This window comes from Gastrolobium bilobum, unplaced genomic scaffold (genome assembly GCF_033153095.1).
Source record: "Gastrolobium bilobum isolate Gb01-03AN ecotype WA unplaced genomic scaffold, APGP_CSIRO_Gbil_v1 utg10474, whole genome shotgun sequence".
Lineage (NCBI taxonomy): Eukaryota > Viridiplantae > Streptophyta > Magnoliopsida > Fabales > Fabaceae > Gastrolobium > Gastrolobium bilobum.
Window position 1 is genome coordinate 147309 of NW_026897746.1, and position 144179 is coordinate 291487.

The 144179-nt window shown below is 33.7% G+C and overlaps 14 protein-coding genes across 18 annotated transcripts; 4 read left to right on the forward strand and 10 right to left on the reverse strand.

Annotated features, from left to right (window-relative positions):
• Positions 1-12449: 12449 nt before the first annotated feature.
• LOC133309750 (glyceraldehyde-3-phosphate dehydrogenase, cytosolic-like) lies at positions 12450-17723 on the reverse strand. Its single transcript, XM_061510551.1, has 12 exons — positions 17584-17723; positions 17444-17467; positions 17248-17348; positions 16958-17073; positions 16649-16748; positions 15894-16040; positions 15746-15806; positions 15559-15659; positions 15302-15444; positions 15043-15126; positions 14752-14841; positions 12450-14528 (listed from the first exon to the last, which is right to left on the reverse strand). Exons 1-12 carry the CDS (start codon positions 17585-17587, stop codon positions 14486-14488), a joined length of 1014 nt encoding a protein of 337 aa, XP_061366535.1. The 5' UTR covers positions 17588-17723; the 3' UTR covers positions 12450-14485.
• Positions 17724-20003: 2280 nt separating this feature from the next.
• Positions 20004-23573, reverse strand: LOC133309751 (glyceraldehyde-3-phosphate dehydrogenase, cytosolic). The gene is made up of 12 exons (XM_061510552.1): positions 23457-23573; positions 23308-23331; positions 23087-23187; positions 22801-22916; positions 22462-22561; positions 21709-21855; positions 21560-21620; positions 21377-21474; positions 21119-21261; positions 20860-20943; positions 20562-20651; positions 20004-20367 (listed from the first exon to the last, which is right to left on the reverse strand). The coding sequence occupies exons 1-12, from the start codon at positions 23458-23460 to the stop codon at positions 20325-20327; spliced, it is 1011 nt and encodes a 336-aa protein (XP_061366536.1). The 5' UTR covers positions 23461-23573; the 3' UTR covers positions 20004-20324.
• A 19806-nt stretch (positions 23574-43379) lies between these two features.
• Positions 43380-44971, reverse strand: LOC133309774 (uncharacterized). The gene is made up of 3 exons (XM_061510581.1): positions 44889-44971; positions 44051-44809; positions 43380-43962 (listed from the first exon to the last, which is right to left on the reverse strand). The coding sequence occupies exons 1-3, from the start codon at positions 44969-44971 to the stop codon at positions 43380-43382; spliced, it is 1425 nt and encodes a 474-aa protein (XP_061366565.1).
• Positions 44972-54412: 9441 nt separating this feature from the next.
• Positions 54413-55984, forward strand: LOC133309775 (GRAS family protein RAD1-like). The gene has a single exon (XM_061510582.1). The coding sequence runs from the start codon at positions 54413-54415 to the stop codon at positions 55982-55984; it is 1572 nt and encodes a 523-aa protein (XP_061366566.1).
• An 11781-nt stretch (positions 55985-67765) lies between these two features.
• On the forward strand, positions 67766-72916 carry LOC133309753 (nucleoside diphosphate kinase 2, chloroplastic). The gene is made up of 7 exons (XM_061510556.1): positions 67766-68115; positions 68249-68305; positions 68525-68611; positions 70601-70681; positions 70779-70891; positions 71033-71082; positions 72617-72916. Exons 1-7 carry the CDS (start codon positions 67828-67830, stop codon positions 72682-72684), a joined length of 744 nt encoding a protein of 247 aa, XP_061366540.1. The 5' UTR covers positions 67766-67827; the 3' UTR covers positions 72685-72916.
• A 216-nt stretch (positions 72917-73132) lies between these two features.
• On the reverse strand, positions 73133-74123 carry LOC133309747 (uncharacterized). Its single transcript, XM_061510548.1, has 2 exons — positions 73888-74123; positions 73133-73655 (listed from the first exon to the last, which is right to left on the reverse strand). The coding sequence occupies exons 1-2, from the start codon at positions 73979-73981 to the stop codon at positions 73201-73203; spliced, it is 549 nt and encodes a 182-aa protein (XP_061366532.1). The 5' UTR covers positions 73982-74123; the 3' UTR covers positions 73133-73200.
• A 1007-nt stretch (positions 74124-75130) lies between these two features.
• On the reverse strand, positions 75131-89158 carry LOC133309755 (uncharacterized). Its single transcript, XM_061510559.1, has 12 exons — positions 88890-89158; positions 88689-88817; positions 88147-88341; positions 86935-86982; positions 86730-86858; positions 81423-81547; positions 80553-80663; positions 78980-79088; positions 78640-78758; positions 77760-77913; positions 75667-75811; positions 75131-75438 (listed from the first exon to the last, which is right to left on the reverse strand). The coding sequence occupies exons 1-12, from the start codon at positions 89004-89006 to the stop codon at positions 75374-75376; spliced, it is 1446 nt and encodes a 481-aa protein (XP_061366543.1). The 5' UTR covers positions 89007-89158; the 3' UTR covers positions 75131-75373.
• A 2214-nt stretch (positions 89159-91372) lies between these two features.
• LOC133309764 (26S proteasome non-ATPase regulatory subunit 6 homolog) lies at positions 91373-94150 on the reverse strand. The gene is made up of 7 exons (XM_061510570.1): positions 93844-94150; positions 93073-93163; positions 92843-92988; positions 92529-92748; positions 92298-92406; positions 91910-92078; positions 91373-91815 (listed from the first exon to the last, which is right to left on the reverse strand). Exons 1-7 carry the CDS (start codon positions 94092-94094, stop codon positions 91641-91643), a joined length of 1161 nt encoding a protein of 386 aa, XP_061366554.1. The 5' UTR covers positions 94095-94150; the 3' UTR covers positions 91373-91640.
• Positions 94151-97476: 3326 nt separating this feature from the next.
• On the reverse strand, positions 97477-99440 carry LOC133309757 (small ribosomal subunit protein bS21c-like). Its single transcript, XM_061510561.1, has 2 exons — positions 98691-99440; positions 97477-97824 (listed from the first exon to the last, which is right to left on the reverse strand). Exons 1-2 carry the CDS (start codon positions 99092-99094, stop codon positions 97710-97712), a joined length of 519 nt encoding a protein of 172 aa, XP_061366545.1. The 5' UTR covers positions 99095-99440; the 3' UTR covers positions 97477-97709.
• Positions 99441-99675: 235 nt separating this feature from the next.
• LOC133309756 (uncharacterized) lies at positions 99676-107325 on the reverse strand. Of its 2 annotated transcripts, XM_061510560.1 has the most exons (10): positions 107161-107325; positions 106778-106803; positions 106552-106636; positions 105658-105867; positions 104355-104477; positions 104203-104260; positions 103965-104038; positions 101004-101092; positions 100848-100920; positions 99676-100217 (listed from the first exon to the last, which is right to left on the reverse strand). In XM_061510560.1, exons 1-9 carry the CDS (start codon positions 107260-107262, stop codon positions 100851-100853), a joined length of 837 nt encoding a protein of 278 aa, XP_061366544.1. In that variant the 5' UTR covers positions 107263-107325; the 3' UTR covers positions 99676-100217; positions 100848-100850. The 2 variants fall into 2 exon arrangements, 1 of the variants encoding a protein (XP_061366544.1); XR_009751368.1 differs by lacking the exon at positions 103965-104038.
• A 2144-nt stretch (positions 107326-109469) lies between these two features.
• On the forward strand, positions 109470-111457 carry LOC133309772 (E3 ubiquitin-protein ligase AIRP2-like). Of its 2 annotated transcripts, none has more exons than XM_061510578.1 (5): positions 109470-109655; positions 110014-110176; positions 110423-110489; positions 110758-110992; positions 111118-111457. In XM_061510578.1, the coding sequence occupies exons 1-5, from the start codon at positions 109567-109569 to the stop codon at positions 111311-111313; spliced, it is 750 nt and encodes a 249-aa protein (XP_061366562.1). In that variant the 5' UTR covers positions 109470-109566; the 3' UTR covers positions 111314-111457. The 2 variants fall into 2 exon arrangements, with proteins under 2 accessions (XP_061366562.1, XP_061366563.1); XM_061510579.1 differs by having other exon boundaries at positions 109545-109655; positions 110019-110176.
• Positions 111458-114533: 3076 nt separating this feature from the next.
• Positions 114534-117727, reverse strand: LOC133309762 (GDSL esterase/lipase At3g48460). The gene is made up of 2 exons (XM_061510568.1): positions 117072-117727; positions 114534-115258 (listed from the first exon to the last, which is right to left on the reverse strand). The coding sequence occupies exons 1-2, from the start codon at positions 117696-117698 to the stop codon at positions 114752-114754; spliced, it is 1134 nt and encodes a 377-aa protein (XP_061366552.1). The 5' UTR covers positions 117699-117727; the 3' UTR covers positions 114534-114751.
• A 13235-nt stretch (positions 117728-130962) lies between these two features.
• LOC133309780 (protein NOI4-like) lies at positions 130963-132168 on the forward strand. 2 transcript variants are annotated; one of them, XM_061510589.1, is made up of 3 exons: positions 130963-131039; positions 131793-131987; positions 132104-132168. In XM_061510589.1, exons 1-3 carry the CDS (start codon positions 131031-131033, stop codon positions 132125-132127), a joined length of 228 nt encoding a protein of 75 aa, XP_061366573.1. In that variant the 5' UTR covers positions 130963-131030; the 3' UTR covers positions 132128-132168. The 2 variants fall into 2 exon arrangements, with proteins under 2 accessions (XP_061366573.1, XP_061366572.1); XM_061510588.1 differs by having other exon boundaries at positions 131022-131039; positions 131790-131987.
• A 2142-nt stretch (positions 132169-134310) lies between these two features.
• Positions 134311-139012, reverse strand: LOC133309754 (zinc finger CCCH domain-containing protein 43). 2 transcript variants are annotated; one of them, XM_061510558.1, is made up of 6 exons: positions 138296-139012; positions 137642-137695; positions 136553-136672; positions 136195-136449; positions 135174-135443; positions 134311-134872 (listed from the first exon to the last, which is right to left on the reverse strand). In XM_061510558.1, the coding sequence occupies exons 1-6, from the start codon at positions 138851-138853 to the stop codon at positions 134669-134671; spliced, it is 1461 nt and encodes a 486-aa protein (XP_061366542.1). In that variant the 5' UTR covers positions 138854-139012; the 3' UTR covers positions 134311-134668. The 2 variants fall into 2 exon arrangements, with proteins under 2 accessions (XP_061366542.1, XP_061366541.1); XM_061510557.1 differs by having other exon boundaries at positions 137642-137707; positions 138311-139011.
• Positions 139013-144179: the final 5167 nt, after the last annotated feature.

The following is a 144179-nucleotide window of genomic DNA, read 5'->3' on the forward strand; positions in this document are numbered from 1 at the left end:
GTACCTGAAAAATTGTTTGAATTATTTACCCGGGTAGAGAGGGGTGTACTCGGGTAAATCTTCGACCACCCATTTGGTATTTTTTCTCTCTTTTTTACAGCTAATGAGATAGATCAGTATTATCAAGTTTAGCATGCCTAACCAATTTGAAGAACTTTTAGCTTTGAGAATGGATTTGGAATTTTCATACATCAACACTTTACTGCTCATCAAAGCGGTCCCTGTTCGTATCGATTATGATGGGGTCTACTTTTATGTACGTCAAAATCGCGCTCCTATATATAAATGTGGTACCGGGTCTATTGGGGAGAGTGAGACGGAAAGAAAATAAAGACAGGGATCATGGTACAGAAATTTAGTGTGAGCATGCAGCTTTTCATTTTACTGGTAAATGACGAATTATCACGTTCAGGGAAGACATGCATGGGACAAGGTTTGTGGTTGTGGATTTATACTGTTAACTGAGAATTCTCTTTCTGAAATAATCATTGAAAAATATTTGTGTGCTTTACAGACCCAAAAAAGTTGCAGAGGCAGAGCATGTGATAGTGGGTGCCTCCATATTCAAAGCTTGGAGAAGAAGAGTGCATGGGAGATCCAAAGAGTAATCATACCGGGTGGTTGAAGATTTACCCGGGTACACCCCTCTCTACCCGGGTAAATAATTCAAGCAATTTCTCAGGTGTGAAGAACAATACCCGGGTACACGCCTCCCTACCCGGGTAGACAAAAATTTTCAAAAAATACCCGGGTACAGAGGGGTGTACCCGGGTAGGCTTGGTGGTCAACGGTCAAACAGGGGCAGATTTGTGTTATGTTTTTTGAGGGGGTTAAATTTTTGAAATAGTTTATAATCAAGGTTAAATCGGTAATTAATTAATAATAAAGGGTTATAAGGGTAAAAAAGCCGATTTTCAATTGGTGTGGATTTCGTGAGATTTTTTAGTGAGAAATATAAATATGATGTCTCTCTCACAGTCTCACCCTAACCCCTAGGATTTCTTGAGATTTCTCTATTGCAGTGTTTTCTTCTTCCTTTGATGGGTTGACCCGCTCAAAACCAGATTTCGCCATGGGAGCTTCGTCAAAGCTAAAAAACAACAGATTTTTGAGCAATTTTTATCACAAAACAACTCAGAAAAAACAAACCAACAAGATTATAATACAATCCATCTCAAAAATAACATATTTTTGAGAGCTTTTGAAAGTTTAAAAAATGATTTGGGTCGCGATTTTTCTTGGCACAAAAGGTATTATTTTTATATTAAAAATAACATAAAACCCTCAAACCAATTTTCGTTTTACATCAATGAAACAAGATCAATTTAAAGAAATACTGAAACTTTCATAATATAATCTCTATATTTCGTAACAATACATTCATGAACAAAATTCCTTCACTATAGGAAACAATTTCAAACAATTTTTGTATCAATAGGTAACTAAAAACTTATTTTTCAAAAGCCCAAAAACAATTTAATGAATACTCAAAAATTCAAGTTTTAATGTATCGATTGAAAAAAATTTGAGAGATTTTCTAAACTTTCAAGTAATAAAACTCAGAAATTCAAATTCGAAATTTTCTTAGAATACTCAATGAAAACATGCATATGATATATGGTTAGAAAAAACTCATCACGAAGAACAAAATCCTCAAGGTTTTCAAGATCAATTGCAAAAAATTCCAAACGAAAGTTTATCATGAACTTTAGGTTCTATATGTAAATTTAAAATTATTTTAATAAATAATAAAAATTGGGTCTTATAGTAATATGTGCATAGCTCTGATACCAAATGAAGAAGATAATTTTTAACACATTGGTCAATCCCAAGAGCATGGACGAGAAAATGCTAATGCATAGAGGACTAGTATAATTTTAGATATGTGGAGAGTTGTTGCTAAGTAATTTTAAATGTTTGTTAAAAATTATATTATGTTTTATTGATTGAGAAAATTATATTAGGTTTTACTTTTTTTTATTAATATCATTGCATTTTTTTTATTTAATTTTTTTGACTCTTGTAATTTTGAATATTTGTTAAAAATTCATATGGTTTTTTAAAATCTTATAAATCCATATTGTCCTTTTAAATCTTATAAATTCTATTGAAATCCTTTAAAATCCAATCTTATGAAATCTTGATTGTAAAAAATATCTTTTAAAAAAGTCTTTTAATTCCGTCCAAGTCTAAATAGTCTTTTAAAATCTATAGAATTTTTTATCTCAAAAAAGTCTTTCAAAATCCTAATCCAATACACCCCCTTAGAGTCAACCAGAGTTATGGCCCAATAAGTATAGCCCAATTGTCAAAAAAAGCAGTGATTTGAAATATAACAAATTATGATCAAATCCAAGTCTCAATAATACAACCGATATGATTGTGATTTGTTTGACAAGAAAAGGAAAGCAACACATTTAATATGATTTGAGATCTAAGATTTGGGACATGTTTTGAATGATTTAATTGTAATTAGTTATTTATTTTTGAAAGTTAGTTACCATTATATTTATGTTAGGAATTTTCCTTACTTTTAGGATTTTGAATTTTTGATTAATTTGTAGTTGGTCTATAAAAGGGTGCTTATGACCCTTATTCTAGGAATTGAATTTTTTTATTTTGATAATTATAATTGAGAACCAGAGGATTACTCATTTGTGAAATCTTAACTTTCTATTTAACCACATTTTCTATGCATTTTCGGCATCAACTTGCTTTGTAACTTCTTTTTTCTTTGGGTGGTTTTTAGCCGTCTAATAAAAATAAATAAAAATGATTCTCTAACCTTATTGTCCTGCACTTATATAAAAAAAATTACTCAAAAAGTGAAAATGTTCTTATAAAATAACTTCTTGATTACCCAAAAAAAAAAAAAACTTCTTAAATTTTTCCCTCAAATATGAACATATCCAATTCATAACATGTTTTTTATATGAAAATTTATAACATATGTGATTGCAAGCCTATTATAATTTATCATATATATGGCACGTTATCTTTTGTAAAAACTTTTACATACTTGAATAACATATATTGATATTTTGAGAAAAAAAAATATCTATAAGAGGATATTTCCCCTATAAGAGAGAATATAACAAACTTCCTAATTAATGAATATAACCAACATCTCTCTATATCCGAGTAAGGGTTTGGAGTATTCGTTAAATTGTAGATCTTCAATAGGGTGGCTTTTTAACCACTGTAGCCCTTATTTAATAATTACTTACCAAATTGACCTTGATTATAAACTATTTCAAAAATTTAACATTTTCAAAAAACATAACACCAATCTGCTCCTGTTTGACCGTTGACTATCAAGCCTATCCGGGTCGCCCCTTCACTACCCGGGTATTTTTTGAAAATTTTACCCTTCCCGGGTAGTCAAGGGGATACCCTGGTATATTTTAAAAATCTGGAAAAATGTTTGAATTATTTACCCAGGTAGGGAGGGGGCTATCGGGTAAATAATAATTGTTTAAAGCAAATGTCCAAATTTAATAACTTACCACTACTGACTGGGTCAACATGAAGTGGTGACACGGCTGGGGTACCCAGGCTTACAGCGCTCGTGTCAGCGTCAAAATTTCCGTCCACGTCAGTGTCTGACGAATCACCTTGTGGAATAGCACTTTCAGGTTCTCCCTCATCTTCGCTGTCCACATACTCCTCATCTTCATCCTCTTCATCCAATGTTACCTGAGCAGGTGCAGATGATCGCACAACTGTATCTTCTTGACCAGTACAGTGTGCAGTGGTTGTATGCACTGGTAAAGATGAAGACTGACCAGCATCAACTTTAACATATATCTCAATCAATTTTAATACTTTTCATCCAACAAACGCATCTGTTATGAACTCCACATCTTCATCATCATTGATATCGTTACCAATGTAGTATATTACCAATGTAGTATATTGTATACATATCCACTACAGTCTCTAACCTGGCTATCATGCGGTGGATGGATTGGATTCCTTCTAACCCCATTTTTTGGTGAATTCTCTCATTCAGTTCATTGCATGTAGTGCCCACTTTGATTTTCATCATTTTTGTTTTTCCTTCAAATCAGACACCGTTCGGACCTTCAAAATGCCTCCTATTGTAGTAAATAACTATAGGAACCATGTTTGGACTTGAACTCATGTTTCACAGGAAAATTGGGTCTAGGTTTTGGGTTTTGATCTTGGTTCGAATTTTTTGGTAATGCCAATGTCCTACCAAGATTAAGCTTTTTGAGATGATGACATGAAATATATGTGTGATGATTCGGAATAGGGATGTCATGGGAGAGAGATTTGGGGGGAAAAACCTATTACTCCTAACAATGGCCGAAACCCATTGATATTGGGGTTTCTGGCCGAAATTTGGGTAGCCCCTTCCCTACCCGGGTAAATAATTCAAGCATTTTCCCAAATTTTTGAAATATATCAGGGTATCCCCTTGACTACCCGGGTAGGGTAAAATTTTCAAAAAATACCCGGGTAGGCTTGATGGTCAACGGTCAAACAGAGGCAGATTGGTGTTATATTTTTTAGAAAGGTTAAATTTTTAAAATAGTTTATAATCAAGGTCAATTTGGTAATTAATTATTAAATAAGGGCTACAATGGTCAAAAATCCTCAATAGGGTGTTAAGATATTTAATCCATATTACAGTGTTTAAAAACTTGGATTAGCCATCGACTCGGCCGAGGTCAGGGGTTAGGAGTCAATCGGAGGGTCACAGGATCACTTTGTTAACCCAGTTTTATATATTAAAAAAATAAAAATTTATTTCCTATATGAAAAATTCAAAAAAATCAAACTACTAATCATAAGAGATTCAAAATATACTTAACATAATTCAACTAATTACATATTCCAATGGAGTTAATGAAAAGTTATATCAACTCAGGCCCTCATTGTCCTTCTCCACCATAGTCGTCCAAACTTTTAAGAACATTGCTTACATTTTGGGGTACAATGGCCATATGAGGTTCATCATCTACATCATCCTAATCTAGATTCAATTCATTTACAATAACACATTATATGTAACTTAGTAAATAATATAATGTGATCAAATCATAAAATTAAACAATAGAATTATAATCACAAAGAAATATAATTATGCAATAACATATGAAAGGAGACCCCTTACCCAAAAGAGAATGACGGACTAAAGGTAGCGACATGAAGAATCAACGGTGGGAAAGAATAACGGAATGCCAGAGGCGTGTGAGAGAGAAGATCGAAGAGGATAAGAGGAACCACCATCACAACCAAGAAGAGGCTGAGGAGATCACCAGGTCAGGGAAACTGTGTCTGGGTTTGGGAGAGAAGATCAGAAGAGAAGAAGAATAATGATTCAGATTTAAGATCTAGTTTTAGATATAGGCAGCGACAAATTTTGTTTTTTACACACCAAACAACGTTTTTTCGTGTGAAAATTGTTTTTTTTTAAATCTCCTCTGACCCGAGAGTCGACAAGATCCGGCGGGGCAGGTTTTAAAACACTACACATTACTGGAAAAAGCCTAAATTAAAATAATTATTGCTATAAATTTTAACACACGCACACGATATGCTAAATTTTTTAATAACATTTATATACATGAATTGCATATGTTCATATTTGAGAAAAAATTTCTACGAAGTTATTTTATAAAAACATTCCCATTCTAAAGAGAAAGAACATACCAAACTTCCTAGATTATAACTAATGCAAATAATCAAATAAGTCATTCATAGCTATATGTTAAGGGAATTGTTTTTCTTATGTTACAGGAAGGAAAAAAAATTCTTGCAACCACTACAGAAAAAAAAAACTACTAACAAAGTCTCTCTCTCCACTTTCTTTATTAATTTTTTTTTTGTATTGGTTGTGGGAAATTTTTTTCATTCCTGCAACATAAGAAAAACAAAGCTCATATATTAAATTTGAATGTATTTTTTTAGCAAAGACTTAATCTTTTATTACACTCTCTTAAAGATAGAAACCTTTAATCTTATTGTTAAGTTGATAACTTTTCAATTAGTTTTTTCATTTTTCAATATAATTCTATAGCTTTTGAGATCAATGTTATAAAAACAGGACCGGACTGGCTGTTTTAAATCGAAATTCGGTAAACCGGCCATGTGACTGACCCGGGTAGAGTAATGGATCAGAAATGTAAAAGAATTAGTATGACCCGATATGAATTAGAGTGAACTAGCCGATTTTACTAAAATCGGTGACTCGCCTTGTCAAAAATAGACAAAAAAAAACTCATTTGGGATGAAACTGAAACTGAAACTAACACTATCCTTTGAGATCTTAGAGTTCGTTGAAGTCTTTCTTTCAAGCTTCTTTTGCATCCTCCTTGAGTCGAATCAGTCATCCACCCATTACTCCTATGGACTAAGAAGAAGAAAGATAATAGACATAGAGAAGAAGAACAAGAAGAAAAAAGAGGAGGAGGAGGATGAGGCCACTAAATAAAGAGACAATAGTTAGTTAGAAAGGAAGTGTGGGAATGACGAGTTGGAGTGCCCGGGGAAGATCGGGATTTAAGATGGATTTCTCGTTTAAAAAAAAATTGATTAAGGATGCACTCTACTTAAGTGCATTTGTATAGTCTTGCAAAGTGAAATGAGTTGTTTGTCTTGGAAAATGGAATGAGTTGTTTTCTTTCCAAAAAATATAAATTAATTTTTGAATTACATTTATGTTGCATGTTATTTTTCTAATATGTCCTTTTCTTCTTTCTTTTTTTTAAGATCTCTTTATTTTTATTACTCTATTAATTCACAATAATTATGTTCCTTTCATTATTATTCATATTTTATTAGTAAAAAATTTATGTTATTTCATTTTAATATATATATATATTTGAATGGCAAAAAGCTCAAAAAACAAGACAAAGCTATAAATTTAGAACAACTTCTCTTTATAAATTTATTTGTTCTAAATATATAGCTTTGTCTGGTTTTTTTGAGCTTTTTGCCGTATATATATATATATATATATATATATATATATATATATATATATATATATATATATATATATATATATATAAATTACAATTCATTATTAAGAACAAAAATATGGAGAAACGTTTCTATTTCCAAAATTAAATGTAAAAGTCATAAATAGAAACGTTTCTCCATACTTTTGTTCTTAATAATGAATTGTAATTTTATATTTATATATATATATATATATATAGAAAAATATTTTTACAGCTACTTTAAATAAGGTTATCTACAGTTATCCTAAAAACTACGTCGTTTTGATTAATGAAGGGTGCTTTTGTAATTTTAGGTGAATTAATGAAGGGTGTTTCAGTAAAATGTATATGATAAAAAAAATTACAGAAACACCATTCATTAATTCATCTAAAATTACATAAACACTCTTCATTAATCAAAACGACGTAGTTTTTGGGTAATTGTAGATAACCTTATCTAAAGTGGCAGTAGAAATGTTTACCCTATATATATATATATATATATATGTATATATATATATTTTATATATGGGTTCGCTTTTTCTGCAATCACTGCAGATAAGTTATCTGCAGTAAGTCCAATACGACTTCGTTTTGAGGCAGAAATCATGGTATCTTTATAATTTTAATTTATTTTAGGCTTATAGTCTTTATAATTACAATTTTTTAATCTTTCAATCCCAAAACGATGTCATTTTGAGAATAAATACAAATAACTTATCTGCAGTAACTGCAGAAATATATATATATATATATATATATATATATATATATATATATATATATATATAGCTCAACCAGTTCAACATGTAAATCACCGATTCAACCAGTATCTCAATGACCGAGTTGAGTACCAAATGAGATTTTATAACATGGGATAAGTTATTCTACCTACCACCCTCCATCATCGTTAGATCAGAATCTCAAGAAGAGAAAGAAAAATAAATATTAGTTAAGATTCTGATTTAATAATATTTTAGATTGGTAGGCAAAGATAACATTGCTTGATATAAGTAACATTTTGACCAAGATGTCATCTTTCAGATTCTCTGTCTTGGGCCCATCATTCTTAAAAGATGTTATCAATTAGCCTTTTCAAGAGGACAATAAACAAATATATATATATATATATATATATATATATATATATATATATATTTTAAGTAACTTTATTTATTATATTTATATTTTTCTTTATTCAAAATAAGTGTTTTAAAACTCCGCTCAAATCGGCCGGGTCAACCCGGTAACAGGTGAACCGGTCCCTTGGCCGGTTCGAGTTACACATCAGATGTGATATGCAATCCAACCATTTTGACCCGGTTGTGACCGGCCGGATTTGTAAAAATTCGGGACCTGTTCGGTTGTTAAAAGACCCACCTTCTTACATAACAGAAGCAACACAAGTTGATATAATTCCATCTAAAATAGTTTATAAACATATTTCTTTTTCATCTCCTCATCGATGTGGAACCTTCTCAACCTTCAAACCAGCATGACAGTGCCAAATCAGATTCAGTGGCATGTTATAATGGCCAGAATGGCTTGAGTATGGCTTAAATTGTTCACCCCACGTGACTGTTGAGAAAGAAGCAATCTCAAGTAACAAGCAGGCCCCTCCTCATATTGGCTTTTATGCTCAACAGACACCACTTGATTTCTTCTCTGGTGTGTCCATACTCTCCAACATATCTCTAAATCCTTTGTTCCTAACTTTCTTACTGGCTTCTTGTTCCAAGCATCCTTCCTTAGCTTTTTAAACACACTATTTCTTATTGTTCAATCAAGTTAAATATCTTATTTTCTATCTTTTTGGCTACAACAGTGATTGATGCAACCCTTCCTTTAGTTTATAACACGGTGTCGCCGTCGGAGGAGCACAGTGACCGTGATGTAGGGTATAATTGCATGAAATCTCAAGCAAATTACTAATTACCATATCTTCTTGATGTAATATTTTGAATTTAAAACTAATTTGTTTAATTGATATGCTGATTTGTTTAATTTAAAACTAATTCTGTTATTCAAATTTCTTGTACATAATTTGTTTGAGAAAATGTCAAAATTAATATGAGTTGTTTATGTGAACAATGTATTTATTAATATTTATTATATATTATTTTGAAATCATGTTCAACCCGGGTGAACCACTGACCCAGTATCTCGACTGAGTCGATGACCGGTCCGAGTTTTAAAACACTGTTCAAAATGTCTCTGTTGGGACTCACGGCAAGTGCACCGGTCGTACAAGTAATATAATGTATTAATTAAGATATCCTTCCCACGAGGATTATAATTCAATCACTAGTTCACTACTTCGACTTAAGTTGGACAATCAATTTTGGATTTGTATCAAGAATTGGTTTGAAATTTAAAATATTCAAACTAATTAAAAGCAAGATTAAAAACAAGAATTTAAGGATTTGAATTACTTGACAAAAAAAAACGTAGTTAGGGCTTCGATTTCCCTTAACCTCTCTATTACGTCTGAGTTCACTCTTTATATTAATCGTCCTTAATATCAATTCAATCGATCCTTTTAATTTAATTAGGATTCAATCCCTTGACACCCTAAATCTTTACAATCTTGCAAGAATCCTAGTTCCCCGGTTATTCCCCAAGAAAGTAAGCATTACGTTCAAGAATCTCAAGATTGCGTAAAACCCTGTGTCTATTCCTAGAATCATAAAGATTACGATGAAATTATCAGATGTGGATCATGCATCAACATTCCTATTATCATGCATTTACCTAAGATCTATCTACAAGATTCAAGCTCGTAGAAAGCATTAAGAAAAAACAATTTCATTCATGATAAAAAGGAAAATTTACGTAAAGTCTTATTCAAGACATAAAAGATAAATTGAGTTCCATCTAACCCTAACTACTATAAAAACTTAGCCAGACATGGTGAAATCAAGAAAGAAAGAACATAGAAAAGCTTCCCCAAATTCCATATTAAAAGGGTGAATTCTTCAATAATTCCAGTGCAAGCTTGATTCCGATCCGTCTCCGACTCTCACGAACATGAACTGGGTGTTTCCTCTGCTTCCCCTCTGCCTCCAATCACCAAGAATAGTCAAGAATTGTAAAAAGATCCCTAATTCTGCCCCAAATTGTGTTTTTAAGGGCAAAAAATATGTGTCCTAGGTGGATACTTTAATGGGCCTAAGTTGGGTTGTGTTGGGCGCTTAAGCGCGCAGTTGGGCGCTTAAGCCTCCTCAAGATTCCCATGCAAATTTACGTAGCGTGCTTAAGCGTGGTGATGGGTGCGCTTAAGCACTGAGTTGGGGGCTTAAGCGCTCTTAGGCAATGGGTTTTTGTAATTTTGGGGTCTTAAGCTCCAGATTGGAGGTTTGCCTCCTCTTCAAGAACTTGATTTTCTTTATTTTCTTCAATTGATATCTTTATATCTTCAGGGATCTGATCGCTATCCCTCCAAGTGTCGTATTTGCTTCCAATTAACATTAATTTCCTTCAAAATAAGTAAATATCAATTATTTAATTCATAATTCACAAAGTCCATGTTTTTAATCCAATAAACTCGAGTTTTCACTTATTTAACTTGATAATGCATATAGTTTTAGTCTATAAAACAAGATAAACTAAAGGTTTATCATTCTCCAGCAAAATTTTTAAAGAACACTAAAATGTGTTAAAAAGGTTTATAATTGAGAAATTAAATCAACTCTAAACTCTAAATGCTTTATGGGAAAAATATTTTGTCTTTTAAAAAAAGGGGAAAAAGTTTCTGATGTTACTTTAGACAACTTTGTCTAATGTTCATTGAAACGACGTCGTTTTGGGGTTGAAAAATTAAAAAATTAGAATGATAACGACTATTATAACCCTTAAATAAATTAAAATTACAAAAACAACATGATTTCCGTCTCAAAACGACGCCGTTTCGATGAACATTAGATAAAGTTATCTAAAGTAACTTTAGAAAAAAACAAATTCTTTAAAAAATATATAATTGTGTCATTTTAAGAGAGCGAAAGACACAATCTAGTATTTTTTATTTAAAATTATTTTTTTAAAAAAAAAAACCTAATTTCTCTTTCATGATTTTTATTACCTGTGTCTTTCTCTCACTAAAAGTGATATAACTCAATATCCTTTAAAAGAACAAACACTAAACTCATACTTTATTGTAAGAAAATCTTTTACGTTATCATAACCCGATTATAATTTGCTTAAAACTTCACACGGGTAGTTAATCTTAATTGTCCTCTATCAATACAGGTAGACCTGTCAAAATGGGCTCCAGCCCATGGGATAGCCCATGCAACCCCATTTTCAGCCCCATATATTTTTTGCCCTATCAAAGTTTGGTTGTTATTGGCTCTAACCCCACATGACCCTCTCATCCCTTGGGTTGGATGGGGCCAGCCCGCGGATCAAGCTAAAAATAACATGAAAAGAAAAGAAAGTAAGAAACAAATCTAGTTTTCAAAAAAAAAAAAAAAAGTAACAAATCACCACCGCCCGATCCAATGACAACAATAGCTCCTAAAGATAAATCTCCAAATTGAAATCGCTCCGCAGATCCTTCTCTTCTTTCGTCTCACGCAAAACCAGAAGATCAAGATAAATCCCATTATGGTAAAATTGATGGGATCAGAGGATTCTCGAGTCACAGTCACCCATTCAAGTTCAATTGACTGTTGCAGCTCCCGTCTAAACCAAAATGGTTGGTCACTGGTCATCCTTGTTCTGAATTTGTTTATTCATCTCTCCAGATTGGTTACTCTTCGAAGTTACCCTTACTTTTTTTTTTTTTTTTTTTTTGCTGATTTGAGTGTGTTTCATTAGCTCTTAGGTTTTGATGTTTTGATCTGTGTTGTTATGTTGCTTGATCGATGATTGCCTTGACCGTTATTAAATAATGCAAATTTTGTGAAAGCCCACGGATTAGGCCTTTGGGCCGGCGGTCCTTTATCATAACGAGCTTTTTGGTTCTGTGAACTTTTTGGCCCTGGCCCGCACGGGCTAGGGCCTAACAGGCCAAGTTGGCGTGTTTTGATAGCTCTAAATACAAATAAAGGCCTATAGAAGAGAAAATAAAAGTTAAGAGATCATGACATAACATCGTGAAAACTCGTGTGTCAGCATAATCTCAAATTTTAATACGCATAGTTATAAAAATGTGATTCAACTCAAATTTGAAATACTTTATTATAAAAGTTTTGGATATGCTTTTAAAGTTATTTAATCATGCGTTTTGAAACACATCTTGCTCAACCACTACTAAACATGCTTAGATTGTGATTTTCCCACCGAAACAGTAGTTAAATACAAACTGAATTTTATAATCAACAAACAAAATTCTAATTGAACATTTCTAAGAATTTTAATCTCAAAGACTCAAACCATAATTTAAATGAAATTGAAAAAATATTAAATTAGAAACATATATAACCAAAAATATATATTCAATTTCACCTTTTAAATAAATATATCTATACAAAAAATCAGTTTTCAAAACTATAATCCAAACACATGTAAATGATGTACCGAGTATTTTATATTACTAATACATCAAACTCAAACTCTTTTAAAATATCAAATGTCCCAAAAATTAACTACGGAATTTATATGACAACAACCCATATTATTGACCTCGCTTACTGCAGACAAATATAAAGGCTGAAGCGTTCCATAAATAAAAAAGAAAAAAAATTAAATGTGCAATGTGAATAACTTTGAAGTATCTGCATAACACACAATATATATATGCATATAACATTAATTTAACCTTATCCGATGTCAAATGTAATTTCATTCTTAAAACGCTCAACAAGAAAGGACAATTTTTTTTTTGTAATGAGAAAAGACAATTCTAAAATAAAAGGAAACTACAATTTCTCGACAAACAAAACAATGCATGCAGACAATTTAATCTAATCCACTGTCAAATGTAATTTCATCCTTAAAACGCTCAAGAAGAAAGCACGATTTTAAAATAAGAGGAAAGTACAATTCGAGCGACTCCCATGAAAATCATCAAATAAACCATTTGTTTGAATACTGTTTTTAAAAATTATTTTTTGGTTTTTAAAATAAAAAATAAAAAATTATACGATAAAGCTTATTTTGTAAAAAAAAATTTAAAATTTAAAACTATTTTTTAATCAAATTTAAAAAATATATCTGAGTTTATTTTATTTTATATTTTAATTTTTAACCTTTTTAGAAAAATATATATATTTCATTAACTATTCTGCATAAAAATTTAAAAAAAAAATAAATAAATCAAAACACAATAAAAAAACCCTGGGTCTACGAACCTGTTCGAATACTATTTTTAAAAATATTTTTTTTATTTTCAAGCAAAAAATTAATAAAGTCTGTTTAATAAAAATAGTTTTAAAAATGGTAATTATTTTTACTTTTTAAAATCAAATTTAAAAAATATATGAGTGGTTATAGTTACTACCTCTTTTTCTTACTACCTGTTACTACTAAATCGTAACCGTTGATTTCCGTCAATCTAACGATTATAATTTATTGGGTCATTCTTATTAATTAATTATTAATTTCCAATAAATTATAACCGTTAGATTGGCGAAAATCAACAGTTACGATTTAGTAGTAACAAGTAGTAAAAAAAAGAGGTAGTAATTATAACCTTCTCCTTTTTATTTTGTATTTTAATTTTTAACTTTCAAAACACAAAAAACACATTTCATTAATTATTCTACAAAACAAATTAAAAAAAAACACAAAATTCAATAAACATACCCTATACTTTTTATTCATTCAATAAACAGTAACGCCACGCTGCCCCAAAACTATACCTTTGACAAAAATAAAAAAGTTATTCTGCACGAAAACCAAAGTTTTTATTTTTTGAGATGCAAACATTTTAAAATTTTATTTTTGTTTTTAGTAGAAAGGATTTTCCAATTTTAAAAATCAGAAAAACTACATTCATCCATACATCAGGGAACCAAAAAGATGGCTTTTTGACCTTGGTAATGTAATTTTCAAAATGTTTGACACTATTTATCTAAACAATGCATAACGACGCGGTAGGTTATGTAACGTATTAAGATATGACAAAGTAGAGATCGCGTCCTGTGCATAGCTGCTTGGTAAGTTGATGTGAAGTGACTTGCTGAAACATGATTGTTTGAGTGCCGCGTCCTTTGTAAATGGTTTGCATGGGACGCGGCTGTGATGGTATCGCGTTCCAGTCAGATGATTAACAGCTTTGCACAGGACGCGATCTCTACACTGTTACGTCTTAATATATTATCCAGCTTACCACGTCGTTATGCATTATTTAGATAAATAATTTGACCGAAAAATTATTCAGGGCAAACATTTTGAAAATTATATTATCAAGGTCAAAAGGCCCAAAAAGATCAATGCTCCTCACAGGGCAACTCCACAGGTTCGAGAAACCGGACTTATTACATCTCAATTGAGCATGGACAATAAGCCTGACTGAAGCTAGATATAAAACATGGTAAGAAAGAAACATATGTAGGCCACTTTGTAGCACAACCTTAAGACTTAGAAATGTGAACAATCAGGTCAACCACGCGTGTACTGCAGCATAACAAAAATTAAAGCACGGATTAGAGAGCTTAATTAATAAATAACACTGCATCTGCCCTGCCCATTTCGCGAGGATTAGACCTTGACTGAATTAATAATAAAGAAACTGCACATCTAGTTTGATTTCACACCTCAAATTTGCAATCTACAGGGATGTAGTGTAGCTACCATGCAATAAGAAATCATATGAAATAAAAAGTCAACGGCTGATTACCTGTAACCCCACTCGTTGTCATACCATGCGACAAGCTTAACAAAAGTTTCACTCAAAGCAATTCCTGCCTTGGCATCAAAAATACTTGACCTGGAACATTTATACAAAAATGAATTAAATGATGATGACTTAATTTAACGCACAAACGAGTGCTTTCCTTATGACGACATAAGGGTACATGACTACTGTTTAATATCTAAAACACAAGAAAGTCAAATATTGGATAGGCACAATCAGTAGCAGCCATTTATAATCAACAACTTCTAATACTCTGATATGTGTGATGAAAACCTGTTATCGCCAACAAAGTCAGTGGAGACCACGTCATCCTCAGTGTAACCAAGGATTCCCTTCAAGTTGCCCTCGGACTCCTCCCTGAGATAGACACGAATATTAAGTTAAGACAAGCCTAACGAGAAGGAGCAATGCTGAAATCCTCCTCGCAGATATCATGATAATTTTGAACATCGAAGTCCTGATAACTTCTAGATCAAATAAAATACAGCTGGAATATAATTTCAAGAAGAGAATCTATCCATTCTGCCCTTACTTGACAGCAGCTTTAATTTGCTCATAGGTGGCTGGCTTCTCCAGCCTCACTGTGAGGTCAACAACAGAGACATTCACAGTAGGAACACGGAATGCCATTCCAGTCAGTTTTCCATTCAAAGAAGGAAGCACTTTGCCAACAGTCTTGACACACAAAGGAACAATGAGAAAGAAATCCAGAGAATGGTGACTGTAAACAATTCAACATTTGACAGTAGTTAGCAGTCTGAAAAACCACATAAGGTGTCACATATTCACCGTAGCAGTTCCAGTATTGCTAGGAATGATGTTGAATGAAGCAGCTCTTCCACCTCTCCAGTCTTTCCTGCTGGATGGCCCATCAACAGTCTTTTGGGTGGCTGATTTGCAAAGCAGCAAGAAAAGAATGATTTAGCATGTAATATGGAGAAGAAATGCAACAGGAAACAACTAGCAATAGACCCACCAGTGATGGAATGAACGGTGGTCATCAGGCCCTCAACAATGCCAAACCTGTCAATAATAACCTACACAATTGAGAAGGTACAGTTAAGACCTCATGCAGTCGGAGCAGCATGAAAATTTGAGGATTAAATATGGGTAAGCTTGGGAACCTTTGCAAGTGGAGCAAGGCAGTTGGTTGTGCAGCCAGCATTAGAAATAATATCAAGCTCTGGCTTGTATTCCTTCTCATTTACACCTACTACAAACATGGGAGCATCTTTACTGGGAGCTGAAATAATGACCTTCTTTGCACCACCCTGTATCAAAGAAAATATAAGACATTATCATTCCAGACTACACCATATAAAACCAATCAACGAAAACATCCAATAGAAACAACATTGACAGACTATTTGGTATGACTTTCCCTACTGTAGCCGACTAGATCTCTACCTAAACTTGGTTAAAAGGGATAACACCCAATAAGCTTAGCCACTCAACACAAACAAACTTGCATCCTGAAAAAACTAAATTTTCTGTTAGATTAACAGAGAGTTCAAATGGCAAGGAGGGTAGTGGGGAGAAAGCAGCTTAAACAGTAGCTCAAATTATCCCGCAACCAAACACAAGGCACAAAAAAATAAGTAGTGGTACACGGTATTAGCCTAGCTACAGATCATGTAAACACAGAGTGACAAGTAACAACACAGTCCTGATATCACATCCACGTTTGAAAAATAGGGTCAGATGAGATGCCTGAGTACAAGAAAGCCAGAAAAGTACAGGCAAGTTAAAGCAATAAGTTGCAAACGAAACACAGTCCACACAATACTAATAAATCATATACAACAATCAGAATAGAATAACTTAATCTCAGTTAATAGAATAATCAACAAAGGAAAAAGATAGCTACGGAAATACAAACCTTCAAATGGGCAGCAGCCTTATCCTTATCTGTGAAAACTCCAGTGGACTCAACAATAATTTCAGCTCCAGTCTCAGCCCAAGGGATCTCCTCTGGGTTCCTGAGTCACACAGTACAGAAGAAATGAATAAAACACACAAATTCTTGGAACTATTACCATTCATTAAACACTAACTATAATAATTAATGATATATCAATACTTTATTCGAATACTATATACACACAACTTGGATACACCATGTTTATACAAGTAATTCTCTAATAAATCATAGTCTAACACGCACAACAATGTAGAAGATGAACAATACCTGTGTGCAAAGACGGTGACTGGGTTATCACCAAAGAGAAGGGTGTTAGAGTCCTTGATTGTCACATCGAAATGTTTCCACTGTCCGTGAACACTGTCGTACTTAAACATGTATGTCTGCCCTAACCAAACCCAATGAATCAGATCTAAAAGATAAGCCTGCCTGAAGCATAACCCTATCAAAGAGCTTAGCAACACTTAAAAACACAAAAATAAAAATAAAATCCTGCATGGTTGTGAAACATGAATACAGATGAAACAGTTAAAAAAAAAAAGGCAAGAGTTTGGTACCAAGTAATCAGTGGTAATGAAAGGGTCGTTAACTGCAACGAGTTCGACGTCATTCCTCTGCAGAGCCACTCTGGCCACCAAACGCCCAATTCTGCCAAATCCTGTGAGTAAACAAACCAATATTAAAAATAAAATAATGAAAGATAAAATGTAGCCAGTGAAGAAAAAAGATCAAGAAATGAGATGATATATATACCATTGATTCCGATCTTCACCTTGCCTGAAGTACCAAAGCATGCAAAGTTCGAAAGGAAAAAATAGAATAAAATAAAATCAGATCAACTTGAACTAATTGGAATGAGAATATAAGGAAATTAATGAAACGGTTGTGATTACCCATGACTGATATAACACTAGGAGAATGAAGACTAGAAGAAAGCAAAAAAAAAGTAGAAGGTTGTAGAAAAAATGTGAGGCAGGTTTTTTTATTTTTTTTATAAACCACATTATCCTAATCCGATTTCGAGTGGACATGTACCGTTTGAATCAACTTCTTTGATACGTGAGGCACGTTTAGTTAATATATAGACCCAAATCACCAGTTGGGGTAGTTACGTACAAGTAGTGAGGTTAGAGGTTTTGTTTTTGTCATCCCTACCCTACAAGACCCGTACATGACTAATGATGCTGCGCCGAGGATTTTGCTGTCCGATCTGTGAGTTGGGAGGAGCCGAGAGAGAGAGAGAGAGAGAGAGAGAAATAGTGAAATGGTTCGGAGGCCACGTCACATTTTGAGAATTCGATCCCCGTATTCGCTTATCCGGAAATCAAACACTCTATGAGATTCCTAGTTATATTATGTATAGATTAGAGCTGATTCGGAATTCCCATTTGCAACAATTTAAAAAAATTTTACTTAAATGTCATGAGAATAATAAAATTTTCAAAGTGACATGCATAATAATTTGGTACATTACTACAAAAGCAAGTATTAGGAATGGAATTTTTTTTCATCTTAATAGATTGTGTTTGGTAGGAGATTTCTTGAATATAATTAGGCATCTAAGATTGGGATTGTGTGTTATCCATATTTAGTACCGGATATCAAAATTTTTTCCTAACTAACTAATTTGCCCTGCCCATTGAAGATTGTATGCAAAATTGGACAAAATGAACTATGCTCAAATCCCACTTCCAAAGTGGTATGTCACAATAATCAGGGAGATGAAATTTTTTTCACATGATAGCTTTCAAAATTACCCTCTTGTAACTTGCGCCAAAGTGAGTCTCCCCCAGCAAATTCACTTTTGTACATCCACGGAGGAGCTCCACTTTCTGAAATAGCAACTTTGTGTAATTTGCAGAATGTACTGAAAAAGGAGACTCAGCTTCTCTTGGCCCAAACAGAATTAAACAAGATAAAGAAACAGTGGAAAGTGCTGAGAATACAAAAAATAAAGCTCTTACTGAGCTTAGTAAAGCCAACGTGACACTTCAGGAATTGACAAAGAAGCTCATCAATGTGAGAGAGTCTAAGCAATCAGCAATGGAAGCCGCTGAAGTTGTGAAGAACCAGGCCAAGGAACTTGAAAAGGCACTATCTGAAAAAGCTATAGGATATGAAGCTTGGAAACAAGAACCAGAGCATGCAAGAAAGTAGTACATAGCAACTGTAAGTGAACTAGATGCTTCCAAGCAAGAACTCAACAAAATCAGGCAGGATTTTGATGCAGCTTTGGAGGCAAAAGTGTCTTTCCAGATGGTTTTATATTGGAACGAGAGAAGGAGACAAAGACGGAGATGCAAACTTCATTTAATTTTTATTAGGCAATAGTTACTCTCATTCAAATATTGTAAAGGGTTATTTAATAAATGGTTTCTCGTCAATATTTTATCTTCAACCAAACATAGATTCAGTATATTTTTTTTCTGCATATTCCTGATAAATTTTTTAATTTTTTTTTCATATGGACCTTGTTTTCATTGGTTATATGACTTTGATGATTTATATTATGACGATTATCATATATTAATTTTGTTACAAAAAATCCAAAATATTTTATTAAATATATTAAGAAAATTTAAGAGTAGGGATGAAATTAGGGAGAGGCAAATTTCATCCTTATTAGGGAAAGAATTTTTTTGTTTCTAATTCGGTCCTTATTAGGGATGGATTATAGCCTTTCATAGATCAAAATCGTTGACAATATTAGGGTCGAAAATACATAGTAGGGACGGATTTTATTTTATTGCTAATAGGGGCGCAACTAAAGTTCTATCCCAAAATATTAGCGAAGAGCTATTTAGGGATACAAAATTTTCCTTCTCAAATTTCGTCCCTAATTTATTTAGGGATAAATTTAGAATTAGTAAGGGATCACGATTTCAACTAAATGGATCAACTTTAAATTTGTTAGGAACTTCAAGACTAATTTTTTTTTGTAAGGAATTAAAATAAAAATCATATTTTTTATTAGAAATCAAAAAAGTATTTACTCAAAAATCAATCATTCAATAAAGAGAAATGCCACACTGCCCAAAAAAAGTTATTGGAAATAATAAAATAATAAACACTGTATTATAATAATAATAGTAATAATAACAATAGACAAAGCCGTCTTATTTGCCAATAACACAACCATTTTCCAATAGAAAAAAGTGTGTCATTTTAAATAATGTGAAGTTGTGTCATTTTAAGAGAGAAAGAGATAGATAAAAGAGGAAAGAGAGCACAAAAAAAATAAAGATGTAAATTCCACCTCTTTCTTTGTGAGAGTAAAAGAATATAAATTATGCCATTTAAAAGAATAAACACTTTTTTCCTTTCCAATAATGTCTAGGTTGAAAGGATTTTCCAATTTTATTTGCTCATTTGTCCGCTTATGCGACCAATGACGAAAACCGTCTGTTACCCACATTAACAAAGCCGATTATCAGTCAATACATAAAATTCAGAAAAACTACATTCATGCATACATCAGGGAACCAAAAAGATCAATCCTCCTCACAGGGCAACTCCACAGGTTCGGGAAACCGACTTATTACATCTCAATTGAGCATGGACAATAAGCCTGACAGAAGCTAGAAATACAACACGGAAAGAAACAAACACATGTAGGCCACTTTGCAGCACCACCTTAAGACTTAGAAACGTGAACAATCAGGTCAACCACGCGTGTACTGCAGCATAACAGCAAATAAAGCAGGGATTAGATAGCTGAATTAATAAATAACAATGCAGCTACCATGACTGAATTAATAATAAAGAAACTGCGTATCCAGTTGGATTTCACACCTCAGATTTGCAATCAACAGGGATGTAGCTACCATGCAACAAGAAATCATATGAAAAAAATAGGTCAACGGCTGATTACCTGTAGCCCCACTCGTTGTCATACCATGCGACAAGCTTAACAAAAGTTTCACTCAAAGCAATTCCTGCCTTGGCATCAAAAATACTTGACCTGGAACATTTATACAAAAATGAATTAAATGATGATGACTTAATTTAATGCACAAACGAGTGCTTTCCTTACGACGACGACATAAGGGTACATGAGTACATGACTACTGTTTAATATCTAAAAGACAAGAAAGTCAAATATTGGATAGGCACAATCAGTAGCATCCATTTATAATCAACAACTTCTAATACTCTGAAATGATGAATACCTGTTATCGCCAACAAAGTCAGTGGAGACCACGTCATCTTCAGTGTAACCAAGGATTCCCTTCAAGTTACCCTCGGACTCCTCCCTGAGATAGACACGAATATTAAGTTAAGACAAGCCTAACGAGAAGGAGCAATGATAAAATCCTCCTCGCAGATATCATGATAATTTTGAACATCGAAGTCCTGATAACTTCTAGATCAAATAAAATACAGCTGGAATATAATTTCAAGAAGAGAATCCATCCATTCTGCCCTTACTTGACAGCAGCTTTAATTTGCTCATAGGTGGCTGGCTTCTCTAGCCTCACTGTGAGGTCAACAACAGAGACATCCACAGTAGGAACACGGAATGCCATTCCAGTCAGTTTTCCATTCAAAGAAGGAAGCACTTTGCCAACAGCCTTGACACACATAGGAACAATGAGAAAGAAATCCAGAGAATGGTGACTGTAAACAATTCAATACTTGTCAGTGGTAAGCAGTCTGAAAACACCACACAAAGTGTTAAATATTCACCTTAGCAGCTCCAGTACTGCTAGGAATGATGTTGAATGAAGCAGCTCTTCCACCTCTCCAGTCTTTGCTGGATGGCCCATCAACAGTCTTTTGGGTGGCTGATTTGCAAAGCAGCAAGAAAAGAATGATTTAGCATGTAATAGGAGAAGAAATGCAACAGGAAACAACTAGCAATAGACCCACCAGTGATGGAATGAACGGTGGTCATCAGGCCCTCAACAATGCCGAACCTGTCATTAATAACCTACACAATTGACAAGGTACAGTTAAGACCTCATGCAGTCAAAGCAGCACGAAAATTTGAGGATTAAATATCGGTAAAGTTTGGGAACCTTTGCAAGTGGAGCAAGGCAGTTGGTTGTGCAGCTAGCATTAGAAATAATATTAAGCTCTGGCTTGTATTCTTTCTCATTAACACCTACTACAAACATGGGAGCATCTTTGCTGGGGGCCGAAATAATGACCTTCTTTGCACCACCCTGTATCACACAAAATATAAGACATTATCATTCCACACTACACTGTATAAAACCAATCAATGATAACATCCAATAGAGACAACATTGACAAACCATATGGTATGACTTTCCACATTGTAGCCGACTAAATCTCAACCCAAATTTGGTTAAAAGGGATAACACCCAGTAACTGTTTGGGAGCAGTTAGCCACTCCACACAGACAAACTTACATTCTAAAAAACTAAATTTCCTGCTTGATTAAACACAGATTTCAGATGGCCTGGCGGGTAGTGGCCGGTGGGGAAAAAGCAACTTAAACAATAGCTCAAATTATCCCGCAACCAAACACAAGGCACAAAAAAATAAGTAGTGGTACACGGTATTAGCCTTGCTACAAATCATGTAAACACACACTGAACATCACATCCACGTTTGAAAAATAGGGTCAGATGAGATGCCTGAGTACAAGAAAGCCAGAAAAGTACAGGCAAGTTTAAGCAATAAGCTGCAAACGAAACACAGTCCATACGATACTAATAATCATATATAGCAATTAAAATAGAGTAACACAATCTTAGATAATGGAAAAATCAACAAAGGAAAAAGGTAGCTACAGAAATACAAACCTTCAAATGGGCAGCAGCCTTCTCCTTATCTGTGAAAACTCCAGTGGACTCGACAATAATTTCAGCTCCAGTCTCAGCCCAAGGGATCTCCTCTGGGTTTCTGAGTCACACAGTACAGACAACAGACGAATGAATAAAACACAAAAATTCTCGTAACTATTACCATTCACTGAATACTAACTATTATAACTAATGATATATGAATACTTTATTTGAATACTACACTTCAACTTGAATACACCATGTTTATAGTATACAAGGAATTCCCGAAAAAACTATAATCCAAAGCTTTAATAAAAAGGCATTCTTAAATATTTACATGCACAACAATTGAGATACCTGTGTGCAAAGATGGTGACTGGCTTGTCACCAAAGAGAAGGGTGTTTGAGTCCTTGATTGTTACATCGAAATGTTTCCACTGTCCGTGAACACTGTCGTACTTAAACATGTATGTCTGCCCAAACCAGACCCAATGAATTAGATCTAAAAGATAAGGCTGAAGCATAACCCTATCAAAGAGCTTAGCAACACTTACAAACACAAAATATAAAAATAAAATTCTGCATGGCTGTGAAACATGAATACAGATGAAACAGTTAAAAAAAAAATGCAAGAGTTTGGTACCATGTAATCAGTGGTAATGAAAGGGTCGTTAACTGCAACGAGTTCGACGTCGTTCCTCTGCAGAGCCACTCTGGCCACCAAACGCCCAATTCTTCCAAATCCTGTGAGTTACAAAAAAAATATTAAAAATAAAGCTCCAACTAGTTCCAAAAAATTAAATAAAAATCAAAGATCAAATCTAGCTAGTGAAGAAAAAAGATCAAGGAAATGAGATGATTTACCATTGATTCCAATCTTCACCTTGCCTGAAGTACCAAAGCATTTAAAGTTCAAAAGCAAAAAAATAAATAAAAGAGAATCAGATCAACTTGGACTAACTGGAATGAGAACATAAGGAAAATAATGAAAATAATGAAACGGTTGAGATTACCCATGAGTGCTACACTACACTAGGAGGAGGATGAAGAGTAAAAGAAAGCAGATACCAGTAGAAGGTTGCAGAAAAAATGTGAGGCGGGATTTTGTTAATATATAGATCCAAATGACCAGTGGGGGTAGTGAAGTGCAACTAGTGTGAGGTTAGAGGATTTTTTTGTCAGGCCCACAAGACCCCTACATGACTCACTCATATGATGCTGCGCCGAGGATTTTGTTGTCCGATCTGTGAGTTGTGTGGAGCCCACAAGAGAGAAAAATAGTGAAGCGGTTCGGTGGCCACGTCACATTTTGAGAATTCGATGCCCGTATTCGCTTTTGCGTGGTTTTTAAGCTCACTTTCCTTTTACTTTCTCGTTATTCTAGCATCAAACATATTAAACAAGGATTTATAAGAGTTATGTTGTATAAAAAATTGATTCTGTAATATTATAAAAATTCGTTTCGTGTATTGTAATTTTTCACAAAATGTTGTGTGTGGGTAAGATACTTTGTTGTGTTATGTTAAATGACAAATACAAACTCATATTAAATAATAATAATAATAATAATAACCTAATTTTGTTGTTGGTATATCACTCCGGGTAGGATTTCTACTTCCTAGATACAATACAACAATGTTCTAGAATTTTTTTGTTTGTTTTATATTCTGAAAGTTTATGATTCCAGTGTTATTCATGCGTCTTAGGCTCTTAGCCATCAACAAGTTTTTAAGGGGGTGTTTGGTTCAAGTTTTTGGAGAGAATTACTGGTTGGTAAATGTAATTACCACGTTTGGTAGAAGGAATAAATTACGATTCCCAGATATTCAAGGATTACCGATAATTTGATTTATAAAGAAAATTCACTATTCAGATTACCAAAAATAATATGGTAATTCGGAATACCAATCAGAATACCAAGTAAAGGGAAAACACAACAATAAATTTTGAGACAAAAATATCTCAATACACATAAAAATCTAGACTCAATCTATCAATTACGAAAGTAAAAATAGTTTGGGGTTATTTTTGTAAAATAACCTCATATTCCAAGTCATATTTCGTTCTAAACCAAATATGGAATCAGTAATTTTTATCCAATATTTCCGGTAATATTTTGGCGAACCAAACACATCTTTCGTAAGATTCCAAGTAAACTCAATTTCTACTGAATTCCCATTAATCATGATTCCCGGTCACCAAAAAATTTCTGTACCAAACACACCCTAAAAGCTTTCGTAAGGCATATTGTTTCTTTCGTAAGGCATTTAAAGTTGCAATGCGACGGATGATGGCATTTACACACGCAACCGTCTCTCCTATCCCATTTCTAATCTAACATCTGTTCACTATATACATTACCAGGTCTTTACATAGTATACCACTTAATCAACGTTACAAAATCTTGCCCACTAGAAAAAAAAAAAAAATCAATAACTCGTATCATTTCATTTTTTTAATTTTATTGCTCACAAACATACATGATATACTATAATATATTTTGTATTATTTTACTCATCATATCACAAAATCTTTTTATTTTATTTTATAAATCACAGGTATCCTCCACATGAGGCAATTCTGTTCGGGACGGATCCAGTATTTTAAACCTTCCTGAAGATGTTAATGAAAAGGATTAAACATATATTTTCACTTCCACTTGCTTAGCTACCACACGCCAAATGAGTTACTGTTCATCACAAAATCTTTAACCCCATATATATTACTGGTAATCACACATTTTCTTTTTAATGATGATGATCACACATTTAATAACACAAAAAAGTACTCCATGACTCAATCACTTGTAGCATAACGGTCTCAGAATGCATCAAACATAGCGTTTCAAAAGTTTTTATTGGGTATTTTAAGAACAAAAGCCTATGCAGGCTCCTTTGGAGTTTTTTTGGGTCAACTTTCATTGGGGTCTGAGGCTAGGCTTAATTCCCTTATACTTTGAGACCTTTAACTCAATTTAGTGAATCAACGATTGGGCTTGATACAGTACTGTTTGACTCTGGACCCAACAGCCAAGCCACATGGACTATAATTGAGTATGGATTCAACTTGGCATGTTTCTCTATCCCATAACATGCCCACTCAACCCAAACTACAGTAACGGCACATTGACTACATTCCAAAGATAAACTCGGCTTTGATGACAAAGGAACTGATTAAATAAAAATAAAAGAGTTTCGGTTCGATTCTCACATATCATCTTTAGGAGAAGTTTAAATATTTCATCTCTGCCCCTCACTCCAAATTAGTTTTATAGCTGGCTTAAAAGTCAAAGCTTGTGAGAATATCGATGAGAACCAACTCACCTCGAAGAGATATTAGGATTGTATTAACTCAAAAAAAAATAGAAGAAGATAAACTCGGCTTTGTTGCATTCTCATCCTTCATTTGAGTTATTCTTACAGCAAATGTAAGACTCTGTTTGATTTCTGTTCTGCAGAACAATTTCTTAATTTTAAAAATAGAAAAATTAAAAAACTTGTTTGGTATGAGTTTTCTATATTTGTTATTCTAAAAATAACATCTGTTCTTTAGTTTTTAAAACAAAAAATAGAGAACACTTCTTACATGTTTTTGTTATCTTTTTCTACTCTTACTCTTAAAAGTGACAGAAACACGGAGAACAATATTTCATTAATAAAATTCTAGTAATTATAATCAAACATATTTGTTTACTTTTTTCTTCTTCTCCAAAACAGCTTTTATAAATTGTTTTAAAAACAAAAACGCATTCAAACACATCCCAAATTTCCAAGCAACAAAGAGAAAATCTTATAGCATGTCTTGAATATTAGATTAATTTTCAGGGAAAAATTGTTTTTTTCAAAAGCTCTCTTGCTACTTTTTTTATCATAAACTAATTCAAATACGAATTAATCATGAAAATTAAAATGTTGAATAACAATATAATAATTACATTTGACATCGCCTTTTGTATTCAAATTGATATATGTGAAGGTACCAAAAAGGGTTGAGTAACGTGGTTAAAAAAAATAGACATATGAGGATCAAAGATTTCTTTTACCTTATGAACGCTTAATTATTGTGTTGAATGAAATTATGAAACTGTAAATGAGTCAATAGTTAATGAAATAGGTTATGCTCAACTCTTCTAAACTAATCATACAATAAAATTTCAGATTTGACTCAAAATACAAGTTGGACGCAATACTTCAACTTTTTTGCTTAACAAAAGTACTTAATAAATGAAGCTAAGGTAAGTGGCCCTGATGTGTGATGATCTGATTTGCCAAAAGACAATAGCACCTGAAACCTGCCTCATTCGTCAAAAACCAATTGTGATGTTTCAGACTCCTTTATTAGCGATAGCAACTGACAATTTTGTGGAAAGAATGACATTATCCAATTAGTGTCTCTGTCACGTGACCTGTTGCTGCAAACAAAGCTAATGAGAAAAACACTGAAACGCAGACTCGTCATATGACTAAGCGATCCAGCCCCCACCTAATAATAAACATGGCTTTGTCTGCGTGGAGAATTTTATGAGCTGACATGAACCTCCAAATATTACAAACAAACCATAAGCGAATAAGATCTTATAAATATGATTTTTTTTTTTTTTTTAATTAATCATAACGGGTATGATATCTTTTTTTGGATTGAAGCTTTGAGAACCAATAAAATCTAAGCAGGGATAGGGTCAACTAAGTCCTCCACTAAATCACTTGCACGGTCAAACCAATCCAAATGGCTTGTTCTTAGAATGGCCAACATCCCATTTTCTAAAACGCATGGCCCTGCATGCCTAGAATTATAGCTTCACGTTCTCATTCTTTACTTGCTTGTCTGTTTCAATTGCAACAAACATTTAGTTTATGAAGCTTATCGCCTTTCATTTTCATGCGGCAAAAATCTCGGCAAACATCAATGTCAATATCTAATTCAAATGAACGGTTGTTTTAATACCACATATATCATTAGCATTTAACATGCTTAACCGGTTTTGAATAATCACTTCAACTATTTTGAATAAATAAAATCGGATATAAGGCTTAAGAGGTTTAAGATCCTGAAAATAAAATCTTAGTATTACAATTCAAAACATATTTTATATTTTTTTAGCAGATAAACGTATTCTATATTTAAATGGTAATGATAAATGCCAAATTTATGGGATATTTATTATATATTGCTAGCATAATAATTATTGATGTTGGAAGTTGTATTGATGGTAGTACATAAAATGTGTCCACGAGGGTGAAGTATGTTGATATAGGGGTATCCATAGTGGTAGTGATAGAGACCAAAGTACTAATGAAGCTTTCCATATATGTGCATCAAGGGAAAGTGTGCGTGAGAGCTCTGCGTAATAGGAGAGGAGTGGGGAAGAAGATCCCCTCTCCATATGTGAGAGAGATATTTAGAGAGGAAGTCCTCTCTAGCATGGGGGAGACCATTGATCAGCCCCTGAGTTGTCTTATCAAGCTGCTCACTGTCAGTGTACATGAGGCAACAGTACAAGGATAACTTACCATGAGTGTCCTCTAAAAAATTCTAGATTGTAGACTTAGTAATATGAGACCCAATCATACTAGGCCTAAATGAGTATCCAGAACAGAAGTAAATTAGGTTTGTGGATGCAGATGAATTTTATATTAGATGGAACCGAGGCAGGGTAATGGCAGCGCCCACGGTTCCTCTATACCACCATTCTTTGCTTACCCGCGACATGTTGGGATGGGAAACACCAGTGCTGCAGAGGAAGTTCAATCACTCATGCTAAATAAACTACAGCACAAAAGTATTGATCAAAAGAAAGTACCTGATATACTTATTACCAATTAAGTTTGTTATTTTTTACTATCAAATTTTAATTGTTGATTTCGATTATAATTTATTAAAAATTAATAATTAATTAATCAGTATCATCTAATCAATTATAACTGTCATATTGATGAAAATTAACGATTAAGATTTTGTGATAACAAATAACAAATTTAATCGGTGGTAAGTGGATCCTCCCCTCACAAGAAATCATACACAATGTGAGTATACATAAGAATTTAATGCAGTTTCACAAAGCACGTATATTATAAGGGGGTAAAATTGGAAATATATTCTTCGTTGTAAGTTATAATTATTCATATGAAATAAAAAAAAAAATATTCACAATTAGAGATTTATATGAATTGCAATCTCTATTTTTATGATAAAAAAAATAGATATAATATTTATAACTATAGGCATGTATGAGTTTGGAAGAGGACAATCACCCACCCTACCTCTCTACCTTGCACCACCATCTCTGGTGTGCTCATTCTCTCTATTGATCAAATTGGCGAAGTTTACACTAGCTCTGAATTCCCATATCTTTTCGTGGGGTTTGGTTGTGGAGATTCAAGAGTACCATTAAAACAACACTGAAATCTAGCTAAAACGGAAACCAACCTATTTGAGACAGTGCCTTCAAAATTTATAATAAACTCGTTATAATTCTCACATGTCTAATTTTTAAGATTATAATTCGTTGAATTAGTTGTTCAAGAGCTGGAATTTGACTTTTGCACCCAATTTTCTGAACATAATGTACATATATGCAGTCAGACAAGATGACAACGAAGCGGGATTTTACACACACAAAACGCTGTGCCTATTAATGTAGGTAAATAGTTTTCTCATGAGAATTCTCATGCTACACATACCATGTTATTTTTTTTTATTTTTTTACTTTTTTGTAAACCTCACTTATATATTGTGTGTGTAGTATGAGAAAATTTTCTCATGTAAAATGAGAAAATTAATCTCCATTAATATATGGGGTACAACTCAAAAACAATAAACCCACTACAATATTTGGGAATCATGTATTTTTTTAAAAATATTTTGATCATCCTATTAAACACCTAGCGTATTTCACTAACGTGAAGACAAATTATGTTTTATTTTGAAGGAAATTAAGGCTTTGGTTATAAATAAATGTTTTTATGACATCGATCATAGTTTTCATTGTAGTATTTTTTTTATCATAAATTTTTTGTCATTTTTTTAATCTATAGTACCTCTTCTATGTATTCTTTAAAAAAAAAAAATTTGAGTGAATCAAGGTTCATTCTTTTGACTTAACGAGGTATGCGTAAGTGAATCTTATTTTATTTTATTTTTAAATATGAGATCCTTTCTAGAAGTTATTTTGGATTCCATCTAATTCAAGTTGAGTAAGTAACTCTTTTTTTTTATATATTCACAAGTATCGAATATAACACTTTACTCAAAAACCAAATTTATTGTCACTTAAATTAACAGACGACGTTGGTACATGGATTAATACATAAGCTAGTTGGTTTTAAGTTACAAAATAAGTTATTTACCAAAAAAAAAAAGTTACAAATTTAGTTTGTATTCGTAATGTACAAAAATTGGTATATTAATGATAATTTATAATTATCACTTTTATATAAAATATTTATGCAATTATATAATGGGTTTAGTGTGTGTCATTCAAAAGGACACAAGTTGTGTCCTTTTAGTGATTTACACTGGTCGTACTCTGTGTAGTTCTGAAAAATTATTTTTTTCACTTTACACGTCAGCGATGTGACTGGAAAGAAAAAAAAAACAATTTTTCAGTTTTACATAAAGTACGACCGGTCGTACTTTATATAAAACACTTGAAATGTACGTAAATTTCGATTCATCATAACATTATCATTTATCGAAAAGAAAAGGGTCACGTGGACTGCTGTTGATAGACATGTGAAATGCATATGTATAGGGCTTTGTAGTCTCTTCAAGGTAAATTCATGCACCAATCTAGAAATGTGTGAAAATGTTTTGATATCACAACCTGAAATATATGCTTATTATCATTATGTTTGATTATAATTCGATTGATTAGAAGTTAGATATTGAATAAGATAATATGAGGTAGACAGGCATTAGAAATCCGCAAACCACTTATCATTATTATTATTATTATTATCATTATTATTATTATTATGAAGAAAGTTATATTTACAAATTTTTTGTTTATAAATTACTATATATAGTAATACTCTACTCAAGAATGTATTATCGATCAAATATAAATATAATGTAATTTGAAAATTTGTAAAGAAAAAATATGTCAACGTAATCATTCTCTGTTATTATAACAGAAAAAACCATTGGGCCATAGGAAGTGGATCAGAGTAGAAGAGGACAAGAAATTGGGCACATGCTCACATGGTTTCGCACATGATGAGCTATCTATCCCCCAGGGTCACGACAAGAACTCCCTATGCAACGCTTATGGCGAGCATAGACCTCCTCCAATACATTGCGATGTTTCTCATGCAATGGTAGTTGTTCAGATTTGAATTCTTATGTTTTCTTTTTTGTTGACAACTTTATATGAGCTTTTGTATGTACTAATCATTGACTTCAATAATTAACTAAAATATCTTTCTAATTATTTGATTCTATATATGATCAATAATCAGGCATTCATTGAGGATGCTCATGACCTTTCATGGCCAAAAGAATTGCATACATTAAACCTTGCTGTTTGAATTAATGATTAGTACTTGTTCTTAAACTGTGGATATATATGACAGAATAAAAAACAACCCTAGGTTCAAATTCTAGTCTGGCAATTGCACAATGTAATCGATTCATATTTTATAATTATACAATCATCTTGTAAAGAACCAATTCAATTCAAAAACTTAGACTATTGAGTGAGGCTATATTAATGATTTTATATATCTCAATACGCCCTCTCACGAGAGCTCACTGGACTTGAAAGGTGAACAATGCACAGGTTCAGACTATATTAATGATTTTATATATCTTAACACATTATACTCCTATTTTTTTATTTTACATATGTGTATTTTTTTTTTCCTGTAGGGAAGTTGGTTGTTGTTTGTTGTTTGTTGTTTGGTTTATAATTATATACTTAGCATAGATTTGTTAAATTTACCATCAAATCTTTGAATACATGATTAACATACCAGAGTAAAGTAGGGATCTGTAATAATGGTAGGTAATGTGTAGCTGTCAACAAGACAAGTCCATTCCAAGTGTACAACATGGTCCTACATTCAAACATTTGGAGCAAAACTTTCTTAAGTTGGTAGCTATCTCATATTTTTATATTTGGGATGGGAAGCCAACCTTGTACCGATTGGAGCAATAGATAGCTTAGTGAAAACTGGGAGAAACAAAGGGCATTTTTGTACCAGAAAACTCTATAAAAGAGGGAGAAGCATTTATGGATGTTTCCATGCCCAATATTCTCTCGCTTCCTATTTTCCAATTTTGGTTAACATCGATCATTGAAGGACATTATGGTGTCTAAAGTGGAAGAAGCAATGAAGAGGAACAAGCAACAGCAACCACAACAGCAGAATCAGCAACAGCAGGTGCAGAAACAAATTCAGTGCAACAAAGGAAAAGCTAGCAAGTTCAAGAGGAGCACCTCCAATCTAGAAGAGGATGGTGTCTCTTCTGCCATTCTCTTTCTAGCTTGCATAGCTTGTGCCCCTTCCTATGGGTAGCAAGCAGAACCCAATAATGCATGGTTTAATTAACTCCCAAGCTTCTTTTTCTTCTTCTTCTTCTTCTTCCATGTCTTGCCTTCTTCCACACCTCTTACCAAATAGAATATATAGATATGTGTAATTCTCCCGCCTCCTTGTGTTTTCCTGCTTCTCATCTCCTTGCATCTTGGATATAAACCACGCGATAAAGTTCATTTGTAGCCTGCTTTAAAACAATATAGCTTTTATGTCAACATTCTTTCTTAATGAGTGTACCATTGTTCAATATTATTTGTAATTCATTTGTGCAAGTGCAAGATTCTTACTTCTTTCCCCACTTATATTGTTTGCGATATTTCAAATACGGTTAATTGTTGGAATTTTGGTTTAAACGAATAAACAATAATTCAAAATTTCTTAATTTAATCCCAAAATATAACACGCATTACAATAAGGTGTTGTTGGGAGAAGGATATTTGAGAAAAGGAAAGGTTTAGAAAGATTTGGAGGAAGAGAACACTTTCATTACTACACAACTCTTTTTTCTTTTGGCTTTTTGGCTTAATACAAAATGATGGAGGACACACTTATTTATACTAGTGGTACCTCCTTAACCAATGGCTAGGATTGTGCCAACACAATTCTCATCTAATGGCTACAAATCATTCTCTAGAATTCTCCACAATTTTCCTAGCCTAGATGTTTCCATGGTAGTTTCTAGGTTGAACTATTCTAGATATTTCCATGGAGTAATCTAGAGTGGATTACTCTAGAATTTGGGCTAAACTACTCCTAAAGATTATTCTAGAAGTTGGGCCAAATAATAACTAAGCCCAATGGACCAAAAAACTAAATCAAGTTTATTTTTTCAACACCCCCTCTTAAACTTGATTTTGTAAACCAATTATATTTTGTGGAACTCATTTGTCCGGTGGCTTTGGGATTGGTGGAAGATGAACAATCTTTATCGGTGTTTGTGGCGTCTCCGGTACATACACGATCTCTGCTAGATTTGACCAAGTAATCCTTGGTTTTTCCTTTGCTCATTCTCCAAAATATCTTCTTTCTTTTGCTTTTCTGGCACATCAATGAGAGTTTGTTTTTCTTTTATTAGAATTATTTCTCCTTTGTTTGTCTTCTTTGTTGGTACTCCTCCTGACTTGTTGCTACTGCTCCTTGGCTTCACTTTTAGTTTAATTTCTTTGTTGTTGTTGCTTCTTCCTGTTGATGGTGTAGATGCAAGAGTTGTTGGAGTAGGACTTGGTGGCGAAGTTTGATCATTTTCTTCTTGAACTGTCTGCCCTTCTGAGTCATCAACATTTCTAAAGAATACGCCTTCAACTTTCATTTCTTCAGTTGCTATATGTTTTTTCTTGGTTGTCATTGTTTCATCCAATATGAAATTTCTTTGGGGTTCTATCTTTGATTCTGGCAGTGTTAGTACTGCTTCATTCTCCTCTTCTTCCTCACGTTCCTCATCACCATCATCGACGTCGTCAGGATCACCACTACGCTCGCTGTCACCTTCTCCTCCTCTTTTTTCTTCATGTTCTTTCATCAAATCGGATTTATTTTTCCATTCAGCAGCTTCTGTATCTTCTTCCATATCATCAATATTATCAGCTTCAGCTTCAGTTTCTTCTTGATGCTCTTCTTCTTCCATAGTCTCTGATTTCTCTGACTCCAATTCATTTTGGATATCGAATTCTGATTCTGGATTGCTTGATTCTGTGTCTAGATACCATGTATTCTCTTGTTCTCCTACATTGTCATTGCGTACCATCAACAGAGTGCCATCTTCTTGACTCCTTTCCTCCACATAGTTCGCCTTCTCCTCAAATTTTCTTGTAGAAGTTCTACATTCATAGGCATAATGGCCGAACCTTTGACAGTTGTAGCACTTGATTTGTGATTTGTCACACCTTGGTTGGAAGCCACCTCTTCCACAACCTCTTGTTGAGCTTTCTCCTTGATCTTCATGGGCATAGTTGTTGTTGAAGCCTATACTTCCACGTCCACGACCTCTTCCTCGACCACGATATCCTCCTCGTCCTCTTGTGTTGCCAAAGTCTTCTTCCTTTCCTTTGAAGTTGAGTTGTGTCTTGAGTAATTGTTCACCAACCCCTTACTTTTTTCTTTTGTTTCTTCTCATATGCTTGTAAGGAGCCCAAGAGTTGCTCTATTGTCATAGCTTCCAAATCTTTTGTTTCTTCTATGACAGTGACAATATGATCGAATTTCGAATCTAAAGATCACAAAATTTTCTCCATAATTTTTACATCATCTATCTTTTCACCATTTTTTTTAATTGATTAGTCACCGTCAAGACTTTAGAAAAATAATCGGAGATACTTTCGGCATCTTTCATGTGTAAAGTTTCAAACTCACGTCTTAGAGTTTGAAGATGTACCTTATTGACCGGCTCAACTGAAGACCTCTTAAGCATATTGGAATACATATTTTGATGATGACAAAGGATTTACAAGAAGTCTCAAATTGAAGATGGAGTGTGAAGATACAAGTGATTAGGTATTTTAGATTTTTTGTTACACATTAGATATATCACTAAGCATGATTCCAAGCTCCATTGCATTTCATTGCATAACATGTATTTAGCTATGTTGAGTGATTTAATAAAAAAAAAATATTAAAAATTTGTTTTAATAAAAACCAAAAAGTAAAATTAATATATATATGTATAAAAGAAACGAAAAAGAAGAAGTAAAGAAACGGAACTACAACATCCTTTACAAGACTTGTTACGTTGATTAGTTTGTTTTTTAAAGGTATTTTATATATATAAAAATATATAAAGAAAGGAAAACAACGTTCTTTTTTTGTTACGTTGATACAAACTTTTGCTTTTTACAAATTGATTCTTCCAACGCTTCAGCTTGCTTTTTAAAAGGTCATATACTATATAATAATAGAATATAGAAGAATCATCAGAATAAAAAAACTTCACAGAGTTGCTTGCGAAAAAAAAGGGAGCGTTCGTTCTTTCTCTCTGTTCTTCACTTCTCATCTGAAAAAATCGCTGTTCTCTTTCATCTTTGATTTGCACACAATAATATTGGGTGATTTGAAGTGTTGTTCATGATTCTACAAGTTGGAAGCATTTAATTCAAGTTTCTTGGAACTAAGGTTGAAGAACCCTAACCACATTTTGTGTTTTACTTTGCTGAAAATCTGAGATCTATTGAGGTAATATCTTAAACCTTGTTTTGAGCATCCTTTGGTATAATCTTGATACTGGATATTATTGAATTAATTTTCAGTTTTCTTGTTGATATATTGTGAGCATTCTGATTTTTCTATTTTGATTTTAAGTGAATATTTTAGAAATCTTGATGCTCTTTGTGTAAGATTAGTGTTTCTAATTTTTGTGAAATATTGATTAAAAATATTAAATCTGAATTTATTTTTATACCTTGTTATACATTGTGTTAATTCAGATTTTTGTTTGAAATTTATTGTTTAGAAACCTAATCTTGAATTGTTCTAGAAATTTTATTGTTGGAATATTAAATCTGAATTTTCTGTTTTAATTGAGATATATTTTGATTAAAATTCAGATTTCTTGTGGTTTATCAATAAAAGATTTATCTAGAACTAATTCTGAATTTTTTGTGAAATTTTGAGAGAAATTACAATTCTGATTTTTCTGGATATAATGTGATAATTTCTTTTTAAATCAGAATTTTTAGTGTCTATCATTTTGATACATGATATAAATAAATACAAGTTCCTTATTGCTGAAAATTTATAGTTTGTGATACACATACTTGTGCTCTAAATTTTCTGCATACATCATATCATTTTTTGAGCTTGTTGTTGTGCTTTATTTGATATATCAAGTGTGCTAGGACATTGTAATAGGTTGAAAAAATTTCTGTTATAAATCTGAGATATTGTATTGGTTGTTAAAGTGGAGTAGTTGTCTGCTGTAAATCTGTCATAGGTGTGTGGGTGCAACCGTGTGAGTTTGCGACCTTGTGCTTGGCTTGAGAGTGTGTCTCAAGGCCTGGAGCCTCAAGAATCCACTAGGGAGAGTGGAGGTCTTGTGTGAGAGGAGTTGGTGAACTCCTTAGGTTTGGCTTGAGAGTATTCTCAGAGCTTGGAGCAGTGTAGGCAGTAGGAAGATTTTTGGTATTTTGTTTGATTGCATGTGTGACGCGTGTTTGTAAAACTGGTACACTTGTGATAAATAAAATATCTGCAGTTACTTCAGTTTGGACGTAGCACCCTACTTAGGCTTAGTGGGTGTGAACCAGGATATATCGTGTGTCCATTGTCTCTCTCATTTAATTTCTGAATATTTTGTTTAGAGACTGACAGTTACACTAATTCTATTATAATTGCTGCGTTTATACTCTATAATTGCTAAGGTACGCTTTCTGTTACTACATTGTTCTTAGCATTGCGAAAAACTATTTTGGGCATATAGGGATTGAAGAAAAATTGTGTAATTGTTTACTGAATTCAAAAAGATTTTGAAAAAGTTGAGAACACCTATTCACCCCCCCTCTAGGTGTTCCGTAAGCGTCCTGTGTAAGAAGCCACTTGCCCAACATCAGCACCCTTGTAAGAGGTTTGTAGCTTCTCCCATGCTTCCTTTGCGGTGGCTGCCTCCGAAATCTTCTCAAAAGCATCTTCATCCAATCCTTGATAGATGAGATAGAGAGCTTTCTTGTCTCTCTTTCTTGAATCCTTCAAGCTATCCCTTTGAGTTTGGGATAGAGTGACTCCTTCTTTTGGCTCATCGTAGCCTTTCTCTACCACTTCCCACACATCTTGTGATCCAAGGAGGGCCTTCATCTTGATGCTCCAATTATCATAGTTGCTCTTGGTGAGCATAGGGACTTGGAAATGAACCATGTTGCTACTTGCCATTTCTCTAGAAAGGATCTTAAGGCTCTGATACCACTTTGTTGGGAGGAGGATATTTGAGAAAAGGAAAGGTTTAGAAAGATTTGGAGGAAGAGAATACTTTTATTACTACACAACTCTTTTTTCTTTTGGCTTTTTGGCTTAATACAAAATGATGGAGGACACACCTATTTATACTAGTGGCACCTCCTTAACCAATGGCTAGGATTGTGCCAACACAATTCTCATCTAATGGCTACAAATCATTCTCTAGAATTCTCCACAATTTTCCTAGCCTAGATGTTTCCATGGTAGTTTCTAGGTTGAACTATTCTAGATATTTCCATGGAGTAATCTAGAGTGGATTACTCTAGAATTTGGGCTAAACTACTCCTAAAGATTATTCTAGAAGTTGGGCCAAATAATAACTAAGCCCAATGGACCAAAAAACTAAATCAAGTTTATTTTTTCAACACCTGTTTGGTTCAGGAGATTCTAGAATTTAAATAGGCAAATGAACTTGACAATCCTCAAAGACTTCGTTTGGTAGACAGATTTCTCAAGGGTGCCCATATATCCCATTTGCATGGGATTTCTCCATTTGGTCTAGAAAGCAGGGCATGCGCACTGTTCAAAAACCGATCTTGTATATGGGCTTTGATCGATACCCATCTAAATTGGAAAGTGAGAAATTGAAGCTACCGAAATATACCCCCAGCCCCCCACTTCGTTTGAAGCAGTGAAAAGCAAGAACCAAAATCATCTTCTCATAAGACTGAAATGCTAAAAGCCACGTCCAAGCATCTGAGATATTGTCAAATGAGTCTTCACAGCAGGTGAACGCTTGTAAGAACATATAGCAAATTACAAAAGAACAGGAGAAAAGTGAAATAGCACATGATCCATCAAATATCAGGAGATAGTTTCACGTTTGTAAAAGATACAGCAGAAGACTTTACCTTCTTGGAAGCAAGATAATCAGCCCTTTTGCGGCAAAGCACGCACCTGTTAATGTACAGATTAAAAAAAATAGGGCACCTGTTAAAGCACGCCCTTTCGAAAGATTCAGGGTTATTTTAGTAATATCCCTTGTTTTTTCATCTATATTTTACCTCCAACCAAACATAGATTTCATAAAAGTTATCTAATTTTTCCAGTAAAGTTTTTTCCCACCAAACAACTTTTTTTTTACATTTTTCTATATATCTCACTTTATCTCATTTTCTAACCATTTTCCTATCAATTACATTTCTCTAGTATTTTAAAAATTTCTCCTCAACCAAACGCCCCCTAAGGGTAAAATACTTCTTCTACAGTGATAGATTCACCGAAATTTGTGCCATGTTAATTTTATTTTATTTTTTTTTTAAAAAAACATGGTGGGTCTGTTTCTTTTTGCGAAAAATTTGAATCCTCTCCCGTGAAAGGAGAGGCTATAAGTCCTTACAACAATTATGGCGAGAATTAGTTAAGGGATTGCCCGAAAAGGATGAAGATGAGTCATAACTAATCTTCAGAAGCATACATGAGAAAGAAGATAATCATTTTCTATATGCATAACAAAAATTCTTTAATATCATCGCGACAACCACAATATATATAGAAAGGTTGTTTCTTACATATAAGTCTGACTGAGCTCGAATAATATATATATATAGAGGAGAGATATTTTTACTACCAAAATTTTCTACTACCAACTTACTACCTATCTAATCACCATTAGATCAATATTTTCTCTTTTTTCAAAAACTTTTTAACATTCTCTCTCTTTGATTCAATGGTGATTAGATAGGTAGTAAGTTAGTAATAAAAAATTTTAGTAGTAAGAATATCCTCCCTCATATATATATATATATATATATATATATATATAGGGTTTAGCGGATGTAGAGTGACTGCACCTAAGGATTGGTGCAGTCATATAAAACTACGTCGTTTTATAATGTGAAAGCATTAAATATGGAGAATAATAATCATACAAAGGTGGAAATAAATATAAAGCATTAAATATGGAGAATCATAATCATACAAAGGTGGAAATAAATATAATATTTTTATTTTCTACAATTAATTTTGAACGCAAACTTTCTTTATCCAACCCAAAACGACGTAGTTTTTAGGTGACTGCACCAATACTTATATGCAGTCACATTACAAATCATTTTGCCACACACACACACACACGCACACACACACACACACACACACACATATATATATATATATATCTTCTTTTTCATAACTATGAGTTTATTTATCCAACATGAAAAACTCATGGCAAGATTCACAAACCCAACTGTTATGAACCCATATTTGAGGCACATTATTGTTAAGCCCAATAAGGGGCAATCCAAGTATAAATCAGACATAATTAAGAAAAGATATTCATCAAGGATATCAATCCTAATATGACAGCATAATACACGGGCTTGGACCGTTAGCTGAAGCACTGAAAGTCCAGCACGCAATACCCACAGGTAGACTCTATAAATAAGAGGTAAAACCTACAGATACTCACACGCTCTCTCTTACTGTTATGTTGTTACTATGCACACACACACACACCCCTTTGACAAAGCCATTTATTGTTCTTCTGTGCACAATTATCTGCTTGACTCAAGGGTATTTAATCCATAGATATCTTAGAGAGGGCACCTAGATCCAAAAGTAACATAGTAGCTCTATTGGGCTAGACATCTTTGTCTCTAAGACAAAACACTGGCGCCGTCTATAAGGAAACGGTAAATTCATTATTCCCACAATCACAATCAACAATGGCAGTTCATATAAGAAGTAGTAGCCAACAGCCACAACATCCAAACCTTTCATTGGATCCTGTATTGGAAGAAGTAAATCAGCCTCAAAATTAACCAGAAAATGAGGTTGATTATGATGCAGTCCATATGAGTGATGTAATGTCCCACATCGGTTGGAGAGGGGAACGAAACATGCCTTATAAGGGTGTGGATACCTCTTCTAGTGTGAGGCCTTTTGTGGGGTGTCCCAAGAAACAAAACCGTGAGCCCGAGGGCAAAGCGGACAATATCATGCTACAGGGTTTGGGGCTGTTACATTTGGTATCAGAGCCTGGCCCTGGACCGGTGTGTACAGCGGGGACGCTGTATTCCCAGTGGGGGAGGATGTAATGTCCCACATCGGTTGGAGAGGGGAACGAAACATGCCTTATAAGGGTGTAGATACCTCTTCTAGTGTGAGGCCTTTTGTGGGGTGTCCCAAGAAACAAAACCGTGAGCCCGAGGGCAAAGCGGACAATATCATGCTACAGGGTTTGGGGCTGTTACAGATGACGTCTCGAACACTGCCTCAACACCAGCTCCTCGAAATCGAGTTGTGCATCCTCCTCCCCTGAATCCTGCAGATGCGGCTGCCCGCGTTGCACTTGCAACAGATCCAGATTCTCGTCTTTCCCAGAACGCATTTTCTGCGATCATAAGGCGGATGGAGGATATGGAGAATCGTAACAACCTCCAACGACAAGAGGATTTCAGAAGAATTCAAGAAGAAATATGAGAAGAATGCAAGAGAAAGAGCAGCGCTTAATGCAAGCGAGGGGATTAGGCAGCGATGAAAGGGAAATTATAAGAGAAAACCTTCAGCTCTGTGGTGACAATAATCAGAACATGGATCATAAACCGGATACACAAATCTGGGTTGGAGATGCTGAGGTCCAAGGAGCACCAAACACGGGAGTGGCTATAAACCCAGACCGCTACGTCCAAATCAATAATAATGTTGAAGACAACAATCATAATGCGAATATGATGTCTCATACCCAGAATACAAGGGCAGGGAGGAATGCAGAAAGTAACCGAGGTGATGTGCATCACAACCGGGATGCCCAGCCTCCACATAACGTTTGATAACGTGCTGAGACTGGTGTTTATAGAAGGAAGTACAACAGGAGGCAGTATAATAATAGCCCATTTACTAGAGAGATACTCAATGCTCCATTCCCATAAAGGTTTGACTCGGCACACTTGCTGAAGTATGATGGAAGTCAAGACCCTCAAGTTCATATAGATGCCTTCGACACAGATATGTACATCCGAAGGATAGATGAGCCTATCATATCCCGGATATTTGCTACAACCTTGACTAGAGCTGCGCAGACATGGTTTTCAACCCTGCCTGCTAATTCGATTAGGTCATTTGAAGAATTTGGGGAACAGTTTTTGTTGAACTTTGCAACAAGCAAGAAGCATTCGAAGTCCGAGTTTGCGCTCGAAAAAATTTGACAACAATTTGGGGAGACACTCCAGAAATATTTAAACCGATTTAAAGATGCCGCTCTGCAAGTCCTGGGTTTGCAGGAAAATGTCCATGTACATTTGATTGTAGTCGGGTTAGATGGAGCATCTCAGTTGGAAAAGTCAATCTACAAGGATCCTGTGAGAATGTTAGAGGAATTCAGAACCTGGTCAAAGAAGTATTTGGAGCTTGAGCAAATGGAAATAGAAAATGTGTTGGGTGAAGAAAACAGGAAGACGAGCCCAAAGAGAAAAAGTCCAGTTTTAAGGGAAAAAGAACGACCCGACAACAAGAAGAAAGATTCTCGTGGAAGAAACCTGGATGACAGATTCCAGGTAGGGAGGTATGAAAAATATAATCCATTAAAAGTGCCACGATCTCAGATCTGGAGAGAAGTGGCAATGACCGAAATGAAGAAAATAGAAATACCCTAGCCTATATTTGACAGAGGAGGTTTGGATCGGTCCAGGTTTTGTGCTTTCCACAATGGACCTGGGCATACTACTGATCAATGCTGTGACCTCAGGGATGTCGTGGAGAAATTTGTCAGAGATGGAAAGCTGCGTTAGTATGTTATCAAAACGCAGGGATGCAAAAGTAATAAGAGAAAATCCAGAGGTCAAAGAAGAAGTAAGAGCCTGGGTCCTGAAAATATAAAGAAAGATGATTCCAATAATGATGAATTTTCATAAGTCGAGTTAGACTGAAATGTGATTAGCGGAGCTCTTGGCGGAAGTGGAGATACTGTAAGTGCAAGAAGAAAATATCTCATAGAAGTGCTTTCAGACAGAGATCGACCAAAGTTCAAGGAAGATCCCAGCAAACCAGATCCTGCTCTACTTTATTTCACTAAAGAAGACATGCAAGGTGTGCTACCGGGACACGAAGATGGCCTTGTTATTACAGGAACCTTGGTGAATTGCTAGGTTAAAAAAGATCTTCATCAATGTCGACAGCTGTGCAGATATCATCCTCTGGGATGCTTTTAAAACATTGAATCTGGATGAAGAAGATCTCAAGCCTTGTAAGACTACCCTGATAGCCTTTAATGAGAAAAATACACCCCCTAAAGGCTACATAGACGAAAGAAGCATTCAAATTAGAACCGGTGAGATTCATTGTTGCTGACTTCTCCTCTCCATATAATGTGACCCTAGGGAGATTATATGATGAAAATTTAGGTTACTCCGTATCTCAGGCAATCACATTGTAAATTTTTTGTTGGAGGTAAAAGATGGTAATTCAACTTTTTGATGTACGATGCTTCTAGATTGCACAATAATCATCATACAACCTTTACAAAGCCGATACATACAAAAGATATGTTATTTGCATAATAAGCATCATACAAATCTTAGACTTTTCAAAAAATCGAAAACAGATTCAATCCAGACCGAATAAAATTGGATCGGATTGGATCGGATTTGAAAAAAATCAAAACCGAATGGATGATTACATGATCAAACTGAAGGGATTGGATCACATGATTTTTATTTCCAAAACTGATCTAATCCAGATCGCAAACACCCCTAGTCTCAGCTAGGGGTGTAAATAGGTTAGGTTAAGTTATACTTTGACATAAATAGATTAGGCATGTGAAAAAAAAATCTTAGACATAGTCTGGCCGGTGTAGGCTCAAATTACAAGTGTGGTCTGACCTATATTTAAAAAATAAAAGCTTTAACCTAGGTTTGTTAGCCTGTTTAAGCCTATTAAACATTTAATAATTAAAAAAATAACTAAAATAATATTATTTTATTACTCAAAATTATTAAAATAATAATTTTATTTATTTTATTTTAAAAAAATGATATAGGCTGGCCTGCAAGTTTATAGGCCCGACATGTAAAAAAAAAGTCTATGATTTGCTTTCTAAATAGATTTTTTAAAGTCTAAGTATGTTCTATTTGACTATTTATATTAGATCAAATTTGGTTTAGTATAGATTAGGCCACAAGACCCTGTAAACTAACCTAATCCATTCACACCCTAGTCTCCCCCTTTGTTAGTTGTAGGCAACGATGCACGGACACGGACACGGGATACGACACGACACGACACGCCGACACGTTAATTCTAAAAAATGCTAAATTTTGACACGTTGGGACACGTTTTAATATTAAATAAAATATTTAATATATATAATATAATTTATATTTAATACATATAAGAGTCCATAATAAGTCATATAACCAATCAAATATTTAAATTTCATAACATAAATATTAAAAAAAATAGAACATCCCAAGAGTGTAGAGTGTAGAAAATAGAAAAATTATTTTACTTATGATTACACACAGTTCAATTATTTTCATCTCCATCTTGAATAATCATGGCCTCTATCTCTGGCTCATCAAGTGAAAGACTAGCAAATTGAAGATCTCCAATATCATCAAGTGAATCAAATGTATCTCCAGCAATATCCCACATTTGATTTGCTCCTTGTGCATAACTAGGAGTCTTTCTTGATAAGAGTCGAAGATTGCTATGCACATAAACCAAGTCTTCAGCACGTTTTGGAGTGATTTTATTCCTCTTGATGGAATGCACAAAAGAATAAGTACTCCAATTGCGTTCAGCACATGATGAAGAAGAGGGTTGTTGCACAAGTCTCAATGCTATTTTTTGAAGCATCGGTGTAAAGGTACCATAAAGTAGCCACCAAGATTTCGGATCCATAGTGTATTGAGTATTGATGGCATCAAAATCGCCAAAGGTTCCACTGTTGCTAATAAAATCTGCATACTCCAAACTAATCCGGCTTCGGTCCTCCATGCTAGGAAAGAATCTCCTTAAACATTTTTGTCGCTCTTGAGTAAGCTCTAAATCCATGTGTGGAGGAACTCGACTAGAATCTTCCTGAAGCCATTGTTGACTATAGTATCTAAAAGAGAAGCAAAAAAAATCAACAAGTTGTCAAATTATATCAAGAGGAGTATTAATTTTAAACTAAATTATATTTAAAAACTTACTTGGGATTCAAAGCATGTGCCAAACAGTGTAGTGGAGTTGAGTTTTTCGTCCAACGATCCACAAGAATGCGATGCACCACATCATAAAAAGAGGAGCTCTCTTCCATCCTTCTCCCCTCTTTATGGTATATAGCTTTCTTCACTTTCACAATCATTGCATCCCACATATCATATATCAAGTGAAGACAAGCTCTATCAGTGTCACAAGCTCTGATCATATCATAAATAGGAGCAGTGAAGGCAAGTATGTAATCAACTGAATCCCAAAAACAATCATCCAATAATTTTTCCTTCACATGTCTGGCTCTCCCAAGATTATCATCTCTATAAATATTCCATTTTTCACTTATCACCATATTTTGGAGACCACTCTTTATTAACTTGAACCTCTTCAGCATCACAATCATTGAAGCAAAACGAGTATCAGCAATAGAAAGCAACTTCAAACTCACAAACTCATTAAAGATGGCCAATCTCATAGAATGATTCATAATGAAATGCTTTATTGCAGCAACATCACCTACAATATCAGAAATCCAGCTGCATTCCTCATAAGTTATTTGATTGCTCTCAACATTCTTTGCAGCACAAATATTTTTCACAGCCAAATTCAATGTGTGAACAACACACGGTGTCCAGGTAATAGATGGGAATTCCTGCTCAATCAATTGCCCTGCTCCCTTACAATTTGCAGCATTATCTGTGATTACTTGAACCACATTCGCCTCTCCTACTTCTTGAATAACTTCTTTTAGCAACCTGAAAATGCAATTTTTATCATTAGTCTCCCTTGAGCAAATAAACACTTAAAAAGAATACAAAAGTTCAAACAAACAACCTGAAAATGAAATTCTTATCCTTAATCTCCCCCGAGCAATCAACTGATTTTAAAAACATTGCTTTACCATCAGATACTGCCATGAAATTAATGAGTGGCCTCCTTTGTGAATCACTTCACCCATCACTTACAATACTCACCCCTTTATGAGTCCAAGCCTCTCGAATAGGTTCACACAACTTATCAATATTTTCTTTCTCCTTTTGCAACAGAGTGGTTCGCAGTGAGTTATATCCCGGTGGCAAATAACCTCCAATATTATGATTTGCTGCATAAGTATACGAAGCTTGGAAGTAAGGGTTCTTTGCCAAATTGAATGGCAATCCTGCTGAATAAAACATTCTAGCAATCAGGTAATTTAATTCTTCTCGCTCCCCAACATTAAATGCCATCTCAAGAGAACCTGCAATTTTTCTTTTTTTTGGGCACGTGGAAGAGCTAGAAGGAGGTAAAGGTACATTTCTGGGTGCATTGGATTGCTTTCTCTGGTCAGCTTCTTTTTCTAATTTCTCCATCTCTATCACATCTCTATTTTGCACCATTAAGCATTTCCCAATTCCTTTGCCTGATAGTTTCAACAAATGAGCCCTCACTCTAGTATATGAACTTTTAAAATCTTTTTTACAAAAGTTGCACATCCAAGATAAATTTCCTCCTCCTCCCACTATAGCATCTATTTTGGTAACATATTTCCATAAGGGTTTATCTAGTAATTCATTAACATCAGAAGCACTGGTAGCAGCAGTGGCACTATTACTTGCACTGGCAGAGGCAGAACTCGAATGATCCATCTTGTAATTCTATAAATGTGTTAAAAAAAATGAAATTAGTGAGATTGATTTAGTATATAAAACAGAGAACTAAATTACTTGATGCAAGCTGCTAGAATAGATTGAGTAAAACTAAAGTAGTTCGTAGGTCTGAGGGAGTTGGATTAACATGGTTGAAAGAAAAAAGAATGAAATAAAAAGGATCAACAGCTGCTAGAATATAAGCTATTAATATGCCTGCACTTGTTTTGCTCCTCTCTGACTCAATAACTGCTGAAACAAAGTTAAACTAAAGAAACACAAAAAAGACATGTCCGTGCTTTAGAGGTAGTAGGACAGGACATGCCTATGAAAGTTTGGAAATGTTTAGGGGAGAAAGGTATAAACTCAGATCACAACGTTTTTCATTGAGATAGAAGGTCTCAAAAATGCCTGATGAGTGGAGAATAAGCACTTAGACAATTATTTACAAGAATGAAAAAAACATGCAAAATTGTGCAAACTACAGAATAAGCCAAATGATGACACTCTGAAAAAAAAGTAATGAGAGTATATTACAACAAGAGGACACTCAATTACTATTATGCTGTAGTGGTCAATCATGGAGGCTATATACCTAGTGCAGGGTTTGATAGAAAGATATAGAAAGAAACAGGAAAATAAAATAAATCTACACATGATCTTCATTGATCTAGGAAAAACCTACGATAAGATGCCATGCGAAATCATGTAATAGGAACTAGAGAATCAAGGAGTTCATGTCACATATATTATTGCTATAAAGGATATTTGTGATAGGACAACAGCCAGTATTGAAACTCATGCAGATGTAACAAAAAAATTTCCTATAACAATATGATAGGTTTGAACCAGGGGTCAACTTGGTTGGACGTACTACTTGGGCAGAGGGCACATCTAAGAGTCAATGCATGTTTTTTGTGGAAAGAAGCTTTGGAATCAAAGAGATTTCGGTTGAGTAGGAATAATAAGGAATATATGAAATGCAAGTTCAATAAGATGTGAGAATGTTTTGGAAGTGTCAATTGGGAAGCACAGCATACAATTAGTTGCACATATTGCGTATCTTGGAACCACCACATAAAGTAACGGGGATGTCATTTCATGCATATTCAAGCTGGGTTGATGAAATGGAGAAATGCTTTAGTTACAATTTATGAATGCAAAGTGCTCATCAAACTATGGCACAATCAAACCAGAAATGCTTTATGATAGTCAACAATGTTGATCAGTGAAGTGTGAACAAGAGCAGAAAGTAGAGTAACACACCAAAGCCTATTGATGAGCAAATGATGGAAGCTTGCTTAAGGTGGATTGGTCATGACTTGTAAGAAGACCAACAAAGACTCGTATGAGAAATTTTGATCAAAATTGATGATGGTACAACAAAAAGGAGCAGAAGACCTCAGAAAACTTTAAGGAGAAACCATTAAAATAGACCTTACTCTAAATGGTGTTACTGAACTTTCGATTTTTGATAGAGTCCAATGGTGTCAGTTGACCCCAGACACTGACCCAAATAAAAAAAGTCCCATGCTTATTAGAAAACATTAGGCTCTACATGGACAACAAATTCACAATCGAAGTTTTAGAATTTTAATGTCGATTCTAGTTCTGACAAAACTTGAACTACTTCGGATAAATCTTGTGTTTGGATTGCAGAAGACTTACCGGAGACTTACCGGAGATGTAGAAGACAACCAACAACCGACGACCGGAGAAGACAACCGATGACCGACGACGACCGACGAGAAGGACCAAGCGGCGATTTGCAGCCTCAACTCTCCAGCGCGAGAGAGGATAAGAGATTCAGAGGATAGGGTTCTTTTTTTAATTTTATTAAATGTTTTTTATTTTTTTTAATTGTTAAAAAAAATGCAAAACGTGTCCAAAACGAGTCCAAATTCGTTGACTACGTGTCGGATTCGGTCAAACACGCGTGTCCCTCAAGTCAACGTGTCCCAAAAAGTTGACCACGTGTCGGACGCGTGTCCGAACGTGTCCGTGTCCGACACGTGTCGGACACGCATTTTTTCACAAAAAAAACGTGTCCGTGCTTTAGAGGTTGTAGGCGTGGGTTCAAATGCTCTGTCCTCGAAGAGTTTTGAATGAATTTTTTTGGAAGTGTACTTATCAAATCAAGAATTCAAAAAAGACATAATTAGGATTTTACCTATACATCATGTTGAAAGTACTTGTGATTTTCGAAATTTTGTTTGATTTTGCCAAAACTATATGCCTGTTTTAGTCTCTAGTTTGGAATTGGGAATGTTATTTTGTTAGAATAATTTATAAAAAAAAAAAGAAAGGAAACAAGTCGAATCAGATAACTTAAATTAAACCAACTGGCTGTTGATTGTTTTGGTTTTGTTTGGGAATGAACAAATAAATTTACATAACAAAGACAATTGATTTTGATTAGTTTAGATATTTTTCCTCTAAAATCAAATCAAATTTGTCAGTAAACATGCTTAAGTTATAATGTATTTAGTCGTGATTTAATTTAAAGTATATAATTATTTTATTTCATTAAAATTTAATATTATATTTATTTATTCATTTAATTTAGAAATAAACTCCCGTTAATTTTCTCTTTGAAAAATATAAGCTAAGTAACCATGCTAAGTGAAAGTTGAAAAGGGTCATATGCAACAAAAGGAGGATAAAGAAGAAGGGATAAAATATCTCAAACAAATTAAAGTTAGATTAGTCTATAAAGGAGTCCAGAAACATTGCATCCCTTAGCTTCCATACCCAAGATTGATTTTTATATATATTGAGAGTGATATATTTACTTTTAATGTTAAACTCTATGTTTTGATTGATTTAGTATTTTAATTTGATAATTCATATGAATGTCTTCTATATCATATATATGATAAGACCGTAAATGAATATAGCCGACAAAATTAACTCAAGTATTCTTGTGTTCTATTTTCATTTTATTAGAATTAGAACTTTTTTTGTTGCGTTTTTTTAAATCAGTTTAAGTAGATTTTTTACCGTAAAAATTTAGTGCTTTATAATAATTTAATAGTTTAAGTAGATTTTAATATATAGTGCTTTGTAATAATTTATTAAATTTAAAATATTAAAGTGTGACAAAGAGTTGCTAGTTTTATTTGCTTAGATAATAATTTGTCGTGCAAGGTTAATTTCTATTTTGTATTCTTTCTTTAATCGACATAATTTAATGCTGTGAAAACTACACGTTAAGATAAATTAAGGTGTTGCTTACAAGATATATACTTTTCGAGCAAGTTGCTATTTATTTTGATTTACATGGTGTGAAATGAACCCACAGCTATGTTTGTTGAGATGACAGGTCTAGCGCATAGACATTGCAAATGCCAAATAACCCTATGCAAAAACTCAAAGACGACACTTTCTCTTCTCAGTACATGATTGTAGTTCTTTTTTTCTTGTTTTGTTTTGACAAACATTGTTTCGTAGGGTTTTGATCCTGTAATATTCACGCTGGCGACATCGAACAAGAGTTTTCCCTTAGTAGGAAAAAAATAGTACATGAGTTTTGGGAATAATATTAATAACTAACATTCCATTCCGTAGAGAGTTGACATACTATGCAATATTATAAAGTCCACTAAGAACGTGTGGGACTCATTCAGCATCTCCCTCTCGAAGCAATACATCAATGTTTGCTCTTTGTTGGTTCTTTCTCGCTGTCTTGTTAGTGATGCCGGCAAAAATTAAGCAGTTTTACTACTATGGACACACGGGGTTTATATTTATCATTTAACATGACACAACAAAGTTTCCTACACACACAACATTTTGTGAGGCCCATATTTTTTGAAGAAAAAAAAACTACGGCATGCAAAACGAATTTCTATAACATTACACAATTATTTTTCTTACAACATAACTCTTATAATATATATATATATATATATATATATATATATATATATATATATATGAGAAAAGTTATACTTATAACCTATTTTTGTTTACAACATTTTACAATCATATCTTAACCGTTGATTTTCATCAATCAACGGTTATCATTTATTGCGAATTAATAATTAATTAATGAGTTTAATTTGTGAATATAATAACCGTTGATTGATATAAATCAACGGTTAAGATATGGTTGTAAAATGTTGTAAATAAAAATAGGTTGTAAGTATAACTTTCTTCTCTCTCTATATATATATATATACATACATATATATATATACATATATATGGATTTACATTTCTGCAGCTGCTGTACGTGCAACAATCAAATACTTGCCATATATATACTTGAAAATATTAAATGCGGAGAATCATAACTATACAAAGGATGAAAGCATTAAATGTGAAGAATCATAACCATACACATATCGTTGATGTACGTAAAGCGGCTGCAGAAATAATTTTACCATATATATATCATTCAGGGAATAAACCACAAAAATTAGATACATGAGGAGATTAATAAAACAAAGAAAAACATTTTCTAAAATTGTATATATTTTTTAAACTTTTTTTTATCAGTAACTTCTTGTTAATTTATGTGAAACTAATCTTTTATATACTATTACGATGAGAAGGTTTTTCTATTAATAACTTTTTTTATTGTAAGATTAGCTCTTGAAACACTATAATAATATTTTAGAGGTCTTCCAAACAATTATTTTTTTCAGAGCTTGAACATTAATTATCTCTTAAAAGTGCAACTCACTTGCCACTCAATATTTTTGATTGGTTTCCAACCTTTTTAATTTATATGAATGTGGGGTTCCATATTCTCGATAATAAAGTTGGTGACATCTATCTATTAACACTATAAATATGGTAAAATATTGACTGTTGGACGTCAATCAGCGCTTTTATATATATATATATATATATATATATATATATATATATATATATATATATATATATATACACGTTTATAAATTTTTACAAATTATATTATATTCTTTTGAGAGAAGATAGTGTAACTAGTGTTCTCTCGGAAGAAGATAGCATATATATATAGTAGGATCTTCTCACACTTCGATGTAAAAATAATAAATCTTACATTTAATTTTAATCGTTGATTTTCGTATATATGACAGTTGTAATTGACTGAAAATTAATAACTAATTAATGATAATAACCAAATTAATTAGAGTAGTTTGATTGACGAAAATCAAGGGATAACAAACTTTGAAATTTGACACCAAATCCTAACCGTTGATTTTCACGCCAATCAACGGTTATCATTTATTGCGAATTAATAATTAATTAATGAGTTTGATTAAGTTACAAACTGTTGATTGGCGAAAATCAACGGTCAGAATTTGACGTCAAATTTTAAAGTTTGAACCTCTTGTCAAAGGATCTTGCTCCTCTATATATATATATATATATATATATATATATATATATATATATATATATATATAGGATTCGTTATTTCTCTAGCTGTTTGACGTCCAACAATTAAATTTTGCAGAATCGTAACCAAACAAAAGTAGGTGAAAGCATTAAATGTGGAGAATCAATGATCAAGATTAATTGCTGGATGGCAAGCAGCTCGGGAAATGACTTTTTACCATATATATATATATATATATATATATATATATATTGGGTTATCAACAAAAATTACATGACCCAATTTAATCTCTTCAAAAAATCAACTCGTGATCCCTTTAAATTCCAAAATAGACCAATGTTAGTCCTTTTGAAGGATTAATGTGGGTCTTTTTGAATTTCAGAAACCATGATTTTGACTATCTGGGTCTATTTTTGAATTCTGAGGGATCACGAGTAGATTTTTTCCCCTAAGAGATTAAATTGAGGCCCATAATATTTGTTGAGGACCCAAAATGTTCTATTGTAACAGTTTAATTGACTCTTCATTACTTTTTTTATATTAAGTTAAAATTTTCTTTTCTTTTTTGTTTATATTCTTTTGTATTTTATTATATTTAAAATTTTCTTTAAATTTTTTTCCTTTATTCTTTTATTCTAAGTGTGCAGACATTAAAAAAAATTCTAAATTCGCTATTGCATGTATGTATTTTATATAATACTTATATTGTTATATTTATTACATTTTTTTATATATTTTTTACTTAAGCAATTCAACTAGTATTTCATTGATTGAACCAATAGGTAAAACATTAGTTATATTTTAAGTTATTTTTTAACTAGTTACACATTTGAAGATAAGCTAATATTTTAATTTTAATTCGTTGCACTTAAAATTTTTTATGTTTCATTCAAAACTATGCAAATGACCATTATATATTCTTAATGTAATTACTTTTTGGGAAAATATTTTCTCCAATGTAGGAGATAACTATCTCATGTCACATATACATAAAAAGATGTGCATAAAAAGATCTGCATGCAATTTCTTTTCTTTTTTATTTTTTTTTAATTTGTGGGCTCCACATTTTTTGTTAGTGTAAAAAAAAAAACTTCTCTTATATTAAATGAGAGAAGTATTACCCTTATTTTCTATCGGGTTTCCAGCAATTGATCATAAAACACCATATGATAATAATAATGACCGGACCATACAAGCATGTTTCTCTTAGATAGTCATGTATTATTTAGTATCACCACGTGTAGAGGTGTTCGCGGTCTGGATTGGATCGGTTTTAGAAGCAAAACTCATCTGATCCAATCCCTTCGGTTTGATCATGTAATCATCCATTCGGTTTGAATTTTTTTTCAAATCCGATCCGATCCAATCCAATTTTTTTCGGTTTGGATTGGATCGGTTTTCGGTTTTTTGAATATCCTAAAATTAGTTTTATGATTATTGTGCAAATAACATCTTTTGTATATATTGGTTTTGTAAAAAAAAAATTGAAATACAAAAATATCAGTAGACGATACTATAGTTATTTTATTTTTTTGCAATGAGATATGAAGCTCTACAAGGATTAAATTTTGTTGATGAGATGTGACTTTTTTTCTTGGGATTAGTTGATGAGTTAATGGGTCTTAGGTTTAGAAATTTTTGGGCTATGATTGAGGAAAGGACCAAGTAAGTAGAGGAAAATTAATATATTGGATCGGTTTGGATTGGATCGGTTTTCATCAATCCATCCAAAAACCGATCCAATCCAATTAACATTTGCCGTTTTTTTGTCGGTTTTCGGTTTTTCAGTTTTCGGTTTATTCGGTTATCAGTTTTTCGGTTCGGTTTTTGCGGTTTGAATCGGTTTGGATCGGTTGATGAACACCCCTGACCATGTGACGTAAGGAAATCATAACCATACAAAAATAAATCAATAGTGATAAAAGAATAAAGAGAAAAATATTGAGTTAGGCAATTACAAAATTATCGTCGTTGATTCACTTTTATACGGTAATAATTCCGTGGCGATGTTAAATAACAGATAACCTTAGATAATGAGTAGGAACAGCGGAAATTTGCAAAAGTTATGATGTTTTTCAAATTGTGAACATCAGTATCTGAGTTGAAATTCAAGTTGTTGATAAGGATGTTAGGATAGTGTTTCCAGGTAAGTCAGATCAAGCCAATAGTTTAGGAATCAGTTACCTGATAGGGGCACCAAACAGAGTTATCAAGTTATGATTTAAGAAAGCAAAGAAGGCTATTTTTAATTGGGATATTACTTACTGTGTTGAATCACACTCTTAATTAATTTTCACTTTTTCTCCCTCTCATATTGATATTTGAGATTATAATCTAACGATGTTATATATAAAAAAAAAATAGACATAAAAAAAATATCTCCTTTTCAAATATAATTTCATAAAAAAACTTTTCTTTCTTTCAAATTGATTTTCTTCCCAAACGAAATATTTTATTAAACAAGTGTTAAGAAAGAGAAGCACGTAACATTCTACATTTAGAATAAGAGATTTTTTCCGTTGCTGGTAAGTGTTAAGGATCTTGTTAAGTTAATCCACAGTATATTGCAGATTGTGCAAGGAGGGGATTAGAAAACGCCGCTAGATAGAAATTTTTTCTACACATTAGGTTAATTAAAATTTATGCTACAATAATTATAATATAACTTCAAGGGTAAAAGATTTCTCCTGTCAACGGAGATATTATCTCCAGTGAGCCAAAACAACGTCATTTTGAGACGGAAATCAAGGTATTTTTGTAATTATAATATATTGCAGAATTATTTTAGTCATTATCATTATAATTTTTTAATCTTATAACTCCAAAATAACGTCGTTTTAATCTCACTGAAGATAACTTTATTTCCAAGTAACTAAAAAATACGTCTCCCTAAGTTTAAACCATAAATACCGCAAACAATATACCTAATGGGTGCAGCTCAGTTGGTAACTTGGCGCTGAGTTAGTGGGGTTAGATATGAGACTAATTCGGAGTGCGAGAGAACAGTGATGGCTAAAGGTTCAGCCCCCTCCCAAAAATGCATTCAGCAACGGGACAACGTAGAAAGCTACAAAAAAATTACTAATATAACTTAATTACCGAATATATTACGTTGCAGCGACCAATTAGTGTAACCAACGTTACATGAAATTTCAAAATACCGGGAAAAAAACGATAACTTCAAGGTGTATCTAATTGATCTATGTTAGCCGTGCTCCACTTCAACAAGACAAGTTTCACAATAATCTCTTTGTATCTAATGCAAAATAATTGTATTTCTCGCCCTACGATGAAACAAAATTTTATAAATTGGCATCATTTGGAGGATCATTCTTTCAGAGCGTTGTTGAAAATCTTTAGAAAGGAGAAGAGAAGCAAAGGGTAGCAGAGAGATTTGAGAGATGTCCCCTCCTCCTCTTTATAGTGCCTTAAAGGGTGAACTCGATGATGAAAGTCCTGTGATTGATCTTGATCTCTCCACAATGAATTGTTATGCTTATCCCCATTTACCTATCTTGGAGAGTAGTGCTTCTACTTGGATCCTTCCATTTTCTGATGAAACCATGATCAGGGATAACAAGAGGAAGAGAACCTTAAGCATCCCCGTTTACATTGGAAATTTTAGCAGCAATGGAGGTAGTGAATGTTGCTATAGTTTCCTCAATAGTATCAATATCAACAGTGGCGGCGGCAGTGTGAATAACATACCAAAGCTCCAATTCAGAGATCACATAAGGACTTATACACAAAGATACCTTGCTGCTGAAGCTGTTGAAGATGCAGCAGAAGATATGATCAATTATGAGGGTGTTAGAGCTGAAGAAGATGAATGTGCTGATGGAATGAGGCTTGTTCAGCTTCTAATTGCTTGTGCTGAAGCCGTGGCATGTCGTGACAAATCACATGCTTCAATATTATTATCAGAACTTAAAGCCAATGCTTTGGTATTTGGGTCCTCATTTCAGAGAGTAGCATCTTGTTTTGTGCAAGGTCTAGCTGATAGGCTTACTCTGGTTCAACCAGTTGGGCCTGTGGGAGTTATGCAATCAATGATGAACATTATGGATGCTGCATCAGAAAAAATGGAAGAAGCTTTCAGGTTGGTTTATGAAATCTGTCCACATATTCAGTTTGGACATTTTGTGGCTAACTCCACAATGTTGGAAGCCTTTGAGGGTGAGAGTTTTGTTCATGTGGTTGACCTTGGCATGACCCTTGGTCTTCCTCATGGCCACCAGTGGCGGGGACTAATCCAAAGCCTTGCTGACCGTGCCGGCCACCGTGTTCTTCGCCGCCTTCGAATCACGGCTGTCGGCCTTTGCATTGCTAGACTCCAGGTCATTGGTGATGAACTCTCAGTTTATGCAAATAATTTGGGTATTAATTTGGAGTTCTCAGTGGTGCAGAAGAATTTGGAAAATTTGCAACCTGATGACATAAAAGTGCATGATGAAGAGGTTCTTGTGGTTAATAGCATTCTTCAGCTGCATTGTGTGGTTAAAGAAAGCCGTGGTGCTTTAAATTCAGTGCTTCAGATGATTCATGGGCTTTCCCCAAAAGTCCTGGTCATGGTTGAGCAAGATTCAAGTCACAATGGACCCTTTTTTCTTGGGAGGTTTATGGAATCATTGCACTATTACTCTGCTATTTTTGACTCATTGGATGCTATGTTGCCAAAGTATGACACTAAGAGGGCCAAAATGGAGCAGTTTTTCTTTGCTGAGGAGATAAAGAACATTGTGAGCTGTGAGGGACCATTGAGGATGGAGAGGCATGAGAGAGTGGATCAATGGCGCAGGAGGATGAGCAGGGCTGGTTTTCAAGCTGCACCTATTAAGATGGTGGCTCAGGCTAAGCAATGGCTTCTCAAGAACAAGGTTTGTGATGGTTATACAGTTGTTGAAGAGAAAGGGTGCTTGGTGCTTGGTTGGAAATCAAAGCCAATTGTGGCAGCTTCTTGCTGGAAATGCTAAATGCTTTTTTAATGCCCTGCAGTTTGCTGTTTGGAGTCAATGCCAATAAATAACAGTTTCTCATAAGAACCTGTGGTGTGCTTAAATAATCTGTATTCATACAAATAATGTAAATTAGGACCCAAATCAGTGATTTGAAAGCACTGAAAATTTGGGGTGAGAATAAATCTTTTCCAGTAATTCCATGTTATGGCTGTTCAGGATTGAGCAGATGAAATAAACAGATAACTTCTTGTTTGGTGTGCATATGGGCCGGGACTTGACATGTAAATTCCCACTTTTCTTTGATTCTATTTCAACAAACTAAATAATACTCCCTGCAAATTTTTTCTTGTACTTTCTGGATAAATTTGTATTTGTCATTGTACAACATATCAGTAAATAGGACTCGCAAGTATTATATATTGTTTAACTTACATGTACCTCTGATTATATTATGTATAATTTAGGGAGAGGGATATTCTAACTACTAAAATTTTTCACTACCATCTTACTACTTATCTAATCACTATTAGATTAACATTTTCTCTCTTTTCAAAAACTTTTTAACATTATCTTTCTTTGATCCAATGGTGATGTGATAGGCAGTAAGTTAGTAGTGAGAGTTTTTGGTAGTTAGAATATCCTTACTCATAATTTAGATGTATAGCTTCTTTTAATTTTATGTATACGTGCATAGATACGGGGAGCCCAACTATATCTTACACATCCAAATACCTTAATCCAAAATCTTAAAAGCATTATGAATTCTTTTACTAAGTTTTTACATAGTCGAATCTTAAACCATCAGGAAATTAATTAGTGTTCTTGCCTCACACTCAAAGTCTGAGTATAATGGGAACCCAAACATATAAGAAATGAAGTCAATGAAATATCTTAACCCAAAATTTTAAAGCATTGCATTTATAGATTATTTTACTTTTATGTTTTTTTTTTACATAGTCTAGTCTTAAATCTTGAGAACTTAATTACTCATCACTCACATTTGAATTTCCTTTCACTTATATATTATCTTCTTTAATCTAATCTTAACCAATGTAAGACTTAATTACTTAATATTTTTCTTAAATTTTCAAAAAAAATTTCCTTAAGTATGAGACTCAACATCAGTGTTTTTCCCCCTCATACGGAAGCCTCTTTGAGTATTATGGAGTAGGGATGGCAAAAACGAGCCAACCGGTCAGGTTGGCTCGCAACCCGTCCTAAATGAGTCGGGTTGGGTTGGCCTAAATGAGCTGCCAACTCGACTCAACCCGACCCGATACAACCCAAACCCAAATGAGCCAGCCCGCGGGTCAAACGGGTCAGCTCGCGGGTTGGGTATTTTTTTTTAATTAAAAAAAAATATGATTGTATTAAAATAATAATAATAATAATAATATGAAAACTCCAAAATTGCCATACGCTCACATCGTTGTCACTCGTCACTTTCCTTAACCCTAAGATTCTTCTGCCCCCTTGGATAGCTTGTTCACCCTGTTACCATTAACCTTGCATCTTCGGGTCTATTGGCCTATTCTCTTAACAAACGCAATTCACTACTCCAACGGTGCAATGCCCTTTTCTCTATATTTCTCATATTTCTTTTTTATTTTCCCCCAATATATATATGAAAATAGATTCATTGTTCTTCTTCTATGTTGTTGACATTATAAGATTTGTTACTTCAATCTTTTTTCTTTTTCCAATCTTGGTACCTTTGAAGAGATCAAAGTTGGAACCTTTTGGCAGTGTTGATAATTTTAGCAGTGTTGGAGAACAAATAAGACTAGTTCCACAAAAATTAATTTTTTTGAGCCAACCCGCGAGCCAACCCACAGGCATCATTTCAAGCTAACCCGCGAGCTTTTTTTGAGCCAACCCTCGAGCTTTATTCCGAGCCAACCCGCAAGCTGATTATCGAGCCAACCCGCGAGTCAACCCTAACCCGGCTCGGGTCGGGCTGGGTTGGGTTTTCTGGCTCGTTTATTTTTTCGGGCCAACCCTAACCCGACCCGTTTTTTACAGGTTGAATACGGGTTGGGCCGAGTCGAGCCGGGTTGACCCGTTTTGCCAACCCTATTATGGAAAATCAACTATTATAGAAACCTCTTTGAGTATTATGAGAACACAAACATATTGAATATATATATTAACAGAGTAATGTTATATTTACAAACTTTTTATTTACAAACTACACTAAGTATAACCGATTATACTTCAATCAAGAATATATAACCGATCATGTTTAGTGTAATTTGTAAAAAAAATTTGTAAATAAATTATTCCCCGTATTAATAACATAGTTGAAAGAATACGTTCACAAAGCTAACATGCTAAAACATAGTTATTTGAGTCGATATACGAGTTCTAGAGCTATTTGATTTTATATGCACCTTTTCTGAACTTTCATTTTCTTATCAACAAGGCAACTCAAAAAGTGACGCCCGTTGACAATTGAGAAAATCAAGAGGACAACGTATACAGCGACAACATGTAAAATGTTATTTAATTACCGAAAACACTTTTATAATGTGGTGAACAAAAGGAACCATGCACGAAATTCCAAAATCCTAGGAAAATTGAACGATTCCTCGGATATCTAATTGATCTATGTTTCCAACATTTCAACAAGACAATGAGTAAACGACTATTACGCTAAATAATCTTGCAAAACATTGTACTTCTCACCCCACAAGTCATCTAATCTTCTATGCATATTAGCATCATTTGGACGACGTTCTTTCGCGGCGTTGTTGAAAAAATTTATCCAACATGGAGGGATAAAAATTTGAGAGATGTTTACACCTGTTTGATTTTGTTGATGTTTTTTGGCTTTTGAAAATCTTTTTATAGTTATTTCTTATGATTATTTTGAGAATATGTTTTCAAAGTTTGAGTACGTTTCCGTGGCAGTGACGTTAGTAATTTAAGAAAATATAATCTATAAAAATAAGAAAACAAAACAAAAAATAACTAAAATTAGCTTCTTGTATTTTAATTCTTAAAATAAATTGTAACAAACAAGTTTTTAAAGAAAACAAACAAATATAATATAAAATATAAAAAATATTAATGATCTTCACTTAATAATTTAAATTTTTAGGTGGAATAGATTCTTTACAAAATAAACAACACAAAAATTTGTTATGTATTTTAGTTTTTGAAAATAGTATTTATGGGAAAAATATTTATCATTTTAAATGACACAACTTATATCCTTTCACTCTCACAACGAGGTGAGACCCACATCTTTATTTTTTTTGTCAACTCTCTCTCCTCATTTATCTATCTCTTTCTCTCTCTTAAAATGACACAAATTTTTTTTTTTTTGATAACATAAATGACACAACTTTATATCCTTTAAAATGACACACACTTTTACCTAGTGTTTATATATAGAAATCAAGCAAGGTCGTAGCCTCCTTTTTATGGTGCAAGGTGCATGTTGGATTGAGCCTATCAGACGGCTATAGTATGTAAAATACATAATAGGCGTGCAAAACCTCCAACTAAGGTGTATATTTTCGAATGTTGATATGATATTTCCGACCATGTATATTTTGCGTGACGTGCATTGTTGCGAAATCGACAAGTGTACTGTTCGTTTCAAATAATAAAATGATAAGTAGAGTGTCGTCTCCACGAGGATTGAAGCACCGAGTTTATTATAACTATTCATTTCTTGTCGGATTAATAAAATTGGTTTAAAGAACAATTGTGATTTGTAATAAACAAGAACAAATCAAGAAGTAAAGTTAATTTCCAAGATTCTTTTTAAACTTAAGAACAAAAGATTAATGGTTGAGAAAATGTTTGAGAGAATATTGCGGTAAAGAGAATAAGCACCTTTATGATCCCCACCTTGTAACTTAGATTAACACTCACATTTAATTATTCAATTAATCAAACGATCTACTATCTTTTATTTGATTGGTTAAGCCATAATTCCTTGATGACTTTAACTTTATTAACTCTATTAGAATCCTAATCCCTTAGAAATCTCTTTTCAAGTTAAGCCTTAGAATCAATGAATCTTTAACGTTTGCAATTCATGTAGCATATCCCTAGTGCATACATGAACAATTATCTTACCTTTTGTCAGGAAATAGAATCCCAATATCCCTATTGAAAACCCTAACCCTCACAATCCTAATAAATTGATCGGTTCTAGAAGAATTATGAGATGAGGAACAAGGCAAGATAAATTTAATTTAAATAAATAAACATAAATTTAACCAAACTACAAGGGATTCACATCAAGGGTTGTGACCCTTACCACAATAATAAAAGACTAGCCAGACATATTAATGTCTGACAAATCAAAGAATGGAAAAGAATTCATGAAAGAATAAAACCAAAGAAAGAAGAAGAAGAAGAAATCTTGAATCTTCAACGCCTCTGAGTGTTGATCTTCAGCCTTCAGTTCGAGAACTTTCTCTCAAATTGTGTCTTTTTAATTTTTCTCCTTCCAAAGATGCCTCTCTTTTAGGGTTTTCTATCTCCTTTTTATATCTATTGTTCCCCTTAGGTCATAATCTGCGGAGATATTTGATTTAATTTCCATCTTTATCAAAAATCCACAAAATCAGGGTTGCACTCGCGACGCCCGCGCAATCAGCACCAAGGCCACGCGATTCGCACGGGCAGGCAGTGGAAAATCTCTGCACTTGGCGCGATTAGCGTGGATGCCACGCTATTTACGTGAAGAGACAGTGGTGTTGGCCCCTTCTTCCCCATTCTTGGCGCGATCAGCGCCAATGTGGCGCGATTCACGTAGAAAGGCCGTGAACATGACGCGATCCGCGCATTCTCACGTTGTTTGCGTGAGGTGGTTGTTTGCAATAGTGGCTTTTTCATGCTCTCCTCCTACAAAAACATAGAACCAAAGTGAGAACATGCCTGAAGGTGGATTATCAATAATTCCTTAAAAATCATAACTTTTATCACTGAATTATTGTCAAATCCTTGCTCTTTTTACCCCTAAATATCTATACGTTGAGGGCATATCATGCATATATATGATAGCAAAGAAAAAGGATCAAGCTTCCAACAACTCACTTTCAATAATAGCAAATGCGGGCGGAAGCATCTGATCATTTCCATCTTGTGTTAATGTGTTATTGTAATCAACAATGTCTCAATACTTGTCAAACAAGTGGGTGCCATCAACTTGAATTGCAATAGTTGAAATAATCACAACATTTTCTAAAACACAATGAAAAACTCAATATCCATTTATTACTTTGTGATTGTTGATATAATCATTTATTTGGATTTGGTATACAAATTCTTAAGAAAAGTGCAGCATGTAGGCAAACCACCTAGGCAAATAAGCATAATACATCTCTCAATCACTGAATATCTTTGCAATATCCTTTTGTTTTGCCTTTTATGCCTTCTTATATGATAAAATCGTAGTCTCCAATGATCTTTTCTTGTATGAGCCTGATTGAGATGAATGATTTTTGCTTATCATAACTATCAAATAAAATTTAATACATACATTTGTATTCATCAACACATATAGGACACATTCAAATATATAACATGTGTTAAAATAACCACAACCACATACCTAACATATTTGAGCAAATAAAGTCGAAATCAAGTTGTCTACAATCAAGGTTTACACGATTGTGACATCCATCTCATTTATTGATCACACATATCCGCTGGCTATGGGTAATTACCATCTTGGTGGTTTCGACATTTCATTACTATATTAGTAAATGTATTATCAACCACAATAATTGTCTGATAAATTTTTATGCAATAATGCTTGACTGCAGTATGCACAACATGCTTAGACTCAACGTATTATTTAACAAATAACTCATCTCATATTTGTGAAGAATCCTTCAACTCTCCCTCATGAATAACCTGTTCTTCATCAGGGTGATCCCAAATAACATATGTAATGTGCATTATCATTCTTAAATGAAGTAATATTATTTATTACCTATACACACACTTGTCCCTATCAGATTCAGAAACCAAGTAAACATAACATAAACCATAAATGTTGCAATTCATAAACTAACCTTCCACTTGACGTTGATATCCATTGACAACGGGTGATCAGGCAACTTGAGAGGCATTGTGAACAAGGGTCACCACCTGGTGTGAAAATTGACTAGCATGGAAATCACCATCCCCATACCATCAACAATTAGAACTTTGTCCTTGTCATCATCATCTTCATCTCTGTCTTATCATCCATATATTGTAATCTTCATCCCCCCCTACAATATGGTTGTAAAATGGATGAGATGTATATGATGATATTATTCTTCATTGTTACCAATATAGGGTTTATTTTTAAGATCCAACGGTTGGATTGGTAACGACAAAGTCTCAATTGAGTTAATTTTCGTGTACAACTCAATGAATCTCCTTTGAGACTAATCAACAAATGCATCAATCATGCAATTCACATGTTGTATCATCAACAATTGCCACTCTGATGTATTCATTACTTTCATCATAAATTATAATTGTCACGTGAAAAATAGATTGATTTCTTTAAAGCCCCAATTTTTTAATAATTTTTCTCCTTTAGATTATTGATACGAGTGTCGAGTCTAAATGCATTGTTCTTTGAATATCATACCACCAAGACCTTGAGATATTCTATCATTGCGGAAGACAATTATTAGAATATACATTTTTATATTTTATAAGTTAGTTATTATACAATTGTATAGGTATATAGCATTTTCTGTTATGAGCCCATGTGCTCACTTTTTACTCAATTCTGTTATTTTTCCATTCTGCTATTTTACCCTTTTGGTTGTTGCTGATATAAGGCCAATATTCATTGTACGCAAGAATCATTGAAAATGAAATTAACAATCCCAAATCCTCTGAGTTTGTTATTCTAATATGGTATTGTTATTCTAATATGGTATCAGAGTTTGTTATTCCAATTTTAAATTAAAAAATTTGGGAGCTTTGAAATATTTTTTGGGCATTGAAGTGGCTCGTTCCACTGCTGGTATCTCCATCTGTCAGCGCCAGTATACTTTGCAAATTCTCTCTGATGTTGGTTACCTTGGTTGCAAGCCAAAATCAACACCTATGGAACCCAACCTCAAGCTTTCTTCTACTGCAGGTGATGCTCTCTCAGACCCAACACAATATAGAAGACTTATTGGGCGTTTAATCTATTTAACCATCACAAGGTCTGATATTTGTTATACTGTGAATCACCTTAGTCAATTCATGTCTGCTCCTAGAGTACCTCATCTCAATGTTGTTTCCAGAGTGTTATCTTATCTAAAAGGTACTGTTGGTCAAGGTTTGTTATTTTCCTCCTCTTCCAAAGTTCAACTGAATGCTTTCTCTGATTCGGATTGGGCTTCATGCCCTTACACACGCAAAAGTGTCTCCGGTTTCTGTGTTTCCTTAAGACACTCCCTCATCAGTTGGAAATCCAAGAAACAAGCAACAATATCCAAATCTTTTGCTGAATTTGAATATTGATCCATGGCTACTGTAACACCCCGTTCTAGAACCGATTTGTTATCATTGCTTTATGATATTAAACGCAATTACAATCACATTGGTTTAATTAAAAACCCGGATAGATTTTTCCTTTTCTTTTAAAAAACACCGAATTTAAAATAACCAATTATGTGACTATAACCATTTAACATTGCGGAATAATTAAAACTAAGCTTAACATCATATTCTTATTTCGTTCAAGTTCAATACTAAACTTTCTTCACTTTTTATTAAATGGGAATTTCTATACTTACTTTATAGTTCTCATCTACCATTATGTTATATATCTCTCTGTTAGCTTCGCGTGGGTTCAAACCACGCTCAAATCGAAGGTATGTAGCTCAAGTTATGCTAATTTTACTAAACTATGTTCATGCTATTTTCGGGATGCGCGCCCGAGCGCTCAACTGGGCGCTCGAGAGCCCAAAGACTGCAAATTTTGCCATCGTCATATTTTTCAACGCGCTTGGGCGCGCACTATCGCGCTTGAGCGTCCAAATCAACGCTTGAGCGCCAAAAGGCAGGGAATTTCACTTTATTTCACGCATATAGCGCGCTTGAGCGCCCAACTCAGCGCTTGAGCGCCCTACACCTGGGGCAAACTTGGTATCCCCTGTTTTTGGTGAGTTTCTTGGGGAAACTTCATTCCCCTTTCATTCTTCAAGGGTTATAACACCTAATTGACAAAGAAAGGCCAACCATGGTCGCACACCATGTGGCACCTACATCCCACAAACACTTACCAATTCTTCATGCAAATCAAAACAACAAACATAACTTCATATTCATCAATGTATTGAGGTCTCAATTACATCAATGTTCTTCCCAATCTCATATACATGCCAAAAGTACTTAGCTACCAAAATAAACATGATCAAAGCAATTAACCATATACAGCATACCAATTACTACTACAATGATCATGCACTAAGTCCTCCAAAATACATCATATGGCCATGTAAATGATATATATATATATCTAACAATCCTAATGGATATGCAGTCCCAAAATGACAAACTATCATGTGCCATCTACTTAGGCCTCTTGCCTCGTCCCACTTCATCCATGCTAGTACCCGAAATAGCATTCCCTAAACGGGGTGAGATAAAACTCAATAAATCAAGGGTTCTTGGAGAGTTCATCCAACCCCAAAGTTCACTTCATGCGTGAAGGGTTAGTATCCACATGGCATGAACTACATCATATGTCTAGAGGCAATAACAGTAATGATTGAATTACAACATACTCATTCATTCAAATGACCAAAGAATTAAACAATCAAATCATCACACACGCTTCAGTTGCATCTAAGTCCTTTCCACTAAGCATACAACCTAGCCTCTAGAGCTTGTTCATTGGCCCTTTCTCCAATGGTACAACAATACTATATGAATGCAAATATACCATAATACTAACATTATGACTCAATCATCCATTCATTAACCATTACTTCCATAAAAGCAATGGTGGAACAACAAGAGGGATTAACCTCCAAGATCCAAAGGTTTACCTCTTGATGTTTTCTCTCTTTTGCAAGCTTTCTTCTAGCTCACTTATCCACACCAACCTTTCTTGGTATTTCAACTTGGTAATTTCTCCCAATCGCCAATACACCTTATTCAAGAGTGTGAAATCCATCAATTTAACATACCTACAACATATTCAAAAACATACAATCAAATTCACACCACAATTAAGGCATGAACTTACCAATCAAATAGCCTAATCAAGCTCCTTGCTAGACAATCAATTCAAATACTCAACATTAACATCATTCTCAACTTACCTTTTGTTCTCCAATTATGCAAAAGGCAAGGGTTTCACCCAATTGCTCCACCAATGAGTTTTCCTCAACCAAGTGTCCTCAAACACATCTCTACATCATGAGACCCAAGAAAATCATCAAAATCACCCAACATAATGATGAATTTCGTGGCACTATTCACCTCAAAACCTAGCATCCAAGAAAATATATGAAAATCATGTTTGAGTGAGGAAAACTTACCCCAAATCACCTTAGAATACTCAGGGAATGATTCTTCAAGCTCCAAGGCACACAAAACACCCACAATCACTCAAATTTATCAAATTTTTGAGATGGAAAGGGTGAGAAATCTCCCAATACAATGACCCCCAATTAGAACCAAGCAATGGGTTTTGTAGAGGATGAAATTTGACACACTTTAGGCTTTGGCATGGATGGATTTGGTGGAGATTCAAGGGAGTTAGGGTTTTCTCCTCAAATGGCTTCAATCTCTCTCCCTCCCTCCCTCCCTCTGTTTCACGTCGTGGAAGAAGAAGAAATGCGGTGGGGCTAAGTTTTCAACTTACATATGCTAAGTTATTTTAACTGGGTATAAGCTTATCTATCTATTCACCTCCATTCACCACTAAACTTTACCCAATGAACTAAAATATTTTTCTAGAGATATTTTTACTTTTACTTTTATATTTTGGATGCTTTTGCCTACACCCATTTTTACCCCTTAATTTTCACTGAGGTCACTTTTTACCTCAAAAGTGACCTCAATTCATTTAATTAGATAGTTAACCTAATTTTACCCAATAATGCATGATTAATTATTTAATCACATGCAATTTATTAAATAATTGGGTTAGGGATATTATAGCTACGGTGACTTGTGAACTTATTTGGTTGTTTTCTTTACTAAAGGATTTTAATATTACTTATTTTCGTGCTGCTCATTTGTTTTGTGACAATTATGCTGCTTTACACATAGCTGCAAATCCTGTTTTTCATGAGAGAACAAAGCACATCGAGATTGATTGCCACTTAGTTAGGCAACAAATTGTTCAAGGCAATCTTCAAACTTTTCTCATTGCTTCTGCAAATCAATTGGCTGACATACTCACTAAGGTTGTTTATCCTGCTCAGTTTTCTTCCCTGCTTTCCAAGATGGGAGTGCACAATATTCACTCTCCATCTTGAGGGAGAGTATTAGAATATACATTTTTATATTTTATAAGTTAGTTATTGTACAGCTGTATAGGTATATAGCATTTTCTGTTATGAGCCCATGTGCTCACTTTTTACTCAATTATGTTATTTTTCCATTATGTTATTTTACCCTTTTGCCTGTTGCTGATATAAGGCCACTATTCATTGTACGCAAGAATCATAGAGAATGAAATTAACAATTCTAAATCCTCTAAGTTTGTTATTCTAATAACAATCGCAAAAATTGTATGTGAATTTAAACTCCTTTTGGATGGAATAGTAAAAAAGTATGAATTTTAAGAGAAATAGAAGATAAGAAGTAGGAGATGGTGAGTTGTGTGATAGTGTTCTAAATGTGAGGGTGAAAGAAGGGAGAAACAAGATAAATGGGAAGTGGCAATATAACATCCTATATGCACCTGGTGTATTAACTTATTTATGATATTAAACGCAGCTGAAATTAATTCTTAATTACCTACTTAGCATTAAGGTAATCTCATGATGTGTAACATTGTGAACTAACGGGTGGTTATAGGGTTATAGTCTTATGTATGACCTTGTTAACCAATATAATCTTTATAACTAAAGAGTTAGATGTTAATGAGTGTTAAATGAATCAAAAAGAAAATATTATTTCACATTTTCGCTATAACCACATGTTATTTCACAATCTTAAACATCATGAGATTACCTTAATGCTAAGTAGGTAATTAAGGATTAATTTCAGCTGCATTGAATATTATAATTAAGTTAATATATCTGGTTCACACGTAGTATTACTGACAACACCTTGACAATTTTGCTCGTAAATGCTCTAATACATTTACTAATATTATATAATGAATCAATTCAAATTCAAAAGTCTTACAAATAAAAGTATATTTATTATTTTGTATTATATTTTTCTTAAATAAATTAATTAATTAATTAATCGAGCTTAAATCTTATTGTGAGAATCTTATAACGTGTGACCTTGTATGGTTCGTTGTGATGATGGAAAGGAAAAAGACAAATCATGGAGGATAATAAAGAAACATATAAGAGGACATTGTTAAGGGAAATTATCCATCAGTTTGCAGAAATACCCCCCAAGTTTGCAATTCGCAAACGGTTTCATGAATTTTCTTTCACTAAGAATAGCAAAACTCTAAATTCATTTCAGAAACAGCATAAAATAAAAAAAATCAACTTTTTTTAAGTGTTGAAAATGATCAATTTGATATAAACAAATATTTAAAGTTAACAAAACAAATTTTATAATATTAATAAAAATAAATTAGAATTTAAAGTCGCTTTCTTTCGTTCAGCATTCAAAATTCCAAAAAAGGAAAAGAGGATTTTCTTTCTTACCCGAATTTTACTAATTGACTTGCACAGCCGCAGACAGAGGAAGGAGAGATGGAAGCCCTTGCAGTGTTTGGTGGAAGCAGTGGTTTTGTCACTGTCAGTGTCACACCCTCTCTTGTACGCTCACCAAAACCAACCAAAAGGACTATCACCTCATCCTCCATACCCAACCGGCCACTATTACGCGCCACCCATCACCAACACTTAGCAGCATTTCCTTCAAAATTCCATCTTTTCTCACATCACCAACTTTCTACTTCTCCTCCCTATGCTAAAACCCTCAGCACCAAAAGCACCACAAACCCTGGCATTTTCCTTCCTCACTTAATTGCTTCTCTGGTTTGCTCTCTCTCTCTCTCTCTCTCTCTCTCTCTCTCTCTTCTATATTCCCTCAACAATTTGAAATTCCGTATCTCTCCCTGCTTAATTTATTAGCAGGGTATTGGTAAATGTTTTTTCTTCTAATGTGCAGCAACAAGTTGACCAAACTTACATAATGGTGAAGCCTGATGGTGTGCAACGTGGCCTCGTAAGCCTCCTAATTTGTTCACTTCAATTTCTTATGTTCTGGTTTGAGGAATAAAAGAGGGAAGAAAAATGGAATTTAAAGTTTAAGTTTAGAATTGTTTATTTATTTATTTATTTTTAATATGCTGGTCTTTAGCTCTTTTTTTCTTTTGGAAAACGGTTTACTTTTGACCCCTTTTCCCGCAATGCTGAATTTTCTTATTGTGTTGAACTGGTTTAGGTGGGAGAAATTATTTCTAGGTTTGAGAAGAAGGGGTTTAAGTTAACAGGCTTGAAGCTCTTCCAGTGCTCAAAAGAATTAGCTGAGGTTTGTACTTGCTGCAATGCTTGCTTGTATGTATATCATGTGTTAAGTGCAATAGTTTTTTTCTTGTTATTGGGATTATGAGGTTTAGGTAGGAAGGAGGAAAAGAGAGAGAAAGGAAACGCCTCATAATATTCTATTAAACGGATACGGTGGTGGTCTTATTCATACTAATAATACAATAAATAATACTATTACCCCTAATTATATACGGAAATTAGGAATGAGAAGATTGCTTCTTCAATTAGAAAATTCATTGATTCCACAATACACTCTGAAGATCTTCTAAGATATTCCAAGATACACAGAAGATAAAAGGCAGCCTGGGAAGGAAGGATTAGGAAAAAAATCCTATTGATTGCAATTTTTCCTGGTCCCCAGTAAAAGCATGAAAAAAAGGAGCGAATCCACCATTACCCCATAATAAAGGGGCAATCTCATAGTTCATGGTCCGTGAAGACATTTGTGCTCCATTTTTCTTTTTCCGTTGAGGCCTAAATAACATGTGCTCGAGAGATAGCCATTTATATACTGATAAGGAATTTATGAATTCTCAAGAAGAGAGGAGCTGCAGTGGTCCGCTCGGATCCATGAGTGAATAGCAAGTTGGATTTACATTGGATCACACCCGAATCTCCCTATCTATCCTCTTGAGAAGTTTAGTTTCAAACCCCAATTCGAATAAAAGAAATATGCCACCTGCTATGCACAGGGTCCAGGGAAGTGTTCAACCCGTTGTGTGGGTCTATAGTAGGCAACTTTACCTTGCATTTGCAAGAGATTGATTACATGAATTGAACTTGTGACCTTCGAGTCGCATGACAATGACAACAAGACTAACTGTTGTGCCAAGGTTTCCCTTCCCAAAAACATGGAAGATATTAATGACGTACTCTAACTATCTCCCTCTAAGCTTTAGCTTGTTACAATTGAACACAAAAGTAACTGGAGAGACACTTGTAAGTTGTAAGGTGCAATGGAAGAGGTGGCTTTGTAAGGGCGCGCAACAGGAGAGGCGCTGTTGTAAGGGTGCATGATGGGAGAGGTGGCTTTGTAAGGGCGTGCAATTGGGAGGAGCCAAATGGTTTCTAAGATGGAGCCAATCTACAGTAAGACAAGCTGGCATGGAGCCAATCTACAGTAAGACAGGCTGGAACAGAGTTGAATGGTTAAAAAGTAGCTGGAATGAGTGAAAAGAGAAGAGGAAAAAAAGTCTGGGTTTGGTGGTGGTGGATAATGATTTTCATGAGTTCCATGAACTCAACACCAGAAACTCTCCTCAAGGTGGAGACCATGGTCCTAGTACCATTTTGGGCTTATGGGGTTTAGGTAGGGAAGGAAGAAAAGAGAGAGAGGAGACTCCCAATAATAATCTATTAAATTGATCCAATGGTCCAATTTATACTAATTATACAATAAATAAGACTTTTAAGTATTAAGCCTAATTAAATAAGGAAAACTAGTGAGAAGATTGCCTCCTCAATTAAAATCTACAATATATTATGAAGACTTTTTAAGTTATTCCAAGAGACACAGAAGATATTATGATATAGTCTAACTATTATATTATCTATGTTAGAGAGATATAATGTAAAACCATTGAAGGCCCATCACTTATCAGTTTAAGTTTTTGGATGAAATGGTTCTTAACAATCTAGAAGGTATATTAGAATTATTCTCTGTGCATATGTTGCCAATGAATTTTTAAAAAAAAATTATTGTCATGTAATTATTCTTAATTTATACAATTGGATTTGGTAGTAGTGGCATGGAATGTAAGAATATTGAGTGTTTGAGTAACTAAATTCAACCATCCAATTACAAAATCTCATTGTATCCATGTTTTCATGATTGATTTCTATACCATATCATATGAACTTACATCTTGTGTTTACATTAATGGTGATTCTGTGTATGATGTTTGTTTTGTCTTCAACTTGTAACATGCTATTAACATTTCGTAAGGCTTATTGTGACTGTTTATGATCCCAGGAGCATTACAAGGACCTAAAAGAAAAGTCATTCTTCCCTAAGCTGATTGACTATATTACTTCAGGACCCGTTGTGTGTATGGTATAACTCTCTCCATAGTATCCCACTTTCTCATACATTTTTGCAATGTACTTGTTGAATGTGATTTATGGTTTTAATATAATGCTGTGTTTGCAAGGCATGGGAGGGTGTTGGGATAGTGCCATCAGCACGTAAGCTTATAGGGGCTACAGATCCTCTTCAAGCTGAACCGGGCACAATAAGAGGAGACCTTGCTGTTCAAACAGGAAGGTATGGCCTTTAATGCTTTTGCCTCTAACTTGTGACTATTGAGTGCCTTCACTCAGGAATGAAGATAGGCTGCAGTGGATCTGTATTTTTTGTTGATTTAAGTGTCAGGAGTGACAAAATCTTATGATGAACTTCTGGCAGGAATATTGTTCATGGTAGTGACAGCCCCGAGAATGGCAAGCGTGAAGTAGGTAAGGCCTCTTATGCTATATAGTGTAAACCAAATACATGCAACAAAAAAGAAATGTAATTATGGAAGAGAATCGAAAAGCTAGCCATTAATTTAAACATTAGCAGGTTTCAGAAGTGTTATGATTACAAAATACAAGCTTTAATTTTAAATTTTATTTACTGATTTTTAGTATCCGTCCATATTTTCCCTTGATGAAGATAATTTTGAGCTTCCAAGAAAATTTTGTGCAATAGACCCACCTTAGGAGCTGGACTTTGCTAGTGTCAAATGATGTTTAGTTGCAACTGATTAATGCTGACGAAAATTAGTTGATTAGTCTTTTTCTCAATAATATTAATGACAATTGAAAGATGAGAGGAGGGAGAATATGGATATGGATATGCCATGCTAGAAGTTCCGAGGGAGGCTGATGAACATCAAGTATATGAGGAAACTAAGAAATGTCAGAAAAAATTAATTACAGGAACAAACTGCCCAAAAGGGATTGAGCATTAGAGTGAAACTTGGGTGCATCAAGGTGATTATGAAAGCAAGGGAAAAAGAAAACACTAAAAGGGGAATGAGGTGGAAGCCAATTATAACGGTAAAGTTGCCGCCGGTAACATTACAGACTACATTAAGCAATACCTTTTAGTGCTGGGATTGGGAGAGTGGTTTTGTGGTAATCCATCAGCAAGGTTTTCCAACTTGAGAATTTAGGCAAAGTCCTGGAACTCTAGTAAACTCCACTTGTAAACTCTTTCTTCAAAAATATTTAAAAAACACATTTTAGTACCGTAAACATAATTTAATATATCCATAATTATTATTCAATCTATCTACTCCCTAAAAAGCAATTAAAAATAATAAAATTTAAAGGTAATTCAATACTTGACCCGGCTATAAAATTATACTTAGCCCAGCACTTACATTATTTTGTAGTTGAACAAAAAAGGAATTAGCTTTATGAACCCAATATACATTGCAGAACACCCATGATTTTGTCAGAGTTTACTTTCAATTCGTTGGTGTTTACTAAAGCGAGAGTGTACATGCGATTGAACTCGATTGTGTCCAAACTCCTTTGATTGTAAACTCAAACTCATAAGAGTTTTTAGAGTTAACTTGAGAGCTTAATAACCATGTCCATTAGCGTGTGTATCTTTTTCAATCGTCAGCTTAAATTAACTACTGGCAATTACAATAGATATTGAATACATTATTTAATCAAGACCTATAGGATAATCTAAGCCATTTTTGTTCTGAACTTCATCTCTCAATAGCTGCCTTAAACTACCAGCTTGTGGACTCATCATAATACCAGGCTGTCGTCATCTTGCACAAGTTATTAATATTGTAATCACATAAAAAATGTTATTCCCACTAATTGAAAATGTCTTGCGAACCAAATATCTGGTTTGTGGGAAGATAAACAATGGGATACAATTGAATTGGACATAATTTTAGAGTACTTAGGAGAATTTGTGCTGCAACGTAAATGTTACCCGTAATTATGTGATTCTTGATTAACTCGTTTTTTCCATTTGTGGCAGCTCTATGGTTCAAGGAAGGCGAATTATGCGAATGGACTCCTGTCCAAGCACCATGGCTAAGAGAATAATACATCACAGATGCCCGATTACAATGATACATGCAGTTTCTAAGTTCAATAATTTGATCAATTGTTTTCAGTTGTCAATGTAGCACTGCATTTTGAGAAGTTTTGCTTGATTTAGATTCATGTCAAAACCAATTTCTTTTTCCATCATATCAAAATTGAAAGGGGCATGCTGTGTTACCTGAAGTGCCACTGCAACAGACACTAGAAACCAAAGAGTTGCAATTAAAGAAAATGCAGCATATACTAAAAAATTGTGTATGGAAATCAAGTGAACAGGATTGATGAGCAAACAGCCAGAAAAATTTAATTTTCCAAACTTAAATGATAGAAACTAGATTATCTTTGCTGCATTTCAAATAATACATGGTCCATATTGATGGTGTAAGCTAAGAATGAGATACAATACTGCACAAACAAAAATTAGTTTGAATATAATTTAGTTGACAGAAGCAGTGGAAGGTATAACCTAGAACAAATTGCCGATTTACATGCTTTCAGGTCATAAAAAACCATATTTTATTCTGACAAGTCGCTATTTCGTAAAGTTTGAACTCTTTCCATTTCACTTCTGTATCGAGATTCAATAGAACTTGATGAAATGATTCCAGAACTACCATTCTTTGTTGAAGTTGGCTCTGCACAAGATGATGATGATACACTGGAATGTCCGGGATCCTTAAATTTATAGAAGTGAAGAATGGAAACATTACTATTACTGCTTCTTCGCTGTTCTGAATTCCCAGCAGAAACATGGTCACCAAAACTAGGTGAAGTGCTTGTTGTTGTAGAAGAGCAATCTGTGTCCATCATCATTATCCCATCACCGACGGGTGAAATTATTGTAGCTGGAGTACAATTTGCTTCCTCAGCGCAGGGTGAACTAATTGAACAATCATTTATAACCTCATCCATTTCCTTAGACGAGGATATATCACGTTGAGCACCAAGTTTTAGCTTCATTAGAGTAGCCTCTGAATCAAAAAAAATGAGGGCAATAATTTCATCAATTAAGCAAATTATGCAATGCACACAACCACTGTGCTTCCTAGCGATTGTATCTGAACTTGCAGAAATTAAACATGGGTCGATTTTTATTTTTTATTTTTATTTTTCTGAAAATTGAAATCCTCAACCTTAATTCTCTTTAGGTGAATTAACAAACAATCGAAAAAATATGCATAGAGAGAGAGAGAGAGTGTGTACCATAGATAGAGAAAGAGTCATCTTTGAGAATCTTGGAAGGAGGACCCTCCAAGCTGTCCAGCGAAGAAGTCGAAGCCCTAATTCTGCCGAACATTTCTAATTGCTCGTCGGTTCGATTCGGTTCGATCCGATCCGGGTCGGGTCGTTCGCAGAGACGAGAGATAGCTATAAATAATAGAGAGAAGTGTAGATTTTGTTGGCGCCGTTTGGATTGAATTTCAGAATTAAAGCGGGAATCGAACTGCACGGAGTTCTTTTCTGTCATTTTTTTTTTTTTTTTTTCGTTTTCAAAAAAGTCAAGGTCAAAACCTAACAAAAGTCCAACTACTCAGATTTCTGGGCTGGGCCTAAGCCCATTGTATACGAGATTGGACAAAAAAATTCTTCCTAACTATAGATGTTTGGATAAAAAACAAATTCAGGATTGGTTCTTACAGAATTAGTTGCTTAAGCAAGGTCTGGGTTCAAATTCTTATAAATGTAAAAAATTCATATTGGAAGAACTAACCCGATCATAACGTGAATATTTTTGATTTGAACAAAATTAAAGGATACTTATAATTTATCTAAATAAATAAATAAATAATGAAGGAATTACTTAAATGCAGCATTATAAAAGCTCGGTCGATATTCATGAATAAGTTGATGGGTCTTCGAAATCTCTGCTTTTCTTAAAATTTTCCGTATTATGATCCGAACTAAAAATATGTTAAAAAATCTCTTCAAAGTGTCTTAGTCAAGTAATCAATTTTTTTTAAAAATAAATTATTCATATACTAGAATGACATTTCGTTTAATTGGCTCCCTTCGAAGACATGGGGTCTTAAAACCACCACAATTTGAACGGACTCTAAAATAATCTTTTAAAATCTTAATTGATTACCACGTGACTTTTTTTCAATCCTTTAAAATCCTAATCGAATACTAACGGATTTTTTTGTCCAAAAATAATCCATTAAAATTCTTTAAAATCCCAATTCAATACACCACCCCCCTTAATCATATTTCCCAAAATTTCAAATAATGGTAATGCAATTAATATTGTCTAAAAAACATGTCATGTACAATCCCAGAACATTCTTTTAAGTTTTTAGTGTTTGTACATACGAGTTATATGTATATAATTCAGTTTCGTTTAGTTAGAGTTCGTTATGCCGGAAACATTAGTTGGTTGAAAATCAATGTAGTCTTCAGTTGCTGTAATGGCAGTGCAGCTATGTATATGCTATATAGCCATCGTGTATCCATAGAGTAATTTCCTATGCAATTCATTTTTCACTATCTCAGATTTGCAACTTAACAAATATATCAAAATCTACCTGGTGAGAGGCATTACAAAATCTTATTGTGATCCCCATCATTGTCAAACCTATACACCTCATTGAAGAGAAATAATTTGTATTTACCTTTCCTCATTGTGTCACACAAAGAATTGAGGAGTTAATCAACAAACTAAACGCAGATAGATTGATCAAGACCTGCAACTTTAGTCTCTCCAAAGTAATTTTTTTTCTAAACCGCGTCTGCCACCTCTGAGCTTAACATCCTTACCTGTGGAAACGTCAAGTGAGCTCAGAATTAGATATAGCTGGTTTATTAGGTTGGAGAGATATCTTAATATGAAATAGACACATCAAAAATGACAAATGAATGAAAATATTAGAAAACATGTAAGGCATGCCGTTTTGAAATGAAAATAGAGATTATCAAAAACTAAATTAATCTTAAGGTTTATTATTGCCATCTATTTTGAAGTGCCTGTAAGAGTTACAGTGCCACCTTTTAATCTGCCAGCTCGAGACAAAGCTTCTTCTGCAATGGGTCTCCACTGTTCTGCACAAGAATAATTGATTCCGAGTCCAACGCTAAGTCCCCTCAGTAGATGCACTGTCCGAAGTACAGAAAACAGTTCTTCTGGAAAAGCCTACCGTAACCAGGCACATGAAGAATAGAAAATTTAGTGAAGAAAAAGTAGTACCATAAAATATTAACTAGTTATTTCCTGCTTATTCCGTTACTAACTATGAATATCACACTTACGTATGCATCAATATTTACTCCATTATTTAATTTGATTCAATGCCAACATATTTTCTTCTACTAATTAAGGTTTGCCACCAACATCAGACGAGAAATAGGCTAGAATTTTTCATATTTTAGTTAGTACCACATTATTAGTACAAAGGAACATAGACTCATCAATAAAATCAAAATATCATATTTAACTGTTTGGACATTTTCTTAGAGTTTATGAGGGATACTAGCCTCCCTAGATTTGTTCCTATTTAGTTGGCTTTTGCCCCTTTTATTTACCCCTCAATATATGTATTATGTGTGTATGTGTGTATATAGTGTAAGAAGTCTTACATTCAATCTTAACTGTTGATCTATATGTATATGATGACTGTAATTTATTGGGAATTTTAGTAATTAATCAATGGGTATAACTCAATAAATTACAACTTATATCGGTATATATTGATCCTACCCCTATATATATATATATAGGATATTGTGCTTACCTTGTGTCTACTTTTTTTCATGCCTACTCTACCTACTCATTTCCAACACCATTAGATCATAATATCAACTAACCTTCACTCTTTCTCTCTCCTCTTAAGATTCTGATCTAAAAGTGTTGGAAATGAGTAGATAGAGTAGGCATGGAAAAAAAGTAGGCATAATATCTTATCTCATATATATATATATATATATATATATATATATATAACGGGGCGAACCGGAGTAGTGGTAAAACTGTTCTTTCATGACTGAAAGGTCATGAGTTCGAATTCAGGAAACAGTCTCTTTGCAATTATGCAAGGGTAAGGCTACGTACAAGGATTTCCTCCACCCCACGCTCGCTAGTCAGGTTTAACAGAGAGTGGTTTATATATATATATGGGTTCGTCTTTTCTACAGTTAATGTAGATAAGTTATCTATATTGAGCCCAAAACGACGTCGTTTTGGTGCGAAAATCAAAGTATTTTTGTAATTATAATTTATTTCAGGGTTATAATAGTCTTTTTCATTATATTTTTTTTATTTTTTAACCAAAAACAACATCATTTTGGGAGTGAATGTAGATAAGTTATCTACATTCACTGTAGAAACATTAAAGCCTATATATATATATATATATATATATACTTAAACCTCAAATTTTCCTCTTTTTTTTTTTTAACTTTAATCATCCTGGGATTAACTTGAATATTTTTTTTTTTTTGGGTGGACAATTAACTTCTATTTACCCGTAAGTAACACCTCCCACACCTCAATCTCAGGTTAACAAACTCAATGTGCAACTGAATAACCTGACAGATTTCATACACTGACCTCTCCCCTTATTGATAAAACCAAATTGTTTCCCACATTAAAAACACTAATATAGATTAAGTCATTGAGTAGCATTTTTACCAGTAGATATCCATGTCACATCAAGAATGTGTGATGTTAATTCCTAATCAACGACTAAGATTGAATGTAAGACTTCTTTTTCTTATGTTGGTGTAAGTTGATCCTATCCCTATCTATCTATCTAAATATATTACCTTGGAAAACATCAAATTTACGTAAGCCCCCCTTTTTCTGGCTTTAATCCTCCTGGGATTAACTTCTTTTTACCCGTAACTAACACCTCCCCCACCTCAATCTCAGGGTTATAACTTCAATGTGCAACAGAATAACCTGACAGATTTTACACACTGACCTCTCTCCCCTTATTGATAAAACCAAATTGTTTCTCACATTAAAAACACTAATATAGATTAAGTCATTAAGTAGCATTTTTACCAGTAGATACCATGTCACATCAAGAATGTGTGATCTCTGGGAACAAATGGTGAATGGAAATTTGGATTCTAAAGCATACCTGAACAGCAATTTTTTTTATTGAAGATTCTTCTGAGAAAGGTTGCAGCATTTTCACCCCAGGAGGCAATTTTGTATCAAACATTGTCTGTGCCAGTTTAAGCATTTCTTGTAGCTCATTTTCACATTTGCTTAAAGTGTCTATACCAAGCTCCCTATGAAATAAGAGTAAAAGAAGTAGTTAGATCATTTGGTTTGAACATAACCACTGATCAATCATTGTCTTCAATTCAAAATTATTAAGTTAAAAAGTCCACTATACTCCAATGAAGTCCATATTTCACATAATCTAAATTAATTTTAGCAGTAAACCATTCTGGTGAAACATTATAATATCTATGGTGACGCTAGCACTAAAATACGAATTTTTAACTTTAGGAAAAGGAGGGTCATGTACGAGGCATATACTATTGGTGTTAGATTTTGTGATTAAGGTTTACTATGCAGTTTAACCCAATCAGGATTTGATATCAATTCAAGGTATGTAACTTCAATTTTAGTGAAGATAAATTGAGATTCAAGTCATGGCTTCTTTGTCTGGGTATAATGAGGACAATATAGAAAGCCATCAAATTGATGTTGTAATGAAGAATTAAGTAATTTAGATTTTTCATATTTTTCCAACATTCCCTTTATCTATTTATTTTCTCCCCTCTCGTGTTATTTATCTATGTTTCTCTCCTCTTATTTCTCACATCTGTTGGTAACCTAACTCATTATATTCTCCATCAATTATTCCTTGTTTGCATTATCTAATCCCAGCAGTACCACCAGTGTAGTTTGTAACTAGGTATCAGCTAAGCCATCTATTTCGGATCTTATTTTCAACAAACAAGAGAAGAAGCATTTGATAGATAAGACTTAAATGTAAATTTCAGTACCTAAAGCTCTCTGAAGCTCTTAATGGGTCACCATCAGCCATTGCAAGAACTAGATTAGCATAACCAAGCCTCAACTGTTCTGGGAGATCCTTCACCTGCCCATAGTCTAGCAAGGCAACCTGACTCGAGGGATGATACTAACATTAGGGTGGTTAAAAGTTAAAAAGTTATATCAGGTATCAGGATCTAAAACTAATTTTCAATATTCTACCCCAACTCATTTCCATATGGAATTACTCTTGATTAAAACATCTTTACAATAACAGTAGGATACTCATCCATAGAGAGACAAAATAACATTTAAGGAGATATCAGTAAAGAAATATAGCTGATGACTTGCCTCTGATCCTTTACAAATCAGGATATTTCCTGGATGAGGATCTGCGTGGAAGAATCCACTTTTCAGAATCATTTGACCATATGCTATAGTCAAGCTTTGAAGAATTTTCCTGCACTTTCATAGGAAAGTTAACAGCATAATCTACATGCATAAGTATGAAGAATCATCTATGCTATGAACCTTTGGGGAAAGGCTGGTGTTACTGTTATTAAAATTTAAACATCCCCTCCATGTTATCTGATTCTCAAATCCATGGACATCACCCCAAAAATTCAGATCAAATCCGTTTAAAGTTGAATGAGGGTCAAGATTTATCAAATTTGTCCTAGTCTTACAATATGTTGATTTGAGGTTCAACATCAGAAGTATAACAATTTTGTTAGCAATGGTTTGCACCAAAATTAATGGCTTAATTATTTTAAAAGTATAGATTCAATTAAGAATCATTAAGCATACAAAATTTGATTATGAAACAAACAATCATTGGGGGAAATCAACGTCAAGCAGTTCCAAAATTCTATCATATTCCCATTTTCGATAGTTGGAGTTGAAAGAAAATTGTTTTGCTTGTTTGTTGCAGAGGTTTTGGCAATAACAAATTTGTGGCAATGTAAAATTTACTCAATTCTTTGGTGCATTTAGTTGGAGTTGAATGCTCACATCTTTAAGGGTGTCTTGTAATCTTGTTCTCTTCAACTCATTATGGTATAAGATTATATTATGACTTCTTGATGACGATCTGCTCATGGTTTGTTATAGGAAGTGGCCATTTCTGACATAAATTTTATTCTTGTTTATCCTGTCTTTTCCTTTTGGAGGATATCCTATCCTCTCCCCAAGTCTTACTTTTGTTCTCATTAATTTATTTTGTTTATATTAAAAAGACACCAATTTGCTTGGTATTAGGTAGCAACAAGAATTTTACTAGGCTTGCATAGATGAGAGTATATTGTATCTTGTATGGTATCATCATTTCAAAACTATAGTTAAAAATCTTTGCATGGCGGCAAAATCTCCCCCAGATATCATAAGGATTTAGAGAGGAAAGCTAGAGTTGTCAAAGAAGTAATGGACTAATGAGTGATAGTCAATAGAGTCACCCCAGTCCCTCAATCCCCCACTCATCCACGACTACAGACCCAGGGAAAAAATGGGGTTAATTAGGTCATGTATAGGAGTAGATTGTTCTTTACAAATACTAAACAATTTCCATAACATCATATCTGATGAACATGCTGATGGGTAGAAGGAGACCAGGGCTAATTGCAGAACAAAATTAACTTTGTGCAAATAGGGGAAGGAAATTAAAGATATTGTCGTGAGAAAATGTGTAAAAAAGATAGGCAGGAGAATAAGAGAATGATAGGAATTAGGAAGAAAGGAAGTGGAAGTCAAATTACAGGAAAGAAGGTTAAGAAGACAATGAATGAATATGTTTATTTTGACGATTCAAAACAGACAAGAAAACTGAAAGCCAATGTCAAAAGTCAAAATTTGGTTCTTGTATAAGTCATTAACTAAAACAAAAGAGTGGTGTAGAGGACTACTTTTAGGATAGCCCAAGAGCTCTTACTGCTTTGCTACTGCTGCAACCTTACCACGAGGATTTATGCCTCTCTTTGCTATTTCATCACCAAGTTTCATTATTGGAATCCCATCAATATATTCCATGACTAGGACCCTTCTGTACAATCAAAGAAGCACATCATTACTAAAAAAAGTCATCACAAATGAAATACATGTGTACCAATATATCTGAGTAAAAACTTAACCAAGTGCATAAATAAAAATATTATAACTTTCTTGGTCATTTGACCAAAGATTGAATGTGTAACACAAAAAAAAAAAACATTTTGCCATGCTGGATAGTTTTTTCTTCAATGTTTTCAGTTCAACCTTGTTTTGATCAATAAATGGGTTTTCATAACATATCACATCAGTATATGTCTGCTTGATTCATAACAGAGCAAACAAAAAAGTTAATGATGACATTCTTGATTCACAGGATAGAATTATAGATCCAGACAACAAGTTTGTGCACAAACTTAACAGTGCACTACCATTCAAGCTCTTCAATTACTTTACAGTTAATATTTTGTTCAAAAACTGAAATATTACCTAAACTATCCAATTAGTAAAACTAGTTTGCCAAAAAAAAACTCACGAGATGACAGAAAGAAATTAGTAATGCTAGGACTAATTGGCATTTAACATGTAATTTTGGACTTTAGAGACAGAAGCTAAATAGAAAACATCAATCATTTATTTTTTTTATTTTTTATTTTTGGTGAGGAACATCAATCATTTCTAAAACAGCCACACACTTCAAGTCGAATACATAAATAGCGGGCACTCCTCTCTGAAAATAATATAGTAAGTTAAGCATTCTACTCCGTCATTAATGTTATATAATCCAGATTACATGTGATGCTGCATAACATACCTAGTAACCATATCTCGTATTACTCTTGGCACCAAAACAGGAGTCCTTTTGTTATTTTCATACAAGAACTTTCTAATCCTTTCCATTGCATTAGCCTCCCTCATGAAGTCAAATTCATATCCAATCTACAACGTCACAAATTATCAAGTAGAAGTTCAGAAATAGTCATGGTGTAGATTGCAGGAAGAACCCCAATATTAACATGACAATGAAACTATAAGCATAGAAAAGAAACTATATGATTCAACAAAAAAAATTTAAGACAACAATGTGACTTGTTCAAAAGCACAAAAAACAAATAAGGTACAAAAGGTGAGATACGTTGGAAACTTCCTTACCACTCGGTTGGATAATATTCATTTTAACGCACGACATGTTTATAGTATGAATTGCATCCAAAATTCATCAGTCATACATTTTACACTTGGGTGGTGTTTGGTTGGGAGCTTTTCAGCGGATATCTATGTTTCTCAAGTATGACTTTTAGAAACACCATGTTTGTTTCAACGTATTTTCACCAAAAACCCATCTATCCAATTTGTATGGATTTATGAGAAATGTTAGAATATTAGATATGATATGATTAGATATGATTAGATATGATTGGATTCCGTCTTATCCGTAAATATTCTGATTGTATTCTGACTGTATTAGGATTAGGTTTGGGCCTTTCACTTAAGCCCATTAGGGTCTCTATATATTGTAACTCTCTGACACAGATCAATATACAACATATTATTTTATATTCAAGTTGGTACCAGAGCTCTTTCGTTCTGGGAACCCTCGCTTCCGCTTAGAAACCTGTTTTTTTGCTTTAAAACCTAAGCCCACTGCTTAGGAGTCCTCTTTCTTGCCGTGCGTCCTTCCGGCAAGCCTTCTAGGGCTGTAAACAGCCTCTGAGTGATTTTTCCAAACGCGTCAGCACCTCCGACGGCCATCGGAACCACCGCCCCCCGTCAGAATCACTGTTCAGGCAACCGGAGACTTTTTCCGGCGACTTTTCCGACCAAACTTCACGCGATCAGGACCCTCTCTTCCCGGCGACCAGGTCTGTGGTGGTCCGGTCAGCAACGCATCTCCAACGCGCCGTCACGCGCCACCTGTCTTCTCTGCGCGTGGGCTTTACGCGCCACCTTCTGCCGACGCGTGAGCACTATTCCGGCGGCTTTTTCCGGCCGGTCTTGGACAGAGCAGCTCGCCTTCTCCTCCCCTTTCTGGATCTGTGATTGTTTCTCTGTGGGTCTGACCTTAGACGCGTGGTTCTTCTTGATTGGATATCGTTTGCCTTCGTTTACGGCTTTTATATTTTATCTTTAAATGGCAGCAGCATCTCCTGATCTCTCGGAGGTTAACTCTCCTTCTATTGTTGCAAATATAGCTCTGTCAGACAATGCATCATTTGGTTCAGGTTCGGACTATGCTGCACTCCAAACCCCTCTCAGGAAGGCTTCTCCTCAGTCTCAACCTTATACTGGTAATCCCGTTGCTTGTGTTTCTCATTCTACATCACTTGGCACTTGGATATTTGACTCCGGTGCTACCGATCATCTCTGTGGTAATAAGGAACTCTTTACATCTCTTACTTATTCTGATCATTTACCGTCTTTTACCCTTGCGGATGGAACCAAAGCCCCAGTTCGTGGGATTGGACAAGCTCGTCCGACCTCTACCTTGGCCCTGACATCTGTCTATTACATTCCTGGCATCCCTTATAACTTAATTTCTATTAGTAAGTTGATCCACTCCCTCACTTGCACCATTACTTTCTCTAACCATTCTGTTTCTGTGCAGGATCCGGGTACGGGGAAAATGATTGGAGTGGGTCGTGAGTCACGGGGGCTTTATTATCTGGATGTGCCTCGTCCTTCAGTAGCATGCTCTCTCACAGAATCTCCACAACTTATCCACAGTCGCCTTGGTCATCCAAGTCTTTCAAAGTTGCAGAAAATGGTTCCTCTTTTGTCCGGTCTTCAGTCTTTAGATTGTGTGTCATGTCAACAAGGGAAGCATACACACTCCTCTTTTGCCAGTCGAGTCAATAAACGAGCTGATGCCTCTTTCTCTCTTGTTCATTCAGATATCTGGGGTCCAAGTCGTACCTTGTCTGTATTAGGTTTCCGGTATCTCGTTACCTTTATTAATGATTTTTCCCGTTGCACTTGGACCTATTTAATGAAAAATCGTTCTGAGTTATTTTCCATTTATAAAAAGTTTTCTACTGAGATCCATACTCAATTTGGTGTTTCTATTCGTATTCTACGTAGTGATAATGCTAAGGAATATGTTTCTATTGATTTTTCTAATTTCTTGGCCACACAAGGTACTTTACATCAAACTACTTGTCCTCACACTCCACAACAAAATGGGGTGGCTGAACGTAAAAACAGACATCTCATTGAAACTGCCTGTACCCTTCTTATTCATATGCAGGTTCCCCTTCACTTCTGGGCAGATGCTGTACTCATCTCTTGTTTTCTCATCAATCGCATGCCTTCATCTGTGCTCCACAATGACATTCCTCATAATCTATTGCTTCCAGATGTTCCTCTTTATCCTCTAACTCCACATGTCTTTGGTTGTACTTGTTTTGTTCATGATCTCACTCCTGGTAAGGATAAGTTAACATCCAAAGCCTTTCAGTGTATCTTTCTTGGTTATTCTCGTCTTCAAAAGGGTTATCGTTGTTATTCTCCCGACCTTAAGCGTTACTTAGTTTCCGCTGATGTCACTTTTCTTGATCAACAACCCTTTAATTCTATCCCATCTCAGATGTCACAGGTTGATCATGTACTTCCTGTCCCTTTTCTTGACTTGTCTTTGCCAGCTGCAGGTGCTTCTATTCCAGATGAGCAACCTATTGCTTCTATACCTGAGGACCGTCCACTTCTCACCTATCAGCGTCGCAAAACTGTGCCTCCTGTCGACTCGACTCTTGCTGACTCATCGCCCACTGCTGTTGCTTCTTCCCCTCCGGATCCTTCATCAGAGACTCTTCCCATTGCTCAAAGAAAAGGTACACGTACTACTCGTAACCCTTATCCTCTTTATACCTTTTTGAGTTATGACCGTCTTTCTTCACCTCATTTCACCTTTGTTTCTAGTCTTTCTTCTATTTCTATTCCTAAGACCACAGGTGAAGCACTTTCCCATCCAGGGTGGCGCCAAGCAATGCTTGATGAGATTACTGCACTTCATTCCAATTGCACTTGGGACCTTGTTTCTGCTCCTCCAGAGAAGTCTATAGTTGGTTGTCGCTGGGTTTTTACTGTGAAAGTTGGACCTGATGGCCATATTGATCGTCTCAAGGCACGTTTAGTTGCCAAGGGTTTTACTCAAATCTTTGGCCTTGATTATATCGATACATTTTCTCCGGTCGCTAAGATGGCGTCAGTCCGCCTCTTTCTTGCCCTTGCTGTTGTTCGTCACTGGCCACTCCTTCAACTTGACATCAAAAATGCCTTTCTTCATGGTGATTTACAAGAAGAAGTTTACATGGAGCAACCACCTGGTTTTGTTGCTCAGGGGGAGTCTGGAAAGGTGTGTCGTCTTCGGAAATCCTTATATGGTCTCAAGCAGTCTCCTCGAGCATGGTTCAGTCGCTTCAGTTCTGCTGTTCAGGCGTTTGGCTTAATCCGCAGTAAAGTTAACCATTCTGTGTTTTATAGGATTACATCTCCTGATAAGTGTATCTATTTGTTAGTCTATGTTGACGACATCATTCTCACCGGAAGTGATCAAGACGGAATTCGTCAGTTAAAACAGCATTTGTTTAGTACATTTCAAACAAAGGACCTTGGGAAGCTGCGTTACTTCTTGGGAATTGAGGTGGCGCAATCCAGACAGGGCATTTCTATCTGTCAAAGGAAATATGCCTTGGATATCCTAGAAGAAACTGGTATGTTGGGGAGTAAACCAGTTGATACACCTATGGATCCTAATGTCAAGTTATTGCCCGGACAGGGGGAGCCGTTATCTGATCCTGGACGTTATCGGAGGCTAATTGGGAAGCTCGACTATCTTACTGTGACTAGGCCAGATATTTCTTTCGCTGTTAGTACGGCTAGTCAGTTTCTTGATTCCCCTTGTGATTCACATTGGGATGCTGCTGTGAGGATCCTCCGATACATCAAAGGAGCACCAGGAAAAGGTTTGTTGTATTCAGATCAGGGAAATACAGAAATTTGTGGTTATTCAGATGCTGATTGGGCAGGATCACCCTCGGACAGGCGCTCTACTTCTGGCTATTGTGTCTTCTTTGGAGGAAACTTAATTTCGTGGAAGAGCAAGAAACAACCTCTTGTTGCTCGATCTAGTGCAGAAGCTGAGTATCGTGCAATGGCAAATGCTACCTGTGAGTTAGTCTGGTTAAAGCAGTTGATTCAGGAGCTTCATCTTTGTGAACAGAAACAACCCATGACACTCATCTGTGATAATCAAGCTGCGCTACATATATCCTCTAATCCTGTCTTTCATGAGAGGACCAAACATATAGAGATTGATTGTCACTTCATTCGAGAAAAGATTCAGTCAGGAGAAATCAAGACTGCTTTCGTCAACTCCTCTAATCAACTAGCGGATGTTTTCACTAAAGCTCTTAGAGGTCCTCGGGTTGAATACATTTGTAACAAGCTTGGTGCTCATAATATATACGCACCAACTTGAGTGGGAGTGTTAGAATATTAGATATGATATGATTAGATATGATTGGATTCCGTCTTATCCGTAAATATTCTGACTGTATTCTGACTGTATTAGGATTAGGTTTGGGCCTTTCACTTAAGCCCATTAGGGTCTCTATATATTGTAACTCTCTGACACAGATCAATATACAATATATTATTTTATATTCAAGTAGAAACATAGATATCCGCACTGTTTAGAAACCCAATTTGAAGATGGGATTTTTCGGAAAACCGGTTATCTGGCTTTTAATGCACTGTTGATTTCATAAAGTTACCTAATTTTCCCAGTAAAGTTTTTCCCCACCAAACAACTTTTTTTTACATTTTTCTACCTATCTCACTTTATCTATCTTTCTAATCATTTCTCTATCTATTACATTTCCCTACTGTTCCAAAAAATTTCCTCAACCAAACGCCCCCTTGATGAAGGTACACAGTATACTTTGTTCTTAATAGGAACTTGTACGTAAATCTGTAATTGAAAAATAAATCCAGTATTGTATTCCTACTTTGATTAGGAAGCTACAAATCAGTAAACCAACAAAACGGGAAGTAAAAGGTCGGAATCAAATGACCCATGTAGAATAATAAAATTAAAGAAATCTAGCAAAAAATTAATGTCCACCTGTTTTTCCATTTCCTTTGTCACAGAATATAGATCAAACTTGATATCAGTCTTTTGCATGTACAAAGCAAAAGCTTGCAAGTTATGGATATCCGTCATCATCAGATCCTGAACTCCAGGATGTTGAACCTATTATATGCAAAAGAAATCAGAATCAGATGTTTACTGGTGTCATGAATCCATAAGGCTTATCAGGTTCATTTACCTTGACAACAACATCACTTTTATCACCTCTCAGTCTTGCTTTATGAACCTAATACAAGCACAAGACATATGTCAGTTACATGGTATTAAATCTTCATAAGAATTTACGATTTTTATGAAATATACTTGTTTTACTGAATAATTACCCTTCTGAGGATTTAAATGTGATATGAACATAAGTATGAACTCCGCAAAGCAATGCAAAACTTTTTACAGTGCTACTTCTATTAAAAAAAAGGATTTACAGTGCTACAATTCCAAAGAGGTTTTTACACTTCAATATTATTCTGCCACCAACCAAACTGAATTGCATTGGCATAACTAAATAGAAGTTTAAATAATAAATAGAAAGAAGAGAAAAAAAAATTTGTTTATAAATAGGATAAATGGCAGGACTTGTTTAGTTTCCCAGACATAATCCATAAGTCACCCTTAATTAACATAACTTATGTGCTTAAAGGAAATGCAAACTGATGGACAACACAGTGGATGCTTACTAAACCCACTCTAACTTCAAGAGTCACCTTAATGCACTTAATTACAAATATATAGAACTATCTAAAAACCGTCGCATATGCACCATCCACGGCATCAATGATTATATGATAATCTACCCAACTTTCACAAAGAGCACTAGGTAAACCTGGCATCCCTTCAGCCAATCAATCATCACCCAAGCCAAGCAATCCACTACACAACAAAGGATTCCCATCTAGAATATTCTCCTACAACAACATGGACACGTGTTATCTTCTGATACTGTAACAAAATCTCAGATAAATCACTACAAATCATGGGAGACAGCACAGTGTACACCCCTCCCAAGGTACCACCTATCCACAAAGGTGTCACCATTGCCCCTTATAAATAGCGGTGACCTCACTTATTTTCAGGTGTTTCTCCTTCCAACCTAAACAACTAACCACCTTTGTTACACACTAACTTGGACATTTGAGTGGCCTTGCAGGTACCCCCAACCACTATGTGTAGCTGAGCATAGACCCTCCAATTGCAGCTGCCAGCAGCTGATCCAACACCCCCCCCCCCCCAAACAAACTCTTGTTATCCATAACTAGTGTCCTAACATATCAGTGCAAGCATGCATAAACATGAATTCTTGAGGGAAAAACAATATTGATCAATTTCTGCAATTCAAAAAATGATCATTATTCAGGGCAGTAATAGGATAGCATGTGAGAAGTTTCACTTGAACCTGAGCAATTGAAGCAGAACCAAGGGGTTGCATATCGAACCTCTCGAACACATCATCAATACCAAGTCCCAGCTCATTCTCCAGCACTAGTTTCACGGTGTGAAATGGGGTTGCAGGAGCCTGATCACATAGCGTAACAAGCCTTCTCACCCATGCAGCCGGGGCCAAGTCAGGCTTCCCTATAATTTGGGCAATCTGTTTTATATTTTATATAACATCAAACATGTAAGATGAGCAATACAATAACAACAGAAATAAAAAAAAATCATCAGTAAAATGAGCGGCAAGGAAAGGAAAAAAAAAAAATCAAACAAACAAAACACAAATCACAAAAAGTCCTCAAAAACTTCAAAGTCGCAGAGTCTATAATTTTCTCAAGAACAAAGTAAAACAAGTGAATATGTAAACCAATAGAGCCAAAAGGTAAAATTGGAGTTTGGGGGTTTGACATAAAATTCTAAAACGACAAAAGAAACATTGGGGACAAGGAAAATACAAATTTGATGAATGAAACAAAAATAATAATAAAAAAGTTGAAATACCTTGAGGAAGAAACCTCCAAGGTCGGTGCACATGGAGAAAATCTTATCGGCAGCAAGTTCGTGCTGAGTTTCCCACATTGCTTCCCGCTTATGCACATCTTTCTCGAAATTAACTCTCAGTTGAAAAACCTGCGAATGAATGGCAATTCGGCAGTTAAAGCCAAACCATGCATAATTAAAAACAGAGATTGAGAGAGAGACCTTGTATCCAGTGTAAATATCAACGGCTCGAACCCAGAACTGGAAGGAGCGTTGCCAAGGGCGTAACTGAGAGGAGAGCTTCTGTTTCACATCGTTGAAATCGATTGGAGGCAACATGGCCCAGAATGTCGCATATGATATGAGCTTATGTTCTCAAAGTGTGGGCTCAGAGACCAGCATATAACACACACACACTCTCTCTCTCACTGTTAAGTAACTCTGTACTTTGGTTACAAGACTGGTTTCTCAGATTCAGAAGCGACAATGTAAAGGATACTCATACGAGGAACGTCCCTCGTTTAGGATTTTTGGATAAGTTGTCTCTTTTCTTTGTCCTCCCTTTTTTGGAACAACATTTTGTTTCTTTAGTCTCTTTTTTCTTTTTCTTTTTCTTTTCTTTTTTTTCCTTTTAAATGGTTAACCACAAAATAAAGGTGGATTAGTCCGTTTTTTGTGATTTTTATTTTATTTTATTTTTATAAAAGGGAACTACACGGGACATTGATATTACAAAAACTGTGCATCCCCTCTCCCATGCTGATTGCATTGTTTGCAAACCCTTATTATTATTATTTTTAATGTATTTCGTTGGTTCTTTCAACAGGAAGCTCGAAACACTGTCATCAAGTGTACAGTATAGAGTGTATTTTTATTTTTATTTTTTTTTTTTTTTGTAAATATTTTTATTTTTTTTTGTACATGTATAGAGTGTATTTAAACATGTTTTAAAATGCAAATAATTAAAACACGGGAAGGATTATATTTACAAATTAAATTATTTATAAACTCTTACAATTAAATCTTAATTATTAATTTCTGCTAATCTAACGGTTATAATTTATTAAGAATTAATAATTAATTAATAAGTATGACTCAATAAATTATATTCATTAAATTGACAAAAATCAATAATTAAAATTTGGTTGAAAGAATTTGTAAATAATTTAATTTATAAATATAACTCAGCTCTTGAAATATTTGTATTCAAGTAGTAATCCAATGAAAAAAAATCCATTTGGTTGCGCTCATTCATTCTGCAAATTAATAACTGCTCATTTGTAAAAAAAAAAAAAAAGAATTAGGAAAATATATCCGCTCATATATTAGTTAATATGATCAAATTATATAAGAGTATATCCTAATTATTTATGGGCAAACGGTGATAAAAATGAGAGAGAAAAATATTAAAATAAAAAAAAACAAAATCATCATTATTAATTTATCCATAAATAGTTCTCCCGCATAATATAATCATATTAACTAACGTGAAAAAATCCATTCCCAAAAGTTAGTGAGAAAGATTTTACAACTCCTTTACAATCTCTTACAACACAACAATTATAAAATGACAAAAAATAAGAACCGATAATTAATTTGATTTTATCTGACAATGAGAAAGGAGTGATACGAGATTAAAGGAAAAAAAAAGACTGTATATATAATCTACATCTAAAAGAAATTACTTAAAAATGATTTTATCCATATATTTATTATTCTTAAAGGCTATTTAAGATATAAATGCCAAAAGCAAGAATCAAATATAAGCAAATGTAGGAAAATACTTATAGATTACAGTTCAACGATTGCACCTGAAAATATGACGATTTTACATAAAAACGAGATTTTATATGAAAACGAGATTTTATATAAAACGGATACTATAAAAAATTGTAAAATGTAAAAAAATTATAAAAATGTAAAAACACTTGAAATATTGATAAAACATTTCAATAAAAATATATATAAAAATATAACGACAAATCAAAATTTTAACTACCATGCACGGAATACATTTCTTCGCATCACAAGTAGACTGCAAATTCAGAATATAAACTTGCTAAAATAAAATGACACCCACTGTAAAATGAAAACTATACAAAGATGTGAAGTACTATATTCGAAGGTGAATTGTAGCAATATTATTGGCAACTACGTTCCATCCTAGGTTGGTCCTCTGTTTATTAATATATCACTGAATTTGACTGTAAGTATTTTTGTGCCCAATAACTCAACCTTTCATGAACAATCCGTCAGGAAACAAAAAAATCATCTTCAATTACGCTTCAGACACAGATTAACTATACTGAAGTCAAGCCAAGGGAGGAAATTGCAATCAGAAGACAGGTTTGGGTCATATAAAATAGAGACAGGCAAATTTCAATGTCATTCTGTCCTCCGAATCCAGACAATTTATGAATCATGCATCAATAATCAGTTGTGTGTGGCGAGAAAAAGGGGGAGAGATCACAGCCTGAGCCTGATGGTCATACTAATTCAGGCAAAGTCATGGTAGGCTTTGAACCTGGTTCTATCCGATAACCAGTTCCAGTCCAGCAAATAAAGATATAAACATGGAAATCAAGAAGGAAACATGGAGAAAAAGGAGCAGAAAGCATTCCATGTCTTCCATCTAAACGTGGCACACTCACTGATAATAGAGGTTACCAATGACAAAATGTAAATAAAGAGAAACTGGCAGTCATGATATATCATATTATATCCTATACGTAAGCATTCAAACACAAAATATACTCATCATAAAAAAATAATTAAACTGTTTAAAAAAGTAATTGAAAACTGATTGAGACATTTGAATTCAGCAAGCTTGATTGTTCATTAATTTGGAAATCAAATAGACCACAGAAATGTCATGCCTCACGTCCACTTAGTAAAATGCATTCAACAGGATGTCCTTGAAAATGTCTGTATCGCTGCCTTTCCAATAAATTTTTTAAAATTGCATGAGATAGCCTAAAGATCAATCACACGTGACAATTTCTGGATCCGGTTCAATAGGAAATCCCCTTGCTTAATAGTTGCTTGGTAAAGAGCATTTTTAGCATCAGGACGGTTAGTTTCAAGAACACCTGCAACTTTATCAATCTTACAGTGAAGTTTCCCTGCTGCAATAAAACGTGACAGCTCCCTGGAAGCAAATAAATGTATTGAGCTTTCTCCCACAGCATTTAAATACTAATCAAATGCTAAACCAAAATTGAGTCTGAAATGTATTTACTTACAGATCAATGAAATCCACTGTCACTCCAAAGGCTTTTGCCATGGCTTCAATCGTCACACTCTTATAAGATTCCAAAAACTGGGAATAAACAACAGTTCTGACCTCCCTCATGTAATATCGGAAGTGTGGATGCAGATAACGGTCCAGTTTAATTTGCTCAGTCAGGCCAGCTGAAATATATTTCAAAATGAAACAAAACTATGAACATAGGATCAAACAGATAGGAATGAATTATTGAACAGCACCAAGCAGCCTCTGCTGCACATTAGATGACTTCCATAAATTCTCAAAATATAACACAAAATTAAAGCATAAAGTGTGGCCAGTGAAGAGCTAAAACTTTAAGAAATCACTACAAAAGAACTGAGATTTGGCAGATGTCTGCTCACCAAATGCTGAGAAAAAAGACTTGTATTGACAATCATATAAGGAGTTCAAAAACTCGGAAAGATATGGGATTTTGCCAATCACCGTCAAGATCTCAGGAGCATCCACTACCTGATGCAAATTAGATGAAGTTAATAATCTGGAATGTGCAGAACACTTGACAAGAAACATAAAACAACAGTGAAAAGGAAATGGATAAATAGTGAAAAGACCACATGAAAGAATCCATGTACCTTTTGCTTTAAGGAAACTCTATCCAACGTTATAATGCTTGTCAAAACTGTGTAAAATATAAAGGTGTCATAGGGAAAAAGTTCATAGGTTGTAAAGGTTGAAATAGAATCCAAAAACAATTCGGCAGCCTTCTTGAAATTTCGAGTGGACATGCAGTATAGGCCTTCATACACTTTCAGTCGATTCTTCCTTTCCCAATCACCACCTTCTTCAAACAAGCTTCCATTATAATGCAAAATGTTAAAAAACCAATAATTAACCAAAAACTATGGAAGAGGGCATAGCTACAGACATTTTTAATTCAAATACTTACTTTTTAGCTTTGTCAATGCTTTTGGAAATGAGATCAAAATCCATGTCAAAGAAACCAAGCTGCAATGTATAAAACACCAAGTCCATCTTTTGGCCAACTGCAACTGTCTTAGTTTCAGTTATCTTGAGATGTTCCAATGCTTTCTCCTGGTACATAAGGGAAAGTGTTATCAAAAATTGATTCCAGAAGCAGACAGGAAAAGGGCAATAAGTTATAATAGGTATCTATACCTTGTCCCCAATCCGGATGAATAACAAGGATTTCGCCAAGTGAGCCTCACGAACTTCACTCTCCCCTAAGTTTTCCTCAGCATCAGCAATCCTAAAATGAGGCATCCACATGTACTATCGTAAGTGCACGTACTATAAACTTACCACTTTTCAAATAATAGTTTGCATATCAAAGAGTCAGAAAATGGAAAATGAAATTATTACAATCCATCTGGCCTAGTCTCTGCATTTTTCATTCTCCTAGTATCAAGTTTTCTAGGTTTCAGAGGATATATCTTATACTCTCCGAGTTGTAAATTTCCTTCTTTTCACTCTAATATTTCCTTTTGTATCTTGAAAAAAATAAAAGAAGACCAATCTGTATTACAAAGCATGTGAATCATACATCATCACCCCAGAGAGGTGCCAAACTTCATGCATAGAGACTTTTAGCCTCTAGGAGATAACAAACATCAATAGTCATAACAATAATATAACAAAAACAACAACCACCACAACTTTAATCAAGAGAAAAAGAACGTGTCAAATATATTAGTAAAATTCAAATAAACAAATCTCATATAAGACGGTTAATTCGAAAAATAAACTTGAAGGACTATGGTTTAAGTCTTCATCACTCTGCCTTCAAAATTATGCACATCCATTCTATCAACATACAGCATTTCAAATCTAAAACTTGATGCTGTACGAAATTCCCAATCGGAACAAATTTAAAAAAAAAAAAAAAAAAAAAAAAAAACTAGGTTAAGGAAGGAAGAGAAGGAAACTCACTTTTCGTCGAGCTTGTTGAGTTCATCAGCAATTTTAGCACGCATGGAGTCGAGAAGGGCACGATCTAAGTCCAATACGGAATCGGCGACTAGGGTTTCGTATAAAGGGACCATATCATTATCCTTGACATGAGTGAAAACATCCTCTTTAAATCGAACCTTTTCAATGTCTGGCACATCTGGTTGTCTCAGAAGGAATAGCTTGTCTGCTAACACTAACTGTGGCTGCTGAGATCCCTCTTCTCCTTCCATGGCTTCTGTATTCGATTCCCAACTTTGCTTTACCTTCCACAGGCTGCAAACACACCCCCCTCTATATCACTCGCTTTTTTTCTTTTCTTTTTCTTTTTAAATCAAACTTCTTTTCCTTTTATTTATTTATTTATTATTATTTGGTTGGAACTTCAAATACAATGGGAATTGCATTGTAAATAGGTTGGATTGAGTTAGACTTTCTTTTAAAGAAATTATATATGTGTGTTATAAAAAAAAAAAAATTATATATGTGTGAAAACTTTTAGATATATCTGATTTGTTAGCCTTGTATAAAAGGTCCAAATTATAAGTCTATTCTAGTTTATTTTAAAAATAAAAGTATGGTCTAAGCCTATTAGGCTACATAAACTTATTAGAAATTTAATAATTAAAAATAAAAAATAACTTATTTATTTATTTAAAATGAATAATATAATATAAATTTATACGCTCGACATTAAAAGAAATCTTATAATTTACTTTCCAAATATGTTTTTTTAAAGCTTCGAGTTTGTTTTATTTAATTATTTGTAATAGGCTAAATATGGTTCAATGTAAGTCGAGTCAATGTTGACAAAATCGAGTTTCTATGTAGAAACAGAAGGGAATGATAGAAACATAAATAGTAAAAACATCACGAAACGTAAAGTTTTTACTACTTAAGGTCAAGATACAAAATTATATATATATACGCATGTAAAAAAATATCACATAAGTCACTACTCAAAATTCAATGAATAACTTCATATTTAAAAAATATAAGTCACATAACTATATAAGACATAATTTCAAAAATACAAAAAGAATTTATCAATTCATATAACCAAGTTCCACCATATCGAAAGAATAAAATTTAAAAACTTTTAAATGAAAATTCAATGGCCTCGCATAAGTATTTTTTTTTTCAAATAGTTAGAAGAAGATAGTGTGCATTTGATTTGCGGAAATGGAAATAGGATTTTTTTATTTTGTTTTATTAAGAATATAAAAATAAAACCAATCATGGGTTAAAAGTTGACCTGGTTTGATTTTTCGATTTAAGTAAAAACGTAAAAACTTGTGTTTCTACCGTTTTTACACGTAGTTTTTACCAATTTTTACTAAAAAGAGGTTTTACTTGCGTTTTAAGACGTATCACCTTAGTAAAAACGTAAAAATGTAAATTTTTTACATTTTTACACTACTTTTTAACAATAATGGGCTGAGCTGTAAGTCCCTAAGAAGCTCAAGATACTTGTAATAGCAAGCTCTTAAAATGAGTCAATTACTTACGAATTATTAATGGCTAAAAAAATTGAGTAATTTTTCCAATTTATTTATTTTAGGATTCATTTTTTCTACAGGCACTACAGATAAGTTATCTGCAGTAAACCTAATACGATGTCGTTTTAGGGCGGAAATCATGGTGTTTTTATAATTTTAATTTATTTCAAGGTTATTATAGTCTTTATAATTTTAATTAATTAATTTTAAATTCCAAAACGATTTCGTTTTAGAAGTAAATACAAATAACTTATCTGCATTAACTGCAGAAATATTATTCTGTTTATTTTATTATATAACAATAAATCTTTTTTCTTTAAAAAAAATCATAATATGATAAATTATACGACGAGGTACTTATATTTAGCGACATAAATAGCTAGATTGACCTATCAATTTATGAATCTTGCTATAAGTTAAATTACAAATGAGATCTAACCCATCTTTAAAAAGTAAAAGGCATAACCTATTAGTCTTTTTAATTCTAAAAATTATAATAAGCTTTCAACCTCATAATCCTATTTATCTATCGGTTAAAAAAAAATTCCTAGAAAAAAAAAATTCAGCCGAAATATTATTGTTTATTAATATAAATCAAAAAATAAATATTTTTATTTAAAATTAAGAGATATATTTCTAAAGAATTTAGGTCAGATTACATGTTTATTAGTCAATCCTTAGATTTATAGCCTGATTTTTAAATAAATATATTTTTAAATTTATGTCGAAACAGAACAAGTTTAGTGTAAGCAGTATTTTACAACTCAAACTGGTCTTCGACTTGGTTGAAGTATTAGGTCACGAGGCCATTGGTTCAACTGGGTTCAACCAGATATGATGTACATATATTAAAAAAATTAATTATATTACTTATATTAAAAATTCACGGAAGAAAACTATCAATAATGGAAACTTCTTCGTATTACATTGATGAATAAAGAGGCAATACATTATGCAACAGGCAAAGGTACCCATATCACAATAAATATTATTTCAAGCTCACTGGGTTAGACTGCTACACAAAAAGTCAAAAAGGATTGTAATTTTCATTGCTTAAGGCCAAAGTTTATGCAGGGATTTATCTAATCACTGTTGCATGCTATAGGCTTTCACTACATTAATAAAAGAAAAAGGTTCCATAATACCTTTATAGCTACCGAAAATGACCATGGTCGTTTTCAATCAACAGCAAAAAATGTCAAAGTTCTTATCAACAACATCAAATAAAAAGCAAGAAATAATTTGACACAAACTAAAATAGAGTGATACCAAGATTTAAAACCCGTGAACTAAAAATATAAAAAAAAATTAAGAAAAATAAACATAGTGACATGTCCAAATCGAGTTTTGTATAATTCCTCGAGTCACTAGATCCAGCCTACTCGACCGGTCCAAACTAAATTGATTGCACAACCGGTCCAAATAGCATCTTGGACCTAGAAACTCATCGGGTTACCAAGGTCGACTCGCTTAGTATGAATTGATTTTTAAAACACTAAGTGTAAGTCAAATTATATTCACCTTATATGTCACCTCTGTTTACAAATCAATTTTTTTTTTTTTTTGTAAATAAAGAGGGGCTAAGCTCCAGAAACAGAAAGAAATTACAAATCAGAAACTAACAAGTTAGACATATTTCTAGCATCAGCAACTATAAGTTCCATCAACTAAGGAGGAGGATCTTTAAAAATCTTGAAATGGAGATTATTAGTCTGTCCAGCTTTAGCTAACCAATGAGCACATTTGTTGTTTTCTCTCTTGGTATGAACAAGATGAATAGTCCAATCTGCTTTTAACCATAATCTCAATCTGCTAGTAGTGACTTGAGAGTCCCTAAGATCTTCATGCTGCTCCTTTAACATCTGGATGGCTTGGCTAGAATCACATTCTAGCTCTATTCTTTTTAATCCTGTTCCCCAAAGCAGTTCCAAACCTTTTAGTAATCCCCATAATTCTGGATCAAGAGGATTGCATGAACCTAAATTACAATAGAAGTTTCCCAAAAAAGATCCATTGTGATCTCTTAATACCACCACAACTAACTTTTTTCACGCCACTAATGTTGGGAATGGCAAATGAAACGAGTTACTGCAATAAATAATAATAATAACAAGTGTTTCGAGGAAGTCTTGAATCGCTAACCTAGCTAGAAGAAAATCTCCATAATACAAACTAAATAAAAACTCAAAGTGCTAACATACATCTATCAGACTCAAGGAACCAACAAGGAAGGCCTGTACAAGCAATTCACATATAAGTCAGCTGCCCAATTGATGGAGGGATTTGGCATTGAAATTAGAAGAGAGTTACGTGATGTTAAAAAGTTTTCATTTTTTTTTCTTTCACTGTTTAACAATATGGAATATCTACATCTGGAAGTTCCCAATGATCATATTCTTCCTCATCCTCTTTCTTCTTAGGAGAATCGTGTGTACTTTGTGCTGGAGCTCTTGATTGTGGCCTCCTGTCATCCAGTGGAGCAAATCAAATGACAATATTTGCCAACAAATACACAAAGAAATCAAGGCATACCAAATGATGATAGCTCAATTGCTACATAGGAGCTCAACATAGGGTGAACATGGATGTAAATAGTTCAGGCCTAATAGAGACTTATGACTCAGTCTACATTACGTCAGACTTGGTCTATTAGACACAATCTTTTAAGAAAATTTATTTAGAAAATAAGTTATAGGTTTTCTTTTGAATGTCTACATGCAAACTTATATCATATCATATTATTTATTTAAATAAAATAAATAAAATTATTATTTTAATAATTTTGAATAATAAAATAATATTATTTTAATTATTTTTGTAATTATTAAATACATAATAGACTTAAAGAAGCTAATAGATATGAGTCAAAACTTTTTTTATATAAATATAAGTTAGATTAGATTTATAATTTGCGCACCTACATAGATTAAGTTAGACTTAAAGTATTTTACACATTGTGACCTATTTAAGGCAAATCCATCACACCTTAGCCCATTTACACTACTGGGATGATCCTCAATCTTTGGGAAGAGGAGTTTAAAACCTTTAATTCTCAACTCAATCTGATCCTCAACTTTTAATTCTGTCCATGATGTGTAATACTTTCATCGGTGGATACACTGAATTTTGGTGCAAAAATCATTTGCGAAAAAATAATTTATTGGTGTGAATGATACCAAAAAAGAATGAAGCCTCGTTAACACGACACCAAAACACAAGACAAAAATCATTTGCCACTTTCTCATTTTGTAATATAAGTAGAATTCAATAAAATATAATTTATTTATTTTTAAAAAAATAAATAAATAAAAGTGAGGAGGAAAAGGAAACCTCTTTCGGTTTCTTCTAGAAGCTTCTCGGGCTTTCCTCTTGATCTTGTCGTGTTTGTTCTCGAAGAACCTTCTCCGTCTGCATTCCTGAAGCACGCCGGCCTTGAGGACCTCCTTCTTGAAGCGATAGACGAGCTTGTCTTCGGGCTCGTCGTCGCCAACTATGATCTGGACGTTGTATGCTGCTTTGGAATAAAGAGTCGTTGAATAAGCCAGTGCTGGATACGCTATCGCTATGCCTGATATTGATAAATCACTTCCACTTCCACGCAAATATTCTGATGCTGATGCGGTGGCCGCCATCACTGAACACCACCGTGAACGTGATGACATTTTCGGAAGGCGGAGCAGTGAGGAGAGTGGGCATGGCCATGTTGAAGGGAGGAACGTTGTTGAGACCGCCATAACCGGACCCTCGACCTTCCGCCTCTGTTGGAAATGGCAGTATTGTGCTGTGGGCTCTACTTTTGGGTCCCACAGTATGAAAGGGTCACTGTAAAAGCACCATAAGTTAGACTCTTCTTGATTTTGTGCAGGTTGGCTTGGGTTTGGGCTTAGAGTTTAATCATATTTTTACTTTTTTGTTGTTGAAAAAAATCGGATTTTGGAAAGAAAGAAAAAATTAATTCTTCCTCAATTTTATTGGGATCAGGATTACCACTCATACGATACCTCCCAATAAAAAGTATATAATCAAGAATGAAACTCATGACTTGCATTTAATGCAGTTTGATTCCCAGGTTAGGTCAACTTGATTATAAGAATTCATTATTGTGCAACTTTTAACATTTTTATAGAGTATTGTAAACATCCTATTAGTGTATATAATTTTTCGCAAATATTAATACAGGCAAACCCATCTTATAATTTTTTATTTTAATTCATTAATTAAATTAAAGAAAAACCAAAATTAAACACTCAAAAAAAGATGTCGAGTCCATTTGCCCTCGACTGTTTGCATGTATTATGTATACATCAGGGGAATTGCGACTGCCTTCTGAGACATTCCATAAAATGCCTCCAAGAATGCTTTATGCGTAATCAGCAGTAAGAGTCGTTATGATTGCAAACACAATTTTACCTATTAGAAGAACAAGCCTACAATTTTAGCTGTTAGAAGAACAAGTCTCTTTATCGCTTTGGGCTGGGATCTTCTAGCTTTGTTGGTGAATTGAGATTTTTAAGGCGGAAGAAGGTCAATGTTTACATAAATTTTGAGCAAACTTGGAAATGGGTTTCCTAAATTGCTCCGCTAATAACCTCTTTCTTGGCTTAATGGACAAAAGATGTATGATCATCAAACAATGTTTTCCTGCCCTTCATCAACAACACCTCAGGGAAAGTGTGTTTGACCAGTGCGAAGTTTGATTTCCTTCATGCACTCCATAATAATTCTCCACATTTCCTTCATTGACACAGACATGCAAAGAGAATCCACTTGGAGGAAAGGCCAAAATCAACGTTATGCAGTATATCTTCCCATCTTTGTCGACCCATTCACCCTAGATGATGATTGCAACAGTCTAACCTGCAGTAATAAAAGAATTCCACATAACAGAGAAGTTTTACTTAGATGGACCATGATTTTGAGCAGGGATTAGGGCTTAGCATACGTTGTTGACACAAGATGTAACGAAAGAGTAATCATTTCTGAAAGGAAAGAGATTTAATAGAACTAGATGTGGATGAATAAAATGGAGAACTGATGCCGGACTCCTGGAGCTAATAAATTGCAGTTGAGAATAGAGTTGGAGTGAATAATGCATTACATCATAGAATGTTCATCAGTAAAGAAAACAAAGCCTCAATAAAATGTGCATGGAATGCATAGATGGATTAGTAACTAAAAATGAAAATAAATTTAATGAATTACGTTTGATCATGTAACATGGACAACGTACACACAAAATAAAGCAATGTGAAAAAGCAAGAAAATAAGAACAATAACGATGGACGGAAAGTGCATAAACAATAGATTTGAGACTCATGTCAAAGGAAGAAAAAAGGCTGTGACACCAGGATAATCAGAATCAATCGACAACCGACATGATATTAGTCCATCGTTAATTAATGACAATTTCATTGTCACTTCAGCCCATTCTGTCATGTAATTAACCAAGACGCATCCATTTAAAAGAGAATAAGAGATAAACATTACCAATCATGATGGTTTTGCTTTCCATCCGGCTTTTGAGATGCGACGAAGCTCTTGAGTTCGACTCTTCATATCACTGCAACTTTCCCAATAGCATTATGAAATATTGGTGTAGAATCGTGAATGCTTAAATAGCATTTAAAAATAAAGAAATCGTACCTTTGTACCAAATAAAGAAAAAGATAGAATACAGGAAGTAAAACCAAGATCAATGCTCCAGCAGCCAGGCGGAAGAAACTTCCTTGCTCCTGCAGAGGCAAGAAACCAGGATTCATAAATAGCAGCTTTTATGATACGTGTTTGGTTATAATAAATTAGTTATAATGAAGCTGAAATCTTCAGAACTGAGGCATCATGAATTGAAAAGACAAAAGCTAATGCCTAAAAATTTTAAAACCTTCCTGATAAGAACGGAAAGGTACTGTAACTGCAAGTTTGATGATACAGGCCCATCTCATAAAGTATATACGCGTAAGAAGTATAAGGCCCAAGTAAGTCCTGCTGAGTCAGTAATTAATCTGTCAGAAGGGGAAGGTTCTGGTACAGCTGCTCAACAGAAAACAGTTGGAGAGATGGAGCAGGAAGAGGCTGAATAAAAGGAAAGCATGTGGATTGGAGAGGGCATCTGGACTCTTGGCTTAGACTGGAACTGGGAGGGACTAAAGTCTCTCCAATTGCTCTAGAGGGACATTAGCTTACCGTTATTTCCATGTAATTACCCTTCTACATTTCCTCTGTCATTGTACTCTCAACACACATACCTTGCACTGGCCTATTTTCAATAAATACAAGTTCCTCTGTTAGTACTTTCTTTTGTGCTGGTTGATCCCTATCATTTGACCTTAGATGATGATTTGACATTAGGCCATTAGCGGGAGGCCAAAACAGGAGAGATCTCCATCAATGGGGAAGTAAAACCCAAACTACAATTGGACTTGACACCACATCTTAACCTATGAGTTTATGCATATTTCCATTTATATTGTTATGGTCCTTGCTTAGTCAATTCTTATGCAATGTGGGACTTCATTACTCATGTAACACCGCTTATTTTACACACGCAAGAAATTAGTACAGATATTTTTTTACAACATATATATGTTACTTATTTATTTTATTTTTTTTCAATTTGTCAAGTTAAGGAAATAATATGTATGGTAATAGATATATGAAGTTGTGGCTTTTCCGTTGTATCAAAGTTGAACATGTGAGCATATACTTTCAGTCAATTATTTAATATCATAGTCCTGTGTATAGGCTTGGCTTCTAGCACATGTTATTTTGCAAAATATTATTAGGAATGCATGGTTAGGACATATATAGTTGTTATGTCCCTTTATCGTTTTTCTATAATATTATTAATCATGGATTCAATTTTTTTCTCTTTCTCTATGATGTATAACCCGAACAGCAACTTCCTTTCTGGCTTTTGTACCTATTATCTTCTATGGTTTTGTGCTGCTCTTTATGGTGAACCATTTAATAGCACCCCAAACAAAAGAAATGCCAAGAGAAACATCTTCATTTCCAAAAGCACATCCAAGTAGCTTATTCCATACGCGAAGAAACAATCTACCTAGACCTTTGTGTCTCAACCTTGGCCTCGCTTCCAAATCTCATTCCTCCAAATTCTAATGATATTACTATGCTTTCCTACTGTCCACCCACTCTCGTTCAAAATAAACTTTGTTCGCTTGGATTCTGCTGAGGAGAAGATGACTTGTTGTTCCCCTTACAACTTTCTAACTGATACAACTAACCTTTGGAAGCGACGGTATCACGTTACAAGATCAACTAGCATGACTAACAATCCTAATATTATATTTTGACGACATTGGATAGAGAGTAAATAGTGGGGACTATTCAAGTCCAAACTATATTTAATTTCATGGTTATTATCTTTAATATAATTTATTTTATTTTATTATGATTTATGAACTGTGGTTGAATATTTGAGAAGCATTCCACATTGAATAATTTATTATGAAACCGAGATATGCTTATGGTTTGATTTTGAGAAATCTATATATTATGTTTTATTATTTTGAAATTGGTTTTGGGGTGTAACTTAATCAGAACACTGTAGGCTAACAGGAGTAGATGTTAGTCTTGGTGCACCATGATTTATTTATAGGCAGGGAGCCTGTGTGGACAGAAGGAAAGCGTAGTAATATCATTAGAATTTCGAGGAATGAGATTTGGAAGCGAGGCCAAGGTTGAGACACAAAGGTCTGGGTAGATTGTTTCTTCGCGATGGAATAAGCTACTTGGATGTGCTTTTGGAAATGAAGATGTTTCTCTTGGCATCTCTTTTGTTTGGGGTGCTATTAAAATGGTTCACCGTAAAGAGTAGCACAGAACCATAGAAGAGAATGGTACAAATCCAGCAAGGATGTTTCTGTTCGGGTTATACATCATAGAGAAAGAGAAAAAATCTGAATCCACAAATAATAGTATTATAGAAAAACGATAAAGGGACATCACAACTATATATGTCCTATCCGTGCATTCCTAATAATATTCCACAAAACAACATGTGCTTGATGCCAAGCCTATCCACAGGACTATGATATTAAATAATTGACCGAAATTATATGGTCACAGGTTCAACTTTGATACAACGGAAAAGCCACAACTTCATATATCTATTAGCATACATATTATTTCCCTAACTTGATAGTGATTCAATTGAAAAAAAAAAGTAACGTATATATGTTGTAAAAAAATATATCTATAAACAATACTATTAATTTCTTGCGTGTGTAAAATAACCGGTATTACACTAAGGACCATATAAATGAAATGACACATAATCCCAATGCCTTAAGGTTTTAAGTTAAGATATGGTGTTGAGATCACTTATTGTGGTTTGGATGAAGGTCTCCCATATTTTGGGCTTCCTCCATTGACCTAACCAAAAAAAAAAAAAAAAGCATTAAAGTAATGCCAATAAGGCTTTTTCCATGGACTTTGTGAATAGCACATGGCCTAAAACCTCACAACAAATATCATCTCTGAGTGGAAGTATTGATTCCCTATATTACTAAAGTTAGCAATGACAGATTTGTAATTAAAGGCATACTGATAACAAATTACCCCAATGAGATAATCAGGCCTTACCTTGCCTCCTCTAGAGAAGGGTTTATGTTTCCCTGAGCAGGTATGAGCATCACAAAATTGGTGCAGAAACAATTCTACCAGCACATCAGAAAATCACCATAAGAAAATAAATCAACAACTACCACAACATTAAAATGAAGCAATTTTTGTTTTTAAAAAAGAAAAAGAAAAAAAGAGTGACAAGAAACATGATAGTGGCACAACAAGGAGAAAACAGTAAAAGAAAACATAAGTATACCATGAAGACGGCCTGCTGATGGACCCTCACTTATAGGAAAACAACTGTCAGCAATATTCTGATCAAAGAATGCATTTGGATTAGGTAGAGTAGTTGACGCTACAATGAGCAGTCAACACAAATTAAAAAATAAAATAAAAAATGAAGGCAACCTCACATAGGTGACGGTTTCTGGCAGCAGCTGCCGGATTACATTTGCTTCTAGAGGACTTGGAACTCATCACAGCATCGCAATGCAATGCCCCACATAAATCAGCCAAGCACTTACCATGACTCTGCATTTAAATTAACCCATGAAGTAAAGGAAACAACATTGTCTGATTAAAACAAAAATATTAAATAGAACCTAAAGTAAGTGCCTGTTTAGGAGGTCTTTTTTTTAGCTTCTATTCTCCTTGTAAATAGAAGCTAAGCCAAACAGGTTTTTACAAAAGCTCTTATAATAAAGAGTTTTTTTTTATAATGAAAAAAAATAAGCCAAAAGCCCCCAGGAGGAGCTTTTTTTAAGTTGTATCAGTTTTTTTTTTTAAATGAACAGCTTTTAAGCTAAAAAATTTATATAATCATCAAACAGCTTGTAGCTTTATTTTTAAAGCTCTTTTTTTTAGCTTTAGCTTAAAAATAGCTTTTAGCTTAAAAAAGAGAGGTGCCAAACAGGCTCTAATTTAAAGTCAGACTCAAAAACTCAATGAAACTTCCAACAAGCCTATTTTCAGTCTATTGATTCGGTGTCCAATATTAACATTACTAGAACGATGATATGTAGTAGAAAATACTCAGATCAGCCAATTGTTTATTCCCACATGCCAGCAGAAGCCAAGGACTAATTTAACTTTTCCAAAGAGGACAAATACTATATTATATGTATGTTACAAGAAAATTTTAGGGAAACTTTAGAGGATGGGAGGCTGTGGTCTCTCAGCCATCACAGAGGGGGGAAACTGGGTGAACTTTTCAAAACCAGACAGCTTCACGTGAGTTTGGCTATCTATATATCTTGGATATTGACCTAATTAAGTATTTAAAAATAAAAAAAGTTTGAAATAAACGGGAAGAGGCTATAAATGGCAGCAAAAAAGTTGCGTTAGTTACAGCTTAAGGGTAGAGAACCACATTTTGACATAACAGAAATGGAAAATAATAAGAAGCATATTGAGATTTGACATTAAAAACAGTGATAGCTGTAAGGTAACATTGTTTCAGGATGAGAATTCTAGCCAAAAGAAACAGAAGATAAAGATATACTTAACAGAAGAGAATCTTTTGGTTTAAATGTCTCAATCATGAGCATATACGAGCTCTACATACAAAAAAAAAAAAAAAAAAAAGAGAGGGGGAATGGGGGAAATTAAGACTTTTAACTCATCTGATAACTGATGAAATTAAAGATGAATGCTTGCACTTCACAGTACGTATGTTCCAAACTCAGTGAGAAAAGGAATGCAATTGACATACTAGATTCAGAAGATTGTGGTGTCTGTTATCAAAATGCTGGTCAAGAAATTTTTCTCCACGGAAGCTTTTCTTACAATATCCACACTGCCATTCATGTCTGTCTATGAAAACTTTATGCTCTTCCTGATCCCTGAATACATCATTTTCAGGGTGAAGTTTGCACTTCCTTGAAAGCTGATAGTTTTCTTTTTCCACAAATGGTGTCAAATACTACAAGAACATATAAAAGAAACAAATTTGTTGAGAGAGAGAGCGAGAGAGAGAGAGAGTGAAGAGAGAAGCATATGCCGAAAAACCATGTGTAAACTACCCCACAGACTCGATATTTATATAATGATTGTGTAAAGAACCTTGGGATACACCACCCCAAAAGCTAGCTCAAAGGGTGGGAGTGCCCAAGACCTTATAAACTCCACATTAGTTGCACATACAACCAATGTGGGACTGTATATCTCAACACGCCCCCTCACACGAGAGCCTTTTGGGCTTGAAGCGTGGACAATGCAACAGGCCCAGCCTACCTGTGCTAAGAAACTCCACAAGAGAAAGTGGGGGGCGGCGAGGCTCTGATACCATGTAAGGAACCTTGGGATACACCACTCCAAAAGCTAGCTCAAAGGGTGGGAGTGCCCAAGATCTTATAAACTCGACATTAGTTGCACATACAACCAATGTGGGACTATATATCTCAACAGATTGTAATAAATACAAAAATACAATTTTTCTAATTACTATGTTTAGATGATATATTAAGCCTAGCCATTTACACTGAGCCTGTACATTTACATAATAATCCACATTTCTAATAATATTCATGAATGTGATTCCAAATTTACACCACTTCATACTGAAATGTTATAAATTTATAATGATTGCCAAAGGAGTTTTTCATACCTCCTCTATTACTTTCCAAGCTGTCCTACTTCTCTCTCTGGAGCAATGCACTTCACGAGCATGATCTTGTTCCTGTTTAAGATTTCTACAATAAAAAACACAACTAAGTTAGGATGGAACCATATGTATCTGTTTGGGAACAAGAGCTAAATATCAAAGTAAGTCATTTAGATATTTGGATGGAGTATTAATTAACAATGAATAAATTGTAACTCCATTCCAATACCTTCCACCAGAAGATTCCTCATAAACCTGGAGAAAACATTTCAAAAGAAAGATGGTGGAAAACAAGTGTTAAATTCGTAAATCTGGCACTAGAATTCAAACTCAAACGAAATGTAAGCTTAGGACTTCATAAAGATTCTAATTAAATCAAGCAAAAATTTTAACCTAACACTGAACTTGAACCCTAAAAATTCATTACTCCATTTTTCAAATCCGAAACTTCAAATTTTTTAACCAACAAAAACCAAACGTCGATTCTTCATAATTAAGCTACGAAACGCAATCTAGTGCTCACCTCAAATAAAAAAAAGAATGCTCGTAAGACATTATATACCATATAGTTTTTGTTTATTTAAAGTCCGACACGGAGGCATACGCTATTACCTGGTTTTCGTATAAGAGAGGCGACGAAGAAACATGGAAGAGTTCTTGAAAACAAAGTGTTACGATTACGAAAATTGAAACAATTGCTGTGACCTTCTTCATCTGTTACTCTCTGTTCAAACTTGTACTCTCTTTTTTTTTCTGCGAAGAGAAAACAAAAAAGTAAAAAATTTCTGGAAGGCTTGGACTTGGATGGTCGCAAATATTTTTTTTGTAAAAGAAGAGACTCTTCGTAACTAGCTTAATTATAATTTTTTTAATTTAAAAACATTATTCAACTTATTTAAGGAAAATTTAAGGTAAGCAATTACCGGACAAATAACGAGATAAATAGAGTGTGAAATTAATAAATTATTTGTTTATTGAGATAAAGGAGAGAGTAAAAGATCTTATTAAAAATATTTTTAAAAAATGTTTAGCTGTTGAGGACTTGAAGTGAATTAAATGCATTTTTTTATAAAAATAATGTTAGTCAATTAAAATATGGCTTTAATAGCTCTTCCGTTACTAAAGATGTGAAAATTTGTAATAACACTTATTTATACTAAGACACGGTTTCATATCCTAATTTTTTTTTAAGTTACAACTCCGTATCTTAATATTAATAAATTTGCTGCTACTTTTTCTAGATACAGCAATAGCAACAGTAGAAACCAGGAATCCTTAAAATATATAAAAAAAAATGTTCAAATTTTAGGCAATTAAATGTTGCCCAAGGGCCCATGGTTCTCATGTTGAAGTGAGGATACCATTGGGGTCAAAACTGAAAAGACTAGATCATCAAGTTGTGCAAGACTGCAAGTGAAACCCCAAAAGTTTACACCTAATAATACACATTTGTTTAGCTGTCCAAGAAAACAAGCAAGGAGAAACCTGGCTTTTTAAACACCTCATGTTTGATTGTTGACTTTTTTATGTAATCCATTACACGGTCTTGTAATTGATTGCATGACTCAAATTTATCATAAAATTTTGAAAGCCGTAATTTTTTACTCGAATAGGATGATTATTTTTTTATTTTATGTAATTTTTTTATATTTATACGCTAAAATAATTATCTTTTTAGTATTGTAAAGTGAAAATAAGAATATGAATTAAATAATATCATTCACAGAAATAAAACATGTCAAATGGAGTACAAGGAAACATCTTTTAGATGAAAAATTTGACGAGCACGTTTGTTTCGAAAATTTATGTAGAATAATAAAAAACACTTGATTCGGGCACATTAAAATTATAGTCTTTTGAAATTTTACGATAAAATATCTAAAAGTTAGTTTCGTATTAGGTTTTGTGATACCACAAAGTCCCTCTTCAAATTTTATATTATGAATATATGACCATAGAAACTCGTTTGATCCAAAAAAAAATTGTGGAAAAAAAATTATATACTTGGTTCACTGATGTAATTTATTACCGTATACTGATATAATCAATTATATCAGTTAATCGATTACATGGATATTGTAATTGATTACATAGTCCAGTCAACAATTAAACAGTGGTAGATTAATATATAATTTTGGTACAAAAGCAAAGTGATAATTTTTTATTTAATAAAGGGTACAATGATAAAAAAGAAAGAAAGAAGAAAACAGAGAAACGCCAAGGCCAAAGCCCCGTAAGCAGAGTCAAGACCAAGTTAAAAAAGGACAATAAAGATAAAGAAAGGTAATTGTTCTAGATATGATTAATCGACTAATCGGTTTTGGAGCTGGACATAAGGTTCCTTATCAAATTTTTAACATATTCAAAATCACTTATTTTTTTATAAACCATAATAGTCCTATTTGAGTTGGGAATATTATATTATAGTGAGACTAGCTCTCTCAAATTTTATTTTTACAAAATCACTTATTAATTCGGTTTTTGACCAGATCAGAAGATTATTCTAGTAACTTGTGACTTGGGAGCATTAAAATCAGTGAAATAACTGCTCCCAGTAGCTCCTCAACCGAAAGCAGAAAAAAGCAGTGAAAGATAGATGCAAGTTTAAAGGTTATTTTTACAAATTTTTTGTTTATAAATTTTTACAAATTATATTAATATGACCGGTCATATTTTAATTTTAATTAAGAGTATATAACCGGTGATACTTAATGTAATTTGTAAAAAAAATTATAAATAAATATTTGTCTTTTATTTGTTTTGAAAACAAAAAAGTCAATGTTTCAAAAGAAATGTTAGTGTTGATTCCCTATGTCCCTCTGGAGTGGTCAAAAACGACCACTGAGCGTCTCCAAGACTCAATAGACCCGATCTCTATCTGTGCTTGGTCAACAACCCAACACAAATTTCCATGGCATTTGTGTGTTTTTACGACCCCATTTATTCTCTGGCTTTCTTTCTCTCTAATCAGCTCTGCTTCCTGATTCATAGTAAGAATCATTATCCCAAGCTTGAGAAATGTTTCGCTACCAAATTCTTGATTCAGCACCCTCTTTTCATGACTCCCTCAAGGCACTTGAGGCTGACATTCAACATGCCAATATGCTGTGAGTTCTTTCTCTTCTCTCACTGTGTTGTATTTTGTTGCAAGAGAGGTTCACTTGGTGAACTAATGTGATTGACATTCTAAAAGACATGTATGTATGTACATATTAGCTCGTTAGTTGCATTTTTTATTTTTATTTTTTTGTTTAAGTCATGTTTGTGGGTACTCTCAATCTAAAAATCAATGCTGCTGCCAACACTGTATTATTGTCCATTTAATCCTTTTAGGTTAGTTTACTTGTATATTGATGATGCTTGGAATTCAAGGGTAGTGCCTTAGAATACATTTATTATAAGGGAAAAGTTTAAATGATTAGTTTCAGATATAATATTTTAGCTTAAATTTGAAACTGTATGCAGGGCAGCTTCTATTCCAAGGGGCAATGGAAGGGCTTGCCTTCAAATGAAGTTAGTTTACAATAAATTGGCACCAATATTTATGTTTTTATTCCAATGGATGGATTGCTCATGTTCATGTCTACTTCCAAGTCATTTGAATCTTTTCCATGTAATTGTGTACAAGGTTAGTATATCTGCCAGGGGGAAAGATCCGTTTACAAACCTTTTTAACAAATTACACTAAGTATGACCGGTCATACACTTTTAATTGAAATATGACGAATTATATTTAGTGTAGTTTGTAAGAGTTCGTAAATAAAAAGTTTGTAAATATAATCTTCCCCATCTGTTAGATATTCTTTTCTACATTGAATTAATGGCTTCTTTCTTCAATATTATTAATTTTATTGATCCTCTCTCTCTCTTTTAGGTTCAAACCAATGGGAAGCCAAGTATCTATTCTTGTGGAAGAAAAGCAACCATAAGGGAGTTCTATAGTAAGAACTAAATACCTTTGTTCCGCTTATAGTGCACTATGCTACTGCATAGAAGGTTATGTGGATACCATGCAGCTGTTAATATTATTGCATTTTGATTTATTCCCACTGGTTGATATAATGAATTTAGTATTTAAACTATATAAATATCATATTGATCCAAAAACTGCATTTCTGTTTTCTTTAATTTATGAAGGAGTAAATTCATTTAATAGTGTTCTTCTGTTTTTGCACTTAACTAGCTGCGTTCATTAATCTATAACTGTAGGTGTTATATTACCTTCTCTCGAGCGCCTTCAAGGTGATTTAGTAGATACGGACATTACTGTAGAAAAAGGTCACAGCATCGAGATGGTTATCAATAGGAGTGAGGAGGATAAGAGGAAGCACTATGATTTGGACTCGGAGAGAGAAAATGAGTGTGGCATCTGCTTAGAGTCTTGCACCAAAATGGTTTTGCCTAATTGCTGCCACGCTATGTGTATAAAGTGTTACAATGACTGGTAATGATGACCTCATTTTTCCTTCTATAAGCCAGTAATTGTAAACTAGTTATTGTTAAAATGAGAATGAAGGAATGGAGTTATTCTTAACAGTTAAAACATCTTTTTATCACTTTATGGTACAGGAACACAAGGTCAGAATCTTGTCCATTTTGCAGGGGAAGTTTAAAGAGAGTTAAATCAGGGGATTTGTGGGTTCTAACATGCAGTAGCGAAGTGATTGATGTGCAAACCATATATAGAGAAGACATGATGCGTCTCTATCTCTTTGTAAACAACTTGCCAGAATATATTCCAGATGCTGTTTTCTTTATGTATTAAGAGTACTTATTTTGATTGAATAATAATATGTACAGGTGAGAAAAATGCCAGCCATCAGTGTATAGAATGTGGTCAATTTTTCTCTTGATTATTTGTTTGTAGAGTACTCAATTATTACATTCTCTTGCACAAAATATGTCAGTTACTGTGTTTATCAAGATATTACAAGAAAATGAGGTGACCTCTTGCATTAAATAGAAATTTCATATGCATTAACACTTCGCTTACATAGTTGTGAAGAGGAAGGAGAAAATCCTCATTATAGAAGACATAAGTAGGACGATTACTTTCCCCAAAAAAAAAGTAGGACGATTATAATAAAGCGAGATATGTATATTTGTCTGGTAATTTATATGATGATAAAGATACACGAGAGGTTTAAGCTTGTTAAACCCAAATTGGTACACTGAGTGTTTATTATACGGTTGAGGAGGAGTGATTGGATAGGTGCACATGTGATGCATTCCGCTATATATTACGGTAGAGAAAGGATGAGTGTATGAAAAAGATGGAGTGGAAATGGCCAAAGGTCCTTCCTATGGGATAATGTATTTATATAGGTGGTTGTGAAATGTGCAAAAATGAGTTGCATAAAGGGCCAAATCACCAATTCAAAACAAAGCTTTCCAGGATGTACCCACCGTGGCTGTTTCAGCAATGGTGGTGGTGGTGAAAATATTCAACTGTAAATAGTGATAGAGTCCAGAAATAAATCAAGTAAGTATCATATAAGTGCGAAAAACCCACAGAACTAGAACTAGTGTCTTAAATTGAAATGTGGTATCAACTTATTTATTGTGCTTTATCATATACTCAGTGACGGACCTATTCAGTAGAAAATGTCTGCAAGCAGACATGATTTTTTTTTTTATTTGTCATCATAAGGGTTGTTTTTGTTGCTAGTAGTCTTGTCTCAGTGAGCTTGGTGATTCACTTTTAGGAACGGAGAGATGGGTTGCCATTAGTTTCAATGACTTTTGTTGCTAAGTGATATAAACTATTACCACTTTTTTTTCTCCCTCTTTTTTTTTGTCGTCTTCTTTTTCCTTTCTTCTTTGCCGTGTTTGATCTCTTCTTGATTTTTAGCAGCAATCCACTTCACTGTTTAGAGTTCTAAGTTAAATTATCTTGATTGCGGGTATGCTTGTTACTTTTAGATCTCTAGAATTGTTGCACTGAACGCTTGGATAAAGAACAATTTTTTGCAGGAAAGTGAGGATTCGAAGATCATGTATATAAAATTTTATTTTCTACAGGTGTTGCACACTGTCATTTCGTTGCTACTAAATTTGGTGGGTACCTAACCGTGGCGGATCTACTCTTGCCCACTTGACCATATTTTTTTTAATGTATTTAAAATTTTCTACGAAAAGAAATTTTCGACATAAATAAATTTTACTGGGTCCGCCAATTCATTGGTGAAAGGATCTTTTATAAAAGGTTTTAGACTCCCTGATACCATTCTTAACATGATACATTCATAACTAAAGATTTTTGTGAGGGAGCTGAAATTGGAATATATATTCTTCTTTGAAGTTACAACTTACAATCATGAGATAAGATCAATTTTTTTACTATTACTTCACTATTACTCTAATCACCATTGGATTCAAAAATTATTTTTCTTTTCTCTTTCTTCATTAAACTTTTTCTCTAATCTAATAGTAATTGAAGTGATAATAAAATAATAGTAAAAAAAATTAGTAATAAGAATATCCTACTTTTACAATTATGCATTTATAACTAAAGATTTCTATAAATTTTGAGGGAAAACGATCAGTAATTATATGATTAAAAAATTAGAAATAATATTCGAATCTAAAGAGTTGAATAACCGCATTTCAAGATTGGAAGTTGTGATGCTTATTACTTAAAATTTCTTGTTGAAAACCACATGCCATGTCTGCAAACTCATAAATGTTCGAGTAAATATTTTTTTTGATCCTCGACAAATTTTACAATGCCTGCTGTAGTCCTTAACAAATAAAAAAGTCAATTGTGGTCTTTAAAAAATTTAAAATGAACACATTTAGTTGAAATTGTACTCCTCATAAATTCAAAAAAGACCCATATTAGTTCTCGAAAGGACTAAAATTGATTCATTTTGAATTTCTTAAGGACCACGACGATGAATCTTTTTATTTGCTAGAGACTAAAGCAGACATCGTGAAATTTGATAAAGAAAAAAAAAAAAAGTATTTAGTACTCCAAAAAAGTATTTAGTCTAAATGTTTTGTATCGGATATCATGAGTTGCTGCAGTATCAGAGTACGGGGTCTGAATTATGCAGCAAGCCCTTTATTGCTTTATTGATAATAATGCCCGGATCAGTTTGGGCAAATGGCCAATTTTCTTAAAGAGGAAAATATTTGGTAAATTTTTTATTCAAATATCGCGTTAACTTTACTTTTTATTATATTATCACACGATGTAATTTATTATGATTGGTATCAAATTATATTTGTCTATGATTTCGTGACATGTGATCACATTATATATCAAATTCGTTATTATTAGTAGCGAACTTTGTCTAGTCAGTTTTTTTCTGAGAAAATATTTCACGTGTCACAAAATTATTAGTGAACGTAATTCGGTACCAATCGTAGCGAATTATGTCACATAGTAATTTGGTAAAAAATACTGTTCATATGACATTGGATAAAAAATTTGCCAAACAATGATACTTTGATCGATGTTTCAAAATATTTTGGGTATCCCTATCTCATCGAGTATTTATTATATCATTTATTAAATATAAAAAATAATATTTTTATATTACTCTCGTATTTATAATTATTTCTATCCATATTCTATATTTGTCCTTTTTTTTTGGTAAAAGAGCAAGGATTCCTGTGCATCGAAATTGAGCTCCTTTTACTGAAAACGAACAAGAGCGAGTATGGTTGGTCATAGACTCAGGCTAGCATTAAATGTTTTCTGCAATTTTATATTGGAAAAATTGTTTAACATAATTTATATCTTTTCACTTCTATAAAGAGTGAGATTCACACTTTTATTTATTTTTTTTGTCAACTCTCTCTCTTCCTTTATCTATCTCTTTCTTAAAATGACACAACTTTACAACTTTACATCCTTTAAAATGACACCGAACCTTTTATATTATGAATTTCAGTTTGAGCTTCTCCTTCTTTATTCCATTTGAATTTTTTATTTTTTATTTCTTTAAGGGGGAGGAGGGAGAAATAAATGTCTACAACCACAAGCATGTGCTAATTACGGTTTATCATGTTCTGCTAACGATAACCATGGCAAATGATACAAATACAACATTCCAGTTAACGTCTCATATATGATGCAGTGGACACAAGTTCTACCAAAAAAAGATAAAATCAAATTCCCTCACTTATAGTTACATTAGCAGAAGCTTTAAAGCCATAAGGACAAGCAAATACCAAATATTATTCCTGGGTGAACCATTCACCCCTGCTTCTCTTTCTTTTCCAACAAAAAATTGAATGGAGGTTGGCTGAAGTTTCCTTGCAGAAACATTTTAGAAACAACCTTATACATGGTCTCTGTGAGGTGAACACCATCCCAATTAATGTACTGAGAAGGGGTTGTGCAAGCCGTGGCATTAGGTGTGCCACATGTGGCAAAGACACTGAAGTTGTAAGGAGGTTCTCCTGATCCACAGCACACTTTGAAGACCTCTGTGAAACCATATTTGCTTGGATTCTTTATGACAGTATGGTAGGCATTAAAGTAATCAGCATAGACAATGACAGCATGGGGGTACTGTTTCCTGAATTCTTGTAATTTGGCTTGCAGCGCAAGGTTGTGGTTGTAGCTTTGGTTGTTGGCGCTTTTAACACATCCAATGTCATCTCTGTCATCTTGAGGAGCCAGATACATGGCCAATGTAAGGCAACCGGTCGGTGGCAAACCCTGCACAACTAGGTATTTTGCACCCTTCTGAAGCAGTGCCTGCAAAACAGAATGATAACAGTGAATGAAACTATTGATGGTTGTGTGACAAATCAATTATCCTAAAAATTTAAGTTATTGTATAAGTATATATATTTCTAACATATCCTTACAAAAAAATAATTTATAGACTTTGAAACATGAATAATGCACATATTCATTTTATCTTGTAACATTATGATGAAATTTAATTTTTTTTTTAATTGGAAGAATGTGATCGTGAGATCAAATTTTGGATCACTTGGACATAAAAGTTCTTGTACCATGTCACAAATCAATTTGGGAGAGTTGGTTCCTGACATAGGATCCCATTTGGATAAATTTTTGTAAAAAGGAACTTTTTATGTGTTGTATTTTTCAAAACGACTTTTTTAAAAATCAAAACAATTTTGTATTTAGACGTAACATGTGAAAATCACATTTAATTAAAAAAAATCATTTAGATGTTAAAATTAAAAAATATTTTTTATATATAAAATTATTAAAAAATATATGTGATGGTAGTAGGGGTGTCCATCAACCGATTCAAATCGTGGTGACCGAATCGAAAAATCAATAACCGAATAAATCAAAAATCGAAAAAAAACCGCAAATTTTAATTGGATTGTATCAGTTTTCAGATTGGTTGATGAAAAGAGATCCCATCCAAACAGATCCAATATATTAATTTTTCTCTACCTACTTGGGTCTTTCCCCTATCATAGCCCAAAAATTTTTAAACTCAAGACCCATTAACCCATCAACTAAACTCAAAAAAAATCTAGTCACATCTCATCAACAAAATTTCATCTGTATAGAGCTTCATATCTCATTGCCAAAAAAAAAACTATATTATCGTTTACTGGTACTTTTATATTTTAAAATCCAAAAGATGATATTTGCACAATAATCAGGAAACAAATTTTAGGATTTTCAAAAAATCGAAAACCAATTCAATTCAATTCGAAATAAATTGGATTGTACCGGATCGGATTTGAAAAAAAATCCAAACAGAATGGAGAGTACATGATCAAACCGAAGAAATTGGATTGGATGGTTTTTGCTTTCAAAACTGATCCAATCCAGACCGCAAATACCCTATATGGTAGTTGTGATAGTGGAGTGGAGTAATTGGAATGAGACTATGACAAATTAGATTTTTAAAAAAATATTTAACCTTTGTGGTCCGATTTTTTTTCTATTTTTTTTTGGATATAAGTGAAAATTAAACACACAATGTAATATAACCTACCCAAATCGCCCACCGGAACAAATCTTTTTCAACAAACAAGGAATCTTGACTTAAAAAATATACTATTTTAACTTCTTCATTTTTGAATTCTGCTTTTTAAAAAATTGCTACTTAGAGAAATAAAATGAAAGAACTTCTTAAAATACAGCTTTTTTATTGGGCAAAAAAATAAGGTTATATTTACAATCTTTTTTTGCTTCCAGTTTCCTACCACCAAATTTTAATCGTTGATTTTCGTCAATATGACAATTATAATTTATTAAGAATTAATAATTATTAATAAGTGTGACCCAATAAATTATAACAGTCAGATTGACGAAAATCAACGGTTAAAATTTTATTGAAGAGATGATAAACGAAAAGAGATAGTAAATATAACCTCGCTAAAAAAAAAAAAACATTCAAACACCCACATATTCATTAATTATATTGATTAATTGTTCTTCATAAATTCACCTTGTCACATGATGATTCTGTGCACAAAATTGCTCTATGTAAGGAAAATAAGTAATATGCTTTTGAGTTATAAGTACTTGATAAGTTGGTATTAAAGACCAGGGCCAATAAGGCATATTATATTACCTGTAAAGCTCCTGAGATACTGCTAATTGCAAGCTTCCTTATGGTGTCCTCTGAGACTGAAGATCCAAGAGTGTAGGCATAATCATTGACTCCAATCTCACCAAACCAAAATAGAGTCTCATTAAAATCTTTGCACTTTGATTCCACACCTTGACATCCTTGGCTCTCTAGGTACCTATTAAACCATAGAAGCTGGGTTTGGATGGACTGAGGAGTGATATCAAGGGTAAGGTTGTTCCTGACAAAGAATAGATGGTTTATTGCTGTAGAACCAGCAACAGCAAAGTTCAACCCAAAAGTGTCATTGCCTTTTTTGTGACAGTAAGGGGGCAAGTAAGGCAAAGATAGTGCTTCAGCCACAAAGTCAATCACAAGCCTACCATCAGAGTACCTGTTGGTGGAATGGTTAAAGAAGGTGGTTCCATATGGAGAGTTTGATACATGACCAAACCCACTTGGACCATTGGCATTCTTAGTGTTACCTGTATCGGTAAAAGAGTCCCCAAAGGCATAAACCCTCTTGAAGGGTCTTGTTTGTCCCTCCTCAGTTGCTGCATAAGTAATTGACAGAACTGAGGAGAATATGCAAATTGTAATGAGGGTGATTTTAAAAGTGATGGATGCCATTTCGAAAGGCCACCTTAATTGTGTTCAGAAGTGTATGCAAATTGCTTTAGCAGTTTAGCTATTGAGTTCAAGGCTTATATATACAAGACTTTGAGATACACACTATATTATACAATTTTGAAATTAATAAATGTACCGTAACTACCAAAGTACAAATTCTGAAGAAATTTTTTTATGCAAGAATTTAAAGGAAATGTTATATTTATAAAATTTTTGTTTACAAACTATACTATGTTTTTCCAAGAGAATACTATGTTATACTATGTTCTCCCGAAAATATATAGTGTAATTTGTAAAAAAAAATTATAAACCAAAGATTTTTCAAATTTTAATCCCAATAGTTTATCGTGCTTTATGTCTCTGTTACATGCCGTGTCAGACTTACATTTACAATCCTATTAATACTTTTTGGGGTGAGAGGGTAGTTGGGGAGTATGCAGTTGGCTTCTATTACAAAATTGAAAAGAGAAAAAAATTAATGAATTTTTGTTTAAATTGTATAAATAAAATTATATGTGCTTTTAATTTGATTTAAAACATTTTAAAATCTTAATTTATTAAAATTTAAATTTAAATACACTCTATATAATTTTTACACAGATGCACATTGAAAGTATTTCACAAAATTTATGAGTAGGGTTGTATCTTCTTAAATTAGTTTTTTGATATTTAATAAAAAAAATTTAAATGAAAGTTGGTATATATAATATCTAAAAAAATATTTCATATCTTTTCTATTTAATAATAAAAAAATTAATAACGAGAATTTAAAATTATTTAGTTTCTAATAATTGAGGTATTGAATGAGCATGTCCCCGCACCAACCGTTTTTAGGTATTTTGTGTAAAACAAGAAGGTGGACAGCGTGGAAACGCATCGGAGCCCTCTTTTTGGATGTTGGAAGTTAATTTGCGAGCAACTTTGGTTGCTTTGGTATGACCCACTTAATGGCTACCAACTACCACAGTACAAATTTTTTACTGACTGAATTGCTGAATGCCACGTCTAATATTTAAATTATGTGTCATATACAATTATAGAACACAAAATAAATCAAAATAAGGAACATGAGTTTATTATGATTTTATTGAATGATATTCTAAAAGGTAGTTTTTTTTTGGTTTTAATGTTTCTGTAATAAATATAGATAAATTATCTATACTTACTCTTAAAATGACATCGTTTTGCGTTGAAAGATTAAAATATTATAATCTTGAAATAAATTATAATTATAAAAGTATCTTGATTTTCGTTTCAAAACGACGTTGTTTTAAGCTTAATGTAAATAAATTATCTATATTGACTGCAGAAAAAATAAAATTCTTTTTTTTTTGAACTTTTTAATTGTAATGAAACTCGATGGGTAAAGTTATTCCATAAACAGGCCTATCTTATATGGGTAATGTTTTCCTCCTTTTACATAACACAAACAATTTTTCTACACAAACATAAAAGTGAGCCCATTAATTCTTTTACTTTTCTTTTATTTTAAAAATAGTAGACCCCACAATTAATTATCTCTATGACATAACCTAAGATTTTTCCTACAAAATAATATTAGTTTTTCCCATCTTATATATTGATATTCGATCTTACATAGTTATTTTTTTATAGAGTAATAGACCACAAAGGAGGCTTTTTGACCAATTGATTTTTTTTAATAAAAACAATACTTATTTAATTCATTTTAAAAAAGATATTTTAAACTAATGCAGTCAATCCTACATATTAATTGTGTGGAAGAAGTTTCACTCGTCAACAATGCGAGACTCAAGACTAATGTGAAAGTCTCGTATGTTGACTATACTGGACTTAATGTAAGCGTGGCAATCTCGCATGGGAATAACAGGTTTTATGGCAAACGTGTGAGACTTACAACATTAAGTCTTGTAAAATCAACGTGCGAGATTTATACTTCCCAAAAAAAAATGTGCGGATTCAAAGAGTCCCACATGATCAATGTACGGACTTTCACACTGACATTTAGTCTTGCATCGTTGAACTTGTCTCGTATAAATAACATGTGAGATTGACCACATTAGTGCAGAATATCTTTTAAAAAATGAATTACTTAAGTATTCTTTTTATGTAAAAAAATTTTGTTTGGTCAAAGAGCCCCACAAAGGAGTAAGCCTCTATAGTATTATTAGTTATCTCACACATAAATCAAATAAAATCTAATAAGCCTAAAATAATTAATCACCTTTTTTTTGGTATAGAGACTCTAATTATCTTTTTGAGACAAGTCGACCCTCCAAGTATATCCACAAACTTCAACTCTTATTTTAATTTGAATAAAACATTAACTTTGTTTTAAAAAATATTTCAACGAATAAGATTGTTTAATAATAAGTTTATATTTAAAGTAAGTAAATAAATATATATATTCATCATTGATTTAATTTGTGAAAAGTAAGAGTGGTAATTCAAGTTGACACAATATGGCATGAAATTAACACGAGCACAACAAGAATTTGAAAAATTGGGTCAAAACCTTCACCACGAACATGACACAAAAAAAACGCCAACCTCAAAGTGTGTCGCTTACTATGGAGGTTGACATGACACAAATAATCAATAAACCTCAAAGTGTGTTGCTTATTATACAGGTTGACACAATACGATAAGGCACAAATTACCTATATACTGAATGTTAGTTGAAGAATCAAAATGATGATATGGTTGTCACGCGCTCAAAGTTAATACACTTGATGATGCCACGTCAATATGGTTTTGATGATAACAAACAAACTCAAAGAGGAATGCTCAAGAACGAAGTAACATCCAAAAGAAGTCAAGCAAATGTGAAAGCAATGCAAATCAAAGAATGAAGCCAAGTCCAAGACCTCACTGATATATTAATTTAGGACTTAGAAAATTTATGTAAAGTTGTATAGAATCTAGCATTGCATGAGCTCAAGTCATACATATAGTTACCTAATCGTAAATTGCTTAAAAATATAGGTTCAACAAGTCAAAAGTGCATCAAAAGGTCTCTAAAATAATTTAAGCACTTAAGCAGCCTTGCACAGTGTAATCACACATATTCACGATCTTAAAGCACTCATTTGATTTAAAAGAATGCATCTTTAATACCAAGCCTTAAAGAAATGTCAAAATGAATAGTTTGATATGTCAAAAATTGGTTTGGAGGTACTTACATGATCTAAACACTTCTAGATAGTTTCAATAACCAATTACATGCATTCCAAATTATAGAAACCATTTTGAAAGAAAAGAAGTTTAGAATTCGTGCAAAAAAGGTGCTGCAATGAAATATTCGGATATTGTACTTTGAATATCCGGATACAATATCCGGATATGGGTCCAATAAATATCCGGATACGTACGGATCCCAACGGCTATAAACGGCTAGTTTTCAAATGAGATGTTAATATAAATACTCACATCAACAGTAATGAACAGTGGACGATCATAGATTAATTATTGAACCTTTATTACTCATTCTAGCCAATTATTGCTCATTGATTACATACTTTGATCATTACATACACTTGAGCTCATCTTTCATTTAAAGCGATACACCTATTAGTTCTTCAATTTGTGTAATCTGTACTTTGAGAGTACTTAGCCATTCTTAATCACCTCAATCTGATTCCTTGAATTGAGAGGGGAGTGAACCCTTGTGTAAGTGAAAGAAAAGTGTTGGTCTCTAAGTGACCGAAGTCTTGGAGAATATTGTAGTGGTTTGTTGAGCATCCTTGAAGCTCAACCGAATAGTAAAAGTTGATAGAGCGGCTTCAGTCTGGACGTAGGTCACGGTGGTGGTGACCGAATACATCTCGTTTGCAATATCTCTAATCCTTATCTTTTGCATAAGCATTGTTAGATCATTTGAGCATATTTAATTTCATATCTTGCCAATTATTTGCTTGAGTTATTTACTATTATTTAGTCTCTACGTGTAGCAAATCATATATACTCAAAAAATTCATTTTCAAAAAAAAAGTGAGGCATTTTGCGAAAATATTTTAAAATTCAATTCACCCCCTCTTGAGTGCCACTTGTTCAACATTAGTTTCACTATTGTTGTGTTGACAAAACACGATACAAATAATTTGTATAAAAATTAATGCAAATCAATTTTTATATTTGCGGGTTGACATGCAAAATAATACACTTCTTTGCATATTGATTTTTAACAACTCAAACATGACACAAAATTAAAAATAAATCAACCTGAATACAAATTTTTAATATCATGTTAGCTGATGATGTTAAAATTGTCACCCTTATTAAAAAGGCACTCTTTCTACATTCGTCCCAACATATTATTTATTATTTGGATGAATTATATATAAGACCCACTAAATAAAAAAATTATTTATTTTTAATGAAACTCATAGAAATTCACCTCATAATAATATATGTTAAAAAAGTGTGTTTTCAGTAATTTTCTCAATTTAAAATATATCATAATTTTAATTCAATAATTCAAAAGTAAATATATATTTTCTTACTCAATTTATAAAAAAATTCACTTTAAAATAAATTTTTTATTCTAATACTTTGTACCATAGTTAGTTGCTGTTCATAGTGCTCTTTAGGAACGTGATCTGGATTGGATCGATTTTGAAGCAAAATTCATCTGATTTAATCCCTTCGATTCGATCATTTAATCATCTATTCGGTTTGGATATTTTTTAAAATCTGATCCAATCCAATCCAATTTTATTCGGTTTGGATTGGATTGATTTTTTATTTTTCAAAAAGCCTAAAATTCCAGCCTACAAATTACTAGCTATATGAAAATAAAGCTATACAAAATTACAAACTACTGAAAAATACAAGTCTTCAAATTAAAACAATTCTTAAAACTTATGAAGAGTTAAAATAAATTAATAGACAATAAAAAACTAAAACAATATAGTTTACTATCAATAACATCAAATATTCAAGTCTACAAAACAACAAGATTTCAAGGAATCATTTTTCAAAATTAATAAATACATATTACATTTGATCGATTTGGATTGGATCGATTTTCCCCAATCAAATTAAAAATCGATCAAATCCAATTAAAATATGCGGGTTTTTTCGATTTTCAGTTATTGTTTTTTCGGTTATGGTTTTTTTGGTTCAATCACCGCGGTTTGAAACGATTTGGATCAATTATGAACACTCCTAGTGGTCTTGTTGGACTTGTCCATACCACTCCCCTAGAGGTGGCAACTGGCAATATGGGTTGAACCTGATGGATTAACCTGCCAACCTACCAAAACGAGGTGGGTTGAGCTAAACTTCTCAACCCGTCTTGCCGGGTTGCGGGTTAAAACGAGTTGGCGATTGGCCCGTCGGATCATTTTTTTTAGATAGTATTTTATTTGTCATTAAATTTTTATGATATTCAATTTTTTTTTATCTTAGTACTCCACTAAAAATAATAAAGAAGAAAAACTTTATTTATGACAAATGTTATCCATATATAGAGTCAAAATAAGTTCATAAAGAATATTTGACTAAATATTAACATACATTTAGGCTTGAGATTGGGAAAAAATTAAGGGAAGTGTGAAATTGAAAAAATAATAGAGTAAGGCCCGTTTTCTTTCCTTAACAAAAATACGATCCCCACCCACTTTCATCCCTTACAAAAAAAAATACTTTTTTTTAGGTACTAAATTGTATCCTTTTTTAGGTACTAAATTGTGTCTTCATTGAATTTCTGAGGGACCACATTTTTAAAGAATTGAAATTGTAGAGAGACCAAAAGTTGACTTTTTTTATAAGGGACGAAAATGAGTATCGTATTTTTTGTTAGGGACTCAAAATGGGTTTGACTCTAAATAATATTATAAAATATAATTTATTTTTTTTAGACGGATTGACCCCCCAACTCCACTATAAAATAGGATGAGTTGAGTTTTTCAATCAATAGTCAAGAGGTGGGGCGAGGCGGACCAACCTATTTTGCTACCTCTACATCCAACTACACAAGTATGCATTACGGTTAAGGATGGTAAAATAAATCAATTTGATAACTCGATTTATTTTTATTTTTTAAAGTTGAACCAATAAAATCAATATGTAATAGATTGGTCCAAAACCGAAATCATTATTAAGATTTTCTTGAAGTATATCTAAATGTTATTTTAAATACATGTTTATTTGTTTTAAGTAGCATTTAATTTATATCTTTTAATATAAATTACTTTAAGTTTTCTAATACAAGTTTATTTAATAAAGGAAAAAATATTTATCCTCTTACATGAGATAAAATTATTTTCTGCAATCCCAAAATTATGTCATTTTAAGAGTTGTAAGAATTAATAAATGACGTTTTGGTAACTTTATTTATTTATTTATTATATAAATGTTAACAAAACAACTTTCATTTATTCTTCCAACCCTCAAAATGACATAATTTTGGAGTTACAGGAGATAATTTTTTATCTCGTAAGAGGAGAAACGATAAATCTTTTAATAAATTACTTGAAATTAATAATATTTTAAACTCTAATCATGTAAATAAGTACAGAAAATATAGACCAACAATTCAACTCAAATAGCTCAGAAGCTACAAAGAGTTAGGTCAATAATTTACCAGCTCAACCTATATTTAATCTACTTATGTCAATCCAAATTGACACTTCTAATAAATGTTAGTATGCTTTAATCAAACGAAATAGAATGAGATTAAAGGAAAAAATAAAAACTAGATTTTAACTAAAATATTAAAGTTATGGATTCAACTCGAGCCACCAACCTTGGACACCATTGGACAGCATGTAGTTTGCAATCTCATTTGATTAGTAGTTAAAAAAATGAAATATGAAAATAAGATAGTGTTTAGTTTACAGATAGAATGAAATGACATATAATGGAACAATTTTATGATCTTTTTTTTTAATTTCAAATTTTTATTAAAATAAAAATGTATTAATTTTAACCACATGTTCAATTCTATTCTATTGTTAAAATATAACTAAATATATGTATATGTATATATAAAAAAAAAAAAAACTAAACATAAAACATAACTCTAACACGTCTAGCCGTATAAACGTTTTAACCGTGCTTGTGATCGAAATTTTTTTCCTTTTATATTTATTTTTTAAAAAATAGATGACATTTTTGTAATAGATATATTTATTAAAACAAAAAGAAATCAAACACCCTCTTTTAATATTTACATTCACATTCTCATCTTGTTAAAAAAAAACTCATTTCATCAGACTAAATATCTTTACTATATGCAATTCCAACTCATATGAAAGCTATTAATGAGAAAGCTAATTAACCAGCGCATTGAAATGTGAATTCCGGCTATCAAAAAAAGAATCGTGAATTCTGAGTACGCAGTGTAAGTTGGTTAACGAAACAGAGGCACGATATTGATGATGACTCCTACTTAATAGTTGCTACTATGATACAATCAGTATCAGGAAAGAAAGAAGGAAGGAGAATTTTGAGAGAAAATGGAAGGAGAATTTTGAGAGAAAATGGGTAAAAGAATTTCAATATTATTCAGATTGGTACCTTTCATTTACAACAGAGTATTATTTATCTTCCTACAGTTACACGTAACAACTTCTATTACACTTGTCATCAACGGCGGACCCAAATAGTTGCAGATGTAAAATGTGTGATTCAAGTCAAGTAAAAAATAAAAAAAAATAGAAAGATTGGAAGTAAAAAAGGTAAATATATGCTCAACCCAACCAACCCATACAATTAAAAGCTTAAAGTTTAAATCTTACCCCACTGCTTTGTCTCTTTTTTTTTTTTACATAAACTTTATTAGCTTCAAATCTTAATAGACATCAACGATTTCTGAAATTCAATCTTTATCAAGTGGATGAAAATCGTACTGGATTTTTCACCATTTTTGTGAAACAAAAGTGGCCAACTTTGGATCAAATAAACATCAACAAAGATGAATTTTTTATTGATTAACCCCTATAATTATACTATATTTTACAAATGTCTTTTTGTGGTGTTTATTTTTTTTTTAATTATCATTACCGATTATTTCCTTAAAACTTTGGTTGATTCACCAAAGCTTTACTTTTGAAGTGGAAGAAAAAATTGAATCATGATCATGATCTTTAAAATAAAATAAAATCGGGGGCAACGCCCCCAAACCCCTACCCTAAATGTGCAGACATAAAGAAAATTTTCTGTATCCGCCACTGCTTGTCATTGCTACAATTAGGGGTGAAAGTGGGCTGGGCTGGACTAAGTTTTCCCTCGAAAAGTTCAAGCCTACGTCAAAAAAATTTAATTTGGCCTGGCCCAAGCCTGGTACAAGTCTAACTGTTAGCTTGGCTTGACGCATTTATAAAAAAACAAATAGTCTGGCCTAACCCATTAGCCTGTTAATTTTTAACTTCCAAGCAGAACCTTGAATCAACTTTACAAAATACTCAATTCTATTGCTAAACCAAAAATCATAATTTCAACGTCCAAACAGAATCATGAATCACAACAAAACTCATACAATCTGCATTTAAGTCACTTTCAAAAGCAAAATGCTCAAACTAAATAACATATATTTCATCAGATCCAAGAAACAAATCCATATTATGTAAATTAAAATAGCTACATGAATCTAACAAACACATCATGATGCTTGTAGTAAGTATAACCTCTCCCGAAAACCTTTTGATACACATATACACAACCTAACATGCTGAGATCTTGGTTCCTCCTGCATAAGAAATAAAGTCAGATTTCTATTAAAATATAATCGAATATAATTAAGTTATAAATAATTACAATTGATTAAATTTATATCTTTTGTTTTTTTTCAAGGCATACTTATTCTATTTTATTTTATTTAAAATAAATAGTACAATATAGGTCGGCCTGTAGGCTTATAGGCCAAGCTTTGTGTTTTTTATTAAACAAACTTTTTTCAAGGCCCAAGCTCGGCCTATTTTATGAAATATATTACGTCAGGTCTGGCCTGACGTTGGCTGAGCCGCATGTCCCTATAGACCGCCCGATTCAGTTTCACCCCTAGCTACAATTAACCATCCTATGCTAATTGTCGCCCTCTCACTGGTCTGCTGCTTCACTTCCTCAACTGCTGGTATAATCTTTCATCCAGACTGGTTTCTTTTTTTTTCTAGTGGGCTTAGTGATACTCAGAGCTGGGCCTTCAGTGGTTGGAATTGGGTCTTCAGAGATTGGGCTCGTAGCAACTACCCTCTCCCCTAGCAAGACCTTGTCCTCAAGGTCTATTCCAGAATAGGCAAAACGTAAGTCATCAGTTGACTCTCATGTTGCATCCTCAGGAATTATGTCTGTCCACTGGATTAGGTATTGTAATTGAGGGGTGCCACAAATCAGTAATGAACGAGATGCCAAGACTGCAAAAGGCTTTTGAACACGATCGGGGTACTGGATCACTGGTCGGACTGATTGGTCACTGATCGGACCGGATGACCCAGATATATAAAAATATATATAAATATGAACATATAAATTCAATTATATTCTCCACATCTAAAATGAATTAAACAAGATTCACTAAATAACCTCAAAAATATAAAGCATAAATAAATAAAAATGCATGCTAGTACTATGTCAATTTAAATTGTAACTCAAAATCTCCATAAACATACCTCTCAATGACATTGAACTCATATTTTTCAAATTCAACTACATTAAAATGACATATGTCATATTCTCTAACTTATTATTCCGCAAATTGCTTCAGTATTGGAAACTAAAATTTGAGATTATTGTAAAAGAGTATACTAGCAAATAAAATTACAAAAAGTTTTTAAAATGAGTTTTACATTTTTTCTGATAAGATGAAACAGTTTTGGTTTTTTTAAAAAAAATTCATGACCTGACCGGGTCACTGGGTGGGGTTTGGCCGATTTTTTTCGGGTTTTGATCGGATTTGACCGAGTCGATGTATGATCAGTCCAATGCTTGATCCGAACTTGTCTGATGACTAGTTCAACAAGTTCCGGGTCGATCCGGGTTTTACAAGTGATTTTAATTAAAGTATTACAGTTATGGATTCAACTCGAGCCACCAACCTTGGACACCATTGGACAGTATGTAATTTGCAATCTCATTTGATTAGTAGTTAAAAAAATGAATTATGAAAATAAGATAAGTTTACAGATTGAATGAAATGACATATACTGGAACAATTTTATGATCTTTTTTTTTTAATTTCAAATTTTTATTAAAATAAGAATGTATTAATTTTAACCACATGTTCAATTCTATTCTATTGTTAAAATATACCTAAACATAAAACATAACTCTAACACGTCTAGCCGTATAAACGTTTTAACCGTGCTTGTGATCGAATTTTTTTTCCTTTTATATTTATTTTTTAAAAAATAGATGACATTTTTGTAATAGATATATTTATTAAAACAAAAAGAAATCAAACACCCTCTTTTAATATTTACATTCACATTCTCATTTTGTTAAAAAAAAACTCATTTCATCAAACTAAATATCTTTACTATATGCAATTCCAACTCATATGAAAGCTATTAATGAGAAAGCTAATTAACCAGCGCATTGAAATGTGAATTCCGCCTATCAAAAAAAGAATCGTGAATTCTGAGTACGCAGTGTAAGTTGGTTAACGAAACAGAGGCACGATATTGATGATGACTCCTACTTAATAGTTGCTACTATCATTAATTATTTTGGCTATAATTTCTTTGTACCAGCTAAACAGAGTTACGGGTTTAAAATTCTTAACAGATCATTTTTTTTTGGGTGAAATTCTTAAGAGAACATTTGAATACGTTTGTGCGAGCAAACTTAAGTGTGTATTTAAAATTGTTTAAATAACACTATTCTCACTGTACCTAACCCAATTTAGGACCTGTTTGGATGAATTTTTTTTTCTTCAAAAGCTGTTTTTTTTCAAAAAAAAAAACACTTCTCGTTTTTTTTTTTCATTTCGATGTTTGCTTTAAAAAAACAGAAGTCACAAAAAAAATCAAAAATCTACTTTTTCCATAAGCTAAAAATTTAACTTCTAAGAAAAGCAAAAGTCAAAAGCCAAATATTTTTTTTAAAAACTAAATATTTTTATAAAAATATAAATAGCTTTAACTTTTATAAAAAACACTTCTAAAATAAAAAAGAGATAAAAATTACTTTTTTGATAAGTCCAAACAAATGAGCTCTTAATCGTTAGACAATGCTGGTTGATTAGTGTAAATCTTTGTTAATAGCCCAAGATGTCAAAGAGATAAGCTTCTAATGGACTTAAAGAAAATCATAATAGTAGATTAATTACTATGTTTCAACTAAAATTCTTGAAGTGATAGGTTTATTAGTGAGTCCACTTATATAATTTTCACATTAATTATCCATTCTTTCCAATATAAGACATATTCAGTTATACTCGATTAGAACTTACACTGAATTTCCCAATATCACGAGGTTACTCCAACGGCCCCAAGGTGTCCTTCAACAACATCATTTCTTTCTCTGATAGAAACCTTTGATTCTTGATTGGTTTCATCATTGCCATCAAAGCTAGAGTCGTGTACAATGTTGGGCAAGCTGCAAGCTTTTTTGTTGGGTTTAATTTGTACAAAATTGGTAATAATGAGAATGATATAAGATGATATTATGCAATAAAGTTACATTTAAGGTGGCATGACTACTTTATTATTAAGGACTTGGATAGAAGATTAGCGTAAAAGTTAATATGCATTGGTTGGTGAGGTCAGGTAGTCGTATTTGTGAGCTTGTAAACACAAGGAGATTTCAAAACTTGCCTATTGTTGAAAGGGATTTTTTACATTTTAACTGATAATTAATTACACAAAGCTTAAGAAACTTTAGATCACAAAAATTACAAATTTTCTTTCTAACCTTCGTACTTTATGAGACGAAGCAATATATATATATATATATATATATATATATATATATATATATATATATATATTGCTTGGTTTCATAAAGGAGATTTCAAACTGATAATTAATTACACAAAGCTTAAGAAATTTTAGATCACAAAAATTATAAATTTTCTTTCTAACCTTCATGTGATGCACTTATACCACTTTATGAAACCAAACAATATATACATATACGGGAAATCATTTTCTCATGTTATATGAGAAGAATAATATTATGTAGAAGAGATAATATCACAAGCGAGACTCACATGCAAGAGGAAAGAGAACAAATAAAAGTGAACCCCACCTCTATTTTATGTGTGTAAAAATTAACTTGACTTCTCTAATATGAAATGAGAAAAATATAACTCTATATACTTACCGAGGTCATTGACCCACTAGTTAAATCAGTAACTCAATATCTCGATCGGATAAATAATCCAACCGGATTTAATAACATTGTGAAAAGGTATTCAATTGAGGAAGACACGAATAGAGGACAAACAATAGACACAAATGAAAGAGAGATGTTAACACTTGCAGAATATTATGATACTTTTACATTTTTTTCTTATCACTTATACAATATAATAAAAATTTGATATTTGTCCACTAATTTTGATTATATTTGATTAAATAAATAAATAAATAAATAGGATATGAGTAGATAAATAGAAGTTCGATAAAGAATCTGTTAATAATATTAAATTTTTCATTTTATAACTACTAAGAGAAAAAAATTTGAAGAATGAATTTGTTTATACTTGAAGAAGATATCGCTTCTGAGTCTTTTTAACGTGGTTGAAGTTTCTGGAAGGTTTTTCCACGTGCTTTTAAGGAGGAAGATACAATAAATGACATTATGAGTCTAGTGCACAGGATTGTTAGTTGGACCGATTGTTAGTTAGATTACTTTATGAGTGTAGTGCACAGGCCCAAAATAGAATTGAAAATATTAAATAAAAAAATTTAATAAAATAAAAAAGATACGTGATTTTCCATCAAAAGTTAGATGTTCAATGAAGGAAAGGTAAATTTTTTATTTCAATATTAAAAATACACATCGAACTTTTAGCTGTCGTTAATAAATTCACTAACGGAATTGAATAGAGAGAGAGAGAGAGAGGGTGCAGAGCTAAAACTGAAAACAAGGCGCGCGCACGCAGTTACGACACTGTTTCTGGAATTGTCCTTAACGGGAAACAAGAAACGGTTACGGGCGGTGAGATACAAGGGAACGTGTCCGGTCGATCTCGAAGCGAAGGTCCAATAAAGTAAACGACAGGGAATTGTTCATGCCGTTTCAATTTCCTTACCTTCATATTGATGTCTATCCTAACAAATCTCCCTTAAAATATACTTTGATTTTTTTTCTCCAACGTAAGTCGTGTTCCTCGTCAGTTCATTGTTGGTCTTTTTCTTTCTTAATCCTTACTATAACCTCCTTCGGTCCTTCCTGCGATTCTCATCCATGGCTTCGGTACAATTCTTCATTTTCCCCCCATCATTTTCAATTCTTTGTATTTGGTGTTCAAGGACAAAAAAATACAATAAATAATCCATGTTATGAAAATCGTTTGATATATATAAAATATGATATCAATGGATCATTGCATAATTAAGTACTCTAATTGCTTGCATTATCGGAAAATTGATGATGATAATGATGATGATACAGATCGAATGGAATGCTACTTTTGAGAAGCATGTGTATGTCTTTCACTTTATGGAATGTTTATTCATTGATAAATGAGTTAGCGCTAGCTTGTGTTCAATGAGAGGGATACAAGGAAATGAATAGGTCCAATCTGGAATCAGAATAATAACTCGTGTTTATGAATTGGAAATGGTGCAATTGAAAGTTCTCATGTATCGAACTTCTGAAGCTAGCTAGTTTGACCCGGTTGTTTCAATGGATGAAATCAGTACTTAAAATCTAAATCATTCTGTTCAGCTACGTATGAACTGGTTGTAATTTTTTTCTTTACTGTTAATGCAATCAATACAAGATCTTATTTATAGGGTTGGACAGTCAATCCTTATTGCAAAATGTTACTTTTTTTATTTATGAAATTAAGATAACGCATAAGCAGGTCAGTCATCAGTTTTTAGAGAATATACAAAATGATATGGTATTATATTATGAATTTTCTGTTATGGAACATAAAACATGCTATCAGGACATTAAACTCAATCTCTATTAACTGTTCAACTTTTTCTTCATATACAGCAGGAGAAAGGTCGGCCATTGCCTAAATTCGGTGAGTGGGATGTGAACAATCCTGCCTCAGCCGAAGGGTTTACTGTCATATTCAATAAGGCTAGGGATGAGAAGAAGACTAACAATTCTGCAAAGAAAATAGTAACCCCAAGTGGATCTGATCTTGTGTTCCAGAACAAGGAAAATTATCCTCAATATCCTCGAAAGGTGAACTTAAATAGTTGATGTTAGTGTTCCTTTTCAGCGTCTGGGTTTATGCTTGGTGTTTGAATATATCCCTCTCATGAGCTTTATTTAAATTCTGAAATGAAATTTAAATGCAGAGCAAGTGGTTTTGCTGCGGTTGACTGTATAGTAATTTGAGTGCCTAGAGGACATGAAATATGGCTCCACATGAGGATTAGACGAAGGGAGCCTTCTACATACCCCAATTGCTATGTGAACCATGTGTTCTTGCAAATCTGGTGGAGCTGGGAACGGTTTATGATCCTATAATTTCTATTTGTTGTCTTTCACTTTTCTTTTTTCTTTTTTCATTTATTTTGCTTTGTTTTCACCTTCTTTCGGTTTGCAGGATCACAACCTGATATATATAGTTTTTACTGTGTAAGAATCACTCACATGTGAGAAAAAGTAGTGTGAAATGTGGTGTAATAGAAAAAACTGTACAAATGTAACAAAAAAAATATTGTACAAAAAAATCCCCCTATTAAATATAGTCTGTCTGTAATACTAATCGACCTGTGATTAATTGAAAGAAATGATATGCTGATTGTGTTGGAATTAATTTTGGATTAATTATGTATGTGAATAAGAAGTTTGATATGGAAAATGTGTGTCTTTTGGTAGTTGAAGGGATGTGTCCTTTCGTGTCGAATAGATATATTGTTTCGTCATCGAATAAGTGCCTTCTGAATCATGACCTTATCATTTCTATAAATATATATAGAATCAGAATTTTAGAACAAGTTTTTTTCCCTATTAGATTTGCATTTGCATTTTTTTACTATGTCGAGTTCGATGGAGCTATTCAATATGGAAGTACTGCCACAAGAATAGAGGTAATTCATTATCTACGAATCTTGGGCACAGCAATATTGTGTTAAGGACATAGTGTTTAACACTGGACTCAAATTTTTCCTTATTGCATTCATATAACTTTGTACGGTACGCTTTAACTAAGTGTTATTGCATGTTACAATTTCTTGTGTGTTTTTCATATAATTGTGAATGTTGTCGAATTGATTTCTGCAACACAGATTATTCGCAGAGTGATTTTAACATCATTTGACTAACAATCTTTAAGACGATTATGAATTCACTATTAATACGTGTTTACGGTTTCCATCAGTATCGATTTTTTCCTGAATAAATCATAAACACGTTTGTCTGAATTCTCGTGTTTCTCGTATTGTTTTGGAACAGTATTACTAATCTGCATGTATTAATATGCTTTCCGTACGGTTTCATCTTTTCTTCAATTGTGAAAGTGATTAACGAAGTGCTTCTTGATTTTCGTTATTCACCGTGTTGGTTCTTTTGGGTTTTGTTTACGGATGAAGTTTGTGCTTAGGGTTTAAACTTTCATGCATGCACATGATGAAGCTATTGTCTAAGAGAAAGAATGTAACTGAATCTATCACCTCAGTCGAGTGTAAGATGACTTGCACATATTGTACACCAAGCACTATAATTTTGGCCTTTAGCTTCTATGCATTCAGATTTTTATGGAAAAACTATGAAACCAAAAAATTTACCTGCTAACATGTTTGGTTTTAATTGAAGAGAATAATTTTTTTTCTTTTTCTTTTTTTAAAAAATCCTCAATAATGTTTTTATTATAAATCATTTTGAATATAAAACAAATTAATCTAAACACACAAGTCAAGAAACAATTATATCCTTTTAACACTTACTAAATTTATAGAAAAGAACAGAGGATAAAATAAATTACATTTCTGTTTTTGAGAATTGTGTATGAAAAAATAATGCTAAAGAAGCAGGGTTTTAAACATAACATCGATCAAGCAAGGATGTGAAGTGCTCAACAATCGTCTAGAAAGTGTTTATCTACCATAAGGGTTATAAGTATTAACACCGATTTATTAACACTCGATTTTTATACAAGCCAAAGAGGATCACTTAGCTTTTACATGTACATACAGTATAGTTAGTGACAGAAAGAGCCTCGTATGTTTAAAAATGAATATCATATCTGAATAAAATCCAAATCTTTGTTGGCATTGTCAGTGTACTCTAAAATCCAAATCTTTGTTTGGTAGAGGAAAAAAAAAAATTTGCCCGAGAATCTTGATTTTCAAAAATATGATTTTTACATTCAGTTTACGATAATATCCAAAAATTTAAAATTTAGAAAAAATCAGTTTCCCGAAAATCCTAGCAAAAGCCGCGTACCAAACAATGGCCGCCTAGAAAAATACCAACAAAAACAATGGTTTTACAAATTTAGTTATCACATTGACAATAAGAGGCAATAAGTGCAATTTTTTGCAAAACAAAGTATCCCCACACGGGATGGTTTCGTTTATCAATTATTTCTCCCATCAGATTGTATTGAATAGTTGTCAATTTTGACATACCAAGGTTCATAACTCCATTGGCAACTGTAAAACAAGAAAATCCACATTCACCACCATTTCAAACCAGCCCAACTATAATCCAACACTTGACCAAGTGAGAGAAAACAGACCAGAAACAAAAGATAACCTACAGATGCATATGTTATTATATATTGCTATTATCTGCAAAGCTTGTGTGGCATTGAGCAGAGCCAGAAAAAGTTAAATAAATTTATCATGTTTAAGAAGAAAGCAACAATTTCTGGGTGATATGCATCCTCAAAGGTAGAAGATCCATGACAAAGATGTTCAGACAGATTGCTGAATTGATGCATCACTTGCAGCTACACTTCCACCCATCCGAGCAACCTCAATACTAGCTGAGTTTGTGTAGGATTGCTGACCAAGTTCAGGCATCATTAAGGGCGGTGAGCCTATCGGGTGGTCAAACTTACAAGCTGGTCCAAATTTGCAAATTCCATAGCGACTGTAATGTGAGCAGACGTTCTGGTCCTGGATTTCATGACAAATAAAGTGTTAAATAAGATAAACATAGCCAATCTAGCTTGTTGTCTCATATGACTGAGCAAACTAAAGGTATTATCTCACCAAAATCAGAAACTCAATCATCTCTAGGTCACACAGCCATGCTAATTCCATTTTCCAGAATTTAAGATTAGCACAACCACATTTTAGAAGAAAAAAAGTAAAGTAAAATTCCAAGATTTTAAAGTTTCCATAGAAGCAAAAAAAACAGCAGCATAACTTACAAGTAATCATCCCTCCCCCAAACCAAAAAAAAAAAAAAACTTACCGGTCTCAAAGGCAGACCCTTGTCACTGAGGTTGCATGGAGGTAATTTTGCAACCTGATTCTTGGGATGGTGGAATTTACAATTAGATTTAAACTTGCAGTCCCCAGTTTTTAAGAAGTAGCTGCATTCAGGTTCCCCCGGCCTTTCCGGAAACTCTTCAACTGCCATCTGCTTCTGACGGTGCACATAAATATTTGTTTCAAGTGCTGGGTTGTTCATGACATATGTAGAAGGTGGATGCATGCTACTCTCAGATAGGTAGACAGGTGCCTTTACAAACCACAAACAGGTCATATTGATAGAAAAACAATAACTTGGGGAGAATTCAGCTGGCAGAATAGTTAACTCGTGGAAAAAGAAAAGAAAAGAAAAGACCACTTAGTGTATTGTGTTGTATACCAATGAATCAAACCCTCCCCTATTGGGGGAAATAGAAAACTAGGGAGGAAAAGAGACAGGGAAGGGGGGTGAAAGGAACACAAATTCAAAACACTAGATGCTATAATCATATCTTTTTTAATTTTAAATTCACTTCTAGGCATAAAGGGAAAGGTCCATTGCTTAATTTGCAATATGCCAGTTTGCTAAACAAAATGGATTACACAACAGATCTACAAAGTAGAACCTAAAATAAAACATAAGAAAGGAAAAAAAATATTCTTTTTGACTTTTAAGTAATTGATGTTGGGCATATAAGGCTAAACCTCAAATAGCTTAATTCTCAATTAACTATTCAGTATTCACTGTATAACCAATCATAAACACATAGGATAAATGACAGTTTGCAATAGCCAACTGACATTATCTCACAATGTAGAAAGTCATTTCAAATAAACCTTGGAAACAGTGGCAGGAAAATATATAGTCACAAAAAGAAAATAATTGAATCAGGCACTGCTAATGTATCATATGTCGTGATAATAGAGCATTAACATTGCGTTATAGAAAATTGGCAGACAAAATGTTATCTAGTACTAAGGCCCCTTGCCAGGTGGTTATTGGTATTGAATCTATGGATTACCTGATATCCATTCCAATCAGCACTTTTGGGAGAAACTCCTCGAGTAGGTGAAAGCATCATTGGCACAAAAGGAGATGTTTCATTTAATGTTCTTGGAGAAGACCAGGCACCTTGTAATGAAATAGACCCTCCATTACCATACCCTGAAGAAGGATCACATCCTCCAACAGCTGTAGGGTCAGGATGATTAAATTTGCAGTTGGCTCCAAACTTACAGGAGCCAGTGCGCATGTAATAGGGGCACTCTTTCTCTCCCTATCATGAAAAACAACCTTATTAACATTTAAGAGACAACTATTTTAGAAGACTGCAAAAAGAGACAAAAGTTGGTATATCTATAAGAAAACTAGGGCCTTACCAGACGAATGGGCAGGCCAAGGAAGTTAAGTTCTAAACTTGGCATTGTTGAGAATATTCCTCTTGTGTGGTTATATTTACAAGCTTTTCCAAACTTACAACCCCCAGAACTTAGATAATACTGCCAAAAAAAGAGGACATGTCAGGAAAAGTGCCATATGTTGAAGATATGGTTCGGGAAAGAGAATACATGTAAACATCACATACAAACATGCTTACCCCGTAAGTTGTTTCAGAGGTCCAATCATTGTCCAACCTAGATTTCATCCATTCATTTATTTACATGTCTAATACTATATTATTATTATTATCATTATGAAAATTGTTATCATTGTTGTCATTATCCTTGCTATCATTGTCATTATTATCATAAGTTGTTTCAGAGGTCCAATCATTGTCCAACCAAGCACTTGATAGAGTAGCTCAAAAAGCACGTATTAATAAATTTTTTCATCCATTCATTTATTTACATGTCTACTACTATATTATTATTATTATGAAAATTCATATCATTGTCATTATTATCCTTGCTAGGGAAGCATGATAAAGCTTATCAGAAAGATCTGCCAACTAATATGCCATGATAAAAACCAAACCACCATCACAAAGATTTCTCTTTGGTTCCCCAGTCCACGGCTAATGTATATCATGTAGATAGCATAGATCAACAAATAATCCAGACACAAAGAAGCAAAAGTGACATATATTAATTCTCAGTCACTGGAACCTATTTATTACTCAAGGGATTTTGATATCTATCACTTTGTCAAACCCAAGCCCCTTCGCTGTCACAAGTATTGCAATGACAGATAATATGACAACATCCAAAATTGAAAACATAACATATAAATGATCTATGATCTCACTGTCAGTGAAGGAAATGAAAAATATAATATAATATGTTAGGTCGAACCACCTTGAGTTAACCTTACACACAATCTTCTACGGCAAAACATAGTCAGTGGAACTTGTATTTTACTGATTATAAGTAATCACCATAGAAACCAGAGTGATAATATGTTGAAATAACACAACATGAAAATTAAACTTTACAGCACAATTTGGTTAGAAGCAAGATTTTGACAATAACCTTGCATTCAGTCTGACCCGATCTTTCTGCTAGTTCTTCTCTCTCTCCTGCCTTCTCCTTGACAGCCTTCATTTATCATTAAAAAACATCAAAACAAAGAATATTTTAAACAGTGAACATCGAATAGGATATTTCCATTCATAAAATGGCCAAGAGAACCTGATTGATCTGCTCAATCACCATATACCTATTAGCCCTTTCAAGTTACTACTTTTCTTCCTTTTTTAAACCCTAGTGAAGTCCTTATGCCATAATATAGACATAGTAGACCTCACGAAAAGTGGAAAATCTAGAATCGGAAGAAGTAATTAAGCAATGCCATAGAGGAAAAAGAAAGACCAAAACAGACATTTCAAAAGCATATTACCAAGATAGCAATTTCTCCAAAAAATACAATTCAATATTAAGTACCAGCCATGATGAACAGTTATTACCAGTCCTCCAATCAAAAGTACTACCTTCACCAGCGAAGGCAAAATACCCTTAATCCAGCTATTCCACTGATATTACAATGTCACCATACACAAAAAGGAAATCTTGGGCCAAAAGATAACCTTTGCATAAGTGAATTCAAAGCCTAACTTTCAATAATGCAATATCTAAATAGATGCATCACTAATAAACATATTATCTCAATAATGTAAAGGAGAAGACAGACAGAAGAAATACCTGGTTTTTCCTCCTAATGGGATGATTAAATTTGCAATTGAATCCAAACTTGCAAGTCCCAGTTTTCATATAGAATGCACAATCTTCAGCATCAGGCCTCAAAGGGTAGTGATGCTGAGTTCCATCTCTGCTTTCATCTTCATTCTTCTCCACTCCATCACCATCAACATCATCCCAACCTACCTCATGATTCACATTCTCATCCCAACTATTGGTCTCCCAACCCTTGCTATCTCCATCACACCTTTCACCCTTATCAGATTCTTCATCACAAACTCCTCCCCCATCATCACCCTTAACAGATTCTTCATCACAAATTCCTCCACCATCGTTAAAGTCCAAAACTTGCTCTCCTCCATCACCCCCACCCTTCAAATCCAACTTGTTCTGAAGTTCCTCACCAAGTGGGTCTTCCTCAGCCACGTGATTGAGATCTGACGGTTGAGGATGATGGGCAACAGGGGAAGAAGGTGCCCACTCAGAACCCAATTCTGGGTCCTTGCCATTAGAAACTACAGCTGAATCGGATTCAGAGGGTTCCATTCTCCCTCCACATTTCAAACCCTAATAATAATGGAAGATATTTTTTATTAAAAAGAAGAATAACACACACGGAGTGAACAAAAAGGGGTAGAAAAAGTTTGTGTTTTTATATGGGGAATAGCAAAGGAGAAGAAACCAGAAGCAGTGTGAACAGACAAAAGGGCAAAAAAGTGTGCTACTTTATGTTGTTGGTGACTTGGTGGTGTGGTTCGGTTCTGTTCCTAGTGTCCTTTGTGTAACGTACTTTTATTTTCTTTTTCACCCCTTTTATGAAAAAGAATTTCAATGATTCCTTTCTAAAATTGTGAAAAAATTTCTTAAAATTTACTCTCTCTTTTTTATTTATATTTTTATTTATGTTCCAAAATTTTCAAAAGAACCACCCGGTAATTGATGGTTCGGATCATTGAAAATTTTCTCCATTTTATGATGCTTATGTTGTTGGTGTAATGTAACCGTATGCATTTCCGCTGGGCATTTGGGACCAAAACAAGCTGCAAGAGTTTTATAGTTGACAAATGTGTTGTCCTTAAGACCTAAGGAAATGCGTTACGAAGGGGAGAAAAAAAACAAGGATGAATGATAAAAGAGAGAAATAAAAATGATGAAAATCTTTGTTCCCAGCCAAAGGGTTTTTGTCAAAAACTTATTGGGTGTTTGTCTATTGCAAAGCGAGGTCTATTGGATTTGGACTTTGCGGATGTGGAACTTTGTATCTTTCTGAAAGGGAAATGTTTTAATAATGCATTATCTTGTGTTAATATGTATGTTTTCTGTTTGGACAAATTAAAGTATAAGGTACGCGGAATTTACCATCCAATGCAATGGAGCATCTTTCAAATTGGCCATTATTTATGGTAGAAAGTGTTGGCGCAATTAGAAATGCGGAAGCGTTTAGACCGTTGCGGTTTGATATGTAATAGATCATCATTGTTTTATGATTACCTCTTGTAGTAGAGAACTGAGAAGATCGTTTACGAACTGGTGTCCTTTTTGTCACAACACGAACTCACGAATCAATCTCTCCTACGTCGCGCCACGAACATATCTCTCTAATTTATGGCAAATCTTTCGAACTATTTCTTAAGGGGAAAGGGAAAGTGTGTTGGCAATTTTTTAAATCTGAGCTTACCTCATTAGTTGATTGACTTAGAGACTGATTACTAAAGTGGTAGTAGTTATATAGGTGCCAAAAAAACCTAGCCCTAAGCCCTCTATGGGCTCTAAGCTTCTTGGACTCTTCTCGTACTCTTAGCCCAAGGGTGTGCATGGCAACCATTCTGTTCCATGGTACTGTTTCTGAAAAAAAAAAATTCTTTTCTATTTTTGTGCCTCAGAACAATTTATGAAAAAAAAAATATGTTTGATAACATGTTTTAGTTTTATTTTGAGAATGAGAATTGTGTTTGATAACAAAACAAATAATAGAATAAAAAATCATTCCTATTAAGCATAAAAAAATTTCGAATCATCACTTTCCTTTTCATATGGTGTGGTGGTGGTGGTGGTGGTTATAGTAGTGGCGTTGTGGTGGTTGCGTGGCATCACGATGGTGGTGGTGGAGGTGATGGCATGGTGATGGTAATGGTGGTGGCGGCGGTGGAAATAATGGTGATGGCATGGTAGCGGCGGCATCAGCGGTGGTAATGGTGACAACGACGGTGGTGGTAGTGGTGCGGTGGTGGTGACGGTAATAGCTGCGGCGATGTTGGTGGTGATGGTGGCGGTAATAGCTGCGGCGATGTTGATGGTGATGGTTGTGATAATGATGGTGACAGCGATGGTAGTGGTGACATAGAGGTGTGGTGGTGACAGCAGTGGCCACAACGATGGTGGTGATAATGGTGGTGATGGTGGTGGTGGCAGTAGTGGTGGTGATGGCGGTGGCAGCGGCAGTGGTGGTAATGGTGGCATAGTAGCGGCAACGGCAGTAGTGGTGGTGGCGGAGACGGTAGTGGCTGCGACATAAGTGATGATGATGACATGGCAGTGGCGGCTGTGGCAGTGGCATGATAATGGTAGTGGTGGTGGTGACAACGGTATCTGCGACGATGGTGATGGAGATGACATGGTGGCGGTGGTGGCGACGATGGTGGTAATGGTAGTAGTGGTGGCGGCGGCGGAGGAGATGGCGGTGGTAGTGGTGGCGTGGTGGTGGCGGTGGTGATGGCAGTGGTTACGATGATGGTGGTGGTGGTGATTGGTGACAGTGGTGACGGTGATGGTAGTGGTGGTGGTGGTGGTATGACGATGGTAGCGGTGGTTGTGGCGAGATGGTGATGATGGTAGTGGTGGAGAGTAATTGAGAGAGATAAGTGTTTCTCATTTTGTGTCCAGGAACAAAAAAGCAAAAAAAAAAATTGATTTTTTTTCCTGTTCCCCAACACAAAAATTAAATCGGTTCATCCCGAGAACAAAAAAATAAACCGATTTTATCAAACGAGTTTTCTATCCATTTTCTGTTCCCGGTATTAGAAATTAAAAAAAAAATAATTTCGGGAAGGTTGTCATGCACACCTCAATTGAGCTTAAGTAAAAGAGCACAAACTCAACAATCTCTTACTTTCTCTTTTGGTTCAAAGTTGAGTCCAAAACCTAAGATCATGTAACTCACACGTCATCATTAATTGAAAAACACATCATCCTTGTCTCAAGCTAGCTTGGGGATCTACCATATATTATTAAACAAGGTTCCTCATAATCAACAAATGATTATCTAATCCAGTGCTACTCCACTAAAGGCCCAAACTTGAACTTCAAGATTAGTAACACTTATAACATGAATATGCATCGCCCATTTGTAGAACGTCAATAATTGATTGATGAGTTTTATGTTACTCAATCAATTATTTATTCCCTTGATTATGATAGTTTCTCTACTGGATTACATACACCGACCAGAGTCTTCAATATCCAAGTACCGAAACATATAAAGGGGACATATCCTACAAATTCAATGTTGTTTATCTTATAAATACCGATAATCAAATAATTTCACTCCCATAATACCGAGTTATTGGTCGTCAATAGATCAAGCATCACTAGTTGGTAAATCAAAGAAGGAAAACTATCCAATTACCTATTTATAATAAACTCAGTATTAAGAGCAATAACATAACTATAGTTAATTGGAGATTTGATACCTTATGACAAAAAAAAAAAAAACAACCTTAATCAAATCCCTCCTTGATTCTTTCAATGTGAATATTAATTCACACCAACATTTTACAATGGTTCGAACAAAACCATTTCATAAAATATTACAGCCTAAATAAAGAGTTCAACTTTATTTAACAGTTGTTAATCTATTTATCAATTGTGAAAACCTATGACCATGTCCTCCATGAACGTATCCATATGATCATATACTACGCAATTGATCTGAACCTTGATATTTGTAAATAGTGTGCAAAATAAATGAATAATACCTCATTTATAACTTTCAGCAAAAATACAATGTCATATTTTGTTGCTCAAAGAGCACAAAATTAACAAAGTGAAAATCCAATCTCTTAAAGCTACAGCAAGTCCGGAATCCTCCTAAGACCCATAGATGTAACATGTCTATCGAATACACGTTCAGGCAAACTCTTGGTAAAAGGGTTAACAAGGTTTTCCTCTAATGCTATCTTGATTACCATTATGTTCTCCTCTTTGAATGATATCTCGAATCAAGTGGTACTTCCTATCTACGTGTTTATGTCTTTTATGACACCTCGGTTCCTTAGATTGTGCTACTGTCCCACTATTGTCATAGTAAAGTGTGATGGGATGACTAGCACCTGGTATCACCTGAAGATCCATAAGGAACTTCTTCAACTAAGTGGCTTCCTTTGCAGCTTCAGATGCAGCTACATACTTAGCCTCTGTGGTAGAGTCAGCCACACGCGACTATTTGACATTCCTCCAACAAATGGCCCTGCCATTAATAGTGAACATATAGCCATAAGTTGATTTTCTTGAGTCAGTGTCTCCTTGAAAATCTGAGTCTGTGTAACCAACGATTTCAAGACTCCCACTAGAATAGACCAACATATAATCTCTTGTTCTCCGAAGATACTTGAGTATATGCTTAACTGTTATCCAATGTTCCTCTCCAGGATCAGATTGGTACTGGCTTACTACTCCCACTGCATAGCAATGCATAGCAGATATCTGATCTGGTACAAAGTATAGCATACATGAGACTATATACTGTCAAAGCATAAGGTATCCTACTCATATTTTGTGAGAGGTTTTTGAGAGCACCTTTAGGGAAAAGCTTGATTGTTAGGCCTCCTTAGGGAAGTTTGAGATAATACCACAATTGTAGGTGAGGTTTGAGTGTACCATCATTATTGGTGAAGTTTAATATTTTGTACCAATTATTCTCATAGCAAAAGTTTGAATCTGGACTAGTGTCCCATGGGTTTTTACTTCTTCACATTTGAGAATGTTTTCCCACGTTAAAATTTGTTGCGTTTTCTCTCTCTCTCTCTCTCTCTCCGCGTTTTTGTTTTACCTCTACACTGGCCAACTTGGTGACTCAGGCCAACCTTTGATTGAGCCGAGCTCCAAGCTCGACGTTTGATTTTCGCAAAGGCTTCTTGGCCGATATTGAGGGACCGAGTTCGTCCCAACAGAAGCAACTTGGTTGTCATAAAAAAGATAAACTGGAGTTGAATGAGGAATCTGCAAGTTATTCAGCAAAGATAAAAGTCATAACAATTCACATGTGACATTTGCAATTGAGCGATATTCAGCTTCAGCTGAGGAATGAGCAACAATTGTTTGTTTCTTGGATTTCTAGGAAATGAGAGAGTGTTCAAGAAACACATAGAAACCAGAAACAGACTTGCGGCTGTCCAGGCATGGAGCCCAGTCTGAGTCACAAAAAGCATGAAGTTGAAGGGAAGATTTGTAGGAAAACAATAGACCTTGACCGATAGTAAACTTCAAATAGCCAAGAATGTATTGAGCAGTCTGAAGGTGAGGCTGATGAGGGGTAGACATGAATTGGCTTAAATGATTAACATCAAAACAAATATAGAGTTTGGTGATAGTCAAATAAAGGAGACAGCCAATTAGCTTACGGTGTGCAGTGAGATCTTCCAAGACTTGACCATCAGTTATAGATAACTGGACATTTGGTTCCTTAGGGTGGAACGAGGTTGACTACCAAGGTAACCAGAATCTTGAAGAAGAGAAAAGTATATTATCGTTGACATAAAGAAATCCCTGTAGATGATCTTGCAACCTCAAGACCCAAAAAATATTTAAGAGAACGAAGATTTTTTAACTTAAAGGTGTTACCCAATGTAGTAGTGAGGTGCCACATGATCAAAAT

Bases quoted from the DNA above. Each gene is read 5' to 3' on its own strand.
- LOC133309762 (XM_061510568.1), bottom strand. From the start codon at position 117,698: ATGGCATCCATCACTTTTAAAATCACCCTCATTACAATTTGCATATTC. The intron at 115,259-117,071 runs GTAATATAATAT...TCTGTTTTGCAG, and splicing joins GTATCTCAGGAGCTTTACAG to GCACTGCTTCAGAAGGGTGC.
- LOC133309747 (XM_061510548.1), bottom strand. From the start codon at position 73,981: ATGTTCGGCAGAATTAGGGCTTCGACTTCTTCGCTGGACAGCTTGGAG. The intron at 73,656-73,887 runs GTACACACTCTC...TTTTTGATTCAG, and splicing joins TGACTCTTTCTCTATCTATG to AGGCTACTCTAATGAAGCTA.
- LOC133309764 (XM_061510570.1), bottom strand. From the start codon at position 94,094: ATGGAAGGAGAAGAGGGATCTCAGCAGCCACAGTTAGTGTTAGCAGAC. The intron at 93,164-93,843 runs GTGAGTTTCCTT...GCCTCATTTTAG, and splicing joins CTCAACAAGCTCGACGAAAA to GATTGCTGATGCTGAGGAAA. The intron at 92,407-92,528 runs GTACATGGATTC...AATTTGCATCAG, and splicing joins GAGTTTCCTTAAAGCAAAAG to GTAGTGGATGCTCCTGAGAT.
- LOC133309751 (XM_061510552.1), bottom strand. The intron at 23,188-23,307 runs GTAAATCATCTC...TGTAACTCACAG, and splicing joins GGTGAAGATTGGAATCAATG to GATTTGGAAGAATTGGGCGT. The intron at 21,475-21,559 runs GTGGGTCTATTG...TTTGCAAATCAG, and splicing joins CACCGTTCATTCCATCACTG to CCACCCAAAAGACTGTTGAT.
- LOC133309780 (XM_061510588.1), top strand. The intron at 131,988-132,103 runs GTGAACTTAAAT...ATTTAAATGCAG, and splicing joins ATCCTCAATATCCTCGAAAG to AGCAAGTGGTTTTGCTGCGG.
- LOC133309755 (XM_061510559.1), bottom strand. From the start codon at position 89,006: ATGTTGCCTCCAATCGATTTCAACGATGTGAAACAGAAGCTCTCCTCT. The intron at 86,983-88,146 runs GTTCAAGTGAAA...TGCTTGTATTAG, and splicing joins GTTCTGCTTCAATTGCTCAG to GTTCATAAAGCAAGACTGAG. The intron at 79,089-80,552 runs GTAAGAGCTCTT...ATGAAAGTGCAG, and splicing joins GTTGCAGCAGTAGCAAAGCA to GAAAATTCTTCAAAGCTTGA.
- LOC133309754 (XM_061510558.1), bottom strand. From the start codon at position 138,853: ATGGAACCCTCTGAATCCGATTCAGCTGTAGTTTCTAATGGCAAGGAC. The intron at 135,444-136,194 runs GTAATCCATAGA...TGGTTTGTAAAG, and splicing joins CTGATTGGAATGGATATCAG to GCACCTGTCTACCTATCTGA. The intron at 134,873-135,173 runs GTAAGTTTTTTT...CATGAAATCCAG, and splicing joins AGGGTCTGCCTTTGAGACCG to GACCAGAACGTCTGCTCACA.
- LOC133309772 (XM_061510578.1), top strand. From the start codon at position 109,567: ATGTTTCGCTACCAAATTCTTGATTCAGCACCCTCTTTTCATGACTCC. The intron at 109,656-110,013 runs GTGAGTTCTTTC...AACTGTATGCAG, and splicing joins ATTCAACATGCCAATATGCT to GGCAGCTTCTATTCCAAGGG. The intron at 110,490-110,757 runs GTAAGAACTAAA...CTATAACTGTAG, and splicing joins AACCATAAGGGAGTTCTATA to GTGTTATATTACCTTCTCTC.
- LOC133309774 (XM_061510581.1), bottom strand. From the start codon at position 44,971: ATGGCAGTATCTGATGGTAAAGCAATGTTTTTAAAATCAGTTGATTGC. The intron at 44,810-44,888 runs GTTGTTTGTTTG...TTGCATTTTCAG, and splicing joins GATAAGAATTTCATTTTCAG to GTTGCTAAAAGAAGTTATTC. The intron at 43,963-44,050 runs GTAAGTTTTTAA...CTTCTCTTTTAG, and splicing joins GCACATGCTTTGAATCCCAA to ATACTATAGTCAACAATGGC.
- LOC133309775 (XM_061510582.1), top strand. From the start codon at position 54,413: ATGTCCCCTCCTCCTCTTTATAGTGCCTTAAAGGGTGAACTCGATGAT.
- LOC133309757 (XM_061510561.1), bottom strand. From the start codon at position 99,094: ATGGCGGTCTCAACAACGTTCCTCCCTTCAACATGGCCATGCCCACTC. The intron at 97,825-98,690 runs GTTTCCTTTTCC...ACTGGATGACAG, and splicing joins TCTAGAAGAAACCGAAAGAG to GAGGCCACAATCAAGAGCTC.
- LOC133309753 (XM_061510556.1), top strand. From the start codon at position 67,828: ATGGAAGCCCTTGCAGTGTTTGGTGGAAGCAGTGGTTTTGTCACTGTC. The intron at 68,306-68,524 runs GTAAGCCTCCTA...GAACTGGTTTAG, and splicing joins ATGGTGTGCAACGTGGCCTC to GTGGGAGAAATTATTTCTAG. The intron at 68,612-70,600 runs GTTTGTACTTGC...TTATGATCCCAG, and splicing joins GCTCAAAAGAATTAGCTGAG to GAGCATTACAAGGACCTAAA.
- LOC133309756 (XM_061510560.1), bottom strand. From the start codon at position 107,262: ATGAAGAAGGTCACAGCAATTGTTTCAATTTTCGTAATCGTAACACTT. The intron at 106,637-106,777 runs GTATTGGAATGG...TTTTTATTGTAG, and splicing joins GAGGAATCTTCTGGTGGAAG to AAATCTTAAACAGGAACAAG. The intron at 104,039-104,202 runs GTATACTTATGT...ATGTGCTGGTAG, and splicing joins ATCAGCAGGCCGTCTTCATG to AATTGTTTCTGCACCAATTT.
- LOC133309750 (XM_061510551.1), bottom strand. The intron at 16,041-16,648 runs GTTTGTATTTCC...TCTTTGATACAG, and splicing joins AGGCTGCTGCCCATTTGAAG to GGTGGTGCAAAGAAGGTCAT. The intron at 14,842-15,042 runs GTTTTCATCACA...TAAATGTTCCAG, and splicing joins GACTTTGTTGGCGATAACAG to GTCAAGTATTTTTGATGCCA.